Source organism: Poromitra crassiceps (genome assembly GCF_964638095.1).
Source record: "Poromitra crassiceps genome assembly, chromosome: 3".
Taxonomy (NCBI): Eukaryota; Metazoa; Chordata; class Actinopteri; order Beryciformes; family Melamphaidae; genus Poromitra; species Poromitra crassiceps.
In genome coordinates, this window is record NC_139625.1 from 43,934,475 (window position 1) to 44,078,653 (window position 144,179).

At 43.8% G+C, this 144,179-nt stretch overlaps 2 protein-coding genes across 2 annotated transcripts in view; both read right to left on the reverse strand.

The window, feature by feature from the left end:
- Positions 1–8,756: 8,756 nt before the first annotated feature.
- On the reverse strand, positions 8,757–75,774 carry syt16 (synaptotagmin XVI). Its single transcript, XM_083633446.1, has 8 exons — positions 75,702–75,774; positions 45,100–45,273; positions 21,130–21,393; positions 16,330–16,607; positions 13,705–14,021; positions 12,196–12,337; positions 10,091–10,280; positions 8,757–9,364 (listed from the first exon to the last, which is right to left on the reverse strand). Exons 1-8 carry the CDS (start codon positions 75,712–75,714, stop codon positions 8,958–8,960), a joined length of 1,785 nt encoding a protein of 594 aa, XP_083489572.1. The 5' UTR covers positions 75,715–75,774; the 3' UTR covers positions 8,757–8,957.
- An 11,574-nt stretch (positions 75,775–87,348) lies between these two features.
- Positions 87,349–144,179, reverse strand: part of g2e3 (G2/M-phase specific E3 ubiquitin protein ligase) — a gene marked incomplete at its 3' end in the record, with an annotated part of 78,167 nt that continues 21,336 nt past the window's right edge. Inside the window, exons 10-21 of the mRNA XM_083633034.1 lie at positions 136,206–136,299; positions 134,767–134,940; positions 133,209–133,382; positions 110,090–110,247; positions 105,969–106,153; positions 103,628–103,800; positions 103,250–103,289; positions 101,963–102,134; positions 99,405–99,675; positions 89,918–90,126; positions 88,424–89,163; positions 87,349–87,564 (exon numbers count right to left, since the gene is read on the reverse strand). Of these exons, the coding sequence (XP_083489160.1) occupies positions 87,349–87,564; positions 88,424–89,163; positions 89,918–90,126; positions 99,405–99,675; positions 101,963–102,134; positions 103,250–103,289; positions 103,628–103,800; positions 105,969–106,153; positions 110,090–110,247; positions 133,209–133,382; positions 134,767–134,940; positions 136,206–136,299 (2,606 nt within the window). The remainder of the gene's footprint in view (positions 87,565–88,423; positions 89,164–89,917; positions 90,127–99,404; positions 99,676–101,962; positions 102,135–103,249; positions 103,290–103,627; positions 103,801–105,968; positions 106,154–110,089; positions 110,248–133,208; positions 133,383–134,766; positions 134,941–136,205; positions 136,300–144,179) is intronic.

The window sequence follows — 144,179 nt, forward strand, 5'->3', positions numbered from 1 at the left end:
GCCCTGGGCTAACAGCTCTCTTAGCCCTGGGTTAACAGCCCTCTTAGCCCCAGGCTAAGAGACTGACTTAACCCCGGCTAAGTGTAGTGTGAAAACCCTTAACAGGTGGATTCCTTGGAGTCATTTCTGATAGATTTGGTCAGCTGAATTATTGACTGAATTGTCCAATTTCAGCTACAGTAAATTCAATCAAAGTACCATCACACAACACCTGTATATGAGTTGTTAATACAGAATTTGACTCGTTTGAATGCAGAGATGAGCCCAAACTTGTGAGATCATTGGGAAGTGAATTCTAGAAATCTGCCATGAAGATAACAGTCCCATCTGCATATATAATTAGCAGATTTATTTCTAGTGAGAATTGAGGATTATTTTAGGAAGAGGAGGTGAGGAAGTAGGGATGGTGTGACAGCAGAAGAAATGGTGAAACATAGATGTGTACAAAGAACAAAGATAAAGTAGAGATTCATACTTTTTGAAAATATCTGTGTAGTCCTCCATGTAGATCCTCCTCTTCCGCATATTTCCTCTTGAAGTAAGCAACTTTCGACGTCGTTGAATGGTTTGGTCTCTCTCACAGGGAAGCGACTGCTGTAGGCAAGACCCGAGAAATTAAATGGAGATCAGGCTGGGTTCATTTCACCTGCTGTTAAATCCATTCATGAATTCAGTTTCCCTCGAAATTTAAACATTCACAACATTTTTCGCATAGCAAACTTCAAAGCTCCATCATTCATAAATGTATTGCAGTTTCTATTTTACATTAAGTGATTCGATTTGAAGACAATAATTAAAGAGTTTAATCACAAAAGAGCCTACTGTAGCCACACACACAAAAGAAAATCCTCTACTTGCAATATTGGAATGATATCAGAAAATACAACAAAATACCCTCTTTCGCAGGTATAATGATCTATGTTTGAAACAACACATTATCTCTCCCAACATGGTTTGGTCATGGTTAAATAAGAAAAAAAAATTTGTTAAAAAATTAAATGTGGCTTACAGTTGAAATGTCAAGTCAAGTATATTTGTATAGCCCTAATTCACAAGAATGTCTCAGAGGGCTTTACAGAGATTATGTCTAGCTAAGTCTAGCTAAGCACTATCAATAAACAGGATTGAACATTCTTATATTAGAGAGGGTGAGGGAGAGGGGGGGGAGGGGAGAAAAGGGGGAGAGCAGGGGAGGGAGGGGGAAAAGAGAGAGCAGAACAAACAGGGTATACTGGGGCTGGGCAATACGGTTGAAATCAACATCACGATAATCACAGGGGTCATTCTCAATACCAATGCATATCACAATATGGTTCATGTAAGCAAAGTCACGTTAGTAATCCAATTATCATATTATAATTACCTGGCAATTATCATATCATCACGATATGATACCACTTAAAGATGAGAAACTATAGTACTGAATTATCGGCAAGCCCTAGGGCATACAGCTGTTAATCATTTATCTATTTATAGAAGTCTATTGGACTACCCTGCACGTTGTGGGAGTTCTATAGGTTATAAGTCTATTGGACTACCCTGCATGTTGTGGGAGTTCTCTAGAAGTCTATTGGACTACCCTGCACATTGTGGGAGTTCTATAGAAGTGGACTACCCTGGATGTTGTGGGAGTTCTATAGAAGTGGACTACCCTGCACATTGTGGGAGTTCTATAGAAGTCCATTGGACTACCCTGCATGCTGTGGGAGTTCTATAGAAGTCTATTGGACTACCCTGGATGTTGTGGGAGTTCTATAGAAGTCCATTGGACTACTGTACCCTGCACATTGTGGGAGTTCTATAGGCTAGAAGTCTATTGGACTACCCCGCATGTTGTGGGAGTTCTCTAGAAGTCAAATGGACTACCCTGTACATTGTGCGAGTTCTATAGAAGTCCATTGGACTACCCTGCATGTTGTGGGAGTTCTATAGAAGTCTATTGGACTACCCTGCATGTTGTGGGAGTTCTATAGAAGTCTATTGGACCACCCTGCACATTGAAAAGTGAGGAAAAATGGGTACCCAGTACGTTAAAAAGTGACGCCAAGGGACGTGACCAAGTATTTGAGAAGTTGAGTAAGAGCGGGATGATTGCAGTGCTGGAAGTCAATGGGTTGATGGCAGTAGATCATTGTCTCTGCTACATTACCTGATGCTGCCAGCCTGCAGCCAGTGCTGAGCTCTCTGACCAGAGGTTCAATCACTCAGCCTCCACATGGCCCTCAGCTCCTACAGGGAGAGCAGAGAGAGAGAGATCAGTGAGAAGGAGGAAAACTGAGAGAAAAACCAACTTCAGCATCCTGTCACAAATACCAAAACCTACTATAAAGTCAATCCCAATACAACTGATTAATAGACTACTTGCACAACTCCACTACTTCCTGAAATGAGTAGGGCATCTCGGTTTCCTGTCCTACACTATTGGATGAACTGATTAATGTCAGGTGTGCCTGATTGCTGCAGTCACAACAACAGTGATCAGGCACACCTGACATTAATCAGTTCATCCAATAGTGTAAGGACAGGAAACCAAGATGCCCTACTCATTTCAGGAAGTAGTAGAGTTGTGCAAGTAGTCTATTGGATTGTCATTTCAGAAAGGTTAATTTAATTCAGTGAATTGGGGGGTGGAGGGGGTGGTGGGTAGACCGATATACAGTATACTTCACATATCTGATGTGGTGGAGGCTCCTCCCTGAAAACAGCTCCAGGAAAGCCTGATCTGAAATTAGATTTTCCTAGTTTGTTTTATTCATTTATTTAGTATTTTAATTGTTCAAGTATGTGTTTTTGTAAACATCAAATACTTGTCATTTAATAGATAAAGATAACATTTTAATAAAAAAAATACCTGCTACAACATATTGGCTATCAGCAGCTTAAGTCTAAAAATATTGGCAAGACATGTATCAGCATCTCACCGCCTCAGAGGCTGCTGCTGCCTGCAAAAACACAGGTATCTCTGATCATTATTTTATTCTATACATTTCTAAATTAATTATTTTATTATATACATTTCTAAATGAATTATATTGCTGCTGTACAGTATCCCCTGTTACAATATTCTGATTTGATCTATTAATGTGCCTATAAGCTTGATTTTTGTTGGTTATCATATTCTTGAAAATGCTTTGGCAGCACAAATTCTCTTGTCCTGCCAATAAACATCTTTAAATTCTAATTAGGGAGAGAGAGAACAGCATATTAAATATGCCATAAATCAATCATACACATGCAGACACACACGCACGCACGCACGCACGCACACACACACACACACACACACACACACACACACACACACACACACACACACACACACACACACACACACCGAGTGGGAAGTGTTATCAGCCCACATGTTGACAACAGGCTCCCTGAAGCCTCGGTGACTCATCTGTGACAGCTAGGCTGCTATTGGATATGAGCACAGAAGAGGTGCGTGGGAAGCGTGTGTGTGTGTGTGTGTGTGTGTGTGTGTGTGTATGTGTGTGTGTGTAGGTCTGGGCAATATATCAATATTATAAGACTATAGATATCATCTTAGATTTTGGATATTGTACTGTATCCTAATACGTGTCTTTTCCTGGCTGCATTATCTCATTGTGTAGCCTAAATATTTTGTGAAAGCATTGATTTTATCGATATCACCCATCTCTCTCTCTTTCTCTGTGTGTGTCAGCAACACAAATATATTTCCATTCCAGCAAATATTTTAATAGCTAAAACTAAACGTGCAACAAGCAACTGCCCTTTGTAAATCCGGTATACAAATCTTTTGAAGGCTTTCTTAACCGTACCTGTGGATAAGGCTGTCCAGCAGGTCGCTATACACACCGGCTAAATCCTCTCCTGCACGCCGCCTGTGGATGCCTTCCTCTCGGTGATGTGTGTCCGCTCCTCGGCGCCACATCAACCGTCTGGACCCATTTACCGGTTATAACAGACCAATTTACTGGTGAGAACAGGACCGTCTGGACCCATTTACCGGTGATAACAGCTCCAACAGCAGCATCCAGCAGCGGGGTGTGAGAAGGGCTGCTTGTCTCTCTCCCAGGCAGACAGGCTCTTAAAATATTGCGTTCAGAGCAACAAGAAACAAACACACCGCTCCCCGTGCATCCTCATTGGTCCTCCCGGAGGCAGATGTTTCTTGTTGCTAGGAGACTCACTAAACGATGATGATGCTCTGGCAGCATCACTCGTCCTCTCTCTCATTATGCTCATTCAGATTTGGATAAAACAGCAGATTGAAAAGCAAGGAAGCATATCTTTTGAATCTGTTCTGATCATTATGTTAATTGGGCAAATTCTACAAACACACACAATTAGTAAGTATTCTTTGCTTTGCTGAGGTTTGTTTAAAATAATAAAATTAATTGAATGTTAAAACAGGATCACCAATCCAATGAGCAATGTTATGTTCTATGTAATCTTAATATAGTGATATGTTCATTTTTGTTATATTGACATCTATAGTTTGTACATTTGCACTGTTGAATTAAAAATTAAGATGTATGTTGTGGTGGGATAGTGAGAATATCACTGGATCAGTGATTGTTGATTCATCCAGTTACATCCTTACTAATCATGGGCTAATAAACTTTATTTGTGAAGCATAAAACATAGTTTACAGTGCAACTAAGAGCAAAAATCAATCTAATAAAATGAATAAAGCAATGAAGAACAAGCTAAAAAGAGAACAGATGGTGATCACAATATGTCACTATAAACTCACTAGAACACTGAGGACCTACAGTATAGGGAAATGATTCAAATATTATAATGATTCTATACGAGGTAATAGGATAAAGTTCACTAAGTTCACTTTACAGTAAACTACTCACTGAACACCACAGGCACTCTACTGTAAATATCATAGGGATTTTTTTCCATCAGTCAGACTAAAAACACTTAGCAGGCATGGCCATATACAGTACTGGTACTATACATGCACATCACAGTCACATAGAAAGTCTGATGTCCAAAGTAAAGTAGGAAAAGGTACATTTCAACTCTTGTAGTCCCTTAAGGAAAATGTAGGCCTACTGATACCCTGTAGGGCAGAAGCGACTGTGGCCAAATATCAATACCCTATCCAAATCTTTTCAAATAAAATTTTAACCAAAACCAAGCATCTGCCATCAAAGATTAGGGTAAACTCATCCCAAACACTTAACCACAAGATACTTCCCCTAATCTTGCTGCAGCAAGATTATTTACAAAATCCAACAGAAGAGTCCACATAACACCTGTTTTAGTTTATATTCACTGGTTACCAGTACGTTTTAGAATTGATTTATAAAATGTATTGATCACATTTAAAGCACGCCTGGGGTTGGCACCAGAGTATTATATCTCCGATCTATTAATCACCTACGAGCCTATTGCAGTCCTCTGGCAGAGGTCTGCTCCTAGTCCCTAGGTAAAGGCTAAAAACCAGAGATGACCGAGCCTTTAGCATCACAGCCCCACAACTCTGGAACAACCTGCCGGAGAAGATCAGACAGGCTAGCGCTGTTTCTTCCTTTAAAACTCTTAAAAACACATTTTTAGAATTGCGTTTATAATTAATTAATTTCTATTATGTATTTATTTGTTGTATTGTGATTGCAATTTTTACTGTATAATTTCTGCATGTTTTAATTCCTCTTGTTTTATCTTTTGTAAAGTACTTTGTAATTTGTTTTGAAAAGTGCTATATAAATAAAGCTTTACTTACTTACTAATCCACTCTGTGTGATTTTCTTGGAGCATTTTTTGCCAAGGAATTAAAACTGAAAATCTCTCTCCCACAGGGGATCAACCTGGGGATAGACTGCATTGTTGTTGGAGTGGTAGTTGTGGACTAGGGTGACATTGTCAGAATGAAGACAGCTCGCAGCTCAGGAAGGAAGGACCCGAGAAAACACATGGAGCCAGACGTCAGCACAACAGGGATCTGTGTTTTATTGGCAAGGACAAAACTTGGTACAAAAAGTGCTTTCTGTGTGCCGTGGTCCCAGACCAGGGCTGCAGCTCTGCAGCCTGCGTTCCGTGTCCCTAGCGTCTTGGATTTATCTCCCTGAATTTAAATTCATCTTGTTTTTTATTTATTTATGAAAAAAGTATTTTTTCCACACATATTGACATTTTCTTTGTTTTTAAGACATGTAGAAGCTTTCCCACCTATTATGGTCTCAGTCTTGGCCTTGAATAGTTTTAGATTTTGTCTGGTATTGACTTGGTTTCGACTTCTCTTGGACATGGTGTGGACACGAACTTGACTAGACCAAGTCTACTATGGCGGTCTTGACTACAGCCCTGGGCCAGGCCTTGACATTTGGAAGGCTGACTGTGGGGATTACGCCTAATAAATCTCCCATGCATACAATCCTACATGCAAATTTGGGTAATCTCATTATTACGGTAGATACAGCTAATCTCCCATAGAGGCAAACATCACAGGCACTTCATCAGATTAGGACAATGGTATAGGCTATTACATCTGTAGCACAGTCTGATTGTTTTACGTCTGTAATACAACCTGGGAGCTGGGATTGAGCATGCAGCTGTGGAAATACCTAGGCTTAATAAGAAACACTGAGCATTTATTATTTTAAAAAATATATAATTAATATTATAGATTATGTACAGCAACATGCATAAAATATATCACAATCTGTGCAGTAAAATTTATAGTCGATGTCACTATTTGGACTCACATGGATTGTTGTTGAATAGGAGTGCTGATTTCAAATCATTCCGCAGGTCGTTACTGGCCCTAAGCCTACCTACTTTGTGTGTCGACATCACAGGGCAACACTAGGGTCATATATCAACAACAAAAATCTATAAGGTCAAGTCCACTTCTGTAGCAGCAATCATTTTGTCCAGACATGACAAAATTGCTTTAGAGGCGGAATACATTAGGGTAGGCTGTAGGCTCTACACGCAACACTTCCGGTCCTACAGATGTTACTCATTTTAGTGCGGCGGGGGATGGGGGGGCTAAATAACATAAGCCTCCACTTTTACTGCTGCAGCAGAACTGCAGCAGTACTGTCAAACTAAATGAGAAACATCCTATCCTACTGAAGTGTCTGTGTGTGAGCAGAATTTTGTTCGGCTGCAGCAATGCCATTTTACGTGCGATTGGGATGAAACATTCAGGAAGCCTAAAGAGCACCACTGTGGGTGACCTAAGGGAGCCGGATCTATTTTATTCCAATTTATGTGTTGAGGGTTAATTACATTACATGGCATAATGTATTAACCCTCAACACACAAATTGGAATAAAATAGACACAAACTAATGCAGTTTAGGCAGTTTTTATTTTTATTTTTTAGCTACGATATGACCAGTGTTACTATAGGACACAAAGTTGGGCAGCTGGCTTGTGTCAAACATGCAAACAAGGCAGCTAAGATTATTTCTACCTCACAAACTTACAGGTTTTATACAATGAGAAAAGTTTGTTTTGCCAATCAGCACTCCTATTCTTCACCCATACTTCATATAAACCTGAACTTGTAGTCATCACATATCTGTGGTATAAACAGGATACAGTGGTTCTAGCTCTGCTTCTCAAGGTTCCTGCATTTAACAGAGAAAGTATCAGTCTATTCAACTGTGCCCTTCAGTACATCATTCATCTCTGAATGAAAAATACCTTGTTTTAGATTTTCAGTGCCGAGTGCTTCACCTGAATCATTTATGCCACAATACTTCACAATGTTCTCCCTGGAGAAGAGAGAAGTGCTCCTGACATAACGCACAGCTAGTAAACGTTCGATTGTCACGTGTCCTCCATATCGTCAGTCTGATGGTTGGTGGAAGCTGCGGAAGAGGGTTCAGTGAGTGCGTTATGGTCAGTGTGCTAGCTCGGGCTTTGGCAGAGGAAGTGATACTGAAAGATGTAGTTCCTCAAATGGCCACTTGAGGCTGGCTCCAAAAAAGAGTAATTCAATAACAAGTCGCCAATAACAATGCCACAACAACAACTGGGCCAAGTTTAATAAAAGCGTGTTGTAAACCAGAATACGTGACTATCTGGAGAAAACAAAACAAATTAAAAATCTGAGCTGGCGATGTTGTTTGTTGTGGAATGCGTAGTGCATGGAGAGCTGCACGGCTGCCTTGACCGAATAGAGGTGAGCATTGCTTCTTTGTGAAGAAGGAATGGAAAATTTACGCTATCTCAATTTGGCCATACCAGCGATAATTATAATAATTTTGAGCATAGTATGCATCATAATTAAATATTTTATTTCATGACCAGAACTGGCCTTTCTTATCTCATAGTGCAAGTTGAGCTGTTTATGTGCTTTTCTCCCATGCGTGATGCCCTCGCGCTGCCTATGATGATGATGACTTGTAACGGAACATAACACAGCTGAAGCATTTCACCGTGTGTACTTGTACATCCATGTGACAATAAACATCTTGTATCTTGTGATTTATATTGACATTGAAATTTTGTTTCACAAGTGAAAATAGTATAACATTTTGTTGAGCGAGGGTCAATCATATTTTTTTTCACTTGTGGAAGTTCAAGGAAAAATATATTTCGATCAGAGAAGGGTCACAGCTTTTTATTTCAGAGCGCTACAAATCCCTCAAGTGACCCCCCCTTCTAAATAACGAACGGTCCCCAAGTAAAACTATTTTCATAAGCATTTTACAAAATGTTTACGAAAAAAAGAATGGGCAGATTAAATCCCTTGGTTTCATATGCCTAAACCGGAAGAGGGCGTGATTTTGCCTCTCTATTGACCTTTTTCACGGCAGGGTAAACACAGGTGCAACCAAAACATTAATTAGGGTTTACAACTTCCAATCCAAATTTTAGTTGTTCCAGTGCTTCGACCCTCATTGATGTTTTGGTTGCACCTGTGTTCACCCTGCCTTTTAGACACAAAATTGCTGCTGCGAAAAATGCCTATTGGAATGAAGTGTGCTGTCCAGCAGGGCGGCGCTACGCCTCCAGCAGGACATGCCAGCGGCAGACCTGCTGTCCTCGGCTCTCCTTCATGTCCTGCCAGTGGAGCTGCTCCTCCTCTCCGCTGCTGTTCTGGCCCAGAGACACCCAGCCCACCATCTCCTTGCGCTGCATGCTGCGCCTGTTGTACACGGACACCATGAGCGTGACATCCGACAGCTGGAACAGCGCCACCTGAAACACGAAGGTCTCTTTGTAGACGGGGTTGGGCTGTCCACGCCGCACCGACGTCTTGCACCGTGACATCTCCTGCCCCACCGAGTTCAGCAGTGTCAGCCGGCCGTACGTGTCTGGGTACGGGAGAGGAGAGGGGAATGTGTTACGGAGATGCTCATGAGTCATTCTCTGCAAGTCCAAGTCAGGTTTCAAGTCTTTGTTCACAACTCACAAGACCAAATCAAGCCTCAAGTCTCTTATGGATGACCTTTCTATCATCTGCTCTGCTACATGCCATCCGGTCTGCTTAGAACACTGCATAGATATATTTAAGGAATTCAAAGAATGTATTCATCACTCTTTTATCTATTAGCATACAGCATCAGCAGTAGTTGACATTATTAGTAGACATTTCCTTAATGTTATTGTACCAAAAAATACAGGTTGTTCAAGAGTCCCAAATCTCGAGTCCAAGTCGAGTCTCAAGTCTTTTGAGGACTCACCCGTTTATAGTCTATGGCTGCAAAAATAAGTCTGATTGTATAGATGTCAATGGGGAATTTACCCTACTTCTCACTTGATGACCTCAGTAAACACTTTCCTAATGGGTTTATGGTTTCAATCGCTAGTTTCAAGTGTTCAATACAGCATGATGTTCATGTAGTAAATTATGGTCCCATTTAAAATATATGATAAAGCAGACTATGCATTAAAACTAAAGTAACTAGCCTGTTTTTGAAAATGTAAGGAGTAGAAAGTACAGATATTTGTGTTAAAATGTAGGGAGTAAAAGTAAAAAGGTGTCACAAAAATAACTACTCACTAAAGTACAGAGACATGAAAATCGTACGTAAGTACAGTAATGAAGTATTGCACTTAGTTACTTCCCATCTCTGGAACTGAGAAATTCTAGTATCGTGACAATCCTAAGGTAATGGATGCAAAATGCCGACCTGGTGGTCTGTTGACGGCCAGGTTGCGGAAGTGGCTGCCCTTAACAAGCTCCACTGACATGCGTCCTGTGGTGGCGTTGTAGGACAGGCCCAGCAGCAGCTCGGGGACGCCTCCGTGCGTCAGCGACTGGGTGGACGAGGCACTGTCGCTCTGGGACACGGCAGACAGGCTCAGCTGGGAGTCCACACTCTGAGAAGACACGTAAAAAAGACCTCTCCAGTCAGAGCATCTTCCACTGTTGCAGATCATCACCACTGTTTTACCCACATTCCAGTCCAGGCATTTTCCTCACACAAATTGCAACAAAAATAAACTCAATGGATTTTGCGTGCTCAATGTTCTGAATGAGAGAAGAAAAAAACTCCCAAGGAATTGCATGAAGTGAAAGTTTTGAAAATAACCTTAATTTCCTACCAAAAAAATATTATTTTTGCCTATTCTCTTTCATACTTTAAGCTAGACACTCCATTCTAACTTTAAACAGCTTTTTGATACCTTTTGTACTTTGTGAGAAATCACTTTTCACTTTTCTATTCCAACTACTACAGTCTACTTATTATAGGACCTATCAGCGTGACGTCACTGCCACCCAAAAATGCGTAACCCCGTGGCAGTTAACTAGTATGAGTTGTGCCAAACAAACATTAATATCTCAAAAAGTATACATCACATTGCTTATATTTTGGCATTCTGAGTGAGAGCAGAATTAGCTCAAGAGTTTGATGTATATGTATGCATGTCGTGTTAAAGTTGTGTGAACTGTCACAATTTTTAAATTGTAGACATGGTCATCCGGCTAGAGTCAGATGCTCAAACTCAGGCTCCATAGGGTTCCATTGTTTACCAAAATGCTGCTCGGCTGATCCCTCGTATATGCTCTCTCCTGATTCAAAATATAGTTGAATCACTTGGTTTGACCAAGTAAAACTATTTTATAAGCATTTTACGAAATGTCGATGGAAGATGAATGGCAGATGAAATCCCTTGGTTCGTATGCAGAACACGGAAGAGGGCGTGACTTTGGCACACTATTCTGCAGATATTCATTCTTAAACCTTCAAAAACTCGTAAACAAACGTAAAATCACATTAATGGATATATTTATGATTAGGTTACCTGAAAAAGAATAATAATTTCAAAACACTTTTTTCAATAATTGAAAAGATATTTTTCCACGGTGCCAGCATAACTTGTGGCGTGGCAACACACGGCAATGTCAGGTGAAACGGTAGAACGGATACTTGGACGGATACTTGGGGATGGTTACTGGTGGCCTCTAGAGGGCGGCATTGACTAGTAGTCTGTGGCTGCACCATGGCTGCACGGTGGGCCCGTGGCATGTACAGGATCTGTGCTTGTTCTTTGGTTCATCACTTCATACAGTAAAAAAAAGTATTTTAACAATCCAGCAGATTTTCCGCCGAAATCGGACTAATGAAAAATTCAGTTTAGAAGCTGCTATTCTTCTCAGCGATGTTCTTGTATATTTACAGCAATTATCTGAATGTCTCAAAATGAAAGTGGTAACCGTAATGATGTATTGAAGTTATAATGCAGCACGTTTAAGAGCCACTTAACATTCTCATAAACACTACCACTACCAGTCTATTGTCTGGGGCCATCCCTATAAACATCTTTCACTTTAATGAAATCCAGAGGTGGCCCGCCAATTTCCATGTTTTCTATGTAGTTTAATAGTAATAATTTCAGTCTGTAATAGTATGTCTCTCTGGCTCAGTAATAGTTAATCACTGATTTCAATTCAATTTCTCACTTGTATTAGTGTGACTTGCCGCCTCTGGAAAATCCCGAAACTCATAGACAAACTTTTAAACTAACCATTGACGATGTAAAATGAAGACAGATTCAGCACTGCATGGATTCTCGACTGAAATGTTTTCAGAAACACATTTCGGTGAACCATTTTCCTAGTATAAGAGAACGTTTCAAAACGAGCCTCCATGTTTTTCCAGTTTGAAATCCGAGGATTTCATCATACGGAAGTAGGCGTGGTTTCATCTAAACGGGGTTGGAAAAAACGATAGACACAGTCCGGCCATAGACTTAGGTTTTGACCTCGTCTTGTTGCAACAAGCTCTCTCACCTTCAGGTTACTCCGCGGCTCCAGAACCAGTGTGGTCTCCATGGTGCCCCCGTCCGGGTCAAGCCCACCCAGCCGCAGCACCTTCTCCCCCATCATGTGCTCACGGGACATCCTGCCCCCACCCTGCGCGTACAGTCGGAACCTGATGGTACAGACGGGATATCGGTATCGGGATATCTGTATCGGGTGCCAATACCGATGTAATTCACATATCGGATATTGGACCAAATGTGGTAAAGTGGCAGGGGTCATTAATCGTCCGTTTGTTGAAATGTTACTTAAATAATTTTGAGTGGATCAATTGATTTGGAAATATCTAATGACGTTTATTAACACATTGAGTGCCAGCGACGCCATATGGCGTCATTAGAAATTTACCGTAGAGTGCCAGCGACGCCAAATGGCGTCAATAACTCGAAATTGTTTTTTTGACGGGGGGGGTGTCGATCTCAGCTTCTTACATCGCCTCTTACAATATGAGAGCTATTGAATGTGTCTAACCTATTTTACAGAACCCTTAGGTGGCGACAGCGCACTCCAGATGAGAGAAAGTATAGTTAAACACACAGAAGAAGTCATTGTGGAAAAGGAAATCGCATCGCATCCGTCCGTATGCAGCTGCTTCATTGAAGCATAACGTAGCTGTGCCCCTGCAGCAGCCAATCTGCTGTCACAATTTAGCATCTCGTGTCCGCTGCAACAGCCCAATTCGCATGATCAGCGGTGGATTTGTTATTATTCTCAACTGGAAGCATGGGAGCTGGTACACGCGGCTGTAAAAAAGCTGGATCTAGCGGACTTTTTCAGTGCTGAGCACACGCAGAGCAAACAGCAGAGCCGAGCAGAGCAGAGAGACACTCCTCCCACAACGGGGGGGGGGGGGGGGGGGGGAGGTGGGGCACGCAGGACACTACAGCATACAACAGACCCAGGCAGCTGCAGCATTACATCAGAAAATATTAGCAATGAGTCAATGATGTGCTTGAAATGCTTCCTTTCACAAAAGGGTCATTATCTCAGCTCGTAGAAAAAAAGGGCTGTTTTTGGTCTAATCAAGCTATCTTCTCCGGCTCATAACTAAAGAACGTAAAATGGGATCAATAAACTTTTTTTTGCAGGTGATAGAAGAGAGTCTCATCGTTATTTGTGCGTGTTCAGTGTTTACATAGTAATTATTAAAGAAATTATATGACTGTTTTAAAATGCATTGCGGCCTATGTGGCACAGTACAGCACCTTTTGCCCAAGGGCCGTGGCACTCAAAGTGTTAATTGTTTAATTTAATATTGTGAATATGAAGTAGGTAACTAATGCTGTGAGATAATTGATTACCTAATCAATACTAAATGATGTCACAGTAGGAGCCATCTACTATGTAAATGTGGAGGCTGCAGCTCCTAGGGAGAATTGCCAAGCTCTGGTATCGGGATCAGTATCGGTATCGGTATATATCCAAATTCAGGAATCGGAATCAGTCAGAACTGAAAAAAGTGGATGGGTGCATCTGTACCTGACGGCCGACAGCGGCAGGTCGGAGGGCTCCAGGCGCGAGAAGCAGAAGGTCTGGTTGAAGTGCGGCAGCGAGCCTTTCTGGACCGATGTCTTGTGGCGCTGCTTCTTGGAGGGCAGCAGGACCATGTGCACCTGCCAGGAGTCCATCCCGCTGCGGGCCTTGTCGGGGATGTCTCGGGCTGCCACCACAGAGACCAGGAGCCTCTCCGAGTCGGGCCGGTACTCCAGGGACAGCACCAGGTCACCGCATTTCGAGATGGGGGCTCTTGGGGAGGAGCTGACCGGTCGAGATGGGTCTTGGGGCGGGTGCTCTTGCTAAGAAGTGGGAAAAAATAGAACATATGTTGGAGACAGATGCACTGTCTAATCATAGTAGGCCGCAGCGAGTTTTCAAGTAAGCACATACCTTACCTCCTTCATATGATAAAACAACAGGCCCCCTTTTGTGACCCTAGCTAGAATGCGTCGCACAACGGCCTGGAACAGAGGCCGATGCAGCATTGCCAGGTGTACGATAATTATCTTACTTGTACGATAATTTCGCCCTCTGTACGAGGTACGATCAATAATGCAAACATTTCCACAATGTACAATAATTTGAGCATTTTGTGACACTTAGTTTAGCTTGTTTCTCTGATAACTTAAGATCCAGACATCCAATGACTAAAATCCTACATCTGGTTAAAATATATATTTAAAAACGACCAAGATATCATAAGTGACGGAGACGTGACTTGAAACAGTAAGAAAGTAGTCGGCTGGAAATGTTTCAATGTCCAGCCATCTGGCCGAAACTTATGGATACTATACTAGTAGTGTTAGCTTAGTAGACTATTTGCACTGACACAGTATTAGTAATTGCAGTAGTAGTAGTCATAATCATGGTAGTAGTATTATTATACTGCATTCGTTTATTGTTTTTAATATATTTTATTTTTCAATTTTATACTGCATTCGTTTATTGTCGGAGGTGGCAAGTGGCGTCATCTCCGACCTACGTGCATTTGAGCTTCAAGGCACAAAACCATGCATGCTAATTGCATCAGCTATTACACAGCTAACAGCTAATAACAAAATTAACATGACATTTTATGGGTTTAACCAACTACTGTATTGGTATGCTGCCTGGTATGAAAGCATAATAAGTTGAAAGTAAACAATGTGCCAGAAAGTGTTTTAAATTCATGCAATCTTATTTTTTCACCATGTACGATGTGGGTGGCCATGTTGAAATGACGTCAAATGACACGCAACTAGGGGTTGATAAATCATACCTGATTTTGCGAGTAGGAACTCCCAGTTAACGCGGTGTTTTATTTGATTTTTCCTAGTAGCAACCTCTGACCTCCGAGTTATAAACAAACGCAGCATTAGCACCAGTACTAGCTCTAACTGTAGCTAGCAGTGTAGTAATATTATATAACTGCATGAATAGACAACGTGTCTCTCCTCTGCCTCTGTGTCTATAGATCTGTGTGTGTGTCCGTGCGTGTGTTAAAGCAAGTGGGAGGTATTGACCGTAGTGTGATTTGGTGACTGAGGTTGTTACATCTCTCTCTGTCGCGCGCGCGCACACACACACACACACACACACACACACACACACACACACACACACACACACACACACACACACACACACACACACACACACACACACACACACACAATTCAACTGGATGTAACTGCAGCCATCACACTAATCTTGGAGAACACAAGTCAAGTCAAGACAAGTCAAGTTTATTTATATAGCACTAATCCACAAGTCTCAAAGGATTTTACACCTGTGTCTAGCTAGATCTAATTAAACACAATGAATAAATTTAACAATTTATAAACATGACCCGGTGTATCGTTTCTCATTGGAAAAAAAGAGAAAAGACTCAAAGCCATTCAGTAGCCTACCAGCGACAGCTGGGTGAGAGAGCGGGAGAGAAATGATCAGTGCGGGGGCAAGGCACTCCAAATTCATTCATAATAAACACTGGCTATCAAAACACATCATTGTTAATACCTACATATTGTCAGTTTCGATGCACGAGATAAGCATGTCCAGTTTGTCTAATTAATGCTCGTCACTCAATGTAGGGAAATAAGGCTTGATGACTGAACTCTTAAATTTCCAAGAAAGAAAAACACACACACAAGTCACTGTCAAGTTTCCTGGAACTTTTATCTCCATTTCCTGCACAGCTCGTTCACATTAAAACTTTTCAGCTGACAACCTATCAACACACGCGTCACTTCTTATACGTACTTCACAATAAAAGCACCCATTAGGGTGCTTTTATTGTGAAGTACGTATAAGAAGTGACGCGTGTGTTGATTAGTGGCACAATTAGCTAATTCTCTAACTAAAACAAGTGGAGACCACATTTGGGGATATCTAGAGCTATTTTCCCCCCAGCGAATCAGTTATAAACAGAAAGGTAAGCAAAGTAGAGAGCACAAGCAGAAACAGTAAACTAAGGCTGATATATGAACGAACAAACAGGAAAGTGTAGGATTGATTAAAATTTGCATCTGTAACTGTGGGGGCGCAGTATCTCCAAATAGAACCACTTCATAATTGGACGTTCAAATTTTAGAACCATGGTTTGCCTGGGCTTTCAGGCCGCAGTACCTCAGGGCTCCAGGTGGAGGAGCTGTCTGTGGGCTCGTTGTTGTCATAGCCCTGCTGGTCCACGGCTGTCTCCATGTCCATGCTGCCGTCTGCGGCCTGCAGGCTCGGGCTGGGCGTGGGGGTGGGACTGGCCCCGGGGCCCAGCGACTCGCCCCCCTGCCCGGGGCCCTTGGGTCCGTCGGGCGTCTCCGGTACACCGGTGGAGGCCTTCTCTTTTGCTTCAGCCCCATAGGACAGAGGGTCCTGGAAGCCCTCCTGTCTGCTCTGAGCATCCATGTCTGCAACAGGGGGGGGACATTTCTTGATAAACGACAAGTGAGAGAAATACGTTTTCCCACCACAAAAAGGATGACATTACATTTACATCATCATCATCATCATCATCATCATCATATAAAATTGAGTAAGTGGCTCTGTCTGTCTGTCTGTCTTTCTGTCTCTCTGCGATTTTGGTCCCACATTGTGAGATTTGTGATGATTTTTGTCAGTAATGATGTCACTGATTATGTCACTCGAGCACTCGATGATGTCATCAGTGATGGTCACTCGAGCAATTGTGATGTCAGTTATGATGTCAGTGTCTATGACATCCTTAGTCAATGTACAGACTCTACTTTTCTCTCACTACTGATCCCTTCAGTCCTCACACGAAAACGCTGTCATTCCTCCTGCCTCACTTATCACTCAAACTAGCTGTCAGGCATCACTCCTCACGTCTCACACAAAAACGTTGTGATCCTCCTGCAGACTAGTTGTCAGACATCACTCAAACTAGCTGTCAGGCATCACGCCTCACGTCTCACACAAAAACGTTGTCGATCCTCCTGCAGACTAGTCAGACATCACTCAAACTAGCTGTCAGTCATCACATGAAAACGCTGTCATTCGTTGTTTTTGGTTGTTCTTCCGTGTAGAATGCCTCTGTGAAATGAGCAACAATTTCTTACAACTTCACTTTCGGTTGAGTGATTTTTTTTTACAATAAATTAAAGTAGTAATCCATGAGACCCAACAGAATTAACATCGTAACACTAAGAGGAACATCTAGTTTAATAATCAAAGATTAAACTAGATGTAACTCTTAGTGTTACTATGTTAATTCTGTGTGGGAGGAGAATTAACATAGTAACACTAAGAGGAACATCTAGTTTAATCTTTGATTATTAAACTAGATGTTCCTCTTAGTGTTACGATGTTAATTCTGTTGGGTCTCATGGATTACTACTTTAATCTATTGTAAATAAAAAAACACACACTTAAATCACAAAATCACTCAACCGAAAGTGAAGTTGTAAGAAATTGTTGCTCATTTCACAGAGGCATTATTGCAGTTTCCCCATCACACGGAAGAACAACCAAAAACAACGAATGACAGCGTTTTCATGTGATGACTGACAGCTAGTTTGAGTGATGTCTGACAGCTAGTCTGCAGGAGGATCGACAACGTTTTTGTGTGAGACGTGAGGTGTGATGCCTGACAGCTAGTTTGAGTGATGTCTGACAACTAGTCTGCAGGAGGATCGACAACGTTTTTGTGTGAGACGTGAGGAGTGATGCCTGACAGCTAGTTTGAGTGATGTCTGACAACTAGTCTGCAGGAGGATCACAACGTTTTTGTGTGAGACGTGAGGAGTGATGCCTGACAGCTAGTTTGAGTGATAAGTGAGGCAGGAAGAATGACAGCGTTTTCGTGTGAGGACTGAAGGTGTTTCAGAGCACACTCGACGGTTTACTATAGGAGACATGACAACTGACAACGCTTAGACTGAGGAACGATAGCCTATACTCTGACGGACGAGGATGCCCTAAAATGGTTGCCGTACTAGCGGTGTTACTGACGACTTTGCGGTGTTAGTCATGTTTACACAAAACGTGATGCAAATCATCACTGATTTGTGACACAAATTGTGACATCATCAGTGATGTCATAAATCCCACATGTTGCGCCCATGGCGCATGGTTTCCACCCTAGAAATCGAGCGCGCGCGCTACACAGTGACATCATCAGTGATTTGTGACGCAAATCGTGACATCATCAGTGATGCAGTTTCAGATTGATGATGTCATAGGACATTGTGACCACTCTCCTCTTGCACAGTGTATTCAGCCTTATTACTTAACATGGCTGAATACCTGTGTAGTCCACTTGGGAGCTACTTGCCGATCGGATCGCACCCCGTAGCAGTTAGCTACGTTTGCTAACTAATTAGTTAGCAAACGTAGCTAACCGCTAACAGCTAGCTAATGCTAGAGGCTATTTACTGTATACTGTAATTTACTGTCTATCATATGTCAGACGTCAGTCAGCCCACTGACGTCTGACGTCATCTCCTGTTTTTACCAACAGCTTATTTTTAGGACTTTGAGCAGGTTATTTGTCAACAAATACAGTGGCGAACAGTGTCGCTAATCAACAGACCAGGGCAGGACCCACCAACACATGAAATATCTTAAAAATGACAAAATACACTGGAAGGGGGCCTTTTTTTTTTTGTAAAGCTGCTTTACTTGCCTTTACTTGCTAGCCTTTTCATTGATGAAGAGGTGAAACACACGGGCCTCCAGCTGCCAGAAACCGCCTCTCTGATATGTTAGCATGACAAAGTTCATGCTACTGTACCATTCTACAGTCTGTTCAGATGTGGAAGTGGACCTGGCTAAATGTGAGGTGACATCTCATCTCTCCTGCTCATCTGTGCTCTATACTGTCTCATTTAGGCTGGGATGTCTTTAAAATAAGTCATTTAGTTTAGCTCTTTTTGTAACTGAGCTGATATTGTGTCATTTGTCAAACCTTGGCCTTTTCCTGAGACAGAAACACTCAGTACCTCAGAAAGATCGATAGCAATTAACTCCCATTCACCATCATTAAGACCAGTCTGACTGTTATATCAATGACTACATAGAGTGCTCACCATGGCAACAGGCTGAGTGAGGTGAGTCATCCGTGTGTGCGCGCGTGTGTATGTGTGTGTGTGTGTGTGTGTGTGTGTGTGTGTGTGTGTGTGTGTGCGCGCGTGTGGTGTGCATGCGTGATCAACGCCGCTCACATGTTGGTTATTGACAGCCAGCGTACGTGCTACAGTTTTGCTAGCATGATGCTATTAAAAATGATTCTGTACTAAGAAAAATATCTATCCATATTCACGGGTCCTATTTATTATTGCCACATAAACGGATAGTTTAATGCAGCGATACTCAACTTGCGGCCCGCGGGCCACATGCGGCCCGCGATGGAATTGCAATTGCAACGCAACATGCAAGATACCCGCTGAATAAGTGTTCACATGTTCATGTCATTCTGGCCAATACTCCATTTCTGTTATAGCATTTCAGTCTGGAATATGGAATATCTTTCAATAATCTATGATTTAGCTGCTAAATTGTCAAATACCGCCATCTGCTTGCTACCCAGGCACATACGTATGTATGTAGCCTACTAACTTAACCTAACTAACTATCCGGTGTGCACAACATTGTCAGACTAAACTCCGGCTGACACCCCAAAAACCTACAATCCGCCACAGAAAATTGTATATTGTTTGTTTATTAACTGGCCCTGCCTGGCCTTCTATCATTTCACGAAAGTGGCCCCCGGGCAAAGCAAGTTGAGTATCCCTGGTTTAATGAATAAAAATCATGCATCATACTTCTTATATGTTGCGAGTAAATTCTGTTGACATTGTCCAGAGTGCTCTGATCTGAGATCAAATGGTCAGACTGAATTTATGAACACACCCATTTAAAGATTTTGCAACTGTAACTGAACAAAAAGAACTGATAAGAATACCGTTAAAGTACCAGATCGATAAGCAGTACTAGTAGTAGGCTAACGTAAAAATCTTAACAATACCAATCCCTATCTATATGACTAATTTAATTTTGATGTATAAAACGTGTTTAACTGTCACCTGTGTGCTACCAAATTTTTATTTGTGCTACTGAATTTTTTAGCTTACTAGCACCAGTGCTATACCACCTAATGTAGTAAGCGTACAGCGGGGGGGAAATAACTCACCAAGACCAATCAATATCAACCAATATCAACCAATCACTGACTGAACCGACTCACCTGCAGTAAAGGGTAGGAAATTAACTTTTTTAAACTAGGGCTATTTTTGCCCCTGTGAAATATATTTTGGGGGCATTTTGGATCATTTCCAGGGCAATTTTATCAAATCTTGGAAAATACTTTAGTTGCACCTATGTAGCATGACAGACCCATCAATGACTCTTATCCAAGCATATTTTATTTCTAAAAGTTCATAAACAATCACAGTTACAGTAAAGATCCCCATTTCCTATCTCAACAACACTTTTGATTGTCTGGCATGTTATTAATGTACTTGGCAAAAACCTGAGTGAACTAGCTGGCCAGCTAGCTTGTGCTGCCTGTCACTGAGGTAAATAACGCTAGTAGGAGGAGGGGCGGGGGTTGTACGGATGCCTAGTTGGCCATTTTCGAGTCATGCTTTGCACAGAATAATGTTAAAATACAGAAAGTATTAAACTCTTTATTTTATGGGGGCATTTAAAAGCCCCCATCACCCCAGTTCCAAGGGCAATTATAGATTTTTTAGGAGCAGGACCCCGAGCCCCCGCTAATTTTCTACCCTGACACACACACACACACACACACACACACACACACACACACACACACACACACACACACACACACACACACACAGCATTCTTATTATAGGCTTCATGTCCATAGAATGTAAATCTGTGTTTAGAAGTTTGTACTCATTTCATGAACTTTTATCATGTTGTACAGATTTGATCACAACACCCCACCTTCACAGTCCGATGGCTCTGTGCTGCCCTCCTCCTGGTCCTCCAGCAGGCGGGTGAACCTGTGGTGGCTGGCCCGGGGGGGAGGCTGGCTGGCCCGGGGGGGAGGCTGGCTGGCCTGGGGGGAAGGCTGGCTGGTCCGGGGGGAAGGCTGGCTGGGGTTGAAACTCTGCGAGCGCGACACGGAGATCTCAAACTGCTTCAGGATCTCTTCCTCGCTGTCTGATGAGCTGGAGGCGTCATCATCGTCCTCACCGTAGCTGTTCACTGGAGGGAGAGATATGACACACGGACGCATGCACACGCACACACACACACACACACACACACAAACACGCACGCACGTGCGCGCGCACACACACACACACACAGGGAAATATAGTTTACAAAGAGGAACAGGCTGAGAGAATGCAGACACAAAACTGTGAAAGAGCAACAGGTGAGTGGAGAGGAGAGGAGACAGACAAGACAAGACAAGGAGTACACTCAATACTCAAGTAAAAATACAATTACTCCCATAACAAGACAAGGAACAGTAGGTATACTCAATACTCAAGTAAAAATAATTACTCCCATAACAAGACAAGGACCAGTGGGTACACTCAATACTCATGTAAAAGTACAATTAATCCCATAACAAGACAAGGAGCAGTGGGTATACTCAATACTCAACTAAAAGTACATGTAATAGAAAAATAAATAAAATGCTTTGTTGTTTCATCAATAAATGAGTTGCTCGTTTTAAAATGAATATAGGAGGATTTTATTCCATGAAAGAGTTCCCTCTGTACAGAGTGTCACACACCATGAATGTATCAAAGTATTGTGCGCAGATTAGGAGGATCCCTGCCCACTTATACAAAACTTCCAGCCCCCCTCTGGTGGCTGGTGTAATTTTCCACTAGCTGACAGAGGTTCAATCTGATGTTCTCAAAAAGACACAATACAACCTTGATCTTTACATAAGCCATAATACAACCTTATGTCTACTGAAAAGACAAAACACCAGTGACGGCTGGTGGTGATATTGGGTGGAGGGGCTAAAAAATTATAACCATCAATAGCTCATGCTGTAGCAACAGCAGTATCTGAAATACCAAATTGCAGCAACAAACAACACTACAAGGATTGCCTGATGCAAAACTTTCTGTATCACTCACTCACTCACTCACTCTCTCACACACACACTCTCTCTCTCTCTCTCTCTCACACACACACACACACACACACACACACACTTGGACTATTTTGCTCTGTAGGCTACACATTAACAACGTTACCCACAGTGTTGCAATAAAAAACCTTAACTGGAGCCCTTTGCAGTGTGCAAACGTTTTACAACTTTTTCTATACTTATCACTGTAAGTTCTGCACCTGCCCTACTAGGCTGGGATGTGCGTGTCTCCCTTCTACCTTTGGATACACATTAGCACATGCCATTTTAACAAAAACAAGATACAGTATGCAAGAATGGTGTGATAGGCTACATGATAGAACAGACTACATTGAAAACCAACACATTCCCACAGATTTCAGTCCCAGTCTTTATCACACCACAATTGAGAGGAGAGAGAGAGAGCGAGATCGAGCTGTCCAGGTCTTTTCCCTTTGATGTCTAACGAGCAACAGCTGTTGTCCGCGTTCAAACCACGTAACACAAAACTTACGATTTTGTCGTTTGTGCCAATGTGCATCCAATCTCTTCACTTGTAATTCCCCCCCGTCAGACAAGGAAAATGGATGATGAAGTAAATAGTGTGAATCTCATATTCGAGCTGTCATTGGTTGTCAAGTCAGTGGCAGGTTGGTCCTGGTGGGCTGAACGAGTTTAGCCCAAACGGGCCATAGACGGCGGCAGCTCAAGGGGGGCGTGCCAGACACTTGTCAATCACTTATAACGAAGGTGATTGAAGCCTGACACTAGTGTCTTTGGGCTGGATATGGGCTGGACAAAGCTAGCCCATTTCGATTATTTTCTTGTGACTACAGATGGTGCTGTTGCTGCTCTATAGCTTCCACCAACATAAACAACCAATTCTAAGTTTGTTTGATATAATTTATGTAAAGAATAAATAATAATAATACTTTTCTCATTTTATTGGAAATGATAGGGAGGGCTTAGCCCCCCTAGCCCATTGATATCAGCCGTCCCTGCAAAACACAATGTTATCTCTTCCTCTCCAGGTGGAAGAGTAAATGCTTTGTCATTCCAAGCAACTCACTTGAGAGACGTCTGAGAGGGACAACCATAGATCACTATTGAACAGAGTCAATAATGATCAATAACCAATTGTTACGCTGCTAACTAACCTAGCTCGTACTAATTCCTAGTTTCCCCACTAAGGTTAATCAGCCCGTAAACTGGCGCTTCCCTACGTGTGTTTTAACGTGAAAGTAAGACTACCTGGGTGAATGCAATTCTATCTGAGGGGTGTCGTGTATGTTTAACTCACCCAAGCTTTGTCGTTTAACGCTCCTGGTGTTGTTGTTCACGGCGTTGCTGCGACCAGCTCGTGCCTGATTAGACGAGCCCTTTTCAACTGCTTCGTCTGTTCAGCTCGGCCAGCCCACTCTCGGTCTCCGTGTGGAAGTTCAGGGGTTAGGGGGAAAAGTGAATAACCCGTGGTCCGTGTGGGTTGTTGGAAAAAGAGTCTCTGTTTGTCTCTAGAGTCCGCCTTTAGCGTCCTCCCTCGTCGCGGTGTGCTCGCAACTCCAAAAGCCACCAAGAGCGCGGCCCAGGTGCCACCTGTTAATGAATCAAACCACACTCCACCCCTTTGTGTGACGTCAGTCTATCCCTAGCAATAGTCTAATCCTGTCCAACTACACCTAATCATATCCTAACGGAACCACATCTAGCCAATAATGCTCTTTCGTAACATGTCTCCCCCCATAAAAGAAAACATATAGAAAATAAAAGAAAACATATAGAAAATAAAGTAACACCCACACCATATTTTATATATTTTTTTGTATATTTTCCTCCTCTCATCTCCTCTTTTATTTATAAGTAAACTTATCTATACAATTTTGTAACATCTGCTGCATAAGTCAAATCAGAGGTATCAAAATTATCCTCTTCCTCTCAGGAAGGAAAACACTAGGTGAGTGTATAAACTAAACCAAAAACTGGAAGAAGGAATGCTCAGCTAGGCTCCCCTACTGGCATACGAGAGAAGGCATCTGCCAAGACGTTATCTTTTCCTGCCAGGTACTGTATAACGTGTACGGCTGCAAAGACAGTGCCCATCGGAACACTCTCTGGTTTGATGTTTTGAACTTGGCTAGGAAAGACAGGGGATTGTGATCTGTGTACACCACAACCTCTCGACCTGAATGAGACACATACACTTCAAAATGCTTAACGGCCAAGATGAGACCCAGAGCTTCCTTCTCAATAGTTGAATAAGCCTTCTGATGTTTGTTTAGCTTCTTTGAGAAATATGCCACTGGTCTTTCTAGTCCATCTGCATCAGCTTGTAAGAGTACGGCCCCCCACGCCAATGTCACAGGCATCCACTGCAAGTTTAAAAGGTATTTCAAAGTTTGGCGCAAGCAACACAGGTTCACATGCCAGTATAGATTTCACACCTCCAAATGAACGCTCACAGGCTTCTGTCCATACAAACTTGATGTCTTTCCTAAGAAGATTAGTCAAGGGTTCAGTAACTGCAGCAAAGTTAGGAACAAATCTCCTATAGAATCCGCACATGCCCAAGACTCTAAGTATGGCTCGTCTGCTCTGATGTTGGGGAAGATCAAGCATGGCTTCTACCTTAGCCCGACGAGGCATCACCTTCCCCTGACCCACAAGATGTCCAAGATAAGTAACTTGCCCCTTCCCAAATTCACACTTTGGCAAATTGACAACAAGACCTGCCTCTCGTAACCTTTCAAAGAGTTGCCTCAACGATACAAGGTGCTCCTCCCATGAACTACTGTGCACGACTACATCGTCGATATAGGTGACTACAGAGCTCAACCCATTAGTGATGGCATTCATGAGTCGCTGGAAAGTAGCGGGAGCGTTCTTCATGCCAAAAGGAAGCACATTACACACATACAGCCCGTCTGGGGTCGCAAAGGCTGAAATCTCCTTGGCTTGGAGGGTCAGTGGCACCTGCCAATACCCTTTCAGCAGATCCAATTTAGACACAACCTCAGCTCTCCCAATCCGATCTATGCAGTCTTCTAATCGGGGAATGGGGAAAGCGTCAGCTTTAGTCAACTGATTTACTTTTCTATAATCAATACAAGGTCTGGTTGTACCGTCCGGTTTCGGAACAAGCACCACTGGAGAACTCCACTCACTTTGCCCATGTTCTATCGCACCAATATCCAGCATATATGCTAACTCCTCCCTCAAACTCTGCAATTTAGAGGGGGCCAGCCTATATGGGTGTTGTTTAATCGGTGTCGCACTGCCAACATCTACATCATGAACAGCTAGAGTTGTACATCCTGGGACATCCTGGAAAAGAGGCGAGAACTCATCGATCAGAGCCCTAAGCTCAGACCGCCACTCTGCCGGTATGTGCACCAGCTGATCCTCGATCGTCTTGAGAGCCTCAGAGTTCCCCAGGCGAAACCCGACAGTTTCCACCTCTCCACTAACCTCCTCCTCAGGCAACTGCCCCATAGCTGCACAGGCAACAGATGCCCCACTTAAACGACCCTGATACTGCTTTAGCAGGTTAATATGGCACAACCTAGACTTTTGTCTGCCCTCAGGAGTACTGATGACATAATTTTTGTCCCCCACCTTTTTCAACACAGTGTATGGACCACAAAAGGATGCACTCAGACCAGATACACGCCGTGGCACCAAGGCAAGAACTTGGTCTCCAACTGCAAAACGGCGGTCAACGGCCTTCTGATCAAACTGAGCCTTCATACGGTTCTGGGCTTGGAGAAGATTCTCCCTAGCTACCTGGCAAGCAGACGACAAACGATTTTTAAATTCAGATACATACTGCAACATGGTTGTTGTATTTGACTCAGGTTGGAGTAACTGTTCCTTGAACAACTTCAGGGGACCTCTAACCTCATGTCCGAACACTAGTTAAAAGGGGGTGAAACCAGTAGACTCACTCACAGAATCTCTCATAGCAAACAGCAAAAATGGAAGAGCTACATCCCAATCTCCAGGAAACTGAATGCTGTATGTCTTTATCATTGTCTTTAACGTCTGATGAGCACGTTCAAGAGCTCCCTGGGACTGAGGGTGATATCCTGAAGAAACTACTTGTGAAATGCCAAGCTCACACATGACCTCCTGAAAGACTCCAGATACAAAATTGGTTCCCTGGTCATGCTGCACTTGCTTTGGCAACCCGAAATGAGAAAAGTTAGTTAAGTTAAGTTAAGTTAAGTTAAGTTAGTTAAGTTAAGTTAAGTTATCCTTTATTTATCCCCTTGGGGAAATTCATCCTCTGCATTTGACCCATCCTCTACTAGGAACCTTCCTAGAACTAGGAGCAGTGGGCAGCCACTGTGCAGCGCCCGGGGACCAACTCCAGTTATTTTGCTTGTACCTTGGTCAGGGGCACTGACAGGAGTATTAACCCTAACATACATGTCTTTCTTTGATGGTGGGAGGAAACCGGAGCACCCGGAGAAAACCCACACGGACACGGGGAGAACATGCAAACTCCACACAGAAAGGACCTGGGACGGACCGGGGTTCGAACCCGGGACCTTCTTGCTGTGAGGCAACAGTGTTAACCACTGAGCCACCATGCCGTCCCCACTAACCCGAACCCCACTAATGCCTCTATGATGGTTTTAGCTTTGATGTTCCTCAAAGGAACAGCCTCGGGGAACCTCGTGGTGACATCCATTATAGTTAACAAAAACTCATTACCTTTCCTAGTTTTAGGTAAAGGGCCGACACAATCTATGACTACTTTAGAAAATGGCTCTCTCCAGGCACAGGAGTCAGTGGAGCTACAGGGACTTTTTGGTTTGGTTTCCCTACCAGCTGACAAGGGTGACATGAACGACAGAAAGCTACCACGTCTCGATGGAGTTTAGGCCAATAGAAATGTCTCATAACCTTAGCCTGAGTCTTCCTAATACCTAAATGGCCAGCTAACGGTGTCTCATGGGCCAAACGTAGCACCTCCTCGCGGTAGCCCTGAGGCAGGACTATCTGCTCATGTATACTCCACTCATCTGTAGCAGGTTGATGCGGGGGTCTCCACTTTCTCATGAGGACGTCATCTTTAAGGAAAAAACCCTCAGCCAGATTCTTAATCTCCTCAGGAGTAGAAGCTGTCTGTCTGAGAGGGCTCAGAGTGGGATCCCTTTCCTGCTCTGCAACTAGTGTGTCTCGAGTCAATACGGGCAACTCCTCCACTCCACACCATTTTGCAAAGACTGTGCCCGCTAAATCAACTGAGGGAGGATCCTCCGACCCAGGCGCCTCTACATCCTCACCACTAGTAGTGGGATCTACCACAGCTTTTATCTGTGAACGGGTAACTACACAGACTGGAAACGCTTCTGGATACTCCTCCTCCAACGCCTTAGTCTCCGCGACTTCACAGGGAGTTGGAGACAAGATGGGGGTCACTACTACATGTGTATGGGCCAAATCATTCCCTAACAGGAAAGCCACACCCTTCACTGGAAGTTCGGGCGCCACCGCCACATGTGCATATCCAACAAAGATGTTTGTCCTGACAAAAAATCTATAAAGAGGAACAGCGCTATACGCTCCTCCAAAACCTTGAATGGGAAACCTTGAAAAGCCCCCAGGGCAGCAGCTTCAGGTAAATCTATCGTACCTGCAACCATGACAGACTGACCGGACGCTGTGTCTCTGAGAACTGTAACCGGTGTTTCGGCTACCCCTTCCTCAACTGCAACGTTGACTTCAGACAAGAAACCATCAAACATTTTCAAGTCGGCTTTACCAACTGTTTCTGTAACGCCTATTTTACTAACAGTGTCCAGTTGTTTTTGGGCTGGACTCACACCAATTAGATTGCAGGGAACAGAGCGACCATCTCCTCTAGGAGTCTCTCTCTTTTGGAGAGCTGGACAACGTGACTTCATGTGACCAGGTTTGTGACAATAATGGCAGATTATATCTCCTGGGAAAGGAGAAGGCTTATGCTGATATCGCCCACCATGCTGTAACTGCACAGGGGGATCATCAGTGGATCGTTTCTCAAACTCCCCTGGGCACCAACTACCACCACTCCTCTCAGTGGATCGTTTCTCAAACTCCCCTGTCCTTTTAACCTGACCACTGGGTTTGTCACGCCAAGACTCTTTATGAATCAGGACATAATTATCAGATGCTTCAGCAGCCTTAGAAACGGTTTTGACTTCCAGGTCATTTAAATATGTCTGCATGACTCTCGGCAGACTCTGCTTAAACTATTCTAGCACGATTATCTTGCGCAGCTCCTTAAAGTCATACACCTCGCTGGCTCTCAGCCACTTATCAAAAGCTGCCTCCTGCTGTCGTGCAAAGTCCAAATATGTCTGTCCTGATTCTATTCTCTCTGTTCTAAATCGCTGTCTATACGCTTCTGGAACCAGCTCATAAGCTTTTAACACTGCCTGTCGGACTACATCATAATCATCAATGTGTCTGAGTTCCAGAGCAACATAGGCTCCTTGGGCTTTCCCTACTAGTGAGCCTTGTATAAGGGTCACCCACTCTCCTTTAGGCCAGTTTCGCAGCAGAGCGATTTTTTTCCAAACATCTCAAAACATAGTTCTACCTTCTCAGGATCAAACTTGGGCACCAAGGAAAAGCATTTGTTCACATCAAAAATTGCTTTCTGCTCCTGACTTTGTCGATCCAAAGCAATCCTAGCTTTCTCAAGATTAAGTTTAATTTTCTCATGTTCCCACTTTTGAGATTCAAAGTCCATTTTTATTTTATCATGCTGTAATTCCGTCACTTTCCCATCGTGCCTGCTCTCTCTCTTTCTCTCCCTCCAGGCATACACGTTCCCTCTCCAAGCGTACCCGCTCTATCTCTCTCTTTCAGGGTCACAGTGGACCATTATGCTTTCTATGAGCTTTGGTTTTTTCGCCTCCTCTGGGGCCTCTAATTCTAAGAGCTCCATTAACTTCCATAGCTTAGATTTATCAAGTTTGGTCAAGCGCGCGCGCGTCACGTCAGTGTCAAGAAACTCAGCTGGGTCGAATGACATTGTAAACTAGTGCTTATGCACAATGAAAAACAGACAGGCAGATAGGTGAATGTGAATGTGAATCAAGTTATCAGAAAGGCAACAACAAATACTGATAGAAAAACGCGTTTATGAATAGCATTCCACAATGCCCTCACAACTCAAAACTATTATCAGCAAAACCAATCACATCCAAATCTGACGCAGCCAGGCAAAGACACAAACTCAAGATTCTAGCACATCAGCACACAGGCCGCTCAAACGCACCCAACAAAAATGCCGCGCACACCAGCTACAAAGGACACCATACACGTTACTGCAAAACTCCAGCACAGTCAACAAGAGTCAATGTACACCACTACACGTAAACACTGTTACGCAACAAAGGACCACACAATACAGCACATGTTAGCCTACATGTTAGCCTGAATACCATACATACCTTAACTCATTCATGGCCAGTTTAGGACTGCCAATATTTAGCACAGGCCAAAGATTTTCATAATTGTTGGTCATCTTTCAAGACCCACAGTAAATTATCTATTAGCACCAAAGTGATTTGCAATACCTCAAAATGAAGATGTACGTCTCTGGGTTCACCAGGGAAAAAAAGTGAGCTTTTAGCATGTTCTGTACTCTACTTATAGCCATTTATATACACCCTGTTTTCACCCAAAAGGTCTCTCTGAGAAAAGAAATTGCAGAAAATGGCATTTATGTACAGCACACAATCTCAGGCAGAACTCGCTCTCAATTCTTTTATTTTGAACTGTATTGACATCAGACATGTAAATATTATTCATTATGACACAAATGACAAAAATAAATAAATAATATATATATATATGAAGTGCTTTTTTTACATTCAACAATACAGTTTGCTCAGTGTGAGTGAGTGTGCAGACAGACAGACAGACAGACACACAGACAGACAGACAGACAGACACACACACACAGACACAGACACAGACACAGACACACACACACACACACACACACACACACACACACACACACACACACACACACACACACACACACACACACACAGAGAGAGAGTTCTGTCCACAGCTGCTGCTAGATCCCACCTCCTTCCCCCGCACCTCCTTCCCCCTCCTTCCCCATCAGCGTTTTGCCTCCTCTGCCTCTGCTCGTTTTCCTCCTCTCGTTCGGGCTGGGACGAATGCTGCGACACGACACAGGAACGGGTCCGGCTTGGCTTTGGGACCAGGCGCTGCTGGAACCGGATCGATCATGTTCGTCACGGGTTTGACTAGGCAATCCAGGTTCGCCCTGCAGCAAGGCAGCAGTGCAGCGCGCCGAGGGCGTTTCAATGGCGTTTTTTCCTCTCTACAAGGAAGCGCGTTTCTCTGTTTTTCCTCCTTTCCTCCTTCTTCCTCGTTTCAAACAACAGCTGCGGTATGTGTTTGATAACGTGCTGTCGGCTTGACTTTGAGGTTAGGGACCTGTGTCTGTGTCACAGGCTGGGAAAGTGTTTGAACTAAGCGCTGCACGAATAAAAACAAAAACACGTCAAACACGTCATTGGCGGGGAGGGCTATTTCTGATAACACGTCAAAGACGTCTTTGGCGGTGAATGAGTTAACAACACGCGCAAATCACAAATGTTCAAATCCCGGTCGGGCTCCCACTTGTTACGCTGCTAACTAACCTAGCTCGTACTAATTCCCACTAAGGTTAATCAGCCCGTAAACTGGCGCTTCCCTACGTGTGTTTTAACGTGAAAGTAAGACTACCTGGGTGAATTCTATCTGAGGGGTGTCGTGTATGTTACATTACATTACATTACATCATTTGGCAGACGCTTTTATCCAAAGCGACTTACAATAACACATTTTTGTCAGCAATAGAGCAATCAACTATGCAGCACAGTCTATGACAACTACAACTTCTGAAGGAACAGTGGAACAAGTTTAGGTTAGTGATACAAGTTTAGGTTATTTATTTTTTATTTTTTTTTAGAAAGAGAGAGAACGAAGTTAGATCAAGAAGGGCCCAGATGGAGCCTGAAAAGGTGTGTCTTTAGTCTTTTCCGAAAGATCGGCAGTGATTCAGCTGTCCTGACCGAAGGTGGAAGCTCGTTCCACCATTGAGGTGCCAGGGACGAGAAGAGTCGAGATCGGGATGAGCGACTTTTGAGCCCCCATAGCAAAGGAGGGGCGAGGCGACCTGCACTGGTGGAGGAGCGAAGGGAGCGCTGAGAGGTTTGGAACCTGACCATAGATTGCAGGTACAGGGGAGCTGACTGGTGTACAGCCCTGTAGGCCAGTACCAGTGTCTTGAATTTGATGCGGGCCGAGATGGGAAGCCAGTGGAGATCCTGGAAGAGGGGAGTGACGTGAGAGAATTTGGGTTGGTTGAATACCAGACGGGCTGCAGCGTTCTGAATGAGCTGAAGCGGTCGGATGTCGGTGGCAGGTAGGCCGGCCAGGAGCACGTTGCAGTAGTCCAGGCGGGAGATGATAAGAGACTGGACCAGGAGTTGAGTCGCTTCTCTTGTGAGAAAGGGATGGATTTTGCGGATGTTGTAGAGAGAGAACCTACAGGAGCGTGCTGTTGCAGCTATGTTGGCTGAGCAAGACAGCTGGTTGTCAAGGATCACCCCATGGTTCTTAGCTGTTTGGGAGGGAAGTACAGTGGTGTTGTCAATGGAGATGGAGAGATCTGCGAGAGGGCAGTCTTTCCCTGGGAGGAAGAGTAGCTCTGTCTTACCAAGGTTGAGCTTGAGGTGGTGGGCAGACATCCAGTCGCCAATGTCTTTGACGCATGCAGAGATGCAAGCCTCGATTTGAGTGTCGGAGGGCGGGAAGGAAAGGAAAAGCTGGGTGTCATCAGCATAGCAGTGATAAGAAAAGCCATGAGAAGAGATCACATAGGCAAGAGATCTGATATAGAGAAGGAAAAGTAAGGGGCCCAGGACTGAGCCCTGGGGGACACCGGTGGTAAGAGGACAGGATCTGGAGAGGGACCCTCTCCATGAGACCTGGTATGAGCGGTTCGAGAGGTAGGAAGCAAACCAGGAGAGTGCAGAACCTGAAATGCCGAGGTCAGACAGAGTGGAAAGAAGGATTTGGTGGTTGACTGTATCGAAGGCAGCAGACAGGTCAAGGAGGACAAGGACAGAGGAGAGGGATGAGGCCTTAGCAGTGTGAAGGGCCTCTGTGACAGCAAGAAGAGCTGTCTCAGTGGAGTGAGAAGCCTTGAAACCGGACTGCAGAGGGTCCAGGAGGTCATTTTGGGAGAGATAGAGAGAAAGTTGTTTGGACGCTGCTCGTTCGAGGGTTTTGGAAAGGAATGAGAGAAGAGAGACAGGTCTGTAGTTCTGAATAGCAGTAGGGTCAAGGGAGGGTTTCTTAAGCAGAGGCTTGACTCTTGCAGTCTTTAGAGCAGGCGGAACAAGACCAGAGGACAGAGAGGAGTTTATGAAGGTAGTGAGGAAGGGAGATATGTTAGGTGAGATGGTTTGGAGGAGAGAGGAAGGGATAGGATCGAGGGGGCAGTAAGTGGCTCGGTTCGAGCTGATGAGTTTAAGCACTTCATCGGGAGAGAGGGGAGAGAAGGAAGGAAATCCAGGGACAGGGTAGCCGGGAAGCAGGATTGGAGTCGGGAGTGTTAGTGAGGGTGCCTGGAGGATGGAAGGAGGAGCTGATGTCATCCACCTTTTTAGTAAAGAAGGTTACAAAATCATCAGCAGAGAGGGAGGAGGGAGGGGGAGGGGAGGGAGGGTTGAGGAGCGTGGAGAAGGTGGAGAACAGTTTACTGGGGTTGGATGCAGAGGACTGGATTTCAGAGATGAAGAAGGAGGTTTTTGCTTTGGAGACAGCAGAGGTGAAGTTGGAGTGGATAAGGTGGTAGGAAGAGAGATCTTCAGGGTGATGTGATTTTCTCCATTTTCTCTCAGCTGCCCGAAGCTCAGTTCGATAAGTTCGCAGAGATTCAGTCAGCCAAGGAGAAGGGGGAGAAGATCGGGCAGGCTTAGTGGTGAGTGGGCAGAGAGAATCAAGAGCAGAGGAGAGAGAGGATAGAAGAGTGGTGGAAGCCTCGTCAGTGGATAGGAGAGCAAATTGCTCGGCTGAGGGAAGCAAGGAGAGGACGGTAGAAGAGAGCGAGATGGGTGAGAGAGTTTTTAGGTTGCGTCGGGTGGTGGTAGAGTGAGGGGGAGATGGGTGGGAGGAGGGGAGGGGGATGGGAAGAGAGAAGGTGATAAAGTGGTGGTCGGATACAGGAAGAGGAGTCGCAGTGAGGTTAGAGGTGGAGCAGGATCTGGTGAAAACCAGGTCAAGCACATTCCCTGCTTTGTGAGTAGGAGGAGATTGAGAGAGGTAGAGATCAAAGGATGAGAAGAAGTTAAGGAAAGTCAGAGATTGTAAGGTTACTGGCTGGATGTTGAAATCTCCCAGAAGGATGAGTGGAGTACCATCCTCAGGAAAGACGGAGAGAAAGGTGTCCAGCTCGTCCAGAAAGTCACTAAGCAGACCAGGTGGGCGGTAGATTACCACAATGTTGAGCTTGATGGGTAGGGATACGGCAACTGCATGGGACTCAAAAGATGAGATAGACAGATGAGAGAGAGAGGTGACAGTGTAGGTCCATTTGGGAGTGATGAGGATACCAGTGCCTCTGCCACGGCCAGAGGCTCTGGGGGTGTGCGAGAAGGAGTAAGCAGCAGAGAGAGCTACAGGATTAGCAGTGTTTTCTGGAATGATCCAGGTCTCTGTGAGAGCTAGGAAGTGGAGGGTTTGAGATAGAGCATGAGCCGAGATGGTCTCAGTTTTCTTAACAGCCGACTGACAGTTCCAGAGACCTCCGGCAATAGTAAAAGGACTAATTGTGCGCTTAGGGTAGGAAAGATTACCGGGGTTACTACACCTGATGCTGCCGTGTCTATGGCGTCTGTGGGCTGATGTTACAACAGGGATGGGGAGAAAACACATAGTTAGGTAGATGAGTAGTTAGGATAAGAGAGGTAGCAAAAACCCTATTCTCTGGCCTCCCCTCGTTGGACTCCCGCAGAAAGACTCCCCTCGTCTTTGTGCCCCGAGTCTTCGTGCCGCTGTAGACTGACAGTGCTAAGAAATACTGCTTCAACAGGGCTGTAAGCCCCGCCTAGCCAATCCAGCTGATGTCAGCTGAGAGCAATCACCAGCTGACCCAGAGTTTCACTCAGACCCAAAATCTAGCCTAACCAGCCTAAATACAACTACTTTAAGAATAAAGAGTTAGCAGACAGAAATAGCACCTAGCCTAAGCACTTACCCACTGTTCTAGTAGCCAAAGTTAAATCACAGACAGGTATCCACAGAAGAGGAGCTCTATGTCAGACAGCTATAATGTGTAACTGACAAGACCTCTCTGCAGCAAGGTTTTATGGAGCTTGTAAGCCCCGCCTAGCCAATCAAGCCCCCGTCGTTCACAGGGGGTGCTTGGCCTGATGTCAGCTGAGAGCAATCACCAGCTCACCCAGAGTTTCACTCAGACCCAAAATCTAGCCTAACCAGCCTAAATACAACTACTTTAAGAATAAAGAGTTAGTTAGTATGTTTAACTCACCCAAGCTTTGTCGTTTAACGTTCCTGGTGTTGTTGTTCACGGCGTTGCTGCGACCAGCTCGTGCCTGATTAGACGAGCCCTTTTCAACTGCTTCGTCTGTTCAGCTCGGCCAGCCCACTCTCGGTCTCCGTGTGGAAGTTCAGGGGTTAGGGGAAAAAGTGCATAACCCGTGGTCCGTGTGGGTTGTTGGAAAAAGAGTCTCTGTTTGTCTCTAGAGTCCGCCTTTAGCGTCCTCCCTCGTCGCGGTGTGCTCGCAACTCCAAAAGCCACAAGAGCGCGGCCCAGGTGCCACCTGTTAATGAATCAAACCACACTCCACCCCTTTGTGTGACGTCAGTCTATCCCTAGCAATAGTCTAATCCTGTCCAACTACACCTAATCATATCCTAACGGAACCACATCTAGCTAATAATGCTCTTTCGTAACACCAATCAATAAGCAATCAATCAATCATGTTTCACTCACATACAATTACTCCCATAACAAGACTAGGTATATATATCCCTCTAGTATAAGGCGGATTCCGCTGCGCACAATTGCTCAGTTGCATGCAAGCTACAGCTTACCTCTAACTCTAGTATATATACCTGTAGGAGTATACAACCTGCCTATGACCTTCCCCACATCATAACCCCCCGCCATGCAATTTTTCAGCCCAATCCAATCTTTGGTTGTGGGCGTGAATAAAAGATACACAGACAAACACGCAAACACACATACGCACGCACATGCACACACACACACACACACACACACACACACACACACACACACACACACAACTTCATTATATAAATAGATAGATAGATAGATAGATAGATAGATAGATACAGTAGAATAGATAGATAGATAGATACAGTAGATAGAGATAGATAGATAGATACTGTAGATAGATACAGTAGATAGATAGATAGATAGATAGATAGATAGATAGATAGATAGATAGATAGATAGATAGATAGATAAGGTAGATAGATAGATGCCAAATAGAAGGTTGGCAGTGTGTGGAATGGAAACAGTGAGGAAATCATACATGCAGCAGAAACTAGCCTCACGTCTATTTTTGTCCATTTTCTGACCATAAACTAAACCACTTAAAAGGCTGAGTTAGTAGTGACATATTCCCGACAAGAGAAAGCCAGAAAATTCAGCATCTTGTCAAGTTGCTGTTAGTGATAAAAAAGAAAATTAAAAAGTCAATCCCTGCAGGTGTACAATATATTATGGTGATTTTGTGATAGGTAAAAATCTTGCCTGCTCTGCTGCTGCGTGGCCTCGCCTGCTCTATTGGCATGCGCAGCACACAATTTGCTAAACTTCGCATTACTGATCACATCACTCACTGATGACATCATAATCTTTTTTCAACACTGGTCATCAGTGATGGTGACCAGTGTTGAAAAAAAAGAAGATCACCAGTGTTGGGCAAGTTACTTTCAAAATGACACATTACTAGTACTTTCATTTGAAAGTAATAAGTTACCTTACATCATCGAGTGCTCGAGTGACATCACTGATGATGTCACAATGTCTATGACATCATTACTCCAAATCATCACAGATCTCACAATGCGGGACCAAAATCGCAGACGACAGGGATGAGGAGGTACAGGACAGAATGTAGGGAAACAGTGGATGGATAAATCCAGAAGGAGGCGGTAATGCAACATAAAACATGCCAACTGCCATAAAACACCACAGAAGAAGAAGAAGAAGAAGAAGGAAAAGAACAGGAACCAGACGAGTCCGGAAACCATCGATGCTAACACTTCCTGGTTCTTCACTGTTTTCGCCTATGGGATTTTTGAATGGGTTTTTGGCGCGATGCTTCTAATAAGGTCTCTGGGCAACCACTTTTATGAGTTTTTAAGCTTTTACGTGCCGTTAAAAGGGCGGCTAGCTAGCAAACGGCTAAATGAGACTACACTGTTGAGTCGACGGGGATATTATACGTCAATAACGTCATCACAGGACGAACACGGAAATTCTCTTTGCCTCACCTGGTTCAGCCTGGGGTAATCATTGCACAGCAGCGCACACATCAACAACAGTCCAGGTTGAGTGGTGACGTGACGGGGAAGCCTATGCGACACTGTGTGTAGTCCTGGATTAGGTTAGCACGAGCTTTTTACTTCTAGGGCTCGCATTTACGCTTCAAAACTCATGAAAGTGGTCCTCATGTGTGAAAATTATCCGGCTGAACACTGCTTCGCGTTTGATTAAGCTTGCGTTGCCCAGAGACCTTATTTGAAGCATCGCGGCAAAAACACATTCAAAAATCCCATTGGCAGAAACAGTGAAGAACTAGGAAGTCCGGGACTTTGGGGCTTTCTATAAAAGCCAATTGAGTTCTTGTAATTGAAGGAGGAGCTCACTGTGAGCCACAAGGTGAAGGCTTTTGCGACTGATGTGGGTAATGATTGGTCACTGTGAAGCCAGCCTTCTGTATATATAGTTTTCTATTCCTCCTGTCAGCATATACTTTAAAAAGGTCCTGCATTAAACTCCTGTTTGAGCAAGTGAAGACAGTGGGCTCTATTCGCTCCCTGGCCTTAAATTTGCGTTTATGGCTGGGCGCGGCGCTATTAGTGGGCGTGGTCACGCGCATTCCCTAATTTTTCCTTGACACTAAAGCCAGATTGCGCGCCGCTAACCATCTAACCACGCCTTTTTAAGCGCAGAATTATTCACAACTGTGGCCATTGGTGATCTGCAGTAAACCAATCACATTCAACCACAAACTTCCAAGCTCCGATCCACGGAACGACTCGATCCAGTCCGGTTGCATCTATCCATGCCAATTTGGACATCTCAGTGCATCACAGAATATAGCCTAAACACCTCTCCCACGCTGAATAACACGCTGAAGAAGGGCTGCTGCCCAAACGTCTGTGTGGCAATAAAAGTATTCAACTTGGAGTGCTGTCCTCCTTTCTCAACGGTCCTAAAAACTAATCTTCTAGTCCTAATCCGACCCAACCCAACCCGCTTGAGATTCAGCCCGAGACCAAAACAAACAAACAAACAGTTATTAGACCTAGGACATTATAAAAAGTGTGCAATTAATGCTGCCGCGGCTCAAATAATGGGAACGGTATGTATGTGTGCTACTGCCATAAATGTTTTTCAGCTTTCATGCTGTTATGGACGTATGCTTATCCCTTTTCAGTCTCTCTCTCTCCTGCATCTCTCCTGCATCTCCGCTGCGGGGCACGCAGTAGCCCCGCATTTCCCACCAATTTAGTCTGTCATTTTCCCCTTGGCGCACATAAAGACACATGCTTCCGTCACTGTCTGCTTGATGGTGAGAGGGACTTCAGCTGTAGGCTACTCGTGACAAAACCAGACATCGAATTAGCTAGGCCTAGGTTACTGGCCCTGGCGCACTGAATAAGGCCTGGTTTTGAAAAGCGTTAACCGCAAAATGAACGGCCGTTGCTTTAGGCTGGTATTTAAGGCCGAAACGCCCATTCTGGCCTATTCTGGCACTGCGCCACGCCTCTTCAGTGTAAAGCGCATTTCGGGGCATAAAAATATCACGGTATCTTCCCGAGTCAGCGGTAGGCAGGCGTAAAGTGTGTTTTTTTGCGTTTAAGGCCAGTTTAGCGCCTAAGGCCAGTGTGCGAGTGTCCCTTCCTCCTCTAAGTGCATCTACTCCACCTACGCACCTGCCACAAGACTCATCATCTTTGGATGATTATACTCATTTTATGCATCCGGGTAGCGTAGTGGTAGATTCCCTGCCTACCAACACAAGGGTAACAGGTTCGCACCCCCGTGTTACCTCCGGCTTGGTCGGGCGTCCATTCAGGCACGATTGGCTGGTGTCTGCGGGTGGGAAACCGGATTGGGGGTATGTGTCCTGATCGCTGCACTAGCACCTCCTCTGGTCGGTCGGGGCCCCTGGTCGGGGTGGAAGGGAACTGGTGAATAGCGTGATCCTCCCACATGCTACGTCTTGCCAGTGAAGCTCCCCGCTGTTAGGTGAAAAGAAGCGGCTGGCAACTGTGCATATGTCAGAGGAAGCATGGTGCTAGTCTCGGCACTCCCCAGATCAGCAGAGGGTGAAGCAGCGACCGGGGCAACAGGGGGGGAAATTGGCCAAGTACAATTGAGGAGAAAATGGGGAAAAATGAGAAAAGATTTTTTTTTTATGAAATGTAGATGGAAAAATGTATGGTGGACGAATTACTCTGGTGGGTATGCCGCCTAACCCAGAAGAGGGCATGACTTTGGCACTAACTATATTGCTGAGATGAGAATGGTAGAGGCATATCAAACTGCTCCCCCCCCTCTCTCACACCCCTGCAAACTGTTTCTCTCATTTATAAAAACACAGGGTGGGGGTCGCTCCACTCACTTGATAATTTGTCCATAATTGGCTAGCAAGAGCTGAGTGAGTGACGCGGTGACGGTCCGCCCCGCCTCAGGTCACCCAGAACAAAAAACCCCTGTCTACCTGAGCCATCACCATGGCAACCAGCACAGCAGGACAGTGTCTGAGTGGGCGAGTGTTGATGGGCTCATTGATTTATCATTGACACGAGTCAAATCTCGTCTTCTCCAGGGATTTGGATGCAGAAGCTTGGAGTGTGCAGTAGGGATGTTCATCAGTTATCGAAAATCGATAATTGATCGTTAAGGAATGGAATCGATCATGTGGAATTTTTATCGATTATTGTTATTATAATTTTTTTTTTTTTTTTTTTTGCGGACTAGGTTTGGGTGGAATTCGTTCCTCCTCGCCCCACTCCATTGCACAGCCGACTAACGTGAGGTGGAGCTTCATATAGTCTCTAGTTTTCTGGCTGGGCACGGGCCTTTGTGTCAACAAAACTGTTAAACATGGGGAATTCACACCGGCATGCGCCGGGGACAGCATAGTGTTGGAGAGGAGACACATTGAAATAAAGAGTTAATTGAGGAGAACACGTTGTCTTTCGTATTTTCTGCCATAGGCATTCATTTTGTTAAAAAAAAAATATATATATATATATATATATATATATATTAATATGATCGATAATCGATAATTGATCGTTAATTTTCCCCGATTTTCGATTATGGAAATTTTTCAAAATGAACATCCCTAGTGTGCAGTAGAGTAGATGTTGCTCAATGGTTACATGCTAATTTAGGTTGGCATTGCGCACACACACACAAGTGTGCGCACGCATGCACGCACGCGCGCACACACGCACACACGCACACACACACACACACACACACACACACACACACACACACACACACAAAGTAAAAAAAAATACAGAAATTCTCCTTTATGTAGGATTTTCAAGTATCTGTACTTTACTGAGTATTTATTTTTCTGACAACTTTTTTTTAAACTTTTACTCCCTACATTTTAACACATCTACTTTCTACTCCTCACATTCTCAAAACAGGCTAGTTACTTTAGTTTTAATGCACAACAGACAAAAACTATGTAATGTTGTTTGTCTGTTTCTCTCTGTTTCGCTCTCCCAGTTTTCACGCATTATGTGCACCTTCTTTGTGGAAAAACCATATCAGACAAATTATTAATTCAAGTATAGTCTTTATACATATTAAAACATGTTTGGAGGGGGTCTTTTAAGTTTAATAGTCTTTGAATTAATATGACATGAGTTTCAGTTAGTTTTGCACATCAACAGCAGAAAGAAATACTTTTTTTGTTTACTTGAGTAAACAAGTTGAATCAATACTTCTACTTTTACCAGATACTTTTTTTACGCAAGTAATTGTACTTCTACTTAAGTAAAGAATGTGCATACTTTTCTCATCTCTGACAATACCTAGCTTTTCACTGTTGGCTGCAGAACCAGGAGTGTATCCAATGAGCCTAACTCGCAGGTTAAGCCCACAGTCACTTAGTTTGACTCAAACGGGTTGAAAATGTTGAAGAGCCCCTACCTCTGATCAGAAAGCTCGTCTGATGCCTTTCAGCGTCCAAACAGGATGTGTTGTTTGTTCAGGAAACTAACTGGAAATACCAGAGGAGAGCTACCTGCCTTTACCTGGCACAGGTGAGTCAGGAAGTAGTAGTGTTTGCTCACTGTTTGACTAGTGGGATGGGACGGCCTTGACGAGTTTGGTGACTTCATTGGGACTTGACTCTGACTTGTACTTTGATGACTTGAAAAGGTTTCTAAAGTCTTGACTTGAGATCTTGTGTTTGTGTAAATGTAAATTTGTTCCAGCAGACGATTGAATTTAAATTCTGTTTTCTGAATTTGTATGGAATGACTGAATTTATTGAAGTTGTGAAGTTGAAGCTGATTATACAAACTAGAAATCTTGCGCGCTCGATTCCTAGGAAACTCTGGAGATGATGCACCATGGCTGCAGTTATGGAAATCGCCTGCAGACGCGTGCGAGCCCGGTCTCGCCCGCTGCGCGGTCTCGCATACACAGCTCTGCCGCTACGCGGCCTCGCCTGCTCTCCACATTTGGCATGTGCATGTGTGAGAATCTTATCTGTGTGGCATGAGCAACTGTGCGCCTGTGCAACTGTGCACCCTCGGTTCTCTATAGTAGGGAGAAATAAGATCACAGTTGCTCGAGTGACATCACTGAGGACACCTGTTTAGCCAGCGCCTTTTAGAACTGAATTATAGGATGAATCAGCGTGACGTCACAACCACCCAGAAATCCGGAACCCCGCAGCAGTTAACTAGTATGAGTTGTGCCAAACAAACGTTAATATCCCAAAAACTATACATCACATCGCTTATATTTTTACATTCTGAATGACAGCAGAAGTATCTCGAGTCTGATGTATAATATATGCATGTCGTGTTAATCAGAATCAGAATCAGAATCAGAAAGACTTTAATGATCCCCGGGGGGAAATTGGGACAAGTTACAGTAGCTCGCTCACAGAACACACATAGCATAAATACAATAAAAATAAAAATAAAATAAACCGTAGTAATGCAATATTAAGCAGTAAGCAGAAAAACACAACATAGCATAAAATAACTAGTAATGCGATAGAAGCAAAAGCACAAATAAGTAGAATGTCTAAGTAGCAAAATACCAATACGTAGAGTAAGTATAGTATACATTCCGTGTCAATTAACCTTATTGCCTGTGACATATTGCACATATTGCACGTGATTTATATTAAGTCGGCTTGCCCTATACGTTACACGTGGCTCAGCCAGGCACAGTTAACCTATCGGCTGGCTCAGTCTCAGGGAGACTGAGCGTCTCCGAGGTGCTCTTTTAAGAGAGGCATTAAATAGACCAATGGCCACAGGCAGGAATGATTTCCTGTGCGTCTCTAAAGTTGTGTGAACTGTCGTTGTTACGATATGGTGTTAGGCTGGAGGTGGTTCCGTTAGGATATGATTAGGTGTGATTTGGACAGCGTAGTTTATCGATAGGGAAGACTGACGTCATACAAAGGGGTGGAGTGTTGTTTGATTAAGCCCCAATAGGTTGCAGCTGGTGAGCAGCGCTCTGGGTGGCGTTTGGAGTTGTGAACGCACACCGCGAGGAGCGAGGACGCTAAGACGCCAAGGCGGACTCTTGCAACAACAGAGACTCTTTTTCCACCTCAACCACACTGGCGATGCACTTTTCCCCAAACCCCTGAACGTCCATTCTAAGAGCGGGCTGGCCGAGTTGAACAGGCGACGCAGCTGCAAGAGGGCTCGTCTGATTCAAACGCGAGCTGGTCGCTAAAACGCCAAGACGAACAACACCGTAAACGTCAACGACAAGCCTTGGGTGAGCCAAACATACATAACACCCCTTAGATAGAATTACATTCACCCAGGTAGTCATACTTTCACGTTAATACACACGTAGGGAAGCGCCAGTTTACGGGCTGATTAACCTTAGTGGGGAAAATAGGATTTACTACGAGCTAGGTTAGTTAGCAGCGTATCAGTCGTTCTTAAAATGAAGTGAATTTAGTAAACAGCACAGCCGGCTAGAGTGAGACACTCAAGGCTGGCTCCATAGAGCTCAACAGTCACATGACATCTTTTGCCCCGGAAGTGAGTTTTCCATTCATTTCCTCCATAGACATTTTGAAAAATCCTTATATAATGAGTTTTAAGGCTGGAACCAAGCCAACTCGTGACCTATTGGATCATGAGTGACAACCATAAAACATTTCAGTTGCAGCAAAAACAAAAAATAATATCTTTACCCCGTCTTTATTTTTTGTTTTTGCTCGAAGTGAAATGTTTTATGGTCACTCACGAAACAGTAGGTCATGGGGTGGCTTGGTTCCAGCCTTAAAACTCAGTATATAAGATTTTTTGAAATGTCCATGAAGAAAATGAATGGGAAACTCACTTCCGGGGGCAAGAAATGTCACATGAATGTTGAGCTCTATAGGGTCCCATTATAAAGATACCCGTTCCCACACAGTGACGCCGTTTGTTTACCAAAAAGCTGATTGGCTGATCCCTTGTACAATAATTAACCCTACTGGAGGAGTCAACAATCAGCCAAACCGCATACTTTTTATTTATTTGCCTACCTAGGACAAAAAAAAGGCATTCTGGCAACACAGTAGTCTCACATAGCCAGATCTATCTCCACACGTCATTTAGCACCAGTGCTGGAGAAAGTAATGCAGTAACTTGAAGTTACTTGGATTACTGGGATTCTGAATTACTGGGATCCATTATCTCCAAGGACCTAAAGTGGGAGGCCAACATTGGCTCCATCATCAAGAAGGCACAACAGAGGCTGTACTTCCTACGCCAGCTCAGGAAGTACAAACTGCCCCAGGAGCTGCTGGTACAGTTCTACACTGCCATCATCCAGTCTGTCCTCTGCAACTCCATCTCTGTCTGGTTTGGCTCTGCCACCAAACAGGACAAGCGCAGACTTCAACGGACAGTCAGGACCGCAGAGAAGATCATCGGTCCCAACCTGCCCTCCATCCAAGACTTGTACTCCTCCAGAGTAAAAAAAAGGGCAGGAAAGATCATCACGGACCCATCTCACCCTGACCACGACCTGTTTGAACTCCTCCCCTCAGGCAGACGCTTCAGAGCTCTGCACGCCAAAACCAATAGATGCAAAAACAGTTTCTACCCACAGGCCATTACTCTGTTGGACACCTTAAAACCACTCACCAGCCACTCACTTAATTTATGTTCATTGTTCACTGTGTTCACTCTAAACACAAGCCTCGTTCACATTGAACGGCATACAACTGTACTGTGTACCGTGTAATATCTGCATAATCCTTGTCTACGAAACTTGTTGTTTAGTGTTGCACATTTTACTGCACACATTTATTGTACATTCCCTTATATACTCATATTTAAAATGCAATCCCTGTATAAGCCTTGTTTACAAACCTACGTAGCGTTGTTGCACTACTGTACATCCCATTATATATTCATATATAAAAATGCAATATCTGTATAAACCTTGTTCACAAACGTTGTTTCACACCTACCGTACACTTTGACTGTACACTCCCTAACATATTCATATTTAAAAATAGCCACTTTACTACATTGTATATAGCACAGTCACCACATTGTATATAGCAGTCACTGTAAAAAGAGTATTTTTACAAAGTATTTTTTACAAAGTATTCTTGCCTTGACTATGTGTAACCTTCTTTCTCCTTTTTTATTTTTCTCTATATGTGTGTACTTGTGTACTCTGTGTGTACTTGAGAGCAAAGCTAACCGGAGCCCAATTCCTTGTATGTGTTTGCATACTTGGCCAATAAAGCTGATTCTGATTCTGATTAGTAACGGTAATATAATTACCGTTAATAACCACTGGGTCATTGAAACAAGTCCTTTGATGTACTTACTAACCCAGTGGTAATTAAAAGAAAAAAGGGAGATTTTGAGTGGTAGAAACTAGCAAAGATAACGCTTGCCCTTGCCCTTGCACTGGGCAATAGACATGGCCCCAGGGGTTTTCCAGAGCCACAGCTCTGCCTGCTATTGGTCCATGATTGGCAAGCTGTGTGATCACTGGACAGGCGACGTGCCCTTTACCCTTGCACTAGGCATAAGATATGCCCCCTGGTCTCGTGCCATGTTGCGTGAGCTGCACAAGAACCCGAAGATGGCAATGCCGATGGCCAGACTAGGCTTCGAAACGGGCGTCCAAAAACCAATGGTTGACGTCACGCTGACTCTGTCCATACTTTTAGACTCTGACTCTGTCCATACATTTAGATGTCGATGGTTTCAGTTGGTGCTCATGTTGGTGTGGTTGCGGGGAGAGTTGTGTCCAGAGGGTTGTGTTTACTCACCGAGCCCCTGGCGGACTCCCGGCCTTGTTTTCCTGCGGCGGCCATGTTGTTCCAGGCAGGGCAGCCCGCCCACACCAGAGAAACACAGCTTCTTGTTGATGAAGAGGAAGAGGACGGCCAGCGCCACTACGAACACACCCACTGCCGACAGGAAGCCGATGGCCTCTGGGGTGACTGGCAGGGAGAGGGAGAGGGGACACACAATGACACAGTGATCTGACCACATGAACAGACAGCCTGGACATGTGCACAGTGCACATGCACGGCCACACACACACACACACACACGCAAGCAAGCAAGCACAGACACAAAGTACGCATGGTAAATGTGATACAGACAGAATGAAGGATACTTTAGTATTGGAGTTTCTGTCAGTGCACACTCAAAAGTGTTTGCAAGTTGCTATATCGACGTTATTCACACGGCAGCCATTTTTAAACATTTTTGAATTTTGAAACAGATTCACACTGAAAAACATTAGAAACAAGGATCTCCAGAATCCAGAGGGATTCAAGTTTTAACATATTTAGCCCATTATTGCTCCCAGAGTCTCACATAGCTTACTAACCAGTAAGCTAGCTAACTTTGAGCCAAATTCAAGCAGTCTTGAGTGCTTGTTCCTCAGATTACTGCTAATCTGATAACTGTTATCTAAACTTCTCGCAGTGTTGTATTAACTCTAGCTTTATATAAGATAATCTTCTGTGTTTAAAATGGCCGCTGTGTGAATAAGGTCAGTCTGTTTTCTGGACTTGCATGAAACTTGGTAGGGTAGAAAAGTAGGTCTTGGGCCAACTTAGAAGTGATTAACTTTCCATGCCCACTGGCCAAAAGTGGGCATGGCAATGGTTCAATCACTAAAAGGTGCCTAACTTTCAAACGAATTCACGCAACACCACAAGTGTTTTAGTGGTTGGTCAAGGTTCAAGGATGAGATGATTAACTTTCCACACCCACTGGCCAAAAGCGGGCATGGTAATGGGCGTGGCCAGTCACAAAACGGCACCTAATTTCCAAACGGATTAACATAACACCACGAAACTTTGCAGAAAGGTTGGTCATGGTTCAAGGATGAGATGAGTAACTTTCCACACCACTGGCCTAAAAGGGCCGTGGCAATGGACAATGCGAGTCACAAAAAGGGACCTAAGTTATGGCACCTTAGTAACGCAACACCACGAATGAGTGTCCTCTAGTTAAATCAGTGCTGGCAATGATGGTTGCATTTTTCAATTCGTATCTTCATTCATTGTTCAACAAGAGAAGCATTTTTTCCCCTTTTGTGAAACTCTGTAAGTAGGAGTGAGAATAAGTGATTGTGACTCTGAATTCATGTAATCCAGATCGATTTTGTCCATTGATTTTGATGTTTTCTCCAGCTTGCTGCCCCTCTGCCAACAGCAGACCTTCCAACAGCAGACTGAACCAGCTAGCCCACTCACCCTCTCACACACACACACACACACACACACACACACACACACACACACACACACACACACACACGCAGACACACACACACACACACACACACACACACACACACAGGATGCGGCCTTGTCTCAGTTCGCTTCCATTGATCAGCTCTCCTCTCCTCTGAGGGTTGCCGTGGAAACGAGCTGTGCGTTTCTATTCACGTGTTTTGAAGGACGCTCATTGAGACTGCATGGCTCTCACTTCTTCTCCTCTCCATTTGTTTCTCCCATTTCCTTCATCCCCTTCATTTCCTTACTCTATCTACTCTTTCTACTTTCTCATCTCAACTCATTGCTTTCTTTAAAGCAGGGATTTTCAAAGTCTGAAACTGTGGGCCTCCCCTCAGACAAAGCTTGGAAAAAGGCGACCCCCTTGCTCAATTCCTGGATGCCGAGCACCGGAGGAATGAGTCTGGAAGTAGCATGTTGGATGTGTGTGTGTGTGTGTGTGCGTGCGTGCGTGTGTGTGTGTGTGTGCGCGCGTGCGCGCGTGTGTGTTTGTGTAGCAGTTTCTGTGTTTGTGTGTGGGAGGAGAGCAAATACAAAGATGTAATATTGGTAATTTATTCCGCCTTCTATTTTTTTACTCTGATGTCTTTGTAACAGTTTTTTCAGGAATCTAAGCTCCCACGCTTTCCAGTAGTAGCCTGTTAAGCTGCACCAAAAACATCCATTCTGTGTGTGTGTGTGTGTGCGTGTGTGTGTGTGTGTGTGTGTGCGTGCGTGTGTGTGTGTGTGTGTGTTTGTTTATGTTTGTGTATGTGTGTGGCACCAAAATAACAAGCAGCAAACGTCCTCTTTAGTGTCTGCTATAATAGGCTAATAGGCTGCCGGTTCGTTTGTGTCCCTTGACGCTGAGAAAGCATTTGACCGGGTCAGTTGGGATTATTTGAATTATACTCTTAAAACATTCGGCTTTGGTAATTGGTTTCAGGACATCATCAAATTCATATATAAAGATCCTAAGTCAATGGTGGCTACTAACGGACTGAGGTCTGCCCCGTTTCAGATCAGTAGGGGGACGAAACAGGGCTGCCCCCTTTCCGCACTTTTATTTATTGTAGCTCTCGAACAGTTAGCAGAAACAATTCAAAACCAAAATGCTATCCAAGGAGTAAGATTAGGGCATCAGGAACACAAACTCCTCATTTTTGCAGACGACATACTACATTCCCCCCTTACTCAATATAGTTAATACATTCTCAGAAATCTCGGGTTACAAAGGGAACTGGAGTAAATTGGAAGTGATGCTGTTGTCAAAACATTGTAAAAAAAGAGATTTCCATGAATGGAGATTCCAATGGGTTCATAAAAACATGAAGTAGCTCGGCATATTGCTTAACCCTGGGCTCACGGATATGATAAAAGATAACTTTGATCCACTCTTGCTAAACATTCAGCTTCTCTTTAAAAACTGGAATAAACTCCTGATCTCCTTGTGGGGACGTGTCCAGGTTATAAAAATGGTTATCGCCCGCAAACTGATTTATCCTATTTGTATGTTGCCTTTGAACATCCCTGCAAACATTTCTAAATCATTGATAAAATGTTCACTGACTTCATATGGACGGGGAAAAGAGCTAGAATGAAACTTAGCAGAATGCAGGCCACATCACACAATGGAGGACTTAGACTTCCCAATATTCAGTTCTACCAGGAGAACATTCTGCAATCCTTTGAGAGTTTAAAGGACCAGTTATACTTACAGAATAATGACTTTAGGAGATATCTCCAACTCAGAGATGTTTATTTGGTGTTGGCAGACTTGGATCTAGACTCCCCCTACAATCGGAAATAGACGACCAAATTAAAACTGTATACAACTTGCCACATACAGCAAGTCTAATTTATAGCTATCTTCTATGCAAATACAGTATAGTGTAAGCACAGGAGGGCTGAAGACAGTATGGGGAAGGGACCTAGGAGTTACTTTTGATGACAACGAATGGAGTACATTAGTAGAGCAGATGCTTCTTCCTATGAGAGATGCCAGATCAAAACTCATTCAATATAAAATCTTCAAAATAATTTATTTCACTCCAGCAAGGCTACAGGTGATGGGCTTGATGCCATCCGGCCTATGCTGGAGATGCAATTCCAACCTAGGTGATATTGTGCATATGTTCTGCAATTGCCCATCTTTGGTCACTTTTTGGCAAAAGGTTATGGAGAAGATTAGCAATAGTTTGGGGACACGTATATCCATTAACCCTAGGTTATGCCCCCTGAACATTACACAAGATATTAAGGATGTGAGAGTTAAACATCTGAATTGGCTAAAAGTAGCCATTACTACTGCCTAAATGGTCGTATTAAGACACTGGAAGGAGGGCGAACCCCCAAATTACAAGAATGGCTTAACACACTTGCGGAAACAGCTTCATATGAGCATCTTATATATAAATTAAACAATAAATTGGACAGCTTTCTGGAAATCTGGGAACCGTTCCTGGCATATCGCAGGGAAACCAACACAGTATTTAACTTGAATTGGTGGTGTTTGTTCCTTTTTTCTTTCTCTTTTTCTTTTTTAATCAGAGTTTCAGCAATCTGCTATAGCTTAATGGTTTAGACAGGTGGTACGGTTTTGGGGTGGGTGGGGGGGTGGGTTATTACAAAATATTGTCTCCTGAATATTTCTGTCACAACCTTTACTCATAGACTGGTCTTGTACTGCACCCCCCTTTTTTTTCTTTCTTACTTATTTTATTTTACTGGAATTGTCTATTCCCAGTGATTTTGTTTAATTATTTTGTTGCAAATGTGCCTGAAACACACAGAATGTACTCAACAATGTTATTCCATTTTGTACACTTGTGTCAACATGGGGCTTGATCGATGTGACAGACGCTAAAGTCCGCTATGTGGAGAGAGGAGAGTACACTATGCCTGTCTGGCAGGCATATTCTGGCTTATGTGTGTGTGTGTGCGTGCGTGTGTGCATGAGTACACATGTGCACATGCGTGCATGTACTTTCATGTGTGAGAGGATATCTGAGTGTGGGTGCAGCATGTAAGCTTGAGTGAGTGCGTGTGGGTACACGGTTATATAGATAGTTCAATGCACTATCTATAGTATAAATTGACGATGACCGCTCCTATTGCTATGGCACTCTGTTCTTGTTTTTGTTTTGTTTTTTACCTTTTTCTTTCTCCCTTGTTTTGGAGTGCTTTGTACATTTTGTCAATACCTATGGTCTGGGTTGTTGTGCCCCGATTGCTTGATTAATAAAGGAAACAATAAAAAAAACTATGATTCTATTAAAATAAATGTTTGTGTGTGTGTGTGTGTGTGTGTGGCACCAAAATAACAAGCAGCAAATGTCCTCTTTAGTGCTATAATAGGTTAATAGGCTATAGGCTGCCGGTTCGTTTGTGCTTTTCATGTCCTTAAAGCCTCCTTCCAGTGCATTTTGTAATTTTAAGATATTTCATAATGTTTCTGAGTCATGTCCTGACATTGTTAATTAGCCACATTGTTTGCCAAATATTTTTTGACAAATAAAAAAAATGTGTGCTCAAGTTCAAAAGGTTAAAGCAGCTACGAGCAACTTTTTCGATTGTTATTAAACAGTATAAATTTAATATCAATGCATCACATCTTACCTCTAATAGTCGACGATACCAACGCAGAGTAGTCTCGCTTGAACCCCGAGTGAATCGGCCAGTGTTAGTGTGTCTGTAGCCAGGGCAGATCAGGAATTGAAATGAAACGGTTTGCAGCAGCCACTTCGGCCATAACCACAAAATAACTTCCAAAAAACCTGTTAGAATATAACGAGAGATGTTCCCGCGAGTATGCGTGGCGTTCACATTGTTTATGTTATGTTGCTAGGCAGCGCAAACGGCGTAAAAAGGCAGCTGCGTTTCACTTCCTCGTTTCACTTCCGCGTTTCACTTCCGGGTTACCCGGTCCGGTCGCTCTAGAGAGCCCCCTGTTGGCGTGAGTTTAGACAGACTATAGACTTAATAATCACCTAAGGGAGCAATCTCAGATACACACGGCTTTGGTCTCGTCGACTATTAGAGGTAAGATGTGATGCATTGATATTAAATTTATACTGTTTAATAACAATCGAAAAAGTTGCTCGTAGCTGCTTTAAGTCAGTTGCTAAAATGGAATGATGATGTATGACTCAATGGAACGTTATAACAAGATTCAAGATTCAAGATTCAAGATTTATTAAGTGTCCCAAAAGGGCAAATTGGATTGCAAGAAGCGTAGTACAAAGTACATACATAAAAACAGATAAGACAAAAGGACATTATAAAAACAGTCTAGAGCAGCAGTTTAAAGTGCAACACAACAGTTAAAGTGCAAATGACAACAGTAGCAACGATCTAAAGTGCACAGTTAGAGATATAAAGTGCATGGTAGCAAAGTGCAGTGTGGCGAGTGACTGCCTTCACTCTCAGCAGCATATTTATATCACAAGAAAGAGCTACAATGTATCATTGTATTAACGCACAAAGGAAAACCACGGTCCAGACCAAAGGGCAGACAAAGTATATAATACAGATATACTGTACTGTACCCCTAAGAATAAATAAAGATAAAAGATAAAACATAAAAAATAAAGGATAAAAGAATAAAAGGATAACATAAATAAAATAACAGCAACGGCAGATGGGGAGACATTACATTTGTACCCCACCAGCGTTCATTGCTCTGATAGAGACAGGCACAAAGGAATTTCTGTATCTGTTCTTTTTAACTATGGGGGCACGAAGGCGGAGCCCGGAAGGAAGCAGCTCATATTCGAACCTTAGAGGGTGGGCATCATCTAATCGGATGGACACAGCTTTTTTCAGCACCTGATTGTTACAGATCTGGTCCAGGCTTCTGAACTGGGTTCCGGCTATTTTTGAAGCCACCTTCACTATATTCCCCAGGGAGTTCTTGTCTTTTGCACAAAGATTACCATACCAGCAGATTATGGAAAATGAAATGACAGACTCCACAAAAGCACTATAGAACATTTTCATCAGAGTTTTGTCGACCTGAAATTTGGCCAGCTTCCGAAGGCAGAAAAGGCGTAACGTAGTTCTACGTATGACAATTCGATTCTGAGTGAGGAAAAGCTGGCTGCTGGCTGCAGCCATGTTCGCCGGGCTTAAAACGCCACTGAGTGGCCAAAACATTAGCTTGTCAACGATTTCAAGTCACGCACTTTCCTATGGGGGCATCAGTTTTTAAATCCGTTGGCCGGTTGTTGAGATCTCAGCAATAACGCGGCTATTCCTTACAGCTAAGCTACGGAGGAATACTGTTTCCAATGTAACTTGCATTGTTTTTCCGGGTGGCTTGCCTTAGTGTAGAGCACAGAATCAGATGATGTGCAGCAGGCGCTCATAGAACGTTGAGAACGTTTCAAATAAGGTTTAACGCCAACCGTTAAACAGGTATAGTAGAAAAGCTGACTGGCTTTAAATGTCCTTAAACCACATGGAACATCTTTAATATTTTTAACTCATTCCCCGCCATTGGCGTATTTGAACGTAATTTAAGAGACAACGCTTCCCCGCCATTGACGTCTATAGATGTCTATAGTACGTCTATCCGTCCGTGTCCGTATGGACGGACGGATGGAGAACCCGAATCCATAATGCCTCCGGCCTGGCTATCGCCGGCGGAGGCATAAAAATATAGCTGGTTGAAAATGGGCGAAGTGGCTCATTAAGCACGGACGTTTTTTTGGGACAGTGAATGTTGCTGGTTGCTTTAAGTGGGGTTCCCTCCCAGCTGCTGACAGACAGAGAGCCCAGTGTTAGAGACTCAGAGACTCCCACTGTCCCAACACAGATGGACAGGAAGAAACCCTGGATCAAGTCTGGCCTCGCACCTGCTATACACACACACACACACTCTCTCTCTCTCTAACTAATTACCCACATTAATGATAGGTGTGTGATGATACATTGATACATCATCAATACCTATCATGTATGCAAAGTGTTTGTTTATTTATGTATGTCTTTAATTATTATTATTAATAATAATAATAATGATGAATTTAATTTATATAGCACACTTTAAAATACAATGAAATCTCAAGGTGCTTATTTATTTATTTGTTTATTTATTATGTAATCAAGTGCTGTTATCTTTGACACAAAGTACTATGGATACAGGTTATTTATTTATTTGACAAATGGAGGCATTTAAAATACATCAGATAATTCTCCAGGCATCCAGGTAGTAATGGGATCCTTTATTAGCCCTATATATTGACAATAATGAGTGTGTTAAACTGTACAGGTGGAGGTTACAGGTGTAGCCTCAGCAAGTGGGACATCCAGTTAGAATGAGGAGGACTCAGAGGAACTAATGCCAAGGGTTTTTATTTTAAATCCCTTGATTGGTGATGGAGAATCATGTAGTCAGATGATTTGCCTAAAAGACAAACAAGGCATTAACAAAGGATTCAATCAAACAAGGGAAAAAAAATTAAACTGTAAAGTAATGTAATAAATCTAATTCAAATCAAATAATCAATATACAAAGGAAATAACAGTAACTATAACAAACTAACACTTACTTTTAACGATGCATCTGTACATGGACAATCAAATAGGGATTGGGAAGAAAAGGCCCAACAAGCAGCCTTCTCTCAACAGCATACATGGCAAACTGAGCCTGGCCTAATCCGTCTCCTCTTATACAATGGTGTGGCTGGTTAGAGTGCATCTAGGGCCTGCACCCCCTGAGAAGAGGAATAGGCTTTTGCACAATGAGACAATACAAGAATACCCCCCGTCACAAAACAAAAAACAAACCAACAAAACCGGTGCAACCAAATCATGTGCTGTACGCACAACTGAAAAAGTTGGACGTACCGGTTGCACCAGTGGGAAAGTTAGTCGTGAACCCTATATCTGAGTTTAAGGTAGATAAATAGATACAAAGGATTATGGATGCTGTGGATGTTTGTTTCATTTCGGGGGGGAGGGGGGGGCTACCAGTGTGACTGTCAGCCGGACAATGCTGTCTAAATGTGGTTAACATTATGCCCAGTGCAGGGACAGTCTGGACTGGAGGATGGAGCGATCCAGAGACACATAGCGATGTTTGCAAATAGCGACTTTTGAAATGCGTTTCAACAATCCAATCCAGTGGTTCTTTGCATCTTTGTAACTGTTATTGAAACGTGACCAACACATTTGTCTGGTCAAACAAATCCTTTCTGGACATCAGACCCAGTGAAAACCCTGTGATGTTAACAGGATGGATACATCTCCCCATTATAAACCAACCCAATCGCCAGAATAAAATGTTGGCATTTCACACTAATGAAAACCAGGATATATCAATGTAAATTTTAATATAATATCCTATAGTCTAAGCCTACTATAATTTTATTGCTTTTTGGGGGGGGAGGGCTGCATTCTGTTGCTTTATATTTAAAAAAAAATCCCACCCTTTCTCCAATGTTAACTAATCGAACAAGCTTTTAAATCTTTATTACCGGTATATACAATACATATAGGCTAATACAGGTTATAAGCACGATACATGCCGCTCACTCTTGGCTGTATGCCAAACTCAATTAAATAATGTTAATGTTGCCTTGTTATCTGCAAATGGTTCTCTTCACAGTTGGGTTTGGGTTTGGCCATGGTTAGGTGTAGCGGTGCCTGGCGGAGATCTGCTAGCCTGGTAAACCAGCCGGTCACGTGAACTCACATTTCATTTGGTTCTGTGGGACTCTACTGAGTGCACTTTTCTGGTATTCATATTTCAGTTGATTTTTGTGAGTTGATATAGATATAACTGATTGTGCCTTATAAGATGTGTCATATCGATCGCAGGCCCCTGAATAGAATCAAAATCGTATCGTGGCAGTCTTTGTGATATCAGCCAATATCGTATTGTCGTCCGGAGAATCGATACAATAATGGTATGGTGATGAAGAGTGAGCTCACAGTGAGCTGAAAGAGATGGTAGGCACTCTCTCCTTTGTCTGTCAGAAAGAGGAATGACTACAAAGCCTCCACAGGATCCTATCTCTGCTTAATGAGCGGCGCCGAACATCATCGCATCCCCCCCTCCCCCTCTCAGTCAACCCAATCTAACGCTGCATCAAAGTGTGATCTCTCATCTCCTCTGGTGCTACTCACTTCAAAGCCGGGCTGGAAGAGTCAGCAGCCGCATAGTAATCAGGGGATCAGGCTTTTAGTATTCACACTACACACACACACATACACGCACGCACACGCACACGCACGCATGTGCACACACGCACACTTTCACAATAAAATCTGTCACAGATTAGTGATGGTGAAATGTGAATCTGGGTTAGCTGGATGTTTGGGGCTCATTAGCCCAGCCTGATGCCACTCAGTGACTTCACAGACTGCACCACTTGTCACGAGTCATGACCATCGACCGTCTCAAAAGATAGACAGAGTCAGCGTGAGGCCACCCATTGGTTTTTAGACTCCATCTTTGAAGCTTAGAGTATGGGAGTGTGGCCGTCGCAATCTTGCGTCGTTCTTGCACAGCTCGCGGGCGAGATGGCACGAGACCAGGGGTTTCCCAGAGCCACAGCTCCGCCTGCTATTGGTCCGTGATCGGCAACCTGCACAATCACTGGACAGGCAACCTGTCAATCACCCCCAAAACAAAGTATTTTCTATAAAAGTGAGTTATATAAAAATTCACCTTTCATTTGTCATGAAAGGTGAAATTAGCTATAGAGACCAAAACCATGTGTTTTGAACCAGGCTGTAAACATGTATAATCCTGTTGCAAAGTCTGGCATTTTAACATGGGGGTGAATGGGGAATGACTCCCTTTTGGAACCAGCCTCACGTGGCCTTTTGAGGAACTAGTGTTCAATATCACTTCCACGGCTTCCTCCGTCAAAGGCTGAGCTAGCCGCCTGGTCATGAGCCCTCTGCGTCTGAGACTGACATACAAGCTGTCCTTTAGCATCGCCGTCATTAGACACTCAGAGCAGCTGCTCCCGCCCTCCATTCAGGCATATTGTTGGTGTGGTCCTCGCTAATGAATGCTTCATTAAATAGAGCTAAAAGCAATGTGATCTTCACATTACAGATTATAATTTTTTGCACACAGTAATATCAAGGGCAAACGGATACAAGTGTGTGAACCGATTGTGCAGGAAAGAGACAAGAAACCCTAATGCGCTTATGCGAGGTCTCTAACCTAAGAAATTAAACCAATATGAACAACAATTACATCAAAAACATACAATATAAACAAAAACAAGAGAAAACAAACAACAACTAGAACGACCGCACCGCGGATTTATGCCTCCACCATTAGTTTATTCTTGAGTCCAAATCGCCATTTGAGGCAAATTGGAAGAAATTCCGTCAAGGCACTCCTGAGATGTTGCGTTACAGAGCTTGGAAATTGGGTGTGTGAGGTCACAGTGACCTTGAACTTTGACCTTTAACCATCAAAATCTAATCAGTTCATCCTTGAGTCCAAGTCGATGTTTGAGGCAAATTTGATGAAACTCCGTCAAGGCATTCCTGAGATATCGCGTTAACAAGCTTGAAAATGGCGTTTGAGAGGTCACAGTGACCTTGACCTTTGAACACCAAAATCTAATCAGATCATCCTTGAGTCTAAGTCGATGTTTAAGGCAAATTTGATGAAATTCCGTCAAGGCGTTCCTCAGATATCGCGTTAACGAACATCGGACGGACGGACGGACATACGTACGGACGGACGGACAACCCGGATTCATTCCCCCGGCCTGGCTATCGCCGGCGGAGGCATGAAAAGAAATAAAATCAAAGCAAGTAAAACTTTGCAAGGTGTTTAAAAGGCAATGTGAGGTGTAGTGATTAGATTTTGATTTGATTGAGTATGTAATGTGCGAGGGCATGCCCCAATAGAGAGGTTCTGATATTGGATTCATAAGAGACTAGTCGCTCTATCTTCCAACAGGCGCTATCCCCTAATAGCGTTTGCGCGTGCCTTAAGGCAGGGAAGATAGCATTCCGCCTTGCCAGGTGTTCTGCCGAGTTTTGCTCCCCCGCCAATCAGCCAAAAAAAGCATCCCCACCTCACGGGAACTTACTTGTAATCATTTATACAGAAATGTAACTGTTTAAAAGTGATATAATTGTCTGGTAGACGTGACCTCCCTGATTTCTATGTTAAAACAGCCCCGAAATATGTTGGGGATGCAATTCTCGGCCGGGATGCGGAAAGGTTCATGGCAGGTGTCGCAAGCGCAAATTAGAGCCGTGCCAAAATCATCTGCGCCCCAAAATGCCTGCGCAAACGGGATTTGGGCGGTCTTAACTACCAGAATTATTCACAGGCGTGGCCAGGCAAGGCTGGGCATTACGTCAATCAAAACCAATCAGATTCCCGTCTCGCAATGGTTTGTTTGCGCAAGGTATGCAATATGCTGTAATTATCTCCATGCGTAATAGAGTGTACTCACTCGTGCGAGGATAGAGAGAGCTTATTGACAGATCGTCTGTGGTGCCAACGAACCTCCGGCTTATGAAGGTAAATAGCCTATGTCCATTGTCCAACAAGTTTTCTCAATTCATTTCCCTCTTTGCGATGTGATAAACGTTTCTCAGTGAGTTATAGTTGATTACCTCACTGAATTATCTGCTAATACCCAATTTTAGCAGCATAATTTGATGTATTGGCATGGCAAGGCTGTGCGTAATGACATATCCAAAAGGAATTCCACTTTCCACTGCGCAAATACCTCTGCGCTGGGAGCGCAACGGTAATCTCCGTGCAGTGCACCCAGTGCAGAGAGGTATTTGCGCGTAAGAGGTCCTTTTCAAAGCTCTTAGCGCAAAGTAATTGCGCGCTGCTGACGATAGCATAATGCCACCTATCACACATTTTAGCGCTGAAACACCTGCTTTGGCTTGTGGCAGCCAATGCCCAGTACAGTTATCACAGGCATGCGCTTGTGTCCGCCCCCAATTTGCATTGCGCACGGCGTTAAACGAGCGCAAACGCTAAATTAGCGCTTTTGGGAAGATAGAGCCCTAGACATCTCGCACACTATGCACGCTCGATTCCTTGCCCGCCCTGGACCTGCAGCTCGCATACACAGCTCGCCAGCTGCGCGGCCTCGCCCACAGCTCGGCTGCTGCATGGCGTCGCCTGCTCTATTGGCACCAATGCACAGTTGCTCAAGTGACATCACTGATGACATCACTTATGACATGATCAGTGATTTATGACATCACTGATGACATCATCAGTGGGACAAAAATGTTAACAGAGAACAGAGAAACAGCTAACAGAGCCCACATTTCCAAATGTATAGACCAAATCAGCAGGGATGTTTACATTTACTTCCGGTTACCCTTGGTTCCGGTTACCCCCACACATCATAATGGCGGTGAACGGCACAAACTGACGTGTTGAAGACAAAAACAGACAAAGAAGACAAAAATGGTTCGTTCGTGTTGTGTTGTTGGGTTTCCAGTGACCATAAAGAGCGGGTCAAGATTTGGATTATTCATAATTCCCTCTGCAAAGGGCAAACATGTGCAAAGAGAATCCCTCTGGATTCGGCGGCACAGGCTTACTACAGCTACAACATCCGGGTTCCGAGCTGTATCCGAGTGGCACAGACAACATGGCGTCAGTAGCTCTGTCTGTAACGTTAACGAGTCTGCAAAAAAACAGCGAGTTTGACAGTTGTAAACAAACGTTATTAGCTAGCTAACACTACATAAAACAAACAGAAGAAAGGCTAGATACGTCGGACAAGCATGTTTACCAACCGTTTGAACATTTAAATTGAAAGTAGTCGGCCGAAAACGAGAGGGTTTGACAGCATTTATTTGACAACAACACGCAAATTTAAACCTGCCGCCTTCCCGAAGTGGTACCCGGAAGTAAATGTTGTTTACATGGTGACGTCACGGTGATTTGGTCTATATAGATAGATAGATAGATAGATAGATGTAGATGATGCATGTTTGGCTATGTTGATATATTGATTCCATAGTATGGCTTCAAGAGTACGGAAGGAATGAGTCTGGAAGACCTGGATGCTGACACTTCCAGTTCCTTCGTCTAAAAGTCAATGGGATTCTTTTCTGCAGATTTTGGTTAAATGCTTGAAATAAGGTCTGTGGTTAACAAAGGTTTAAGAAACAGCAAACTTTGTGTTCAGCAAGATAATCTTCACAAAGCAGGACCACTTTTATGAGTGTTTTTTTAACACAATTTTCAGAAAACGCTTCAAATGAAGACAGAATTCCATTGACTATAAGACGAAGGAACCGGAACTAGCATGACTAGCTGAGTTGGCCTACAAAAATAGGTCCTCCCTGTGCTACTATTGTTGAGGATGAATACTGTCAAGGTGTAGGCCTACTGGTAAAAGGCAGGAAGAAAAAAGCAGGTAGATTTTAAGCTGTAATTGGTGTTTTGACTAAAATAAACAGGATTTAGTTGGGAAAAGAAAGACTTAATAATAATCATTCAATCAATCAATCAATCAAATCAATAAGTAGTGCTTACTGTGGAGGTGCAGCCCAGTCATCCAGCCCTCTGAGCTGATCACAGTGAACCAGCAGCTCTCAGGTGTGTGTTCATATAATGAAGACAAACACACAGGCTATGTGTGTGTGTGTGTGTGTGTGTGTGTGTGTGTGCGTGCGCGCGTGCGTGCGTGTTGGTTCAGGACTATTGTTGGAGAGAGCAGGTGTGGTGCTAGCTATTGATAGGTGTGTGTGTGTGTGTGTGTGTGTGTGTGTGTGTGTGTGTGTGTGTGTGTGTGTTCAGGTGCCAGCATGTGTGTGGAAGCTTATACAACTCACTGTTTTATACATGCAGGTCCTGCTTTTTACTAGCCTGGTAAACCAGCCGGTCATGTGAACTCACATTTCATTTCGTTCTACCACACCGTCTGGCCTCAAGCTTTCATCCAGTGTTTGCAGTGGGCGGAAGTTGGGCGGTGTACTTGCCTTGACAGACAACACCTTCAGCCAAACAGCGTTGGATCCAGTCAAACCCAAATCCACTCACGAGAACGGCAAAAATAACTCCGCTGTTGCATACTCTGTACTTGTTTAATTGTTGTTATTGAGTCTATTTTTGCAATAACTGCACTTTGTCTGTTTAAACTCGACGAACATTGACGTTACTCCTCGAGGCAGACAAGCACAGAGGGCAGCCATTATTGTTTTCCCAGCTGCATTCCTGATTGGCCGGTTACGATGTCAACTACGAGGCGTGTCACTGATTGGATCGTACGCTTTGCAGTTTCTGCAAATGCCCTCCCAGGGCTTGAAACCAGATGGTCTGGTAGAACAAAATGAAATGTGAGTTCACATGACCGGCTGGTTTACCAGGCTAGCTTTTTAAAGGAACATGCCAACGTTTTGGGGAGAGTCACCTATTTGCTATATCCCAGATAAGACAATAAGAAAGATGCGGTGCTCTTCTCTGTGCGTGCACGCCCTTCCTGCTAGTTAGCTTAGCACAATGACTGGTAGTCTGCGGAAGGGGCTAGCCTACCCTTGTTAAGTCACCAAATACACATTCCAACAGTACGTGCCAAAACGCTCCTGTGTCGATGTTGTGACTCGTGCATTCACCACCAATAATCACCAATAATGTGAAAATTATGAGACATTGTAATTTTCTAAGCAAATAGATAGCTGGAACTACTTTCCCAATAAAACTGGAAGTTCCAGCTATGTATTTTACTTTGTGTGTGTAGGTTTGTGTGTGTGTGTGTGTGTGTGTGTGTGTGTGCATGTGTATGTGTGTGCATGTGTGCCGCTGTTCCCAGAAGCCGATCTCTATTGAAACTGTGCTGCAGACCAACATGTGACCTCGATCCACACACAAACAGCCGTATGGGTGTGTGTGTGTGTGTGTGTGTCAATCCAGCCTTGTTCCATCAGCACATTATGTTTTTCGTCTAGCTCAAACCCACTGACCACAAGGCTATCTCACAGCGCGCACACACACACACACACAAACATCACAGTTAGTTTCCATGGAAACGGCCCAGTGGCTCTGTTAGGTATAATTAATGCCTTTTCCCTCCTGCATATCAGAAGGGCTGCCGTTAGCACAACGCTGTCAGTGCGTCAGTGTTGAGAGCAAGGCACCGACATGCCCGGGTGAGGGTTCAATTCCCTCTCGCTCAGCTGGGAGAGGAAGGCATTACATTTATCGTGATTTGAGTTGTTGTTTTTTTGCTCATTTGATCAATTTTCCATCCATCACTATCAAAGATATTTGTATGTTTTATTATGTCTCTATGAATTGTTTTTCATAGAGACATGTTTTTATGTCTCAATGAAAATCTGAGTAACAGTCAATCACAACAATTACAAACCAACTTCACTGGCTGCAAAAATAATTCCGATTGTATAGAAGTCTATGGGAAAGTGACCCTACTTATCACTTGATTTATGGCCTCAGTAAACACTTTCTAATGAGTTTATGTCTCAATCACTAGTTTCAAGTCTTCTTCAATACAGCATGATGTTCATTTAGTAAATTATGGTCCCATTTAGACTCAAATAGAGACACTGCATGAAATAGGCCACCCCCATCATTGGGGAAAGCTCTCCATTCACCTCCATACACCAACATAATTGTCCTTGAATTATGGCTAAAAGTTGTTGTGTGGTGGGCTGCACAGACAAGAAAGGTAAAAAAAAAAAATCACACATTAAAGTTTTTTTGCATTCCCGAGAAAAACAAGGAAGCCGTCGAGAAGAAACATTTTGATCTTTCTAGGCTGCAAGGAGAGAGGACTGAGCCAGTTCCTCTCTATCCAACTTATTTTTGAATGCCCCGCTGTAAAATTATTATGGGTGCAAGGTCCGGTCTAGAACGTGACTGATTGTTGCAGCTGGTTAACGTAGCCTACTTGGCCGAGGGTCTGCCTGCGGCGCTCGTACTGCTGAGGCGATTTCCTCATCAAACTCAGTGAAGAAAGTTGCTTGTCACAAAGAAATAACACTCGTTTGCCGACTTATTTGAGGGAATGTAATAATGTTATCTATCACATCCGCTAACCTGTTGCTCTTTTCAACTCGGGATATTTATCAGCTAGATGTTTTGCCAAACTGGACGTGATTGGCTCCCTTTGTCTGCAGCTTTGAAACATCGTTTACAGATGCAGTCAGCAACGTAATGGGGGGGAGGGGATTGGGAGGATTACACCATATTTCACGTAACGCATCATGGCAGCTAGAAATAAGGTGGATAAAACAGATGAGTTGTCATTGTATTACTATTGTCAATAAAAACAACAACAACAACAACAGATGAGTTGCATTCATGTGTGATGGCTCTCAGGATATTTTTCTCTGTATTGACTGCCAGTAGGCTACAGGGTGCAAGTAATGCGAAATCTCACTGATTTGTTATCTAACATAATAATTACACACAGTAGAGTAGCCTATAAATTTGAATTCTATTTGAATATTTCTGCATATGGGGTCCATAAAAAGGCTTGTACATAATTTGGGTATGACTGGAAATATGAGACTCTTGTGGATTCAATGAGCCAACTTGTATTCATGTGTGATGATGTGTTGTAGTGAGATCATTTTTCGAAACTTCACCTCACTGTAGAAAATTACATATTTTTTTTAGTTACTACATTGTGTCTTACATGTTTCTGTAGTATGTGTGTTGAGCCTGTACTTTAGCAATAAGATCATTCAAAACTTTGGTCTTTATTGCCAATAGTAAATTTGTACATATAAAATTGGAAGGAGGTGCACTTCAAGTGTGGTCACCCAGGGGCACCACACTGTATTAATCCAGGCCTGACTGTATGTCACTTTTTTATTGTAGAAATAATTATGAGGGGTGCCCTTTTTTCACTTGAGCACCTATCCCGCAAAATGGCTGTTGTGTAACTTTGTCCATTGTTTTAACCACTTTTGCGGTAAAATGTTTTTATTAGGGCTGTCAGCGTTAACGCGTTAATCACGATGCGATTAAGGGCCCACCATAACGTGTTATTTTTTTTAATCGCGTTAATCGCATGCCGCTATTTTGTCCCTTCGTCACACCCGTACTTGTAGTCAAGACGTTCGGTTGTCTCCTGCTTGTGCAGGCAGGCATGGAAGAGAACGACAGCAATATGCTTCTAAATGGCTCGTTTTACTTAAAAAAAACTCCCCAAGTGGCACAGTGGACAAGTCAAGAGCCGTAGTTTGCACCTTGTGTAAAATGGAATTAAAATATCACCGAAGTACATCGAGTTTGAGGCGAGCGATCACCTAAAAGTAGCTAGCGGCCAGCTAGCAGCCAGCTATAGTAGCTAGCGCGAGACTCATCACTCTTTCTTCCTTCAGAGTCTCGGATGCGCGGGTCCTCTAACCACTGGGAGGTCGGCTCCAATGGCTTCACGCGATATACACGTTATCAATACACAGTTTCCAATACCGAGCCATTATTCACATGGAAGTGCCAAAGTTTTTAGCTCAGACCATTGACATATACACAGCCTTCTTCGGCTGTGTCATTTTGGGTTTCGACTGCTCCACAGCGCCGCCGGCGGAAGTATCGGTTCTAGATATATTTTGTAGACATTGTTACCTCCGGTCTACATTCCACTTCTATTGAATTGAAAATAAATCTAAAATTCAAGATCACAAAGTACATTTAATTGCATTCATTTGATTCCCAATCATGACACACTGGTAAGAATGATTAATATCTAATTAAAAATGCTTTGAAATGCAAAATAATGGCATTTTAAACATGCGATACAAAGATGCGATTAATCGCGATTAACTAGATTAATCGCGATTAATAAAATTAATCGTTTGACAGCCCTAGTTTTTATACAAACAACCATTCTCTCTAGCTTGGAAGCAGTGTTTCCCATACATAAAGGAATTTGTGGCGGGCCGCCACAATAATATTTGGACCGCCACAATAAGATGTTGACCCAAAAACATACAGTGCACCTGAACGCAACATGCAAGATACCCGCTGAATAAGTGTCCAATAAATGTTCATGTTATTCTGGCCAATACTTCTGTTATAGCATTTCAGTCTGGAATATGGAATATCTTTCAATAATCTATGATTTAGCTGCTATATTGTCAAATACCGCCATCTGCTCGCTACCCAGGCACTTATGTATGTACTTAACCCAACTAACTTAACCTAACTAACTATCCGGTGTGCACAACACTGTCAGCCTAAACTCCGGCTGACACCCCAAAAACCTACAATCCGCTACAGAAAAATTTATATTGTTTGTTTATTAACTGGCCCCTCGCCTTCTATCATTTCACGAAAGTGGCAAAGCAAGTTGAGTATCCCTGACCTATAGGGAGAAATTTAGTTTGTCATTGTAAACCCACAGCACAGTAATGATGACATGTTCTTCATAGATCTAGCCTTTTAATTTTGCTCTTAAGCTTTCTCAAAGTACACCAAATTCATGCATTTTACTTTAAAATCACGCGGGGGGCGCACGCCCCCGCACCCCCCTAGGGGGTCTGCGGTCCCCCACCACAAATTCTCAAAATCGTGTGGGAAACACTGCTTGGAAGTCAGAGACGTCTTCAAAGCTGTATTTCCCACCCTATTCACCTTATGTTCAGACGCGGGGGTGGGCAAAATTCTTCGGGGTCGTGTTAACACTTCCGGCGGTCACGGCGTGAAATATGAAAGAACGTCATGACAGTGGACAGCGCAGGGGGTAAAACAAAGAATGTAGCCTACTACTTTGAGCTCGGTACACAGCAAGCAAGCGAGTATCCACTGTTAGCCAGGTCAGATAACGTTATCGTCGACAATGACGAGCACTTTCTTGTAAAACATACCTGGACTCCAACAAAGAAATCTTCAGCTAGTTTTCTCTCCTCCGAGCGCTCGAGCCACTTACGCCTATAAGACCCGCAGACGTTAACGTAATTCCCTGGAATGCGAGACTTAACGAGCCAGTTACATGGCGTTGCATTCTAAGACATTGCCGTTTGCTTTTATTTGGTATGTTACATACAATTGGCTAAATTATTAGTTAATTCAGAGTTAGATGATATTGGAGCAGCGCAGCCATTTTTTTTTTACGGAAGTCGTCACACGACCACACAACCGGGTCAAATGGGCATGGCTACATAAGGTAAATAAGAGACGACTAATAACCTGACACTGTCAGATGGTTTGTTTTCACATAACCATCTGGGAACAAGTCGCTGGGGAAAACATCTCAAAGGGCAGGCACTTTCAAAAAATACCTGGCACATGATTGGATGAACCATCTGTCTATCATGGTCTATCACAGACTCGCTCTCGCTGGCGTCACACCTAAAGCCCACCCGTAGCTGCCTCATAGTATGCTGATTGGTGTGAACCCCTGGTGGTTCGGATTCAAACCAATAGATTGGAGCATGGCAAGATTGATTTGTCATGTGATCGTGATCTCATGATCTCGCGCAAATCCAGCTGTCTCGCAAGGTTAATTAACGACACAGTCAAGTGTAATTTTCTAAGTTAGGAGAAACAACTCTTCTGCTCACCACCATCTTCTTTGTTAAACCTGGCCAAATGAGCTGAATTCCACAGTGTGACATTGACCAACATAAACCCCTACAATGTGATGTCTGACATTAAAGTGAAGCACAGCACTAAATGAGTGAATCACCAGAAAACAAAGTTTGACAATACTGATGCTAAATTGCCATCTGCTGGCTGTAAGCTGCATTACAACTGAACTTCAGAAGAACAGAATACATCTCAGTTCTGTGAATCTAATATAAAGAGGATTGTAATACACATTTTGCAGATACAATCTTCAGTTTCTGATTACAAATCTATTTCTCCCTATAAAGACAGGTGTAGTAATGCCTTTAGTAGGCCTTTCTGCCTTTTATTTTGAAAATGTCAAGGAAAGAAACCATGTTTAATGTCCATTAATTTTCTTATTTCCAGATTGAATCAGCAGAACGCTGTCTACAGGATGTGTTTTTACTAAAATTTCAAGGATGTTCCATTTGAACCCTGCAGAATTGACTCATGTCTGACATGCCGACTCGACTTTCTCCTTCCTATAATTCTACATTTCTTTAAAATAAAAATTCTTGAAATGGTTAATTTAATTTATGTCTGGTTTGTTTCCTGTCTGTGTAACAGTGCTCAAACCTCTTGAAACTCATAAGGGAGATGTTGGAGGGTTGGTTACAGAGCCCGTGCTGATTGAGGCACACTAGGGAACCCGGCAGTGGCCATTCTAGGGTCTGTTGGAGCCCCAAGCAAAGACTCCCAGGAGGGGCCCTCCAAACAGCGTTCATCGCCATTATTGTTATAAATAATCTGACACCAACAAAAAATATACAAAATATATAGCCTATATTTAAAAAAAATCCAAATCTGCATATTGGTATAATTTTCAAAATATAAAGAACATTACAAAAATATAAAGAACATTAACTCATTGAGTGCCAATGACGACAATCGTCGTCAATTCAAATACTAACGTAGAGTGCCAATGACGACGATTGTCGTCAATTGCGTTTTTTGACGGTGGGACGTGGATCAAAGCCAGATGCATCTCCTGTGAAAGTATGGTGGATGTTGAATGTGTAAAAGCTATTTTACGGACCCATTAGGTGGCGACAGTGCTCTCCAGATTAGAGAAAGGTGAGGAAAAAAACAGAGAAGCAGCCGTGGGGACACGGAAACCGCATCGGTATGCATGAAGCATAACGTTAGCTGTGCCTGCAGCAGCCAATCTGCTGCCACAATTGAGCCCCTCCGTGTCCGCTGCGATAGCCCCATCCACATGATTAGTTGTGGAGTTGTTATTATTCTCAACTGGAAGCGCTGGGAGCCGGTGACAAATACACGCAGAACGCTGTGAAAAAGCTGGGTTTTCAGTGCAGAGCAAACGCAGCACAGAGCCACCAGAGACACACCCACGGAGGAGGGGTTTGCAGTCGAGGGGGGTGGGGCATGCAGGGCAGCATACAACACCGACCCAGACAGACCCAGACAGCAGGCTCGATGGACAGATTGGTTGGCAAACACAAGCTAGAATATCTGATGCCCACCAGCAGTAAATCAAGACCAGCAAGAAAGTGTAGGGTCTGCGCAGTAGGGGCCAGCGCTGCTGGTTGCAGCTAAAAAATATTATTTTGCCAAACAAAATTCCTTTGTTTTCGCTCTTTTATTGAAGGAAATTATTTTTGAGGTGTCACAACATCAGAAAATATTAGCTTCAGAGTCAGTGATGTGCTTGAAATGTTTCATTTCACAAAAGGCTGATTATCTCAGCTTCTAGTCTGAAAAGTCTGTTTTTGCTGAAATCAACCTATCTTCTCCGGCTGATAACTAAAGAACGGAAAATGATATCAATAAACTTTTTTTTGCTGATGATACAATAGACTCTCATCGTTCTTTGGGCGTGTTCGGTGTTTACATAGTAATATCACACAATATTCTGTGGGCCTCGAGATCACTGAAAACGCTCTGAAACTCTGGCACTGGTCCGTTCTCCAAAAGTGGCTGGCACTCAATGAGTTAAAAACCAGAGCAATAAACACCTAAATTAATAACTAAAATTTAATGTTTTCACATAATAAATAAACCACATTATGAGGCCAGTGCTCCTCATCAAAATGCTGCTTACGGGCCTTGGCTAGTGCAAATGCTGCCACGATGTCCTCATATAAAAACATAAAAAAAGAAGAAGAAAATTGTGCGCCAGTGTTCACATTAGTGTAATCTAATACTTTAGTACAATATAAATATATAGAACAATACAACATTGTAAATAACGTCAAATAAAAACAATCTAAACATAATACAAAATGGATGCACATTGCACAGAGTTAAACACTGATTCAATGCTGCTTATGGGCCTCAGGTAGTGCAAATGCTGTCACTATGTCCTCCAGATGTCCTGGTGGTGACTGAAGCAAATCTACCAGCCACTTTACCAGCATTTGGCTGGTGGCAGTGGTGGCTGCTAATGTTGTGCCCTGCTTTCATAGCATTCATCATGGCTTAGGTTGACTAACAAAACACATGACAGATGACACCATTGCCAGCTGAAGTTATCCAAGTACCTCAATGGTCGGTGCAAATGGCAGAGCTTGCAGGGGGATGAAAGGAACTCCCCTTCCACTCTGACTGAAATGGTCAGCACCAATGGCAGCGCTTATACCCGCAGCCTGCTTCCAGTGAGTCAGACTACTCGGGAATTGACTTGAACTTGACTGAGGTGGTCTGGACCGCAGCCTGTAGCCGGCATTATGGAAGGCGTTACAGTAGCAGTCTGGTTCTAATTGGGTGAATATAATAGATGAGGTGATTTGTGTAGCATTTACTCTGACCTGACATGTAGTTCTATATCTGTTAATGGTAGTTTCATCAGCCCCAACACAGATGGAGGATCTGTGTTGTCAATAGCACCCCTCTAAGCAAAAGCCCAAGTGTAAGATAAAGGGAAACAGCCCCATCTGGTGGCGAGTCTCAGTCATCACAGCTAAAAATACTTGTTTCCAAATAACATTTTGCCAGTTTGCAAAGTAGACTGCAAGTAGTGCCGATAGATAGATTAGATAGATAGATCGATCGATAGATAAAAGCAGCTCACGGCCTCTGTCTGTCAAGTCTGAAGATTCTCTCACACCAGACATGTCTCCTCCTTCACTTCCTCTCTATTCGCTCTTCTCCTCTCCTGTCATCTCCTCTCCGTGTTCCTGGTATTTTCCTCTCGTTCCCTTGTAAAATGATTTATAAATTATCTTTGTCTCCTCTTCTTCGCACTCCTGTTTTCCACTTGTGTAGAGAATTAACTTAATCATCTCTAGAACCTCTAAACTCGGCCCTCCCCCTCTCTCCCTCTGCACTCCCCCCTCTGCCTCTCTCTCCCTCTGCACTCCCCCTCTCTCTCCCTCTGCCATCTCCCTCTGCACTCCCCTTCTCTCTCCCTCCCCCCTCTCCCCCTCTGCACTCCCCCTTTCTCTCTCCCTCTGCCCCCCCTCTCTCTCCCCCTTTCTCTCTCCCTCTGACCTCCCCTCTCTCTATCTCCCTCTGCTCCCCCCTCTCTCTCCCTCTGCCCCCCTCTCTCTCCCTCTGCTCCCCCCTCTCTCCCTGCTCGCTCTCTCCCTCTTCAAGATTCAAGATTATTTTATTCATCCCAAGGGAAATTTGTCTTGGACATACATACGGCTGCTACATACAAAACAGTGCAAACCACAAGACAGTGCAAACATGTGCAAACATACAATTAAAGTGCAAGTGCATCATAGTTACAGTAGATGCTTATTAGACCCGAGTTTAGGAGACTAACTGATATGGGGATGAAAGAGTTCTTGTATCTGTTGAGGTATCGTTTTTTGTTTTTAATTGGGACTCTGTAGCGTCTACCAGATACTGTTCGTATTCTATATGCAAGACATGGGAGGGGTCAGCAGTAATTTTCCTAGCTTGTCTAATTAGTTTTCTCAAAAAGCATTTGGAGGGTGGGATGGTTTCTCACCCCCATCACTTTCATTGCCGTGTTAACCAGTCTATTGATTTGTGATCTTGATTTAACTGATAAGTTGCCAAACCAAACAGAAATTCCATAACGTATAATGCTCTCTATAACAGCAGAATAAAACAACAAAAGCACCCTCTGTCCGACCCCAAACACCCTGAGTCTCCGTAGAAAGTAGAGTCGCTGTTGAATCCTAGAGCACACAGAGTTCACATGGACATTCCATGACAAGTTGTCATCAATATGTAGACCCAGATATTTATATGAATGAACCTGGGCAATGTGGGCACCGTGGACCAGTGTAGGAGAATGATCCCCCAGGTGCCCCGGATCGAAAATAATTTCTTCTTGTTTTTTGTGTGTTTACAATGAGGTGGTGGTCCTCACACCATTGCACAAACTTAGCAACCTCCAAACTATAACTGGAAATATCTGTGTCTGTGTCCATAAGACCCATAAGAACTTACAGGGGCCCAGGCTGCTGTAAGTTCATCTGTACATGTCTTTAAAGGAAAGCCGAGACACCATCCGGGCCTGTGGCCTTATTAGTATTTGTTCTTTTAAACAGACGTGTGACTTCAATGGGGTCAATATGTATTATTGGAACATCGTCATCAATGGTTATGGTGCTGAGGACATTACTGCGTTCTAAAGAAAAATCATGGGAATCAAACCTAATGTAGAAATTATTCAAATCATTTGCCATAACCTTGTCATCTGTTGAGTGCAGTGATTTCCTGGTGGGAGTCATGTTTGTGATGGATTTCATGGTTACCCACATTTTTTTTGTATTATTTGTACTGAAGTCCTTCTCAATGGATTCCTTGTATTGTCTTTTCGCTGTATTGAGTTTCTGGTTCAGCTCTGCCCTCCCCCTCTCTCTCTCCCTCTGCCCCCCCTCTCTCCCTCTGCCTCCCTCTCTCTCTCTCCCTCTGCCCCCTCTCTCTCTCTCCCCTCTCTCTCTCCCTGTGTCCCCCCCCCCTCTCTCTCTCCTTCTGCCCCCCCTCTCTCTCTCCTCTCCCGCCTGTCATCACTCTATCCTTCTGGTCCCGTTCAGCAAGGCGTGCCTCCCTTCCTGACTCCCGGCCGAGACACAACATTAGGAAGGCGGTGAAAGCGCCATCCGCTGTACTGTGACAAAAGAGCCACAGGTGTGAGACCGAGTCAACTTCACCCGAGTCCCAAGTCTATCTCAAGATCTGCCAAGATCTATCTCAAGATCTCAAGATTATACTTATATTTATATATATATATATATATACTGTATATATATATATATATATATATATATATATATATTTCCATATAAAATAAAAAAGAAATGCAGAAAAGTATCCATTTGCTCCCCTTTCAAAACATTGCTGCCAGACAGCAGAGAGACCCACATGCACGCGCATGGAAGTGTGCGGCAGTGCGGTCAATTGCTGAGTTAAAGGAAATGCAAGACACATTCTCTCTCACAGTCTCTGTGCAGCCGGCCGGCTGTGAGACGAATAGCCTACTTGGGGACCGTCTAAAAAGTGCAACACCAAAAAGAGATAGGCTACTACAAAAGATATACTATAATTTGTCAAACTAAGTACTGTAGTATAACCAACAGGATCATTGATGTGATTTTGGTAAAACACCCATATTTTTATATACGGTAGTTTAGTTTTAGGGCTCCCCTAAATGTGAGCCAGGTAAGCCCATGTCTTTTTCAGGGGAGCCGAGCTCCCCTTAGCTCCCCACTCATTCAAACTATGGCTGTAGGTCTGCTGTGGGGTTCTAGTGGGCACTGTGGGCTGGGTGTGGGGTTCTAGTGGGCACTGTGGGCTGGGTGTGGGGTTCTAGTGGGCACTGTGGGCTGGGTGTGGGGTTCTAGTGGGCACTGTGGGCTGGGGCAAACCCACTCTAATCCCACAAGGGCTCACTACAGTTTGTCCATTCCTAACAGTGATGACCCTCAAAGCTGAATCTGCTGTCCATTGTGGCACGGTGGGACGGTGGCTCAGTGGTTAGGACTGCTGCCTCACTGGGTTTGAATCCCGGTCTGTCCCATGTCCTTTCTGTGTCGAGTTTGCATGTTCTCTCTGTGTTTGTGTGGGTTTCCTCCCACCATCAAAGACATGATGTGTGTAGTAATGTATGCTACAGAAACCCCAATCACAGTCTTCCTCTGTGTGAGGAAGACTGGCCGGAGTCTGTTGGCGTTGTGGCCTACTGTATGCTCCACTTAGGAGCCTACAGAGGGAGGAAGAGAATTGATACTGTATGTGATGACCCTGTTAGAAACAACTTAGGAGCCTACAGGGAGGAAGAGAATTGATACTGTATTGATGACCCTGTTAGAAACAACTTAGGAGCCTACAGGGAGGAAGAGAATGGATATGTGATTACCCTGTTATTATATGTTATATTATATGTTATCATATGTTATATGTGATTACCCTGTTAGAAACTACTTAGTGCAGACTAAGGGCCTGTGTCCACCTAGCGTCTTTTTCCGACTGTTAAACGCTGGGAGTGCGCTGGGGAGCGCTGATCTCAGCGCACAATATACAAGGAAGCAGTCTGAAACTAACGTTAGTTCAGTGCGGTAGTAGCTTGATAGCTGACAGCTAACATTAGCAAACAACACACATACAGTGATTTAGCTCAACACTCACCACATTCACCAAGGAGTAACAACACAGTCTAGTCCCTTTCACCACGGAGTGACAACACAGTCTAGTCCCTTTCACTATGGAGTGACAACACAGTCTAGCTCCTTTCATAACAGAGTAACACAGTATAGCCCCTTTCACCATGGAGTGACAACACAATCTAGCCCCTTTCACCATGGAGTGACAACACAGTCTAGCCCCTTTCAACATGGAGTGACAACACAGTATAGCCCCTTTCAACATGGAGTGACAACACAGTATAGCCCCTTTCACCATGGAGTGACAACACAGTATTAGGGATGGGCATTTCTAGCAAAAACACTATTCGAAATTCGCTGGCCAAATTCGAATTTAATTCGAAATTCGAAAATAAAAATAAAAATGTAAAAAAAATTAAAAATGTAATTTTTTTTTTTTTTGTGTGAGTGAAATGTTGCATTGTCTCCCCTGATTCTAAGTCTACGGCTTTATTAATTAATATAAAAAGCTTATGCTGTGGATTTTTAGCTCAAACAAGCATTGCACCACTGAAGTAAAGAACATGTTACATGACATTGACATTTTCGAAAATAAAAAACAGTTTTGACAATCATGAGTGGTTCATTAAATATTTAGTAGGCTCAGGACTGAGTGCCAAAGTCACCCCCTCTCCCTCTTCATGGGATTTCATCCGCCATTCATTTTTCCATAAACCTTGCTTAAAATGCTTATAAAAATTGTTTTACTTGCTCAAACCAAGCGATTTGACTATACTTAGAATCAGGGGAGACAATGCAACATTTCACTCAAAAAAAAAAAAAAAAGTTTTTTTTATTTTTTATTTCGAATTTCAATAATAAAAGTCGACCTTGATAATAACAACGATTATTCGAAAATTCGAAATTCGATGCCCATCCCTACACAGTATAGCCCCTTTCACCATGGAGTGACAACACAGTCTAGCCCCTTTCACCATGGAGTGACAGCACAGTCTAGCCCCTTTCACCATGGAGTGACAACACAGTCTAGCCCCTTTCAACATGGAGTGACAACACAGTATAGCCCCTTTCAACATGGAGTGACAACACAGTCTAGCCCCTTTCAACATGGAGTGACAACACAGTCTAGCCCCTTTCAACATGGAGTGACAACACAGTCTAGCCCCTTTCAACATGGAGTGACAACACAGTCTAGCCCCTTTCAACATGGAGTGACAACACAGTCTAGCCCCTTTCATATTGTTTTTCTTTACACCCCCCCCCCCTGCAAAAAAAAAGAAAAAAAGAGGGGGTTAGGGGGTGAAATGAATAGTAGTCCAAATTCTCCAGGGACCACTCCACCACTGGATCTACAGCAACACTCAGCTAGCTCTGTCCTCGTTTAGCTGTTAGCCAGGCATTAGGCTACTTGAAAACAACCAATTATCTGATGTACTTCCATGTTGGAGCCTCAGCTGGTTACAGGGACCATTGTGTCATGTTGATGTATAAGTTACTTTTATCCAAAGCACATTTAAATTCCATACATGCGCACACACAGAGGTTTACTGTGGCTGGCTCCAGTGGGAATTGAACCCCAACCCTCACAGTGTTGGTGATTTGCTCTCCCACTGAGGAGCAGCTAGAAATGTACGCCCTTTCTGCTGCTGCACTCAATGATAAAAGCTAAATACCTAAAATGCAAATTTGTAATTTCCTTACAGTGTGAAAGACTATTTAATGCAGATGAGGTCTTCCTCTGTGTGTCCAACTATTGTGGTCATGCGGTTTAAACTACTTCAAAGTTCCTCATAGCCTACTACAACTTTATTTGACCAACACCACCCAGTATATGACACAATGCATTTCATTCATTTCCAGACTATACAATCCCAAAGCACTATCAGTGTTTCCCCTACCATTCTACAGGCCTGGCGGGCCCGCCAGACCAACGACGCCCCCACCAGGCCAGAATTTTATTTTTTATTTTATTTATTTTTATATATTTTTTCCTGCTCTCACCAAAATTTCAAAAACCCTTTATGTCATATTATTACAATACAACAATACTAGTGTTGACAGTAATAGAAGATGCCAAATCATTCAAAACAATAAGCATTTTGCTTTTAGGAGCATTATGCCAGCGTGCGGCGCTGTTCCAGAATGTGTCAACGTGTGTCGTTGCCTGGGAAACGCACATCCCATAATACAACTGTTCGCATTACATCCCATAATAGTATGATGATACTTGGGATGCCATTGCGAACATCGATGCGAACAGGTTAGTTAAAAGTGTAGCGTTGCCAGCGAGGGCCCCCACCGTTGCGGTCAGGGTACGTTTCGAAAATCCCTCCAGGCCTGAAAGATTTTCTAGGGGAAACACTGACTATTAAACAGATGCATCCACATACATTGAATGCAGCAACATGAACCCTTATGGAAAACAACCACAGTACATTTACAAATGTGCAATTATCACAGCAAAATTACAAGTCTCTATATAATATGACAGGGATATTAGGCTACAGTATAGTAATAGGCCTGCCATATGAGATCAAATCTATTATAGGAACATTATAGCATATAATATTAATATTATAGTGGATGCCATGAAGAGGGATAATATCACTGTAAACTTATTTTATTAGCCTATACAGGATACCATAGGAGTCGGACAGTGGTTCTCAACGTGAGGTCCAGGGACCACCAGGGCTCAATGAGGGGGTTCCCCAGCAATTCATTGTTAACCTTCACCACTTAATTTACAAGACAGTTAGAGGGTGGAGAAGAATGACTGAGAAGAATGCTCTGTTTTGATCATAGTATCAATGTTATCTCTCTACCTACAGTCATGGAATTCTGGACAAAATCATGTCTAACAATAAAAAAGAAATTGTCGGATTTGGATCTGAGAGACAACATCTCATCAAATGGTGGTATGTGGCTTAAATTAGGGTTCCTTGTTGTGAAAGAGGTTGAGAATCGCTGCCATAGGAGATAGGCTATAATAATATCATAAAATAGCTGCGACAAGGCCGCTGTAAACTCACAACTGAGCACCACAAATACACACTAAAGTCCCTATTGGAATATTAAAGGAATATAGCCAGTGGGATTATTTGTTTATTATGGAGTTGAATTAGGGTGAGATAAGGCACAGTAATATGCCAATAAGGCAGAATAGCAACAGTGAATAAAAAAAGATGACAATTTTGTTAAACTTCACCATTATTTCATTTACAAGAGGTTAACTCAATTAGAGAAAAATAACTGTTTTGATCATAGTTTCACTGTCATCTCTCTACCTACAACACAGATAGCCATGGGATTCTGGACAAAATCATACTAGCCTATCTGACAATAAAATATATTGACAGATTTGGGTCAGAGACAGAGAGACATCTCATCAAACGGGGGTCTGGCTGTAATGTGGACTAAATTAGAGTCCTTAATATGGAAAGAGCTGAGCATCACTGACATGGAAGATTATATAAAAACCAATAGCCTATAGGAACATCAGGCTGTATGAATAGGCTATAGTGATGCCAATGGCATCATGCCATTTAGTATAGGAAATACAGATGCCATGAAATGGGATAACGTCAAACTCAGTAGCCTACTGGCTATCCTACCACAGCAACATCATCAAGGCCCTATTAATACTGGAGATATGGCTACTAGGAGATGGGAACAATATCATAAACTATATTACTGCGATAACCACTGTAAACTCACAACTGAACACCACAAATACACACCGAAGTCCCCATTGGAATATTATTATGGAATATAGGAATATCCTACCGGTATTTAGTGGATTCTTTGTTATGGATGGAGCTGAATAGGGCGAGATAAGGCGCAGTATGTCAAAAGGCAGAATAGCAGCTGTGAATAAAACAGATGAACTGGCCTCCACAGCGCGTCTGTAAACCCGCACCGACACGAGAGACTACAGACAGCTGAGGGACGAGTCTCAAGTCTGTAAACCGACACGAAAGAACTAGCGTTAACCGCTACAGACAGGCTCACGGTAGAAAATAGGAAGTGTATACAAAGATGAAGCGCTGCCTACTCACTGTCCGAGGCCATGGCTGTGCCTGAGTGCGTCTCTGCGCTGTTTCATCCGAGCAGCAGCACGCTCCTCCCGACCACTACTCCCGACTGACCACCAAACGGCAAATATAATGCTGCGTTCAAGGGCTGTCGGGAATATCAACGTTTGTTGACTTCGTTCCGAACTGATCTGCATACGAGCACTCTAGTCTAGATCAGGAGCCCTGTGGGCCTCCCCCAAGACGAAGCTTTGGAAAAGGAGTGCCCCTCGCTCAATTCCTGGATGCCATTGCCTATGGTTACGGTATCATGTTGTTTGATGATTTGATCCCCATAGACAATCAACAATTGAGCCAAGATAGCCTGATGACATTGCTGTTTGACATAGCCTACTTCTACCAAAAAAGTTCTGTCTGAAGGCATTTATTTGTTTCTGACTCTGGGGTAAGTGGGAAAAACTATCAAAATTCCGCCAAACTATTTAAACTCACACACAGGCTATATGCTATTCTACGAGATCTCCTTTTAATAGTGTTGGGGGTAACTCACTACAAAAGTAACATATTACTTGTAATATATTACTTTTAGCAGTAACTCAGTAATATAACTTATTACTTATAGGATTTCAGTAATATTATACCAGTTACTTTGTCAAGTAACTCAAGTTACAAATTGAGTTACAGATGACAATAACAAAGGAAAAGAACAACATTTAGAATTTTGGATTGTTTATGTCAGTGGTACATCCTTTTAAGTTGTTTTATACCTATGATCCTTATATTTTACATGCCTTGTATTCTATTGTGTGGCTTTGATTCTACAGCGTGGCTTTTATCACTATTTATCAATGATATTTGTTTGTTTTTATTGTGTGCTGTGTGGTTTTAGTTATGCATTCTCATTTTTACTATTGCATGAGTTTGGTGTGTCATACAATTGCATGATTGAACTGAAGGATCATTGAATGGGAAGAGCTGTGAACATGAACTTGACCACACCCGCTTACAGCCTCAAGACATTCGGATTGGCTAACAACGAGACAAGGTGTTTGGAGATGTGCTTTTAAAGGATTGGAGACAGGTGTACAGAGAACAACAGAGGAGCGGACTGACACAGACAGGCAGAGCAAGTAGATCGAGGCAGGACGAGGCTGGAACGGACCGACGTGGGCGAACCAGAACCGGATCACACACAGCGCCAGACGGGACGCGGAGGCGGAAAGGCTTGGTTCAACGCGCTTGATCAGCTAAGTAAAGGAACGTGATCAGCTGAACCCAAGCCTTGTGTGTGTGTGTGAGCTAACCCCTGAATGCAAACCCAGACTGAGGGCATCATTTATTTTTCCACAGCAGAGCCCAGCACGACGCAGAGGCCAACGAGATGCAGCCTAACCAGACACAGCCGGACGAGTTGCCACGGACGGAAATACTTGGTTCAACGCTCTCTATAAGCTAAGTAAAGGAACGTGACTCAACCAAGCCCTGTGTGCATGTGCATCAAGTTTCAAGTTTAGTTTCAAGTTTATTAAAGAAAAAACATTGTTGCATCACAAGATGAAATTAGATGTTTTTTTACAAGTTAGAAAACCGACAAGAATAGATGCAGTATAACAATAACATGTCTACAGTACAGGGAGGAGATAACTAAAAGGATGGACAATGTGAGCACAGCCTGTAAGCTCTTGGTAAGAAGGACTGCTGGTGTCTTTTTGTGTGACTTATTGGCCCTGTGAACAATCTAGTAGTTCTCAGGCCATATTGGTGCTGTGGAGTTTTGAGGGCTCCAAGTAGGGGGTTGGACCCTTCCTCCTCCAGCATCCGCTTGAATTCTCTGGAGGTGGCTTCATCTCTCCGCTCCGCCAGGCTGGGGAATGTTCCACTTGGTAGGCCCATAATACGGCAGCACCTCCGCTGCACATATTCCAGGTCCTGAGTTAGGTTTTTGTTCAGCCCTCCCCAGACTGGAGAAGCATACTCCAAGACCGGTCTGATGAAGCTCACATAAATTTGGAACAGGACGTCAGGTGGGAGCCCTGCTCGCTTGGCGACACTCAAGTAGTGTATTCGGGGTTGGGCTTTTTTGATGATGTAGTTAACGTGGGACTCCCATGACAGGTCGGAGGAGAGCTGCACCCGGAGGAGTTTAAAGGTGTGCACTCGCTCCACAGCGTGGCCGTCAACAACAACAGGAGGTGGGATTGGTTGATTTTGAGGCTTCCTGAGGCTAATGACCATGTCCTTCGTTTTCAGGGCATTGGCTTTCAGGCAGAAGGTCTGGCCCCATGCAACCACTCCATCCACAGCTGCCTGCATCTGACCAGGAAGAGACCCCATGAGATTTTCAGTGAGGGTTAAGTTGTCAGCGTATTTTACAGGGTCAATGCTGCATGGTATCTTACTTACTTACTGTCTAGAGAGTTCATACACAGGACGAATAGTAGAGGGGAAAAGACCCCACCTTGTGGCATGCCCGCTTTCACAAATTGAGATTTTGAGTGGAAGTTACCCCACTTGACAGCCTGTTGCCTGCCATCTAGGTAGCTGGAGACTGAGACCAGGGAGTCCTTCCATTGTGTGGGAAAGTAACTTTTGTTTTAGACAGCTATTAACACATTCACTGCCGTGGACGAGTTAACTCGTCAAAAAAACAACAACGGTTGACTGCCGTCGACGAGTTAACTCGTCAAAAAAAATTTTTTTGACTGTGGGACGTTGATCAAAGCCCCCTACATCTCCTATAAAAATATGGGAGCCACCGAACGTGTACAACCCATTCCACCGACCCACTAAGTGGCGACAGTGCTCTCCAGACTAGAGAAAGCCGAGCAAAAACAGCAGGAAAAAGCGTGAGGAAACCATTCTCATGAGAATGGTTTGGCGAAAACGCTTTCGCGCTGGGAGCTGGCGCACAACGGTGGGGGATTCCAAAAATAGACTCTGGGTGCAACACACTTTGAAACACGCAGCAGAAAGCCCAGAATCGCACGCAGCTTCATCCCAGCTCACAACTGAAACCCCAGAAACGAACGAGCCCGATCCAGACTCGCCCGACGAGCGGCCGCCAGGCAGCAGAGACTCGCCTGTGACACACGCTGCAGAGCCACCAGAGACACACCCACGGAGGGAGGAGTTTGAAGGAGAGGGGGGTGGGGGTGCTGTTATATTGGAGGAAATTACTGTTCAGAACTATTGTTTAGATGTCTGATGTCTCACTGATGCCAAAAATAAATGGTTAAAATGACTGTTCTGCCTGTTCTATCGAATTTCACAAAAAGGCATTTATCTCAGCTTTCCTTCTCAGACGCTGAAAGCATGCTGTATTCAACTGCTAATGCCTACATAACAGAACATGAAAAAAACTAACTCTTTTAGACAGAGAAAGCACACATTCTATTAGTTATTTTGAGATATTTTGTGTTCACAAAGTCCTAGCAGAAAATAATCCTTGGCTCTTGAAAGATGAGCCAGAATCCTCAAAAAAACCCTTGGCAGAAGCTACCTACTGTATTGGAAAAACTGTTGGCAGTGAATGTGTTAAAGAGGTGGGTCAGCACCGGGCCAAGCTCTTCGTTATAAGTCTTCAGAAGCCAGGTGGGAACCTCGTCTTTGCCACTTGTCCTATACTATATGTAGGAGGAGGGGTGTTTAATAGGACACTACAACACATCAACCCTCTTTGAATGTGGCTCCTGCCTGAACGTGTCCTCTCCTCCTCCACAGCAGCTCTACAGCCAGCCAAGGGTCGGGCCAGAATGATGTGACGGGACGCCAGCGAATCCGACATTGGACTGTTCTACCCACCACAGCACCCCAGCAGAGCCTTCTCCTCCTCGGGACATTTTTTATTAGGATTTAACTGGACTTTTAGGAATTGTTGATTATTTTTATTGACCTGGGTACACTTTTAATTATTAAACCATTTAAACTTTCCCTATTGTCATTGTCTCACCTTTTTAACAGTGGAACCATTTTAATCGCTGGTATTTTACGAACTCTGTGACATCTATTTTGGCGTTAGTCGGCAGGATACCAGCTCCACTGTTAAAAAATGAGTGTTGACGAGGATGTTGACGGGAGTAGTCCTAACACGCCTGTAGCGGCACAGTTTGTCATGCCATGGTTTATTTGATGGTGAAAAAGCTAAATTTGTAGAATTGAGGGCTCAGGTGGAGGCCATGCTGAGGGCACAAGGACTGAATGAACAGCAACAAGCTGATTTTGTGTTGGGCGCCCTAGAGGGAGAAGCTAAGCGTGAGCTACAGCTGGTCAGCCCAGATGAAAAGAGAACTGGACAGCAAGTATTGGACATTTTACAAACACTATATGCCAAACCAGCCACCAAAGCACAACTACGTGGTAGTTTTCATAATTGTAAACAATGGGCAGATGAAAGTGAGTGCTTTTATACTCAGATTGCGGGAGCTGTTTTGAGATGGCAAGAGCAAGATGGAGATGGGACTGAAGACCGTGATGAGCTGCTGCTCCACCAGCTGATCACTGGACTACAAGCAGGACCCATAAAGCAAGAATTGTGTCGGCAGATGCGGCCGAACGAGCGCACAACTTTCGCCGCCACCTGCAGAGAAGCGCGGGCCCTAGAACAGGAGCTGCAAGATGGGGACGACGCCATCTTGTCTCAGAGGGTTGCTGTTCCAGCCCCACGGAACACAGCAGTAAACCTGGAACAAATAAAGGGCCAGATACAGGCCGAACTGCAGCAGGAGCTGATGGGAGAAATGAGGAAGGAAATCAGGGAACAGATGAAAGCCCTGTCACCTAATTTAATGGAGGAGGTGAAGACACAACTCTCCAGTCGGGAAGCACTTCCAACCCATAGAAATCCACCAATGGACAATAATACGGCCGCAGCACACACCCCTCAGGGGAGACGACAGCAACCAGGCATCAGGGCACCAAATTATCAGTGGGATGCACAGGGCAGACTCATCTGCCAGAGTTGTGGTGCAGCCGGCCATGTTCAACGCTGGTGCCCCCGGCGAACATCAAGGCCACAGGATTTTTGACTTCCCCTACGGCTGAGGGCAGAGCGGTGGGGGCAGTCAACAAAGACAAAGAGCCCAAACCACAGCACCAGTCGGCCTTGATTGGTGAGTGCCCTGATGTTGTTGTTAAAATGAATGGATGTTATACCTTTTGTGCTTGATACAGGATCGCAAGTCACGTTGCTGAGCCGAAGCTTGTTCAGGAAGTACCTAGAAGGAACCGGCGTATCCAGTGCCGATGCTGTCCCCTGGCTGACTCTGCGTGCTGCTAATGGCCTGGAAATCCCCTACGTGGGTTACACTCTGGTTGACTCTATGGTAGGAAGTGTTCATGTTCCTGGCAAAGGAGTGATAATTGTTAATGACGAATGCTTGGGACCGGATAAGGGCATACTTGGCATGAACATTATTAAACCTGTATGGACTGGTCTCACTCAGGGACATCACCCAGGGCTGTCGGCGTTCAAGACCACCATGCCGCCTGCCGCAGGACAGCTCTGGGCTCAAGCATTTGCTGAATGCCAGCGGGTCACCACCAGAGGTCCTCTCCCACCTTATTGAGGCATAGCCAAATTCCAACGACCAGCTGTTTGACTCTGATGAAGATGCAAGATACAGCTGTCAACATTGGAGCTGCGCGCGCATCGTGTAGGCAAAAAGTCATGAGCCCAGCATTGACAGCGACACTGAGAACTGTGTAAAAGCCCCGCTGTCAGGACTGCTCTGTGCCCATCTGCAACACAGTTAGATTTTAGTTTTAAAATGCAGTTCTCGGCTTACTACCACAGCTTATCGCCTAGTGATAAGCAATGTTATGCATCGAAATTAACGTTGTTTAATGGGATATGTCTTACAGACCCATACGCACTGGCGCTGTCAATTGGCCAAGCCTAGTGGCCAGCAATACATATCGTGCATTCCTTTATAACTGGGGATAGCGTATTATTCTGTAACTTGCAAAGATATATTGTTATGTTGATAATGCACACAACTCAATAATGACATTATGTAACGTTACTTGGTCGTTAACTAACCGAGCGATGTGGCTGAGCAGCCTACAGTTTCAGGCAGCTTACCTGATTATGAAGAGCACTACAAAGTCGGGCATTTTTAATGATGCCCTCGTTCCAATCAGTTCAACTCAATAATGACATTATTTAACGTTACTTGGTTGTTAACTAACCGAGCGATGTGGCTGTTACTAGCAGCCTACTACAGCTTACCTGATATGAAATGAGCGAGCACTGCAAAGTCGGGCATTTTTAACGATTTCCTCTTTCGGCTTGCAACCAAAGACACCTACGGTTAGCATTAAAAGCAGTATGAGTTGACGGGATTCGGTAAAACTGTAGTCCAGTGGTGCCCAATTTGGGGCCCGCCAGGGATTTGGGGGTAAAACCCCCCCCGCTTTTTTTTGTTTTTGTTTTTGCAGGCCAGGCCAGCAGCAGTCCGCGCCTGAATGGAGATGCCGGGACTCTTCTATCTACGATTAACGTTAATTTTGTGCAGCTGGTATTCTCTCTCCCCGACTCTATCACACGGGTGTGAGGCATTGCTATCTGAGGATTGATTGCTCCTGATTGGTTGGCTGAATCACCTGGTTGGGGGGTGAGCTCTGATATTTGATCCCTCCCCAGTCACTGGCTTTACACCAGCTCAGCAAGATGGACAGATCATCATCACGGCATTGGCACACTGACAAAAGAAAGTTTAGGACGGAGTGGCAAGACAAGTCTTTTTTTTCCCTAAGTAAATTCAACAGCGGTTTGTCTCATTTGCAGACAGATTTGAAAGAGTACAATATACATCGCCACTACGAAACTGATTTTCAAAGTACCTTGAGGATTTTTCAAGTTGTGAATTAAGTCAAATTTCTCTCTTGATTACAAAGGTGGAAAATACAACTGTTTTTAACTGGGTGTTTACTGATTAAATGTTTAAGCTCCCCACAAATGCAGATGTTTTTTTTTAAATATATATAACCAATTGCAAATTATTACAATTACCAAACAGATAAAAAGCAGATTATTATATTGAAATGTTATTTTAGATTTAGAATGTTAATTTTCTATAAAACAATACATTTGAATGTAATTCCACGTTTATTTTTGGCCCTCGGCCAACGTCAGCATACATGTCATGAACTCCAGAGGCATAAGCTGCATAATGATCTGGTGCCAGTTCCTCTTTGTTGGAGGTTTGTCTTTAATCCAAAATAAAATAATATTTTTTCTAGCAGCAAAAGTTAATAAATTAAATAGCCGTTTGTGAGGTTTATAAACGAGTTTCTTATGGGGAAGACCAAGAATAAGGCTGACAGGGTCCAGGTCCAACTCCACACCAAAAATGACACTCAACTGCTGCACTATGTCTGACCAGTATCGCTCTATCTTAGGACATGACCATATGCAGTGAGTGTTGTCCTGAGTATGTTAACCCTATCCTGTCTGTATTAGTAAAAAATATTCTATAAGAGGATATAAAATGTACAGAAAGTGTATCGCCACCAAGTATGTTTTAATCTGTTATGCTGCTCCGACACCAGATGTTGTCAGGTATAGCACGGAGGTCTGTTTTGCATTGTGTTGGGCAGGGCCCACTTTGACCATCTTGCATTGGGGCCCAGCGTTACTCGTTATGCCGCAGCAAACACACACACGCAATTGGAGGCAGTGAAATTTGTCCTCTGCATTTTCCCCATCCTGCCTCGTCCTCCTCCATGGTCAGGTCAGCAGTGGTGGGCGCCCGGGGACCAACTTCTTATGCATGTTGATGTTATATGGAGGAAACCCCAGGGGAGCATGATGAGATAGCCCACCTGGGCACCAGGCACCAAAGGCATGGGGAGAAATACCCCTAGACAGCATCCCAGGCGGGAATCGAACCGAGGACCTTCTTGCTGTGAGGCGAGTGCACGAGGCAAGAACTACCACTGTTCCACCGTGCCCCTGGCTGTTTATCTAAAGTGAACTAATTCTGTGCTGTTTGAATGACAACAATAAGTTACCATTAAGTAAATAATGGCTGAAACTCATTTTCTCTTTTTCCTTTTCAATCTCTTTGTAGAACACATTGATAGTATAATAGAGCTGGATATACTGAGCTGATTGGGTCTTGATAGCAGAAAATAAGGCTTGAATCTCCCGCTTCCTGCTCATCGTTGATTGGTTGAATGGATTAATTCTACATGGAAGTACGGGGAGAGGGGGCGGCTGCCGGGGGAGTTTCCGAATTTGCCCTGTCTCTCTTATCGCCGTAATGCATTATGGGTAGTCGGCTACTGTGGCTAATGCTAGCGGCTAACGTTAGTTACTTTACATGGCAATAAAACGCCACTGAATGACCTAATTGATTTAATTTAACTTTTAACCATTTCGAGTAACACTGTTTCCATATGGACCCCCAGCGTTAGTTAGTTGTTTATAACGTGACTATATTTATAACGTTTATAACGTACTCCGTTTTCCGGTTTATAATTCGGGTCTGAATACAGAGAAGAAGGCCCACACATAGGCCAACACATAGCGCAAAATAAAATCTCCCACACTCTCTGCATCCACAGTGCATACTAGTGTTCATTAAGCAACTGAATTCATCTTGATACTGTAGCTGACATTCAAATAAATTACATGTATGGTCATGTACATTCCTTAACTCATTCTCTGCCAAAGACATACCCGGACGTACTTTTAACAATGGCGTTCTGTGCCAAAGACGTACTCGGACGTACTTTCATGTTTTGGCTGTTTACATTACATCAGACACTTTCCCAGCCTGTGACATTGTTTCAAGTCAAACTGATAAAAGGAACCCGCTAGTTTAGTATTTATGGGTGGAGCCTGTGGTCGAAACAGAGTCCGATCCAGAGTTCTCGGCTGGCGACGATGGCGAGGAAGACGCCAGCGTTTTTGTTATTGCTCCACGACGGAGCGCCATGGCGACGAAGGCTCCCCTTCACAGCGTTCTGACAGATGAATCGGAGGAGGAGAAATGGGTGCCACTTGGAGAGAGCGATGACGATGGTAAAAAGTAGCCTATTTTTTGTATCGCGTTTGAGATGAAATGATCACACACACAACATTCGTGTATAATTGTCACGCATTGTTTATAACTTATGCCGCCGGCATGACTCGCTTCACGTTTCCTCTTGCCAGCTCTCCCTCTCAAGGGAGAGCTCACACTCAAGGGAGGGGGAATCACATGGATACGTCAAACGCGTCACACACCCGTCCCCAGCAACCAAGGCGAAACATGTGTCACATAAACATTTCAAAGTTTACAGCACTAACATAGCTATTGTGTGATCTTCTGTGCTAACGTTAGTTATGAGAGGTAACGTGACAGCAGGTAACGTTACAGCACTCGTTATTCCTGTGTGTGTGTGTGTGTGTGTGTGTGTGTGTGAGAGAGAGAGTGTGTGAGTGTGACCACATAAGGGTTCGTTCCATGTGTTTATGCTTTTATCAAGCTAAGCTAAAAACCCACATGGCAACTGTAAAATACATTCTCTTATTTTTTATTTATTTATTTGGGAAAACAAATACTGTATATGTCTGATGTGTCACTGAGGCAAAAAATAAAAGGCTCAAAAGAGAGTTCTGCTTGAAACGGTGTCCTTCACTAAAAACCTCTTTTTCTCATATTTCTGTCCAAAGGAGGGCATTTTTAGTGAAAACAAGCTAACTTCCACTGCTTGTAACTAAACAAGGAAACATGGGAGAGTTTCAGTTTTTTACAAGGGGTAAGAAGAGAGTCTCTGCTTTATTGTGAGATATGTTGTGTAATTTTATTCCTAGCACAGAATATTCTGTGGGTCCTGGAAGATCAGGAAATATGCTCAAAATCCTGGCACTGGGAGCACACAGACCGAAATGACCCTGGCAGAGAATGAGTTAATGTAACATGGCTTCATTGGATCAATATCGCTCGACAGTAGCCCACCTGAAGCCACCATTCCATTGTTCAATAATGCAAACCTTGTGAGTTCCTAAACCATGCAACCAATATTACAATACAAACGTTAACGCGAGTTATTATGAATAAAGTGTAGTAGAAAGTGCATTCTCTGTCACCTTGATAGGATTTGTGCAGTGATCCCCACACCCCTGTAATCAAACGAGTGGAATTAACGCCTGGGCATTTGCACTGGCAACTGATGGGCAAACTCCGAGATATTACTCTTCTTGGGGTTGATGCCGGTAAACCTTGTCTCTTTTTTTCTCACTGAGCTTTTGGGTCTTGCAATCAAGTCAGATTTTCTTCAGAGAAAGATAATTTTAGATCATATTAGGCTATTCATAGTAACGTTATTCCATTGCAGACATCTGCACAGGCAAATGTGAGGAGATAATGCCTGCTATTCAGAACCTAATGTGAAATGGAGAAAGGGAAAAATACATGGCCACAACACAGGACAGTAACTTCAATATAGCGTTAAAACTCGAATAACGCTGGTTACCTCTTCCCATTTTTCTCACGGGGCTCGAGTCTTACACTCAAGTCAAATTGTCTGAGGATAAACATAATGGTTTAGACCGGGAATGCGGAACAGGCTAGCGTAATGAAAATAATAGGTAACTTAATGTTATATGACATGACACGTCCACCACCACCTTGCCTCAAATAGACTCAGATTGAGGCAAGGTGCACTACTCAGAACAGTCTGCATGTGCGCCTGCCTGGCCAATCCTGGCACTGGAATGCTGGATAGGGCCTGTTCTGCCCCCAAGTGCAGTGGGATCCATAACGCGTAGCCTCCACGGTGTCATGGACCGCAGAGTAGAATCTGTGAGAACAGAGGGAGGCTGTTCCGCAAACAAGCCCCAAAGCCAAATTCAAGAATGCATCACAGAGCAAGCTGCAGGAAAACCAAACGCAAATACTTTTTTTTCAAAGGCACATTTACACTGCATCATAACCATACAGGCCAATGCAACATGCCATACAGTTACATATTCCCATTGTACTATTTATTGATTCATTGTTTATTTATTGATTCCTTTATGTTATTGCAATTATTTATGCATTCATTAATTTATTACAATGTACTTTATTTGTCATTACACCTGAAAGTGGGCCAGTGTTGGTTTTACTATCGAGTGATGTCTCTTCTCAATAGACAATCTCTGATGTCTGCTGATACATTACTTATTACTGCATTACTTCGGCTGAGTAATTTACTTTTTTTGCCATAGAAATAAAAACAAAATCTAAGTTGTATCTTGCTTAGTATTTTGGTGTAATTGGGAGTCTGTTGCTACCTTTTATGTATATACAAATGATAATAATAATAATAAAAAGCCGCAAATGAAGTAGGAGGGGTCAACAATTGCCATGCATCATATTATTCATATGGAATGGCCTCAACACGCAACAGAGAAAGTGTGACTGGAAATCAGTCGGAAATCAAATATCAGTCAAATAGCTTGCTGACAAGTACGGTAGGCCTATTGCAAAACTATTCTGCCAATCTTAAAGTGCTTCAAAAAATTACTACAGCCATCTCTTTTTTTTACATCCATCTTGATTTCTCCGCAGCACGGGGCCTACAATGCCTACAACTAGTCGACCGGGCAGCACATGCATGCTAGAAATGAGCACGTGAAGCGTGCTATATTTCTAGTATAAGATCTCGCTTTGCTCCTCCTCTTTCTTTCCTTCTTTCATGCCTATAGCTGAAAAAAGAACAGTCTTTTGGCCATGCCTTCCTCGCCATATTTCTCCTGGAGCTCCTGACGTACCACAGGGTCAGCTGACAGCAGGAGACGGTCGTCATGACGATTCCAGAACGGTCCGGTAAAGGAGGAGGGAGTGGAGAGTATGGAGAGCGCGGCAGAGAAGTCTCCACTGGTCTTCAAGAGGGCCTTGGTCACACTCCCCAAGTCCTGAAGACAGACAGACAGCCACAGACAGACAGAGATAGAAAGACAACAGTCGGTAGTAAGATGAGTTTGTTTTGAACAATCATGGAGAAAGACATGAAATGAAATGTGTGCTGCTTGTGTCTTGGAAGATGTCTATGTTGTGGGGGGGGATTAAAGCTTGAATGTAATGGATGTTCATTATGTAAAATGTTATGTCACTAGGCGTGTAACTTTTACATAATGAACATCCATTACATTCAAGCCAAGCCTATCATCACCAGGTAGTAACTCCGTATTCCACAGGAGGAGCTGTGGTGACATTCCCACACTGGCCTGGAGCATATGCACCAGACACTTTTGCTCGACCGAGCAAGCTGACTTCCGGTTATCCTTCTGCTAACTTGAATGGGGATAAATAATTAAATCGTGTGGCTCTTCTAGACTTTCCAAATGTTATCGGACTGAATGATTTCACAGGGGTTGTGTGACAAACCATTTAGTAGGCTACAGATTTGCCTATGACAAATGCTGCATTCAGGTGCTGCTCGGATTGTCCCATTTCCCGAGTTGGGGAACTGGTTCTTCCTCAGTGTGTTCATGAGCTTTCAAGTGGTAATGTACATGAACAATACAAAGAAGATGTGTTGTATTTTATTGCTCAGTGTTTAAACATGTTGATAGCCAACACCGTTTCCAGTTTTTGCCTGACAACGAAGAGTAAAGGAAATGGTCGTGAATACATTTTTCCGACAACACATACACATACATTATCTCACTGCCAGAAGGGGGAGACAAAAGTTACACACTACAGTATAACTTTAAATAATGTGCCAATAGTGCAATAAAAACAAGGGGGCAAGTATTGTGCTCTGACACTCACCTGGTTTGTCTGCTTCATCAGCCCTCTGATTCGCTGCTTGTCCTCTTCTAACTGCACCTGAGTCAGTGACATCACAGCATCTCTGTTCTTTATTGGCTGAGGGGTGGCGGGAGCCGCTGTATCACCACAAACGCCTGAATCTTCGTCCTCTGAATCACTTTCAAATATGAAGTGAACCGGTACCATCCACCTCCAAGGCCCAACTGGCTCGCTCGGTGCAGGCACATGACAGCCTGTCTCCAGTTGGGGATCATTGCTGGAAGCCTGAACCTCCTGCCTGCTATCGTGAAGGATAAGTGCCTGTCCCGGGGAAGACTGTGGGGCAACAGCTATGGAATCAGTGGGACGGGATATTGTCCCTATTTGTCCTCTGGCTCTAGGACTGGGCTGGTCTTTCTGAAGAAGAGCACCCTTGACTGCTGATTTGGTTTTCCTCGAGGGCTGTGGTGAAGGCATGGCTTTCTGAGGGGTACACAGGGGTGACGGCCGGAGCTTTTTTCCATAAGGTTGGGGCGACAGGGTCTCCTCGGGGAGCCTACGCATGGATCGACACTGTCTGACAGGCCGAGCTGCTGAAGAGAACTCGGGCATCACCTCTGGTCCGGGGGAACAGGGTGTCTGTGGTATGGTTTGGGCATCGGCCTGTGGGTGCACACAAAGCACCTCTTGTTCGGGGGAGCAGGGCTCAGTTTTTGGTTGTGTGCTCTCAGCATCCTCCTCTGAGGTGTAGGCTAACCTGCCTATTTGTTACAAAGAATGACAGCATATATCAGACTTCTATTCTCATGTATAGATGTATGTATCAAGAAGCGTCTTTACCTACCGTCTTCCATAACTTCTTTGTATTGAACTCTAATGTCCACTCATATCCAACCAGACAATCACATATAAGATTTACCTTCCATTTTCCCGGACAACTTTAGGTCAATTTAACATTAGATATAGAGGTCCATCCATATGGAATTCCAGCCCCCCCTCAATCAGAACCTGTCCATCATTGGCTATTTTTAAATCAAGAATAAAAACAACTGTTAAATCAATATCATCTCTTCTCTGCATACATGTTAAGCTTTTCTCTTTTGCTTTGTTTCTTTTCTCATTCAATTTGAATTATATGTCATACTTGTTGATTTTGTTTCTACTTATGTTCTAGTAATTCACAAGTAGAGGACTCATATAGGACTCAAAACTCTATTTGACAACTCGCTGGAAACCGGTGGGCCAATCATCTCTAAACCTTTACGAGGAATCAGCATGACGTCACAACAACAAATCACCGCATTCTGATTCAATTTAGAGAGTTTTCGCAATCACGGGACCCATCACCCTGATTATTGTCTCTGTATTGTCTATTGTGTCTGATTTTAAAATGTATTTTGTCTACACTGCCTGAGACTTTGCATAACATGTCAGTACAGGAGCAGTGGCAAAATCAATCAAGAGCAATTTTACTGTGTTCCTCATGGTTACTGTAGGTCTTATGTCTGGGATTACCTCCTGAGAGGCCAGCAGAGACCTCCGTGTGGGCAGTCTGTCTGGTAGAGCGTCTCTGGACTTGTTCAGGGTTTAACCTGAAGTCCACAGTGTGGGTGGTCTGTCTGGTAGATAGTCTCTGGACTTGTTCAGGGTTTAACCTGTAGTCCTCCACAGCCAGCTGCAGACTCTTATCCATACAGGCCCCAGTGTACTGTATGGACACACACCTGGTCAAAGAGCAGACAGGAGCCACATTTACAGCTGCCTTGTTTTCACAGTGTGGAACTGGAATTTTAGAATCACACAGTAATAAAGTATAGCATATGGTCAATTATGCGTTCTATATATAACCCCTCTACTAACAAATGGACAGGCCTGGAGTAAAATAAGCGAGTTGATTAACTCAGGTATCAGTCTGAACCAGACTCAAAGCGAGTAGATTAACTCAGGTATCAGTCTGAACCAGACTCAAAGAGAGTTGATTAATTCAGGCATCAGTCTGAACGAGATTCAAAGCGAGTTGATTAACTCAGGTATCAGTCTGAACCAGACTCAAAGCTATGTCAAGATTTCATTGGTTACAGTTTTTTCTAATTGTTTACTGCACATCTTTGAAACTATGTTTTTTTTTTTGCAAAACTCTACACACTAACCAAAAAAACCTTACACCAAACCAGCAAAACATTATACAGCTCTTGCAAAAGCAACTAACCTTGCACAAATCTTAAAATTTAAAACTTTTTTTTTGCATCAATACAGTACACACAAACCATATTTTAAATAAGCACACAAATCACCAAATATGTACTGAATGATAGTATACCGGTAATTGAAAAACACACATTGGATGTGTATTCCAAACATAACACATGACATTGTATCAATACAAATAAGGGGGGAAAGGGACATGGCAGCACTGTCGCCTCACAGCAAGAAGGCCCTGGGTTCGATCCCCCCCCCCCCCCGCAAAAAACATGCGAAAAAATAATAATAATATATAAAAATATATTTTATAATATATATATATATATATATATATATATATATATATATATATAAAAAAAATATATATATATATATATATATAGGCAATGGGTTAGCTGCTCATTGTGGCAGTAGCCAAGGCCAATAGGCCATTGGTTACACCCAAACTTGCTACGAAACAGAATTATGTGAAAACACCCCTAGAGTCTGCGAGAGCGGGGGCGGAAGATGACTCACCTATGGTTGACACGGTTATTGACTCTGGAACGGACTTGACTATGAGTAGGGAAAACATGTCAGTGGAAGCCACTAGTTCAGATGTAGATGGAAAGAAGCGTCAGGTTTGCTTGTGTGGCTGGCAGAAGGTAACAACTTTAAAGGGCCTTAGAATCCATCAAGGCAGGAAGAGGTGCTTGGTAGAGGGAACACAGGGACCCCGCATTGATAATTATTTCTTAAGAAGTTTATCAAGTCAGTCGGGTGAAGTCCAGCGACAGGAAGTAACCCACAGCTCGCAGGACATCAGCACCCCTGATGTCGAGGCAGGTCCTAGCACCGAGGAAAGCAGAGAGGCCAGCCAGCCAAAGAGGGAGAAGATTAGTGGTCAGAAGCCTAGAGTTAAGTGGCCAGGTGCAGCGGAAAGTAGGAAGTGGGAAGATATCAATAGTGATTTGGTTAGGATGTTAGAGAAGCTTAAAGGAACTGCTGAGAGTAAGTTGGAGAAAATGGGAGATCGTATTTATGATTATGGTAAGGAAAGGTTTGGCGTCTTTGAGAAAAGGAAGAAACTTTAGGGTGAGGTAGTTAAATCTAGGCGCCAACAAGAGATAGATAGACTTATCCAGGAGAGAAGACAGCTTAAGAGGCAGTGGAGGAAAGCTACAGAGGTTGAGAAGGAAGGCACTGATTGCTTGCAGTCAGATGTGAGGGAGCGGTTGGCAGTTTTAAGAAGAGCAGAGAGCATTAGGAAAAATAGGAAAAAGAAAGAGCTAGAATAGCATTCTATAAGGATCCATTTAGATTTGTGAAGTCATTGTTTAGTAAGGAAAATAATGGTAGCCTTATGGTACCTAAGCAGAAGCTTGAGGAATATTTGGAGGAGGTTCACAAAGATAGGGAAAGGTTTAGAGAGATGACAGTCCCGGCTGATATTCCACCTATTGGTGAAATAGAGAGCCAGTGTGATGATAGCCCACCAAGGTGGAAAGAAGTTCAAGAAGTAGTGAGACGTGCAAGGGCCTCTTCAGCCCCGGGTCCTAATGGAGTCCCCTACCGGCTGTATAAGAGTGCTCCAGATGTGTTGCAGTTTCTATGGAAGCTGATGAAGGTAGTCTGGAAGAAGCAGGTTATTCCTAAGGCGTGGCGCAGAGCAGGGGGAATCTTCATTCCTAAAGAAAGGGACTCGTTAGAGATAAGTCAGTTTAGACCTATCAGTCTACTTAATGTTGAAGGGAAGGTTTTCTTTAGTGTTGTGGCACAGAGGCTGTCTAGTTATCTAGATACTTCGGTGCAAAAGGCTGGAATTCCCGGCTTCTCCGGGTGCTTAGAGCACACCAGCATGATCTGGCACCAAATCCAGTCAGCTAGGCGTGAGAAGAGAGACCTGCATGTAGTATTCTTGGACCTGGCTAATGCTTTCGGGTCAGTGCCGCATAGTCTGTTATGGGAGGCCTTTGATTTCTTTAGAGTGCCAGGTAGTATAAAGAGCTTAGTTAAAGCCTACTTCTTAGATATTCAACTCTGCTTTACCACAGCAGAGTACACTACAGCTTGGCAGCAGCTGGAGATAGGCATTATGGCAGGGTGTACAATTTCCCCATTAGCTTTTACCATGGCAATGGAGATCATTATTAGGGCTTCAAAATGGGTAGTGGGTGGAGAAAGGCTGCAGGGAGGGCTGCGGCTCCCTCCAATTAGGGCATACATGGATGACATGACGACTATGACGTCAACCGCTCCATGTACTAGCAGATTGTTGGATAAGTTAAATAGTAATCTGCAGTGGCAGTAGCGCAACACACTGGGCTGTGGCTAGCTGGTCACACAGCTCTTGCTTCCGCTTTACGAAGCGCTTTTCAATCCGCCTGGTAATAGTGCTTCGCGAGGGAAGCTCATATGCTGGCTCAATCACGTTCATCAGGTGTTGAAAACCGTTGCCCTCAACGATATTTATGGGCAGCATATCTGTCTTGATGAGGTTGCATACGGCCTGGGTGATTTTTTCTGTACGCCGGCCATCACATCTCCTCCCCGCTAACGCCGCAGTGATGGTGGGCTGAGACGACGACGAGGCGGCGGCATCATCATCTTCCTGGTTAACCAGGCTCGGATGTACGCTGTTCAAGTGGTGAATCATTGGCGTCGTAGTCGTGTTGTACTTATAAACTACATCACAGTTCTTGCAATATACGACGTCGTCTTTTAACTCGAAATGGTCCCACACAAAACTTCGCCTCGCACGCTTCATTTCCTCTGTTGCTGTTCTTCTCAGACCCCCTTCTCAGTTCTCACTGCAGCTCAATTAGACCACACCCATAGCCCCACCCACAGAGGTGTTCTGTTCATTGTTCTCTCTCTGTCCAATTGCGCCCTCTCCTGGTTGCAACCACGTAGTGAAAATCAAATTTGATAGTTTCAGCCATTTGATTTGATACAATTTTTTTATTTTTTAAATCGATCCAAATTCCACAGGATCGATTCCATTCCTTAACGATCAATTATCGATTTTCGACAATTGATGAACATCCCTACTTCATACTGCTGTTGGCTAGGGTAGGTAACTGGTGATTTGTGTCTTGTTTATTAGTTTGTTAGCCTGTTAGCTTGTTTTATTCTGGATTGGGCTTCTAAATGTGTTTTTCCTTGGATTTTGGCACAAGGGATAGTAACATCTTGTCCTGTGTATTAATTAATAATATATATATATATATATATATATATATATAGTATATATATATATACACATATATATATACATATACATATATATATATATGTAGTGTTTGAGTAGTGTTTTTGTTCTAACACTACTCAAACAACAGAAGCACAGTAAAACACAAAAACATTTGTGCTATAAAAAATCTGGCCTTTTCTGTGGGTCTGGCTATAAGATTTTATCCACATCACATGCCATGTTGTCTTGACCTAGGCAGCAAGGAAATACATTACAAAGTGAGTGTAAAGCAGTGAGTTGTGTTTACTCCACAGTTTTGCAAAAGTGTTATAAAATGATAAACTGAATGTAAAGCAGAGAATGTGAATTTAGTTTGGCAGTTTTGGCACACTTGGTAAATATGCATTGGCTACAAGTAGAGTTGCAGCGATTAATCGTTTGACAGAAGATGTATCGACAACAATTTTGATGATGGATAAATCGTTTTGAGAATTTGTTTTACTCCTCTATGGCAGTAAACTAAAAGTTTGGGTTGTGGACAAAACAAGACATTTGAGGACGTCATCTTGGGCTTTGGGAAACACTGACCGACATTTTTCACCATTTTCTGACATTTTATAGATCAAACTACTAATCGATCAACTCAAGAAAATAATCAACAGATTAATCGATAATGACAATAATCATTAGTTGCAGCCCTAGCTTTAGTGTTAATGGTTTCAGAGACAGTACTTTTTAATCCTGTTAGTGTTTCAGCAATAAGCATACAAAAAATAAAAAGTGTTAAGTAAATGGTAAAAAAGAAAGAAAAAAGAAACAAAGATCCAGATCAGACTGAAGCATTTATTTGTGTGGAAAAGTCCGTTCAGTTATTCAGAGTATAATAGAAAGCAGTCAACAACCAACCAGCTGCTCCCTTTATCAACAGGGACAAACGGCAAAGACAAAAACAGAATATACACACCGATATACACACAGAGAGAAAGACAATACATGGATAAATAACACCAAAAGGGGGGAGGGGGCAGAGACAGTGTGCTCAAAGAAAGAGAAACAATCTGAAAAACAATCACTAACTGAACCGACAAAAAGGCTGGATGTGATCAGCTCAGATCACATTTAGCTGATCCATATTAGAGCTAACTTAGCCCCTTTTCACCGACACATATTTGTTAACCCAGGTTAACTTAAACCAGGGCTATATGATTCACACTGCAGTCTAGCCCAGGGTTAGTAGAACCCAGTGCCGTTGGAACTTGTGCAGCCAGGTACAGCTAATGGTTTCCAGCCCAAAGCTTGGCCTTGTCTCTGGACCCGTTTCACACTGGCAAATTTTAGCCCCGTGTTCAGACGAAAAGGCTGGCTAACACTGCTCCAAAGCAGGGCCAGCTAGCCCCGGGCTACAGTTAGCCCACTTTGCAATGTTCCAGGATTGTGCAAGTGAGAAAACTTTCTTAGCCTGGGGCTACCAGTTCCTTTAGCCTTTGTTCACACCAGGCACTATTCAGAAGCAGAGCTGAAGCTGCGCTGAACAGAAGCCGAGTGTCACGCTAAACCGGTCACACTAGAAGTACTTTTCCCCAGCGCCTGGCTCGGCGCTGCCCCCGCCCACAACTTGCATTGACCCTTGCATTGGGTTCAATGCGCTGCGCGCTTGGGAAATATAACTAAATCCTGAACTAAACCCTGAATGGCTTTAGCGTGGCATCGGGCTGGTGTGTGAACGGTCTCGCCTGTTAACAAGGATGCCGAAATGAAACTGCGTGGCTTCAACGTAGCTTCAGCGTGGCTTTGGCGTATGGTGTGGACAAGGGCTTAGCCCCAGGCTAAGAGACTCACTTAACCCCGGCTAATTGTAGGGTGAAAAGCCCTATTGATCGTGGTTAACAACGAACTTCAAAACATTCTCAATACACACAAATTGGTAACTTGTATAAAAGACATAAAAAACAACTGGATCCGTTTTTAGACTACTGGGATTTTAAGCGTCTGTGAGTATTTAGAAAAGAGCTATACGAATAAAATTATTCTGGCCTTTCAGTAAATAAGGGTGATGGATTTGGTGATTTTGGAAATCATGGCACAATTCTGCTGTCTGAACTGATGAAAACAAACTGATTTTATTAAAAAAAAACTCTGGCAAAATAATTACCTATAATAACCTTGATTTGTATAGCACCTTTCATACACAATTAAAAGAACAAGCAAGTAAAAAGAAAAAAAGAGCTATGCATGATTTAAAGAAATATTTGAAAATTCAATCATACACAAAAAAGGTTGAAAAATTAGCACCATTGTTTTTAACTAAAAAACATCACTTCAGATACACGTGATGTGATGCAACTACATCCGAGTAAAATTTTCTCACAATGTTTTCAGACAAAACTTGCCAGGAATCAGAATTCAGAGCTGAGGACCTCCAAGATGGCCGCCAGAGGCGGTGGAGTTAAATTCCACTTAAAATCCTGGACAAGTTAGTTGTTTAAAAGTTTATATAAAAATCTCTTCTCAGAGTTAGAAAGATGAGAGACAAAAATTATGTTGACAACACTTTCTGGATTCTCTGGATGTTTTCTGGTTTGAGCAGCAGGGAGACAACATTATTTCTTATTACTATTACTTACTATTGTCATTATATTTCTTATTATTTCAGAATTCAGTTTTTTAAGTTACATTTTACATAAATGCTCAAAAATCAAGATTGGCTTAAGCGATTTTAACCAAATTTGATGGCCATGATTGGATGCTAGGTCTGAGTATTGGGATATTCTGCTACTAGGGGACTAACTCATATGGAGAATATGTTCTTAGACTAACAATCTACTATATAGCTAGCAAAGCAAATCCAAGCCAGTAAAATGTTTTCAACTTTCTATCTGCATAAAAACACATAAAAAGTAAAAACAGATAAAGATAAAGTCAGAGAAATTCAGAGAAAAAACTTAACCTATTAACTCATTGAGTGCCAAGGACGAGTATGTTCGTCAATTCAAATACTAACGTAGAGTGCCAAAGACTAAAGTCGTCAATTGCGTTTTTTGATAGTGGGACGTGGATCAAAGCCTATTACATCTCCTATAAAAATATGGGAGCTATTGAAGGTGTATAACCTATTTTACAGACCCATTAGGTGGCGACAGTGCTCTCCAGATTAGAGAAAGGTCAGGAAAACAGCAGGAAAAAGCCCCGTGATGAAAGAGAAACTGCTCATGCTGCAGCCAGAGCCATATAGATGGCTCTGGCTGGAGCTGACGTTGGCTGCGAACAGCAGTCAATCCGCGCCCACAACTGAGCCTCTCTGTCTCTGCTGTATAGTTTCTCCACACGATTAGCCGCCAGAAAAGCAGCACCCGACGCCGAAGGGCCAAACCATTCTCAGCAGTCCGGTTTGGCTTTTCCGTGTCGCGCTGGGAGCCGGCGCACAAAAACAGAGCACTCCGAAAATAGACCTGGGTGCGTGAGGCTGTGTGTTAGTGTGGGGAGGAGTTTGCAGCTGAGGGGGGGAGAGGGGGGTGGGGCACGCAGGGCACCACACAACTACACCACGTCACTACATCAGAAAATATTAGCTTCAGACTCAGTGAATGTGCTTGAAATTCTTCATTTCACAAAAGGCGGAATATCTCAGCTTCTAATTTGAAACGCCTGTTTTTGCTCAAAACAACCTATCTTCTCCAGCTGATAACTAAAGAACGGAAAATGGTATCAATAAACTTTTTTTTGCTGATGATACAATAGAGTCTCCTCGTTCTTTGTGCGTGTTCGGTGTTTACATAGTAATATCACACAATATTCTGTGGGCCTCGAGATATCACTGAAAACGCTCTGAAACTCTGGCACTGGGAGCGTCCGTTCTCCAAAAGTGGCTGGCACTCAATGAGTTAATGTCCACAGTGGAATTTTATAATTTCCTTTACAGCACTATCTGAGCTAAGCACAAATCCATTGACATTTTTCAAATCAGTCAAAGTATGAGGCCACAGTAGTTTTTCCATTCTTTTCTTAGTCGTTAGTCACAAGGGGTTCATAGGAACCTGTATTTACAATAGTGTTTTTGTGTGAAAAATGATAAAATCAGTAAGCCCATGTGACTAACTAAGAAATGGCTTTATCTCAAAAACTACATCAAATGCTTGGTACCATTGGATTCAAAACAACGTCGATTATGTGCAGTGATCCAGTGTAAATCTGATATTTTGATTGTGAACTGAATGTTACTTATTTATTTGTGATTATTTGCATGTTAAAAGAAAATCTAATTTGTCTACCAATTAACTCATTCCCTGCCAGAGTGGCGCCAGTGCCAGGGTTTCTGAGCATTTTCAGTGATATTCCGGGACCCACAGAATATTTCCTTCTGTGACTATGTAAACACCGAATATCTCATAAGATAGAAGAGAGCCCCTACTTTCATGGGGGGGGGGTATTGTTTCTACCTTCTTCCGTTCTCTAGTTATGGACACTTGAATGTAGGTTGTTTAAACCGAAAACGCCCGTCTCTCGCCAGAGAGCTAAGAAAAATGCCTTTTTGTGCAGTGGAGCAAGGGAGAGATTCACCCCGCTCTCAGAGAGGGGATGTGGCGGGTCACACTCTCATCTTGCCCGGGGGGCAGGTGCTTCAGCGTGCTCGATGTGTGGAGGTCTGGGGGTATATTTGTCATCTGAAATTTACACTATGTTGAGGGTTCACAAAGCGGATTACTAATGTAACTGACAGGAGAAGTGATTTATGTGCATTTACCAGCTTCTGGTCAAAGAGATCCTTCAGCCTTGAGTGACTGTCACGAGTCCGCCTGACAGCGTGTGGAGCTCGGGGGAAAGCTGTTCGTTGCACCACTTTGAGGCACCTGGATGTGTTTTATGAGCTTCCTTCATAAAAACATGGATTGATGTGAAAATACGTCAATGGCGGGGAAGCGTTTATCTCTTAAATGACATGAAAACACGTCAATGGCGGGGAATGAGTTAAAGCATGATAAATATGTGAAATACTTTTTTTTGTCATGTAGCGGAAATCACAAAAAGTGTGGACCAAAGCAGCTCAAAAGGCAATAGTATACAAAGTGAAAAAAGGGGGAGCTACTTGGAGTTTTAAGGCAATATTGAATAAGAAGTAATACATCTGTGTACAAGCAGTTACAAAACAGAATATATCTTTGAGATAGCTACTACGGGCAAACAAAAGGCAACGCGTTTCAACCACGCAGGTCTTCCTCAGGCAGTGTTTTTGTCATATAGCCACGTCTTGACAGTTTCCACAGCATTGGGTTTCTACCTTTTTACTAAATAGTCGTTAGTCATTAATGACAAAAAAAGTTCTCAGACTAAAAGAAAAAAAAAGTGCAAGAAAAAACTGAAATTTGTGAGAGAAAAAATTTAAACAAAACAAAACAACAAATTTGTAAGAAAAAAGAAAAGAAAAAAAAAACTTTTTGCAAATGTCCCCCTCTCCCCGACTCAAAAAAAGATGTGTGAGATGGCCCTCAGACGTGTGCGGTGTCACTAGCGGTGTCCTCTCCCACGCTGCACGACACACCGACACAGACTTCCTGTGGCTCCAGACCTTCATCACTTAAACCTCCACCACAGCACCCTCTACTGTTCAGCTGGATCCCTCCTCCTCCTTACCTGTCTGTAAGCAGCAGTTGCCTGTTCACTCGCTGGCTGACCGCCCGCTCCATGGAGCTCTTGAAGGTGTGGTAGGAGGAGGTGACAGGCAATAGGAGCAGGTTGGAGCTGGGCTCGCTCTGAGGGCAGAGCCCGCCCCCTGCTGGTGGGGAGGGGCACAGCGGGTGGAGGAAGGTGAGGGCGGGAGGGGGCAGCAGGCCGGTGGCTGGCAGCTCCTCGGCTCCTGTGGCGAAGCGCAGGATGTCCTGCAGAGAGATGGAGCTACGCCCCACTGAGAGGAGAGGAGAGGGGAGGTCAGGAAAAAGAGCCATTTTGGGGGCACGTGGCCATGTATTTATTTATGTTGTTTTCGTAACCTATTCTAGCAGTCCGCATCAAGTGCCATACAATGTAAGGTGGGGAATTGAGCCAAGTTAGCCTGATATTGCTAATTGTTATTGGACAAAGACAAATATGCGCACATCCAAGAGAAAACGTACAGGTGCTGGACAAAAGGTAACTATAACAAAAAGAGAAGGTCCGCACACTGAGGCTCCATCAGTGGTTTTTTATTGCAACGTTTCGATCTCCACAGGATCTTTGCTAGACAAAGATTGCAAACGTTGCAATAAAAAACCACAATGGAGCCTCAGTATGCAGACCTTCTCTTTTTGTAATTGTTATTTGACCCCATAAACTCTATGGGATCAAATACAAATCATGATCCCATAGGGCTGGGCGATAAAACGATAGCAATATATACAGATGACAGACACGTCATAAATACAATAAAAAATTGTTCGATCAAACGTTCGATAGTCAACTGCATGAAAAAAACCCAAGAGCGCTTCTTTTCCGTAGCTCATAAACAGCCAATCACATCCCTTGACAAAAATAAGTGGGGGTGGAGGGCGACGTGGAGGAAATTGTCAATAAAACAGACACAGAAAGCAGAACACAGTTGTCTGTAAACGTTACAAAGAATTCAACGTGAGTTTCAATTCATGTTACGTCACCTGCAGGGGTGCTCTTTACACTTCCTGAAAGATTCAGCGTGATCGCACATAAAATGGCATAGCTGTGGCCGAACACAATTTTTGCTCACTCACACAGACACTTCACATTCTTATTATAGGATGGATAGGATTACTGGTTCCAGAAGTTATACTTTTTTTAGAACATAAGCTATTTTTAGCCATGGGCCGTGGTCTCAGTCTAATGGCCAAAACACACAGCGTAAGCGCAGCGCCTTGGTGCGCAGCCAGTTTTCATTCGGCGCCCATGTTAACGGATCTGACCGTCCGCATTGCCCGCGCGGAGCGCGCTCTGCTGCGCTTAATAGTTAACTTAATAGTTAATAGTTAACTTAATAGTTTGGCGTCTGTTCTATTTTTTACGTGAACCTCGAGCGAAAGAGACAGCAGGAGCAGGGGGAAAGAGAGAGGGAGTCACATTGCTATCTGCAGTGGGGTTTCAGGTGGTCATCCGGCACAACAGAGCTAGAGAAGGACAGAGAGAGAGACTATAGACCTACCTACACAACAACGTTGTTAACAAACACTCTTTGTCCTACTGTGGTCAGTCATTCAGTGTTGACCCCAATCCCACGACATGCACATTAGAGCTGGGCTCGGGCTGAATTTTCCTTGCCGAACCCGACCGAGCCCGTCACATTATTAGCCGAGCCCGGCCGACACCGACAGGTGTCCAATTGATTCTGTTCGAGTCCCCCCCCCGATTTTTTTTTCTTCCCCGGAGCGCAGCGAGCGCATAATTCAGTGAGTCTGTCACAGTGATTAATAGGAATGGGCGCCGACATTGATAAGCTCTTGAGCCAACTCAAGGAAACCCTCCCCTTCAATGGAGCGAAATGGACGTATGTCCTTGCAACAGTATGCAACGCAGCCTTCCATTACCTTGCCTTTCGACTGCTGTGAAATTGTCTTATTAGTAGCGACAGCGAAGGCAGTCATCGCTGTCTGCTGTGGCCCGCCAGCCGGCGGCATCCTGCAAGCTTTTTCCGTGTGTCGCTGCAAAGCAGAATTTCCCGTCCGCTTGCTGGGCGTGTTTCATTCGATGCCTTCAGGTGCTTTCATTAACGTAGTAAATTAGCTCAGGAGCTGATGATAGATATATTTGAAGGCAAAAACAAGTGACTGATTACGTGACCGAGCCCGGCCGGAACCCGAACGCGACTTCAATGTTTATGTCCGAACCCGGCCCGCAAGTCGGGCCAGGTTCGGGTTCCGAGGCCGACGCGCCGGGTAGCCCTGCTCTAATGCACATGCCATGAACAGTTGTCATGAACACATTACATTATACATGAGGTTATAAACTCATGATAAAAATGAGGTAGATATGTGAAAACAAAAGATGAAGACAATGCGAGTCGCTGATGCCCGGCGCGGAAAAATGCACTCCTTGTGTGGACAGCCAGGTGCCTGCTTGTGAGGAAAATGCGCTTCGCTTCTGCGTTTCCGCCCCGTCTAAGGGTTCAAGTATTTTAATAAAGACTTTTTCTCATGGGTGTTGAACCTGTGACCATTAGGTTACACTACACCCTGCTGACCCCCCTTTACCTTCACACTCCATCAGCAAGTGTCTCCAGAAGGTGACGACGGGCGTCTCTCTGTCCTGCCACTCCCCCTGCTGGGCAAATTGGGCGGTGAAGAGTTCGCTGACGGTTTGAGCTGTGAGTCGCTCCACCGGATCACAGAACACACTGAAGAAGACTGATGGGAACAACTGGACCTGGACCACACCGGACAAGATCAGAACAGACCAGACCAGAGATCAGTTTAATCCACAGCAAACAGAGCTAAAGCTTTTACAGTTTATAATCTGCAGCTGATGGTGGAAGGAGGAAAAGGAAGATGGAGACATGTTGATCCTCTTCAGAAGGACTGGGTTAAAAAAAAAGCACTACATCGATATCGAATCGATATTCATTTGAAGGAACTGATATCGATGCATAAATGCCAATATCGATCTTTTAATATAGGAAGGGACGCCAGGGAGCAACGGGGTTTATGGGAAATTTAGTCTTAAGAACTAACAATACTACTGGTGTTACTGGAGAACAATCATTTAGCTTGTTTGAACAAATGATAAACATGTGAAAAAAGGTTAAATAAAAGTAAAATGTATTTGTTGAGCGGCTTCTAAGAAACATCTCACCCCCAAAGAGAAAAAGAAAATAATTCAAACAGGGTTCCCACACCTTCAACATCAAAATCAAAGACTTTCAAGTTCCAATTCCCCAAATTCAAGGATCCAACACAGCATAGTTTGAGAGATGGATCAATTAATTACTGTTACAACACTGATAATTTTTACGAGAATGAGCAGCTTTACAGAAGCTCACAGAGACTATTAAAAAGAGAGCCTTGAATGTGTTAACACTTCTCAACTGTGCTGTTAGTTGCAATTGCAAATGACAGAAATCCACCGACTACAACGCTTGTTAGAAAATATTTTGCTTTCACTTGTCGAGCTGGAGGCGGAACGAAATTTTCTATGCAGGAAAAACCCTAAATTCAAGCACTTTCAATGACCCATGTCTATTTTCAAAAGTTTCTAATGCCTTGATTTTTATTTTTCAAATTCACAAGCTTTCATGGTTTTCAAGGACCTGTGGGAACCCTGTCAAAATGACAGACTACAGAGCCTGGAACAGTGTTCGTATGGATGGATGCCATGGTAATGTATTGTAACGCCATAGTCTATAATGTACACACCAGTTGTGTGCAATGTGTGAGAACAAGTCGCTACATTGCCTTTACATGTAAACTGCCTCAAAATCAAACTCCCCACAACTGAAATGTGACCATTTAATACAAAGAGCCAGTGCAGTGTGTCTGTGTTACCTGATCAAACACACCCAGTGTCCGCAAGCCTTCGCGAAATCTGCAGGACAGACAGAGACCGATCCAGGATATTATCAGTTACGGTAAACACATTATGTGCAGGGTAAACAGAGAATGAATGGTCCCAACCTTAAATTAGATGATGAGGATGCTTTGACAAATGTTTGGGAATAAATTAGAATGAAAATAGACTTAGAGATGTATTGTCTGTATTGCACAATAGCGGCTGCAAACATTAACAAAATACCTGGCTGTTGTGGACTTAAAGTTCACAATACTTTAAAAAAATATATATATATCATTCCAACCAAATATTCTAACATTAGAACCTGAGCACACATTCTCTCTCTGGGTGTCTGTCTCTCTCTCTCGCTCTACCTCTGCAGTGGCAGTTGCATCCTGGTGATCATGGTGAAGCTGACTAGATCCTCCACCAGAGCGTCTCTCTCCTTCAGGCTGCTGATTGGTCGGTTGCATCCAGCCAATTCTAGGTACTCCGAGCTCGCTGCCATGGCCTCCTTTAGGTCCTCCAATGACCTGGCCTCCACTAGCTGAGGGGGAAAATGGTCACCATATTCATAAAAGATTCAAAACTATTTGTTGCTCAAATTACGATTAATGTAAAAAGAAAAGAAAACAAGTCAAGTAAAAGTAATGGGATTTGAAGGTAAAATAAAAAAACAAAATCACATTTCATTGTGATTGTATTCGCAATTTCAATATCTAGCAAAATCGTTTAGGATTATTACGGTACTTTAGCCATTTTAGCAAACCTGGTTTATATGCAGAATTGCAGATACCTGAGGTGTGACCAAGTCAACTTTGATCCAGTCCAAGTCAGTCTCAAGTCTTTTGAGGACAAGTCTCAAGTCTAATGTAGAATAGCAAGTCAAGTCAGAACAAATCAAGAGTCCACTCCAGGATCAATTTAATATCTTCAAGAAAAATAAATATCTAGGATGTTTCAATGCAATATGGTTTTAACAGGATAAAAACTAAGTTTCAATGAATTCGGTCATTCTATACAAACTAGGCACCTGGTGTGCGCGATTCCTGTGCTCGGCTGCTCCGGGGCCTCGCCCACAGTCCGGCTGCTGCGCGGCCTCCCCAGCCCTATTGGCCCAATGTCTCTCTCCCCCTCTGTGTGTGTCACTGATGACATCATCAGTGATGTCACAATGCCTATGTATGACATCACTGATGACCATCAGTGACATCATCACTGAACTATAGCGTCAGCCTTAAGGTCTCATTATGCTTTCCGCATCAGCGAGGAACGCGAGTGTCCGCGCGGAAAAGTGACGTCAAATCAGCAGACATGCCCCTCCGCAAGGCTCCGTGCGGACGGTTTTCGACCGGCCGTGCGCACGGCGAATTTTGTAACTACGCGGACACGGACGGGCGGACAAAGTGGAGTTTTCAAGACTCGCGCTCAATTTCGCCTGCAGAAACCCACACAGAGTATACAAGCTCCACACGTTTCCTCGTCGGATTCCGTGTCTCTCATTTCCGTGCGGCCGGCCAAAGCGTCAAGCATAATCCAGGCTTTAGTGCAATTAATCTGCCCTAATTAAAAAATCCGGCTCCGTCAGGTCACCCGCACAGGTGCTCTTTGCACCCCCTGAAAGTTTCAGCCCGATCGCACATAAAACGGCATAGCTGTTGCCGGACAAATGATTCAGCGATTATCTGTCAACAATCCGATTCTGCATCGTGACACCTCCGCATCGCGATGCATCGATTAAACTATTAATTTTGACACCCCTACTGTGGTGTGGAAATAACTAGGTTAGTTTGTATCGCAGTTTGGGATTGTGTATTTCCTGGTTTGTGTTTACACTGCGCAATGTCGGCTGTGTGGCTGCATGTCTCGATGGCAGACGAGTGTCTGGGGTTGCATAGTGTAGATGTCAGACGCTATATCAGAGCAATGCGAGTGTTTAGGGTGGCATGGGAAGCCATGGCTATGTGTTTGATAGACTGTCTGTGTCTATGTTTTGATGTTACAGCTCCAGCATGACATCTAGTGGGGAAAATCTTACATATATTGCCTTTAAACGTTATCAGTTGACATCCCGAGTCCCAAGTATTCTCTTCATATATCAAGTCAAGTCTCAAGCAATTAAAAGTTGGGACTTGGGAAGTTAACTTGGTCACACCTCTGCCGTTCATAGTTCAAGTATCGTTATTATCAAATGGAGGATGAAGGAGAAGTGTTTTCTTTCTTTCTGTCTCTCGCTTTTTCTCTAACTACCTGCAGAAACTCTTCACATGGTGAAAATTTCACATTTTCTTTTCTATATTTCCATGAATTAGAAACTTGCCCTTATATAAAACGTTTTGAATGACTGCCTCATATCTTAATCTGTTAAGTATCTAAAAGTAAATTGCCTTAAACATTCCACAACATTCCATTTTCTACAGTGGCTTCCCACCAAAACGATAAAAAATAAATACTTTCCCTTTTGTTTATGAAACTAATTATACACCATGATGTACAACAAGTAACTAAATCACTCAAAACTGTGTTCGACCTACTTTGGCTCATTGCCGATGTGCAGCAGTGACATGTGAAGGGTTCTCCCAGACCACCACACATATTCTACCAGTGAGATCAACATTTTACTCTGTGTGTGTGTGTGTGTGTGTGTGTGTGTGTGTAGCCTTAACCGACAAAGTTTCCCGACCCTACCGTCCAACTAGTCAGTGACACACTCACCCGGCTGACTTGGCGTGTGAAGTGCGTGTGGGGGGTCATGTGTGCAGGGGTGAGGGGCGTGTGGGGGGGGAAGTTGAACAGACACTGGTAAAGAGCAGGTGAGAAGAAGGCCACCGGCGGGCCCCCATGCACCAGACATACAGCCAGCAGGCAGCCCACGTCGAAGTACAGGTCCTCCCGCAGAGCTATACACACACACACACACACACACACACACACACACAGAGGTTAACAGTTAATATAAGTAGTTAGCAGTAGTATCAGTTAGTGGTCATTAAAGATCCCATCGGCACTCTTCACAAGAACAGGGGTGTAACCCCGGTGCCCTGGGGGGTGTAACCTGGTTCCCTGGCTAAATACACCCTTTTCACGGGAGCAATTTTTTTGTCGAAAAGGCAGGGTAAACACAGGTGCAAGTAAAACTTCAACATGATTGGAAGTTATTATAGTTAGTAACCTATTGTCAGTCGGCCAGATAGCACAGATGCCAGAGTAACAGATGGATGGAAAGGTAGGAACTGGAGAATACGTCGGACAAGAAACTGACAGGTTTAATAACAGAATATAAATATTGATCTGGTATTCTACCCTGTACCCTGCTAACTTTGTTATCACTAAGTTACCACTGGTCCATGGTCATGGATCTTGATATTAAAGCCCCATTCAGTAAGTTTTCCAAGTTTTGCTATTGGAGAAACTGCGCCCTCTGGGTGCAATAGTATCGATAACGATATCGCCGTTCAAAGTCAACAAAACACAGGCCAGAAAGCTCTATGTACATGTTGTGACATCGGGTACTCACCACGTGATGAAATAATAATCCATAGTTCCGTGAAACATCATTTTCGTAGCAAATCCGAATCGAGTTACTTCCTTGTTTTTATGAAGACAGCGCTTCCGCTGTACAGCGCATGCGCGCATCCTTTTCTTTTTTCTTTTTTCTTGCCACCGGACGCGGCAGACAACCTGCTTAGTCCCAGGGCTGGCCAATGGAGGGCGGTGTGGGATAAATAAAGTCGAGAGTCTCCCTATTACAAGTCAATCTACCATGTCCTAAGACTAAAAAGCTCTTATATTACAGTAAAAAATGTCAAAAATCTTACTGATTGGGGCTTTAATTATTATTTTTGATATTCATAATTAATTATTTTCTTTATTTTTTATTGATTCTTATCCATTGGTAACTTCATCTCTCATACCTCATATCAACATTTCATGCTTACTCTGAATTTTAACCCCTCGAATGCCAGTTTACTGTACTTACTGTACAATAAGATTTTCAGTAGAAAACACAAAATATGATTTTTTTCCCTTCCCATGAATGCCACCTGGTGGCGGGTGGTGGGATTATCATAGCTTTGGAGGAATTATTTTCTTCCATCTTCCATCTTTTGAGAATTGCAAATTTGCATTTTTTCCTACTAAGCAAACACTGGTCCATGGTCATGGATCTTGATACTAGCACTTGTTTTTTATATTCATAATTAACTATTTTCTTATTTTTTATTGATTCTTATACGTTCGTAACTCCATTCCTCATACCTCATATCCGTGGTTTGACATCCGGCTGAAGACACACGCTTGAACGACGCCATTAAGGCCATGAGCGAGAGAGCACAGAGCTGGGCTCCACCTATGACGCTCTGACCGCCTCCCCCACCCGAGCGGCTGTGCCTCGGTGCTTTGCGCGTACCTCAAAGCGGAAGTCATAGAAAGCTCTTAGAACGCCAGATCACGGCGATATTAGAGATATAGAGTCAATTTTCGACGCCGATTCCAGCCATGCTAGTGGCGAGTCTCTACAACGAATGGGCACTGAGATACGACGTACTTTCAAATAAGGTCAATTTAACGAAAAATACATGAAACTGCCAATTTTCGACTGCCAGTTTTCACAAAAAACACAAACTAGCTTCATTCATCCATCAATCTCGGTCTAAAGGCTTCAAATCATTAGTTTGCACCGGAAAATCCGCGTTCCCAGGTCATGTGACATGTTACCATGACGATCACTGTACTGTATATTTCATATCAAACTGCATGCTTTTGGTTGCTGTGCCAACACTGATCAAATAGGGGGGCGGGGGCAAACACAATAGAAGCTACAAATTTGATGTCTTGATTCGAGCTGAGAGGTGTAAGATCAGAAAAATAATTATTTTTGGGGAAAGTACCTGGGAGTCAAAAAAAAATGATGTTTATTTTCAAACTTAAAGGAGAATTTCGTTTTTTTTTAACCTGGATCCATCTCCTGGCATTAATTATGATTTGGCCACTCACCAGGCGATCTCCGCTGCGTTTCTGGCCGTCCTAGCGTTGTTTTGACATCAATAGCGTCCAAGTCAGTTGTAAAATGGAGCTGACTTGGGGCCAAGTGTGAGCCTGTCTTTCCTGCATCTAAATAGCTATTTTTATTCCCGTTTTCGCCAAATATCGTCAGAATCTGATCCCTCAAGAAGCACCACAGTGATATTTCGCCAAAGGCTGTTTCCTGGAGTCCCACAGGGATCAAATTACCTCAAACGTGATCTCGGTCACCAAGTCTCGTGAAGTCCCGCGATACTTTCCTGCCGACTGACTAAGTACAGGAGGACGCTTTGCGGTGGTGGTTTTAGCGCAACCTATGTGGGGTTTGGCGTAACCTATGTGGGATTCGAAATAACGAAGGTTATGCCAAACCCCACATAGGTTGCGCTAAAACCACCACCGCAAAGCGTCCTCCTGTACTTGGTCAGTCGGCACCGCTAGGTGCCGACTGACAACGCTAGGACGGCCAGAAACGCCGCGGAGATCGCCTGGTGAGTGGCCAAATCATAATTAATGCCAGGAGATGGATCCAGGTTAAAAAAAAACGAAATTCTCCTTTAACATTGAAATCAATGGGAAAACTATGCAATGGATTTTGAAGCCTTGTAACTCCACCAAATGTTCAATCAACCCCAAGGTTACCGGTAGATATTAAGGTCAAATTTCAAGGTATTTGGTCCAGGATGCCTGCTGAAAAAAATGAAATACATTAATTTTGTACGAATTTCCTGGAGGTCTCAAAAAGGCGGTTATAATGAAAGCCAATGACCGTGCAGCCGTACCTTAATAGTAACTTGAGGGTAACTTGAGTTTCTGGGTGCCAGGATGATTTTTTTCTAGTCCTGGCAAGGTGAATTACCATAATAAACCAAAAAGGAAACCTGGGCTGAATTTCAGACCTTTCGTTCCAAGATTTTCCAAATTTCCGATACGCGATTACCGCTTCGATCCGGCCAGCCGGACCAGTAGCGTACAAGGGTTAAAAAAATTATTGGGTTGATTAAATGGTATGTTGCGGCTTTGATGTAATTTTACAAAGTTTCAAATGAATTATTTAATTATTTTGTTAAGTAAATAATTGTTAAGTAAATAAAAAGCATTCACATACTATTTTGCATGAATATGAATTCAGGTGTGCCTTGAGATTTTGGCTTGCCTTTTGGTGTGCCTTGGCCACAAAAAGTTTGAAAACCACTGATCTAGGAAGGCGCTATATAAATGCAATCAACTATAAAAAATTAAATTATTTATTTTAGATTATGTTATGTGGATTTTTCTTTGTGTTGTTTCAAACTAAAAGATGGAATGTCCGCACACTGGTTGATGTTCCCAGGTTTATTTCAACCCTTTCAATAAATACAACGTTTCGACCGTATAGGTCTTCATCAGGCAAGAAATGGATGACAAATGAAGCTGGGGTGTATATATAGGCTGTGCCAGTGTCAAATGTGATTAGGCTGTAGCCAGCTGCCAGCTCATTGGCTCTGGAAATAAAGGGAGGAGTATAATAATAATAATCAATTTGTGCACAAATAGACGAAAAAAGGTGCAAAGCATAATGATAAACAATAGCAAAATAATGACAAGAAAAAGAAATCAAATACGGTCGAAACGTTGTATTTATTGAAAGGGTTGAAATAAACCTGGGAACATCAACCAGTGTGCGGACATTCCATCTTTTCATTTATATATCACACTTTTGTCCTGCACCTGGGCCTACTACGGTTTGGATGTGCGCACAGCTACTCCTTTTTTGTTTCAAACTACCCTTACAATTTTACAAGCTAAAACAGCATTTTATCATTTTGTTTTACCCTGGGAGTCCAGAGCCAGGTTTTTCGACTCGTCCGGACCCTCAAACAGCGACGACCTCTGGATCTGCTGCATCAGCAGTTTCAGGAAGTAAGGCACGGGCGCATTGCCGCCGCCGCTGAGGCATCTGGGAGACGCGGTCTGCTGGTCGTCTTTGAACCTGGACAGAGACGGTGGCAGAGAGTTAATGACAAGAGTGAGTCTGTGTGTGTGTGTGTTTGAGAGAGAATGACATGTAAACATAAAAGAAAACCTCACAACTTCTGCCCATAGTATGCCTATCAATAGACTAGACTAGAGGATTACGTACAGGGTTGCCACTCTTTTGTCATGATAGATTTCAAGCACTTTTCAAGAACAAATTATTTCAAAAATTTGGGCCAATGATTCACAAAGATGTTCACATATTCTGCTCGTTAGTCGGCGGAGGACCGGGGTCAGGAGTCAAACCACAGTGCCCTGGACCTCTTTGCTCAACCTGCTCAGAGCACAAGAAGAGGGGGTGCAAGATGGGTGTGGCTGACTAAAGCTCGCAGTTGGAGCCCTTCTACAGGCGAAGATTAATCTTCGCAGCCCCACTCAGGCGAGGCGTACAGGCTGGGGGGTGAAACGCTGGTGACCCTGAGATACCTGCTGAGGATGTAGAAGGGTTTCCAACGGTGTGAGTGCTCTGGCCACACTCTCACCAAGGAATACCGCCGTGGGGGCGGCATGTCGTGGCTCCTGCGGTTTCTGCTTGTGGCGAGGCATCTTTGATGTGAAGTGAACGTCAGGGGTGCTTTGCTGCGGGCGGGGTCCGCGGAGGCTGCGGTGTGTTCTCCTTGCGGTGGTCCTGCGGTTTCTGGTTGTAGCGGAGCATCTTTTGATGTTTACTTCACCTGTAATTTCGTGACCATGGGGAAAGGCCCATTGGCGGTGGGGGAAGACCCACGGACATCCGTGAAAGAACGGATGACAGCTCGGAAAGACGGCACGCAACAGTGTTAGGGCTGGCACCCCGAGGCACTGCACAAGCTAGCTACAAGTACAAGACCAAGTGCAAAGAGCAGCTACAGCAACGCAAAGCACCTGATACTACCCAGAGATTTATTAGTACTGCTTGTTAGTCGGCGGAGGATCGGGGTCAGGAGTCAAACCACAGTGCCCTGGACCTCTTTGCTCAACCTGCTCAGAGCACAAGAAGAGGGGGTGCAAGATGGGTGTGGCTGACTAGAGCTCGCAGTTTGCATCTTTGATGTGAAGTGAACGTCGGGGGTGCTTTGCAGGCGGGGTCCGCAGGGGCTGTGGTGTGTTGTCCTCGCGGTGGTCCTGCGGTTTCTGCTTGTAGCGAAGCATCTTTTGATGTTTATGTTGCATCCTAGAAAATAACATAACTGACATTGTTTTGAATTCATATTTACATCAGACTATTGATACTATTATTTTCTACTTGAGAAATACTTATTGCTTAACTCATTCATGGCCAGTTTAGGACTGCCAATATTTAGCACAGGCCAAAGATTTTCATAATTGTTGGTCATCTTTCAAGACCCACAGTAAATTATCTATTAGCACCAAAGTGATTTGCAATACCTCAAAATGAAGATGTACGTCTCTGGGTTCACCAGGGAAAAAAAGTGAGCTTTTAGCATGTTCTGTACTCTACTTATAGCCATTTATATACACCCTGTTTTCACCAAAAAGGTCTCTCTGAGAAGATAAATTGCAGAAAATGGCATTTTTGTAAATCACACAATCTCAGGCAGAACTCGCTCTCAATTATTTTATTTTGAACTGTATTGACATCAGACATGTAAATATTATTCGTTATGACACAAATGAAAAAAAAAATATATATATATATATATATGTCACAGTGGTACATCCTCTGTTCTATGATCCTTATATTTTATATGCCTTTTATTTTATTGTGTGGCTTTTATCATTCTCCAGCATGGTTCAGTATCTATCAATGATATTTGTTTGCTTTTTATTGTGTGCTGTGTGGTTTTAGTCATGCATTCTCATTTGACTATTGCATGAGTTTGGTGTGTCAATTGCATGATTGACTTGATGGATCATTAAACGGGAACAGCTGTGAACATGAACTTGACCACACCCCCTTACAGCCTCAAACATTTGGATTGGCTAACAAGGAGACAAGGTGTTTGGAGATGTGCTTTTAAATGATTTGAGACAGGTGTACAGGAGAGAGAGAACAACAGAGGAGCGAGGCGACACAGACAGAGCAAATCGATCGAGGCAGGAGTGGCTGGAACGGACCGACGTGGGTGAACCAGACCTGGACCACACACAGCGCCAGACGAGACGCGGAGGCGGAAAGGCTTGGTTCAACGCGCTTGATCAGCTAAGTAAAGGAACGTGATCAGCTGAACCCAAGCCTTGTGTGTGTGTGAGCTAACCCCTACACAAATCCAGACTGAGGGCATAATTTATTCTTTCACAGCCTGACCAGACGCAGCCGGACGAGTCGCCACGGACGGGAAGCAGCTCTACAGCCAACCAAGGGCCGGGCCAGAGTGCTGTGACAGAGTGCTGTGACGGGACGCCAGGGAATAGGACATTGGACCCACCACAGCACCCCAGCAGAGCCTTCTCCTCCTCTGACATTTTTGATTAGATTTTATCTGGACTTTCAGGAATTGATTGTTTATTCTTTGTATTGACCTGGGTACACTTTTAATTATTAAACCATTCAAACTTCCCTATTTGTCATTGTCTCACCTTTTTAACAGTGGAACCATTTTAATTGCTGGTATTTTAAAGAACTCTGTGTGACATCTATTTTGGCGTTAGTCGGCAGGATACCAGCTCCACTGTTAAAAAAATGAGTGTTGACGGGAGTAGTCCTAACACGCCTGTAGCGGCACAGTTTGTCATGCCATGGTTTATGGGGGCTGCTTGGATTCCTAAATTTGATGGTGAAAAAGCTAAATTTGTAGAATGGAGGGCTCAGGTGGAGGCCATGCTGAGGGCACAAGGACTGAATGAACAGCAACAAGCTGATTTTGTGTTGGGAGCCCTAGAGGGAGAAGCTAAGCGTGAGCTACAGCTGGTCAGCCCAGATGAAAAGAGAACTGGACAGCAAGTATTGGACATTTTACAAACACTATATGCCAAACCAGCCACCAAAGCACAACTACGTGGTAGTTTTCATAATTGTAAACAACGGGCAGATGAAAGTGTGAGTGCTTTTATACTCAGATTGCGGGAGCTGTTTTTCAGATGGCAAGAGCAAGATGGAGATGGGACTGAAGACCGTGATGAGCTGCTGCTCCACCAGCTGATTACTGGACTACAAGCAGGACCCATAAAGCAAGAATTGTTTCGGCAGATGCGGCGGAACGAGCGCACAACTTTTGCCGCCACCTGCAGAGAAGCGCGGGCCCTAGAACAGGAGCTGCAAGATGGGGATGACGCCATCTTGTCTCAGAGGGTTGCTGTTCCAGCCCCACGGAACACAGCAGTAAACCTGGAACAAATAAAGGGCCAGATACAGGCCGAACTTCAGCAGGAGCTGATGGGAGAAATGAGGAAGGAAATCAGGGAACAGATGAAAGCCCTGTCGGCTAATTTAATGGAGGAAATGAAGACTCAACTCTCCAGTCTGGAAGCACTTCCAACCCCTAGAAATCCACCAATGGACAATCATACGGCCGCAGCACGCACCCCTCAGGGGAGACGACAGCAACCAGGCATCAGGGCACCAAATTACCAGTGGGATGCACAGGGCAGACCCATCTGCCAGAGTTGTGGTGCAGCCGGCCATGTTCAACGCTGGTGCCCCCGGCGGACATCAAGGCCACAGGATTTTTGACTTCCCCTACGGCTGAGGGCAGAGCGGTGGGGGCAGTCAACAAAGACAAAGAGCCCAAACCACAGCACCAGTCGGCCTTGATTGGTGAGTGCCCTGATGTTGTTGTTAAAATGAATGGATGTTCTATACCTTTTGTGCTTGATACAGGATCGCAAGTCACGTTGCTGAGCCGAAGCTTGTTCAGGAAGTACCTAGAAGGAACCGGCGTAACCAGTGCCGATGCTGTCCCCTGGCTGACTCTGCGTGCTGCTAATGGCCTGGAAATCCCCTACGTGGGTTACACTCTGGTTGACTGTATGGTAGGAAGTGTTCATGTTCCTGGCAAAGGAGTGATAATTGTTAATGACGAATGCTTGGGACCGGATAAGGGAATACTGGGCATGAACATTATTAAACCTGTATGGACTGGTCTCACTCAGGGACATCACCCAGGGCTGTCAGCATTCAAGACCACCATGCCCCCTGCCGCATGACAGCTCTGGGCTCAAGCATTTGCTGAATGCCAGTGGGTCACCACCAGAGGTCCTCTCCCACCTTATGAGGGCATAGCCAAATTACCACGACAACAACCAGTCATCATTCCACCTGAATCGGAGATGATTCTGTGGACACAGGTATCTGAAGGTGCAGCTAATCCATCTTGTAATTTGATTATAGAGCCTCTCCCTGACAGCGACGCAGAGTGGTGTGTGGGGCGGACCCTGGCCAGGCTACATGGAGGAAGAGTGCCTTGCAAGGTCTGTAACCCCAACCCCTACCCAGTGGAGGTCCCTCAGCGCCAGCCATTGGCCCAAGTAACTGAGGTGGCCATGGCCGACATAAAGGGAGAACAAGAGCTGGTCCTCCAGAGCGTGGCACCAGACGTTGTGGAGGTAGCGGTAAGGCGGGTGGGAGTCACAGAGGGAGGCAGTGGTGTTGATCCACATCCTGTGTTGTCCTTGCAGGGAGACGGGCTGACTTCAGAACCAGAGGGGGAGATGATCAACCTGCTACAGAGGTGGACAAAGGTGTTTTCCAGCCACGATGAAGACTTCGGCTGTACTGGTGTTGTGAAGCACCAGATACCAACTGGTTCGGCTCCCCCAAGTCGTGAAAGGTACCGACCTGTCCCGCCAAGTCTGTATGCAGAACTACAAACTTTGCTGCAGAACATGCTGGACAGTGGGGTGGTGAGGGACAGTGCAAGCCCTTGGGCAGCTCCCATTGTGCTTGTTAAGAAGAAAGATGGGAGCTGGAGGTTCTGCGTCGACTACAGGAAGTTGAACGCGCTCACCCATAAGGACGCCTACCCCCTACCCCGCATTGAGGAGTCATTGACTGGACTCAAAGCTGCTAAATGGTACTCCACACTGGACTTGGCTAGCGGCTATTGGCAGGTAGAAATGGAGCCATCTGACAGAGAGAAGACGGCCTTTACAACACCTTTCGGCTTGTACGAATTTGAACGGATGCCATTCGGCTTGTGCAACGCCCCCGCCACGTTTCAAAGGCTGATGCAGCGCTGCTTGGGAAACCTGGTAAATGACACACTGTTGATTTATCTGGATGATGTGGTGGTGTTTTCCCTTGATTTTGACAGTCATGTGCGCCACTTGGAAGAGGTGTTCCAGCGCCTCCATCATCATGGACTGAAGTTGCAGCCTAAAAAGTGCCACCTGTTCCAGCGAGAAGTAACATATCTGGGACATGTCATCAGTGAAAAAGGGGTGGCTACAGATCCAGCCAACACTGCGGCGGTAAGGGACTGGTCAGTACCTCAGACAGTGAAGCAGGTAAAATCTTTTCTTGGCTTTGCTGGCTATTACCGCCGTTTCATAAATGACTTTTCTAAGATCGCAAGACCATTGAATGCATTGACACATGGCACCGCTACCTCAGAAAGAAAGACTACTCTCATTTGCTGGTCCCCCGAGTGCCAGCAAGCTTTTGATACTTTAAAGACAGCCCTGTTGAATGCACCTGTCCTGGCATACGCTGATTTTTCTCTACCTTTCAGGCTGTATACAGATGCCAGTTTTGATGGCCTGGGAGCAGTGTTGGCTCAAGTACAAGGAGACAAAGAGCGAGTGATCGCTTACGCCAGCCGCAGCCTAGACCCAGCAGAACGCAACGACCAGAACTACAGCTCCTTTAAGCTGGAACTGCTGGCCCTGCACTGGGCAGTCACATTGAAGTTTAAAAACTATCTCTATGGGGCAGAGTTCACTATATTCACAGACAATAATCCTTTGGTGCACCTTGACACGGCACGGCTTGGAGCAGTGGAACAACGATGGGCGGCCCAACTGGCAAACTTCCAGTACACCATCAAATACCGCCCAGGTAAACAAAACAAGAATGCTGACGCTTTGTCCAGGTTGCCGGAGCGGGAAGGGGAAAATGTGCCTGTGCATGCTGACTGGGTCATGGCCGAAGGAGATGGAACGTGGGAGGAACGCCAGAGCAGAGACCCAGAGCTTTCCCAGATACGCCGGTGGAAGGAACAGCAACTACCTCGGCCTGAGGTATGTGATTCTTCATCTTACATGAAACAACTGCTGAGAGAATGGGAACATATTGTACTGCAAAATGGTGTACTGGGGAGATTGTGTGGTGAGACAGGCACTGGGCTCGAGGCATTCCAGGTGGTTGTCCCCAAGCAGGAAGCCAAGGGTGTGTGGAGGACGTACCATGAGGGGATGGGACATCCTAGTGGCGAAAGAACTCTGGCAGCCCTGCGACAGCGCTGTTACTGGCCCCGGATGACCCAGGATATAAAGGATTGGACTGAAGCCTGCTTACAGTGCGTGTGTGCCAAGGCCGGACCGGAGGTGAGAGCCCCTTTATTACCCATATCTACTTCATATCCATTTGAAGTTGTTGGAGTGGACTACCTCTCTCTGGGATGCCCAGATGACCGGCACCCTTACATATTGGTGATGACTGACTTATTTTCGAAGTATGCTCTTGCAGTACCTACCAGGGACCAGTTGGCGAATACGACGGCCCGAGCCCTGTATAGCAGTCTCATCCAGACATTTGGCTGCCCCGAGCGTATTCTGACAGACCGGGGGGCTGCCTTCGAATCATCACTGATGAGTGAGCTTTGCCAGCTCTACGGCTGTCAAAAGAGCCGCACGACCGCCTATCACCCGCAGGGAAACGGGGCCTGTGAGAGGTTCAACCAAACCCTTCTGAGGCTGCTGGGTTCCCTGACAGAGATAGAGCAGGCGCAATGGCCAAACCAGCTGCCGGCCCTCCTCCAGGCCTACAACAACACCACTCACAGCACGACGGGGATGACTCCACACTACGTGGTGTTTGGGAGGCATGCCAGACTACCGGTGGACTGGGCAACTGGCCTGAGCCCTACGGTAGAGTCCCACACTCTACAAGGCTGGGTAAAGCAGCACCAAAAGGCCCTGAGTTACCAGACAGCAAAGGTACAGTCCCAGCACAGACAAGAACGAGACCAGGCCCGTTACAACAAACGAGCTAAAGTGGCAGCTTTGCTTCCAGGGGAGCGGGTGCTTATTCGCAACTTCCGGAGGAGGGCCAGAGGGAAGTTGACTCCGAGGTGGACACCGGAACCGTTTGTGGTGGTCTCCCAGCTGCCAGAGGGACACCCAGTTTATGTCCTTCGGCCAGAGGGTAAGGAAGCACCAACACGCACAGTACATCGTAATAACCTCCGACCGTGCCCATTAAATGTGTTACAGGAAAGCAGAGAGCAGACGGAAGGTCTAGAACCCCCTGTCACGGACCAGCCAAACCAGTTGCCCCCTCCCACTTGGTGGCTTCCTGGACTGATCACAAGCTCTATCCAGCAGCCAGCAGCACAGACAATGGCCCAGGCCGAACCACCTGAGCCTCCAGAGCCTCCACAAGGACCCGTAGCCCTCATGGAGCCTGAGCACTCTGCTGTACGTCGCTCACAGCGAACTAACCTTGGGTTGCCCCCGGCCAGGTATCAGTAAATGGTCGGGACGACCATTGTTAAAGGTGGGGGGAAATGTCACAGTGGTACATCCTCTGTTCTATGATCCTTATATTTTATATGCCTTTTATTTTATTGTGTGGCTTTTATCATTCTCCAGCATGGTTCAGTATCTATCAATGATATTTGTTTGCTTTTTATTGTGTGCTGTGTGGTTTTAGTCATGCATTCTCATTTGACTATTGCATGAGTTTGGTGTGTCAATTGCATGATTGACTTGATGGATCATTAAACGGGAACAGCTGTGAACATGAACTTGACCACACCCCCTTACAGCCTCAAACATTTGGATTGGCTAACAAGGAGACAAGGTGTTTGGAGATGTGCTTTTAAATGATTTGAGACAGGTGTACAGGAGAGAGAGAACAACAGAGGAGCGAGGCGACACAGACAGAGCAAATCGATCGAGGCAGGAGTGGCTGGAACGGACCGACGTGGGTGAACCAGACCTGGACCACACACAGCGCCAGACGAGACGCGGAGGCGGAAAGGCTTGGTTCAACGCGCTTGATCAGCTAAGTAAAGGAACGTGATCAGCTGAACCCAAGCCTTGTGTGTGTGTGAGCTAACCCCTACACAAATCCAGACTGAGGGCATAATTTATTCTTTCACAGCCTGACCAGACGCAGCCGGACGAGTCGCCACGGACGGGAAGCAGCTCTACAGCCAACCAAGGGCCGGGCCAGAGTGCTGTGACAGAGTGCTGTGACGGGACGCCAGGGAATAGGACATTGGACCCACCACAGCACCCCAGCAGAGCCTTCTCCTCCTCTGACATTTTTGATTAGATTTTATCTGGACTTTTAGGAATTGATTGTTTATTCTTTGTATTGACCTGGGTACACTTTTAATTATTAAACCATTCAAACTTCCCTATTTGTCATTGTCTCACCTTTTTAACAGTGGAACCATTTTAATTGCTGGTATTTTAAAGAACTCTGTGTGACAAATATATATACATGAAGTGCTTTTTTTTTTACATTCAACAATACAGTTTACTCAGTGTGAGTGAGTGTGATCATAGAATAGAATGCAGAGATCAGTGTAGTCTCTCTCACTCACACACACACACTCTCTCACACTCACACACACACACACACACACACACACACACACACACACACACACACACACACACACACACACACACACACACACACACACACACACACACACACACACACACACACACTCCTTACCGTGAGATCATCCGGGTCCTGTCGCATTGGAATCCAGTCTTCCTCGCCCTCGACAGGAAAGTGGCCGTGCTGCTTCGCTCTGTGTGAAAGCCATTTCTGTGGCGAGGCTGCTGTTCTCCTCCAACTCACACAGTTGTGACTCCGTCTCGTCTCTTTCGGGCTGGGACACAGGAACGGGGTCGAGGGACCAGGATCGATCAGGTTGGTCACGGGTTTGACTACCGCGAACGATCGATGTCCGTTGCCCTGCAACAAGCCGACCAGCTCGTGCAGCGCGCCGAGGGGCGTTTCAATGGCGTTTCTCCTCTCTGCACAACTTCACAAGGAAGCGCGTTTCTCTGTTTTCTGTTTTTCCTCCTGCTCATTTCAAAACAACAGCTGCGGTATGTGTTTGATCGCGTGTTGTCGGCTTGTCTTTGTGGCTAGGGACCTGATAACATGTCACAGGCTGGGGAAGTGTTTGAACTACGCGCTGCACAAATAAAAACAAAAACACGTCAAACACGTCTTTGGCGTGGATGGCTATTCCTGATAACACGTCAAAGACGTCTTTGGCGGTGAATGAGTTAAGGTATATATTAACAAAGCTACAGAATAAGTGCTAGATCTTGCTGGAGTAAGCTGCATTTATAGAGCACTGTCCCTTTAAGAGATTCTCTGAGACGTGTGTGTCTGTACAAGGTCTGACAGTAGAAGAAGAAGTCGAGCGTGCTGAACGGACATGAAAATGCTTTGTAACAAACCAAGTCTTTATTTTATTAAAAGTTGTCAAATGAAGATGAGCGTGGAGCACGGTTCATTTTAAGGGTGCAACATAATTGGTGTTTCCGCCCGGTCCACAAAGAGGAATAAGCTGATTCAGCCGAAGACTGCAGTTACACAGCCACAAAAGACGAGCGGCGATGCTAGCTTGTTAGCGATGGTATGCTAGCTCGTTAGCTTGCTACGTTAGCTTGGAACGTCGGAGCAAGACAGCGTCGCGAGGCAAGACAAGACGGAGCCCTGTCTACAGTTTATGACGAACTGAAAAAGACACTGTGGATTTACTTCTTTTCACCGAGGGATGTGAGTAATTTTTGACGAACAATAACCACAAAATGGACGTCATGGATAAAGAGTGGGAATCATTAATGACTGATATTGAAGGTAAACTCGTGACTTTACAACTTGAAGACCTAAATGGTTTATGTGAAGAATTGGGACTTAAACCAACCACTGAGGTTCAGTCTTCATGCCGATTACTAAGACGGGCTATCTCACAACATCTGGAAAGTGAGGATGTAACCACTCTGGAAGATCAAGGACTTTCTGTGCTTTTGGCTACTAATGAATGCATTGATGGCTTGATGAAGATGGCGATAAAAAGCAGTGGAGAGAAAGTGCAACAGGAGGATCCAGAGGGAGGGGTCGAGCGGCATCTCCAGGGAACAGGAGGCACTACATCCACTATAGCTTTTTCACCAGTGAGGTCAGATGATGCATCAGAGGGAGAGAGAGAGCCAGCTCAAGTCAGAAGACACGTGAATCTTCATCCAGTGTACCGAAAAGATTTCAGGATTATGGGTCAAATAGGTGAAGTTGGTCAAAAAGATAAACTGAATTTTAACAGCCTTGAAAGACAAATTGAACGAGGACTAAAAAAAGGCTATGAGGAAGGTGAAATAGTCAAAGCTGTCATCCAGCCCATTGCACCAGAGGTTAAATTGAAAAGTTACCTAGAAAGTAGGTCTGAGCTGACACTGAGTTCCTTGAGACAAGTCCTGAGAACCCATTTCATAGAAAAAGATGCTACTGAGCTTTATCATGCTTTAACCCGTGCAGTCCAAGAGCTAAAAGAAACCCCTGTCCAGTTTCTAGTGCGTACAATGGACCTCAGACAGAAAGTTTTCTTTGCATCTGACAGAGCTAAGGCAGGTCTGAAGTATAACCCTGAGCTCATACAGACTCAGTTCTTACAGACAGTAATGACAGGATTACAAGATGATGCTGTGAGGGCAGATATTAAGCCTTACCTACAAGACGCTAGCATCAGTGATGAAATCTTACTGGAGAAAATCAGCATAGCCTATAGCTTGGAGCTGGAGCGAAAAAGTAAGCTGTTATCTGTAGCTAAAGCTAAAACAGTTAAAGTAGCTGCAGTCCAGGATGATAATAGTCTTGATGCTGAGCAAGCTAGTGGACTCCAGAAGGTAAAGGGCCATACAGCTAAACCTAATCCTATACTTGAGAAGCTTGATGCTGGTAATAAAGTAATCTGTGAAGCTCTACAGAACCTCACTACACATGTTGCTAGCCTCAGTAGAGGAGGCGCAAATAGGGGGGAAGCAAAACAGAGTAGAGACAAGCAGAAAGACTTTGGTGGAGCTAAACGCCAACCTAGGAAATGTCAAGAATGCGAAAAGTCAAACCCAGAGGGAAGATGCACACATTGCTTCAAATGTGGCAGCAATGAACATTGGGCAGTTGGTTGCCGAAGGAAACAAAACCTCACAGCCAACACCTGTAAAATCGAAGTCTCCCTCACTAAAACAAAGCACACTGCAGTGTTGACTGATAAAAATATAATGTAAAAAAAACAGGAGAAGACAGCTAAACTAGTTGGACGCCGCAGCCTTGTCCAGTGCAATCTGGGAGGAGTAAAGAGTACAGTACTCTGGGACACAGGATTGCAAGTGTCAATTGTTAACCTTAACTGGAAAAACAAACACCTCCCAGAAGCTAAGATTAGGCCAGTACAAGAACTCTTTGATGAAGGTGTGCTGGATCTTTCTGCTGCAAATGGAACAAAAATTCCTTATGAAGGCTGGATACAGGTGGAGTTTAACTTAGCAGAAAACAGAGACAGTGAATTAACTGTGCCTTTGCTAGTAAGCACTCACCCACTTGAAAGACCAATAATTGGTTTCAATGTTATTGAGGAGTTAGCCCACACTGATACACCTCCAGACAGGACAGTAAGGAGCAGATTTGTCCATAGCCTTGGCTCAGCACTAGATATAGGACCTAAAAAGGCAAGAGCTGTGTATTCTGTTTTAAACAAGCAAAAAGGTAACTCAGAAACCCAAATGGCATGACTAGGAAGACAGGATGTCATCATCCCAAAACATAGCACAAACTAGAACGACCGCAACGCGGACTTATGCCTCCGCCATTAGTTCATTCTTGAGTCCAAGTGGATGATGGAGCCAAATTGGAAGAAATTGCATCAAGGCGTTTCTGTGCAGAATTGGATATTTGAGCCAAATGTGAAGAAATTTAGTCAAGGTGTTACTGAGATATGGCGTTACCGAGCTTGAAAATGGCATTTGTTAGGTCACTGTGACCTTGACCTTTGACCTTTGATAACCAGAATGGAATCAGTTCATCCTTGAGCCTAAGTGAATGTTTAAGGCGAATCTGATGAAATTCCGTCCAGGCGTTCCTCAGATATCGCGTTAACAAGCTTGAAAATGGCGTTCGAGAGGTCACAGTGACCTTGACCTTTGACCTTTGACCACGAAAATCTAATCAGATCATCCTTGAGCCTAAGGGAATGTTTAAGGCGAATCTGATGAAATTCCGTCCAGGCGTTCGTCAGATATCGCGTTAACAAGCTTGAAAATGGCGTTTGAGAGGTCACAGTGACCTTGACCTTTGACCTTTGACCACCAAAATCTAATCAGATCATCCTTGAGCCTAAGTGAATGTTTAAGGCGAATCTGATGAAATTCCGTCCAGGCGTTCCTCAGATATGGCGTTAACAAGCTTGAAAATGGCGTTCGAGAGGTCACAGTGACCTTGACCTTTGACCTTTGACCACCAAAATCTAATCAGATCATCCTTGAGCCTAAGTGAATGTTTAAGGCGAATCTGATGAAATTCCGTCCAGGCGTTCCTCAGATATCGCGTTAACAAGCTTGAAAATGGCGTTCGAGAGGTCACAGTGACCTTGACCTTTGACCTTTGACCACCAAAATCTAATCAGATCATCCTTGAGCCTAAGTGAATGTTTAAGGCGAATCTGATGAAATTCCGTCCAGGCGTTCCTCAGATATCGCGTTAACAAGCTTGAAAATGGCGTTCGAGAGGTCACAGTGACCTTGACCTTTGACCTTTGACCACCAAAATCTAATCAGATCATCCTTGAGCCTAAGTGAATGTTTAAGGCGAATCTGATGAAATTCCGTCCAGGCGTTCGTCAGATATCGCGTTAACAAGCTTGAAAATGGCGTTCGAGAGGTCACAGTGACCTTGACCTTTGACCTTTGACCACCAAAATCTAATCAGATCATCCTTGAGCCTAAGTGAATGTTTAAGGCGAATCTGATGAAATTCCGTCCAGGCGTTCCTCAGATATGGCGTTAACAAGCTTGAAAATGGCGTTCGAGAGGTCACAGTGACCTTGACCTTTGACCACCAAAATCTAATCAGATCATCCTTGAGCCTAAGTGAATGTTTAAGGCGAATCTGATGAAATTCCGTCAAGGCGTTCCTCAGATATGGCGTTAACAAACATCCGTACGGACGGACATCCGTACGGACGGACATCCGTACGGACATCCGTACGGCCGTACGGACGGACAACCCGGATCCATAATGCCTTCGGCCTGGCTTCGCCGGCGGAGGCATAAAAAAGTGAATTGTGGTAGACTGAATAAGAAAGTGCTGCAAGGTGACTATGCAATCTTGGAACCAAATGAGAACACACCATGGCCTACTGGATTAGACGTGAATCACCAACTTGTGCAGCTCCCCACTGAGGACAATGTTATGATAACAGTGACAGTGGAGAATAATAGAGACTAATATCAGACTCCAAAACCGAACTGTAATAGGCTGGTTATATGAGGTGGAAGCCATTCTCCCCTGTGTGGAAAAAGACACAACTCAAGCCAGTCAAAAGAATGAAACTGTTAACTCAAACAAAGTGGAAGTGAAGGAAAATCACACAAATATAGTGAATGAGCACGAGAGAGACACTCTTGAGAAAGCATACTGGGATCCACCAGTCGATCTCTCACACTTAACAGTGGATCAGCAGGAGAAGGTGAGACAGATGTTAAGAGAAGAGTGTGATGTCTTTGCTAAAGATGACTGGGATACTGGATGCATTCCCGATCTGCAGATGGTCATACGCCTTAAGGATGATATCCCAGTGACAAAGACATACAATGCCATTCCACGTCATCTGTATCAAGAGGTGAAAAATCACATTCAAGATTTATTAAGTCATGGATGGATTCACAAATCAAGCTCCTCCTACTCATCGCCTATCGTAATCGTGAGAAAAAAAGACACAATAAGACTGTGTGTGGATTACAGGCAGTTAAATGAGAAAACACTAGCTGACCGTCACCCAATTCCAAGAATTCAAGAGATATTGGAAAATCTTGGAGGAAATTCGTGGTTCACAGTGCTTGATCAAGGCAAAGCCTACCACCAGGGCTTTGTCAGTGAAGAAAGCAGAGAGTGCACAGCTTTCATCTCGCCCTGGGGATTATATGAGTGGCTGAGAATCCCTTTCGGACTGACAAATGCCCCGGCTGCTTTTCAGCGGTACATGGAGGGATGTCTTGGAGATCTAAGAGATGAGGTGTGTGTCCCCTATCTCGATGACATTTTGGTGTTTAGTAAGAACTTTGACATGCATGTTGAAAATGTGCGAAAAGTGCTGCAAAGGCAAAGGGCTTGTGGAATCAAACTCAGACCCACAAAGTGTGATTTCTTCAAGAGAGAGGTGTGCTACATCGGTCGAGTCATTTCAGAGGAAGGATATCAGATGAACCCGAAGGAGGTGGAGGTAATCCAAGCTCTGAAAAATGAAAAACCAAAAATAGTCAGAGAAGTGAGGTCACTAGTCAGTTTTCTTGGCTACTATAGATCATTCATTGCAGATTTCTCAAGAATTGCCAAGCCGCTCTATGATTTACTGTCCCACCCAAAGACTGAGAAAAAGAAAGTGGTTGCAAAAAAACAAAACAAGCAACACCAGAAAAAACAAAACAAGCAACACTGTTCCTCCCAACTACTGCCATCTCAACCAGTGGAGTGGACAGCAGTACACCAGCGAGTGTTGGAGACAATAGTTGATGCACTGTCCTGTAATGGGATACCCTGATTTCGAGAAGCCCTTCATATTGCATACCGATGCTTCTGAAGAAGGCCTCGGGGCTGTCCTGTATCAGCGGCAGGGAGGAGCCTTAAGAGTGATAGGCTATGGATCACGGACACTGACTCCCACAGAGAAAAATTACAGACTCCATTCTGGAAAGCTGGAATTTTTGGCTCTCAAATGGGCCGTGACAGAGCGATTCCACCACTACCTCTTTCATGCACCTCACTTCACCGTATACAGTGACAATAACCCGCTAACATATGTGATGAAATCAGCTAAACTCAATGCTGTAGGGCATCGCTGGGTGTCAGAGTTAGCAGATTATCATTTCACTCTGAAATACAGACCTGGAACATGCAACCGTGATGCGGATTTCCTGTCACGTCGACCTACAAAGTTTGAGGACATCATGAAAGAATGCACTGGAGAGTGTCACCCAGATGTTCTAGCAGGAGTAGGGAAAGGACTGGAAGCCCAGAGTAATGGAGATGCTGACTGGATTTCTGCCATCACATGCGATGTTAATGTGCTCTCTGAACTCATCAGCACTTGTGACGTCACAGTTAAACAAATCCCAGTGGAAGATATCAAAGTCGCCCAGAGAGAGGATGAAGTGATAAACAGAGTGATCACACTTAAGCAGCAGCATGAACGCCTGCGACACAGAGAGAAAATGAAAGAGTCGACACCAGTAAAATCTCTGCTGAGGGAGTGGCCTCATTTGCATCTCGACAAAGATGGAATTCTACGCCGCAAAACCACCTCCCGAAATCAACTTGTGGTACCTGCAAGCCTCAAGCCAGTGATCTACAAACAGCATCACGAGGAGATGGGCCACTTGGGAGCAGACAGAATGGTTTCCTTAGCCCGAGACAGATTATTTTGGCCTAAAATGAGGGATGAGATGGAACATTATGTAACAAGTCTGTCGCTGCTTAAAACAAAGAAAACCAAACCGAACAACTAAGACACCTTTACAGAGTATCACAACATCTGCTCCATTTGAGATGATATCAATTGATTATTTGCACTTGGAGAAGAGCAAAGGCGGTATGGAATACATCCTTGTGATAGTAGACCACTTCACGAAGTTTGCACAGGCTTATGCTACACCAAATAAGTCTGGGAAAACAGCTGCACGCAAGATCTTCGACGACTTCATTCAACGATTCGGATTCCCATCTAAAATCCATCATGATCAGGGGAGAGAATTTGAGAATGAGTTGTTTCGCAAACTGCAGAGCTACAGCGGTATACAGCACTCAAGGACAACGCCATATCATCCTCAATCAAACCCAGCAGAGCGCTTCAACAGGACTTTATTAAGTCTGCTTCGCAAGCTGGAAGAAACGCAGAAGTCTAATTGGAAGGACTCTCTAAACAAAGTGGTCCATGCATACAACTCCACTGTGCATGAATCAACAGGATTCTCTCCTTTTCTCCTTCTTTTTGGAAGAGAGCCAACACTCTCAATCGATCTCATGTTTCCACATGAAGAGGAGACAAACACTACATCTCGAGCAGGATATGCTGAGAAATGGAAAAAGTCAATGCAAGAAGCATACAACATCGCAAAAAGGAATATGGGAAAATCAGCAGAAAGAGGACAGAGACATTACAATCAGAGAGCATGGAGCTCAGTTCTTGAACCTGGTGACCATGTACTGATCCGGAACCTCTCAGAAAGAGGAGGACCAGGAAAGATCCGTGCATACTGGGAAAACAAAGTACATGTCGTTAAAGAAAGAAAAGGAACTGACAGTCCTGTATATGCTGTGAAGCCTCTGGATGGAGAAGGTCGAGAGAGGGTTTTACACAGAAATCTGCTGCTGCCTTGCCCTTATCTCCTTGATGGACAGAATGCTACACCACTGAAAGAAAAGAAAACAGATCAAAGAAAAACGAACAAACAAAAAGAAAAAAATTTGATTCATACTCCTGCTGAAGATTCAGACAGTCTCAGCGAGAACGAGTATGATGTATGGATACCTCAACCGACACAGGACACACATCTGAATCCACACGCCCAAGTCTTTGAACCTACAGCTAAGCAGTTGGCCAGAGCAGAGCAGCATCCGAGAGTGGACTCTGAGACTGGGACACCTGACCAGGATGATAATCGTCAGACTCAGGAGGAAAATGAACCTGCTCAGGACGAGACTCAAGCTGAGGAGCCTGTGCTGGAAATGATGCAGCAGGACTTGGAGCTAGAAGTGGAACGTTCTGACTCTGAAAGTCAAGAGGATGTATCAGAGGCCTCAGAGGATGATCCTGGAGTGGAGAGACCAAGACGATCCACGAGGAGACCCCAACCAAAAACTGTTTACACTTATGATAAATTGGGACAACCAACATACACAGCAGTGAAACAATAAATAGAGTTTGAAGAATAACATGGACGCTATATAAGAACATTTGAGTTTATAGTCAAGTTGAAAGTAGAATTTGTGATTTGTTGAATGAACGTTTAATGAGTAATACAGTTATAGTGATGTAGTCATGTGTAAGGTTTAACTACCTGGGACTATTGAAAATCAAACACAATGGAGTACTGAAAAGAATATTGATGAATGGAAAATGTGTAACGGAAGTTAGAGCTCAACACAAATTATCAGTAATACTACAACTCATGGCATGTATAATGCATTAATGTATTAAGCAAGGGGTAATGGTAGTTGCTATAAGTGACTTAGAGGACTTGGGAGGCCTACCAATGTACCAATAAGTAAGTCAATACACCGAAACAGGAGTTAAGATATTTTGGTATTTTTCCTGTAATTGTGCTTTTGTAGTCTGGGATGTGCTCAGTAGTGTTAGGATAACTGTAACCGTATGCCACTCAGTTCATTGCTTATGTTATAGTCGATGCATTAACGGTTAAAAGTGTCTCATACCTCGAATGTGCTACATGGAAGATGAAAAAAAAGAGTTAAATTGTTTTTCACCCTTTTGTAGTAGGGGAGGGTGTTGCATCCTAGAAAATAACATAACTGACATTGTTTTGAATTCATATTTACATCAGACTATTGATACTATTATTTTCTACTTGAGAAATACTTATTGCTTAAGGTATATATTAACAAAGCTACAGAATAAGTGCTAGATCTTGCTGGAGTAAGCTGCATTTATAGAGCACTGTCCCTTTAAGAGATTCTCTGAGACGTGTGTATCTGTACAAGGTCTGACAGTAGAAGAAGAAGTCGAGCGTGCTGAACGGACATGAAAATGCTTTGTAACAAACCAAGCCTTTATTTTATTAAAAGTTGTCAAATGAAGATGAGCGTGGAGCACGGTTCATTTTAAGGGTGCAACATTTACTTCACCCAGTGTTGCCCGCCAGGCCAGATTTCTTTATTTACGAAAAAAAAATAGGGCAAAATTTCAATAAACCTTTATGGCATATTATTACAATACAGCAATACTAGTGTTGACAGTAATAGAAGATGCCAAATCATTCGAAACAATAAGTATTTTGCTTTAAGGAGCATCGTGCCAGCGTGTGGCGCTGTTCCAAAACGTGTCAACTAGTGCTGCACGATTTTCAAAAAAATAAAACATTTTAAGAACAGAATACAGCATATATATTTTTTATTATAACTTTACCAATTATATAGCCATGTACTCTTCACAACATCCTGTGATATCAGTGTAGGTTTGAGACATTTGCCTGTCCCAAACATGTAGGCCTAAAAAATAAACACCAGAAAAATAGAAACTGCAGCACTGTGTTACAGGCAGCACACAGAAGATGGCTCAGACTGCAAAGTTAGTTACATGTCTGTCCAGTAATACAATGAGTAATACACCCCGATTATTTCTTTTGTAGCGACAGATGGCCTTAAATGCCACACTCACGTGACTTCTTTTTTGAGAGGCGAGGTAACGTGCATCCAGACACCATAAACAGTAATATTTCCGACCAGTGAGAGGCAGCAATGTGCCGTAAGGCATCTAGTCTGCCGGAAAGCTATCTGAAGAAGAAGAAGGTGCATCTAGACACTTAATAATCCATGATCCAGACTTTATTAGGGACCCTGAAGGCGTCATGTGACTGGCTAGCTAGGTGCTGCTGCAGGCAGCTGCACAGTGTTTTCTCTGCTATCAACCTCGGTAATCTCGCTATATTCTTCATCACAGTGGGTCATTACCCACTGTGCACTTAAACGTGCACTAGTTCTGCATAAGCACCTGCAGCTCTCTCATTTTACCGACTTTCTCACTAATCACATGCTTTTCTGAAGGGCTAGTTATTAGTAGGGATGGGCATCGAATTTCGAATTTTCGAATAATCGTTGTTATTATCAAGGTCGACTTTTATTATTGAAATTCGAAATTCGAAATTCAAAAAAAAAAAAAAAAAAAAAAAAAAAATTGAGTGAAATGTTGCATTGTCTCCCCTGATTCTAAGTATAGTCAAATCGCTTGGTTTGAGCAAGTAAAACAATTTTTATAAGCATTTTAAGCAAGGTTTATGGAAAAATGAATGGCGGATGAAATCCCATGAAGAGGGAGAGGGGGTGACTTTGGCATCCCTTTGGCACTCAGACCTGAGCCTACTAAATATTTAATGAACCACTCATGATTGTCAAAACTGTTTTTTATTTTCGAAAATGTCAATGTCATGTAACATGTTCTTTACTTCAGTGGTGCAATGCTTGTTTGAGCTAAAAATCCACAGCAGAAGCGTTTTATATTAATTAATAAAGCCGTAGACTTAGAATCAGGGGAGACAATGCAACATTTCACTCACAAAAAAAAAAATTTTTTTTTTTTTTTTTTTTTTTTTACATTTTTTTTTTTTTTTCGAATTTCGAATTAAATTCGAATTTGGCCAGCGAATTTCGAATAGTGTTTTTGCTAGAAATGCCCATCCCTAGTTATTAGCTAGCTGTTAGTGATCATGGATGTTCTCTTTCTCCCTCGGTAAGATGTTATATGTTTGTGAACCTTGCTGTGCATAATATTAGTTATTTGCAGGAGTGCATGGGAGAAGTCTCCTGCTGGTGTTGATGTCCAGTGTGATGGCAGAGAAACGTGTGTGCTGCGTGACGTGTAACATTAGTTAGAGGAGGTACACACACACACAGACGTGTGAGATTAAAAAGAATCATACGCTTTTGCGGTTATGTAATCGCATGTGCTGACATCGCGATTCGATTAATCGTGCAGCACTAGTGTCAACGTGTGTCGTTGTCTGGGAAAGGCACATCCCATAATACAACTGTTCGCATCGCATCCCATAATAGTATGATGATACTTGGGATGCCATTGCGAACATAGATGCGAACAGGTTAGCTAAAAGTTTAGCATCGCCAGCGAGGGCCCTCAGCGGTCGGGTTTCAAAATCCCTCCAGGCCTGAAAAATGTTCTATCTAGGGGAAACACTGAGTCTTGTAAATCCTCAAATGCAAATTGGTTTCCAGTCATGCTTACACATCAGAATTAATCATTAACAGTTACCGTAATATAAACTCAAAATTGTCAGCATTTCTGAAGTGCTCTAAAGACCTAGGCGACCAGCAATGACACAGTGTAGCACGGTGAGTGATACTGTAGATAGGAAGAAAGGGTATCAAGCTTGGCCCCGCAATTTTGAGATAACGGAACGCACGAGGCTCAAACTCAGAGATTCCGGGAGGCTAAATTCAAGCACTTTTAAAGACCTCTTTAGAAATCCAAGCACTTAAGTTAGACATTATGTTCAATCCAGGTTTCGTGACTTTGAAGTTCTCCCAAATGAACATGCTTTTTTTGATGTTTTGTTGAGTCCCCCTCACTCCAGGCATATTATTTCTAGATTTGTGTATCTGTTTGATGGCTATATTAGGGCCTCCACTGAGAGGATTAGAGAGGCATGGCAGGAGGAACTAGGTGTTGAATTGTCTGAAATTATATGGGACAGGAGTCTGTCTGTGGTCCAACTCTGCTCAATCAACAGCAGACACCAGCTGATCCAATTTAAAGTCACTCACCGACTTCACTATTCCAAGTCTAGGTTACACAGGATCTACACTTCTGTCTCACCACTATGTGATAGGTGTCAAGGTTCAGAGGGTACACTGTCACATGCTTTTTGGTTTTGCGCTTCACTATCCGGATTCTGGGCCAAGATATTTGACTGGTACTCTAAGGCTTATAAAATAACGGAGGTGGAGCTTGCCATCTTCGGCTGTTCTGAATCTTCTCTGCTCCTCCCTATGGCTGTGCAGCAATCTCCGACACAGGGGATGACTGTCGCCAAGAGACTTATTCTGAAGGAGTGGAAATCCCACTCTCCACCTTCTTTTCAACTGTGGCTGGTGGACATGATTTCGGTTGTTCGTATGGAGAGACTCAGGTTCCTGAGGACCAACTCAATTTAGGAAGTTCTCGGCTATTTGGGACCCGTTCCTGGCCTACTTTGATGAGATTAGAAATGACGAATAACTGACCCAGCTGATTTCTCATGGACTCCTTGCACGGGATTTTATGTACAGCATTTCTTACAAGCATTTAAGCACCTTATGCGGCTGGTAGCACCATATTGTAATGTTGGTATGTTTTGTTTGTTTGTTTGTTTTTTGTGTGTCTGAGTTTGTTTTTGTTCTGAAAATTGAAAATAAAATATTGGAAAAAAATTAATCCAAGCACTTTGAAGTACCGTAAATTTCGGACTATAAGCCGCGGCTTTTTCCCCGTTTTTTGGCCCTGCGGCTTATATAACGGTGCGGCTTATCTATGGATTTTATCAGCTAACGGCCGCTCGGGGACCTCCAAAATCTATGGATGTTGGTATGAGGCAGAACGAGAGCAAGACAGACATTACGAGAGCGAGACCCTGATTGGATGATGTTGCAAAAAATGTGCCTCGCGACCTGATTGGAGCACTGTGCCACTACGCTCTCTCAGCCACTACAGTAAAACACCCTCCCTCCTCCCTCGCTCCGGGGGGAAAATGGCAGCGATTGAGCCTGAAAGACAGTCTGAATGAAATTGAATGTAACATTCCCAATTCTATGTATTACATTCTAAAAAACTAACGGCAACATTTTGGAAGGCTAAGCCACACAACTAGCTCGTTGTAATCTAACATCATGCTTCAAAAGATGGAGAACTGGCTGTGTTACGACGATGGCGGCGAGAAGAAGAAGGAAAGAAGGAAATCGAGCAGCAGCACGTAACCTTGGCATCAGGGTGTTGACACAGAGAGCAGACGGCCGAGGTGTGTCCACCGTTCAGATCCGACTGAAGGCCAAAACAGTCGCCACCGAAATGAAAATTGAACATTTTAGAGGTGGACCATCCTGGTGTTTCAGATTTATGAGACGAAAGGGACTGTCCGTCAGGGCGCGGACGACTGTGTGTCAGCAACTCCCTCCCGACTACCAGGAGAAAATTACAAACTTCGGCGAATTCACACAAAGAAAGATCAAGGAATATTCCATCGGACCGGAGCAGATCATAAATATGGATGAAGTGCCTTTGACGTTCGACCTGCCTCTCACTAGGACTGTTAACAAGAAAGGTGAATCGTCCATCACGTTGAGAACCACAGGTCACGAGAGAACGAATTTCACTTGTGTTCTTGGCTGCACAGCATCTGGAGTAAAGCTCCCGCCGATGGTGATTTTTAAGCGTCTCACAATGCCAAAAGAAAAGATCCCCAGCGGGATATGCTTGTTTTGTTGAAATGTTAATAAATGGGAGCTTCCCCAAAGAGCCATCTCTTTCCCGACAATCCCCTCTGTGCACGAACCCTTACATATGGTAATTAAACATCAAAACACCCGCGGCTTATAGTCCGGTGCGGCTTATATATGTAACAAACAGGCAATTTTGCTGCTGCGGCTTATACTCAGGTGCGCCTTATAGTGCGGAAATTACGGTACTTGATTTTTTATTTTTAAATTCAAGCACTTTCCAGACCAGTGGCAACCCTGTACGCATAGCGGTATGCATATGGCACCCGGATTAACAGGAGAATGTAAAAATGGCACTCCACATGAAAAAGGTTGCAGACACGTTTTAAACTGAACCCGACCTTTGACCCACAGACCTGTTGAGCGGTGCTCTGGGGGTTAGGGGCACACTGCTCTCCTCTTCTTCGCTGTCGCTGATGACGATGGTGTCGCCCTCTGGTGGCTTGGTGTGGTGACGTTTTGGTGAGCATTTGATGTTAACTGGCACTCCGTTAACACTGGCATGGGGAGACTGGACCTCGCACACATGTCTGCAATAGACGGTTTTCACGGAATTGTGTGAAGCTGTGGTTTACAGTGATTTTACAACAGCTAAGCGGTGTTCACGGCATGTCACATATACCTCTTAGCCATTGTAAAATCACTGTAAAACATGGCCTCTTGGGGATAATTGCTTAATTTGAAACCTAGCTTATTTTCTGTCAGCTATTGTATTAGCAAACACTGCAACAGGAAGTAAGCTAGAGGAAATTTAGAATGTTTATGTTGTCAAGTTAAAACAGTCTATAAACACTAGGGGTGTCACAATATATCGTCCCACGAAATTTCGCGATAGTAAAACGTCACGATATGTATCGTTGAGATGAAATCTCATATCGTGGAGAAAAAAAAAAAATAGACTAAGAAACGTCTTTGTTTGTTGAAGTTCAATGTGTGGAAAGTAGTTCAGTTGAACAAGTCTCTGAAGAGACACATGAGAAGTTATACAGGAGAGAAACCATTCAATTGAGTTTCTGGCAAAACTGTTTACTTGACAGGAAAAACTGAAGATGCATAAAAAATAGATTAAGAAAAGTCTTGTTGTTTGAGTTTGAAGAAAAACTGAAGATGCATGAGAATTTATACTGCTGAGAAACCTTTTAGTTCAAAGTAAATCTAAGTGACGGTGTAACTCATTCTATTTCAAGATAAGCCTTATCTCCAATCTCATGTTTTTTCTAGTTGTTATTGTAATAACAATTTCCCACAACAGCATGTTTTGTATTTGTGCATTTCAAATAAAATACTACTTTTCCAGTCATATATTGTCATTATTCAAGTTTAAAAAAATATTGTTAGTATCGTATCGTATCGTTATCGTGAACCCAGTATCGTGATACGTATCATATCGTGAACTGAGTGTATCGTGACACCCCTAATAAACACACAATGAATGTAAACTCTATTCAGCAACTAAATGTAGGTGAAGTTGGTTCTGCGTTCCTGGTTTTGGTCAATTCTTGTCATAAAAACAGCCAGTAAAGGATTAACTAATGTAGGCAGGACCAACCTGGGGTATGTGAAATAGTGGAATTCTGATTGGCTCTGAGAGGCTGCTTACAAATTAGCAGCTACACCTCAGCAACTTGTCTGAGCTGAAGATAGCGACTGTTTGACTGCAGTAACAACATAGACGGGAGTCTTTCCCTCTCTAAATACCTTCCATTCACTGGTTCATGGGTACAGCCACTCAGTTGAGAGATGCCCTCAGTGTTTAACATGGCATCATGTAGAAAATGATTGTTCAAACAAATCTATGTTCAATTTATTGATTTATTTATATTATTTATTCCTAAAACCACAGATGAACAATTGGTTGACTATGATACACAGTGTCGACGAGTGGTTTTGATAGTCCACTAGTCTGTGACTGACCTGACGGAGAGAAGGTGTGTGGGGTCGAAGTCGCTCCTCCTCACCAGGGCCAGCCCAGCAGACAGAGCCTGGCCTCCTCTCACCTCGAGCAGGACCCCGGGAGGGGGATTGGGAGAGAGCTTACGGGTCAAGGCCTGGAGGAGCTCTTCAGCTGATGCACTAGTTAATGACGGTCTGAGAGAGAGAGAGGCAGACAGACATCGCACTAGAGTTAATTTTCGCCCATGGTGCGGTTCGTTTGGGCAGGTGTGAATGCAGCAATCAAACTCTGGTGCGCACCAAAAGCGGATCGAGACCTGTTGTAAAGGTGGTCTCGGTGCGGTTTCAAACAAACTCCAGTACGGTTAGTTTGTGGTGTGAAAGTGATCCGAACTCGATCCGACCCAAATGCAGGAATTCCTCATGCCTCATCCTCATTTTTAGATTAAGCGAGCTCCCGTTGCCAGCTGTGCTGTGCGTAAGTCTGATGGCCAGCATTTTATGGTTAAAACAACATTCTTCACCTCCTGTTTTGGTGACTGGTGAAACTGCCTGGATTATTTTGGGGGGGATTTTTTTTGCATGATTGCAGTCATCAGCCGACCAATTTAATGTTAGGCTACTTCTCGTATGGCAAATGGCAAGGAGTCTCATCGGAGCCAGCTTCTTGTGTGAAAATACTGATTGCAGCCTCTTCATTAGGCCATTTAGTATTTTATTATTTTTCAGGCGGTCATATCTCCATCATAGTAGCCTACTGTAGGCAGAAGTTGTGAGGGTTTTGTTTTATTTTTTACCAAATTACCAGAGCCAAATTACCGCTTGTTAATGACACATATCAGCCCGACTCCTGCGTTTTGGGTGGCAGTCTTTGATTGACAGGTGCTATTGCATGCTTGGCACATGGAAATGGATATTGTGGATACAGAGCAAGTGGAATGACAGCAATCGGTTCGGATTTGGGGATTTCAGAGTGGTCTAATGATGGACAGAACTTCAGATGCACATTCACTGCATGCTGTGACGCGCTGTGTCTCCCTCTGTGTGTGTCTCTCACACACACACACACACACTCGCTGAGCCTGTCAATGCATACGCACACCGGTCCCACCGAAGTAGACTACAAACGTTGCCCAACGCAGTAACACACACATTCTTATCATTTCAGCAGTCAAAAAATCTCTGGGAATTTATACTTTCCATCCCGGGAGACTAACAGTCTCCTGGTCAATCTGGTGTCAAAGCAAACCGAACCAGCTGGAAAACAAACAATGTATAATTTTTGCGTCTGGTCCGAAATGAGGAACCGGACTAGGCATGTGTGAAAACGCCCTCAGACAGCGCGGTGGAGCGTCGGTGTTCAGGAAATGCCGTTTTCGTTCCAGCGAACAGTACCGCTTTTGTCCACAGGCTCCACTATAATCATCACGAAGTGAAAGTAGCTGCTTCAATGTGCGTACCTCTTACAACTGACGGAGGAGTGGATGGTGGACAGACGGCGTTTGGCCAGCAGACTCCTCCTCTGTCCTCCCTGAGGAGACGCCACCAGAGAGGCTGTGGGACAAACACACATCACACATTTAGCAGTTTGGCTAACACTGGCCCATTTACAGTGATGTTGATTAATGTGCACTGTCCCACTGTCAAGCAGGTAGGGCTGTCTTCGAATAATTCATTTCAAATTTGAATAGCTATTGAGGTTTACCATGAATATTCAAATGCCTGCTGTGATGTCATCATGACTAGTATATACATACACACATATATATATCTACACATGTGTACCGGTATATCTATATACCGTACATATAATCCCGCCCCCTTCCCCCAGAAAAATTATAAAGTGATTCACCGGGAATTAGGGCTGTGAATCTTCACTGGCCTCACGATTCGATTCGATTACGATTCAGAGGGCTACGATTCAATTCGATAACGATTATCGATGCATCTCGATGCATCTTAAATCGATGCATCACTTTTTTTCCCGAATACATGATTTTTTTTCTCACTTTCTTTTTTCTCACTGTGTGGCTACTTTTAAAATAAAAGTGCATTTAGAATTGCATTGTATTATGATCCATAATTAAAATAAACAACTGCATGTACTTCCATTATATTTTATTTGATTATATTAAAAAAAAAAATTACCGGTAATAATCGATTTTTGACATTTGTGAATCGATGCAGAATCGTGCAGGTCCGCATCGCGATGCATCTTATAATCGATTATTTTTGACACCCCTACCAGGAACACATATGAGTCTTTTTGTTAAATAAATGTTTTTAATTAATAATAATTGCAGTGAAAATTGCAGACTAATTACTACGGTAATTGCACTAGACAGTGACTTAAAGGTCCTATCTGTAAATTTGGAAAATAAATGTTCACAAAGTGTTTTCTATTACCAATAAGTGAATGCACCGTTCCGTAACTTAAAAAATGAGCCCAGCCGCGTCTCTCTGCGTTCACCCATTGTAAAGATATTGCAGGATTTTCATGCTGGTCGCAGGTTATACTTTCCCGGCAAATTTGGCGGATGGGACGTTCTGCGCGTTCACGAGTCTGCCTCTTGTCCTCATGGCTCCGGCGGAAATATACCAACGAAGAAGATGGCTAACAGGAAGTGGCTAACATTGCGTTCGTCACTAGCTGCCAGCAAAAACAAACAACAACACAGACTCCAGCAAAAAGTCCACACAAAAATAAACAAATATTTATCTAGTGAAGCCCATCTGGCCAGACAGCAGCAATGTGACCGACATCGGGGGACACTAGAGTTGGGGCTGTGTTTTTGGTTCATGGACATGGAGGGACTTTGCTGCTTGTAGCTGCTGTAATGTGGTAGCTGCTGCTTGCTAATGGATTTACCACCTGGTCAGAAACTCTGCTAATACTACTACCGTTATGCTTACGGTCATGGAACATTGTTTGACTGACTGCAGTTAGCTGCGGTGGTGAGACTGCCTAATATTATAACATTAGCTTGATGCTATACACGGCTAACTAATAGATTTACATTTATAGAAATTACCACCCAGCCCCACTAATAAGGTTACCATCTTGTGTGGATAATGAATGTAACAGTCGTAAATAGAGCTGTGCATCTTCACTGATCTCACGATTCGATACGATTCGATTATACAAGTCTACGATTCGATTCGATTCGATTCGATTATACGATGCATCTCGATGCATCTTAAATCGATGCATCTTAAATCGATGCATCACTTTTTCCGCAATACAGGATTTATTTTTTCTCACTTTCTTTTTTCTCACTGTGTGGCTACTTTTAAAATAAAAGTGCATTTGGAATTGCATTGTATTATGATCCATAATTAAAATAAACAACTGCATGTACTTACATTCTATTTTATTTGATTATAAAAAATAAAAAAAATAAAAAAATCGATTTTTGATATTCGATAATCGATTCAGAATCGTCCTATTAAGCATCGCGATGCATCTCTGAATTGATTATTTTCGGCAGCTCTAGTCGTAAATATGCCTAATGTTACTGTTATGCTTACGGAACATTGTTTGACTGTTCAGTAGTTCCTAACGTGAATATCCTTATCAATTTCCCCGCAGCCAATGCAAGCCAAAACACGACCAAACCTGCCACAATAACGTCCGATAATTCATCCAGGCATCCTAGGCATCTCGAGGCTGATCTGACGATAAATTGTCCAGGTTGACGTTTTCAAGTGACTTTTATGAGTTAACGTTAGAAAGCAACCAACACAGTCTGCTGTTGCCAGGCAGCTGCTTATGCGAGTATGGTGCCCGCGCGACCACCGGTGTCAGTAATAGTTAGAATTTACAGATAGGCCCTTTAAGTGTTGCATTACCTCCACCTACTGGATTGTTATATTAAAGCTACATAGTAATCCTTATAGTCAATGGATTAAATTCCTTATATGCCTGTGGGACATGAGGAGTGATGATTAGTTGGGGTTAGGTTAATTCTGGCAAAAATAAATAAATAAATATTAATAATCGGATATACATTTTTTAATTTGAATGTAAACATTATGAACTAATATCAGAAATATTCTTAGACAGCCCTACTAGAGCTGGGCTCGGGCTGAATTTTCCTTGCCGAACCCGACCGAGCCCGATTATGGATTATGGGCGCTGCTCTTGTGGCGACCGGCAGCAGGTGTTTGGCGTGTGCGTTGTTTGTGTGTTTTTAACGTTTTTTATAGTCTTAATAGTGCTCATTAGCCCTCAAACTAGTGGCATTTTGTTTTTAAAGTCCTTATGTGCACTTCTCGGTAGGGATGGGCATCGAATTTCGAATTTTCGAATAATCGTTGTTATTATCAAGGTCGACTTTAATTATTGAAATTCGAAATTCGAAATTCGAAAAAAAAAAAAAAAAAAAAAAAAGAATTTGAGTGAAATGTTGCATTGTCTCCCCTGATTCTAAGTATAGTCAAATCGCTTGGTTTGAGCAAGTAAAACAATTTTTATAAGCATTTTAAGCAAGGTTTATGGAAAAATGAATGGCGGATGAAATCCCATGAAGAGGGAGAGGGGGTGACTTTGGCACCCCTTTGGCACTCAGACCTGAGCCTACTAAATATTTAATGAACCACTCATGATTGTCAAAACTGTTTTTTATTTTCGAAAATGTCAATGTCATGTAACATGTTCTTTACTTCAGTGGTGCAATGCTTGTTTGAGCTGAAAATCCACAGCAGAAGCTCTTTATATTAATTAATAAAGCCGTAGACTTAGAATCAGGGGAGACAATGCAACATTTCACTCACAAAAAAAAAGTTTTTTTTTTTTTACATTTTTTTTTTTATTTTCGAATTTCGAATTAAATTCGAATTTGGCCAGCGAATTTCGAATAGTGTTTTTGCTAGAAATGCCCATCCCTACTTCTCGGCGAGTTGTACCGTGTTTGAGCTGAAAATGGAGACATTATTTCTACTTTCCCTGGTGGCTGCACTGAATCTCACGTTGGGCCTGTTTGTGAAGCCGCAGCCTCAATCAAGCAGGATTCAACACAGTCGTGATATTCTTCTTGAATTCCAATCGCATAATCTCCCAGTGGATCTACTTGTGGACTTTTCTCCTCTCAGTGGCGAGTATGTTTTTAACCGCAAGAATGACTTTATGCGCAGTTTTGCAAACACTCGGGACGGGAAGAAGAGGAAAAGGGGAAAGAAAGGCGGTGTCCGGCAGCGGTTAAGGAAACTAACCAAGGCCAATCGCCTCCCCTTACCATCTATAGTCCTGTCAAATGTTCAGTCGATTAAAAATAAGACTGATGAACTGCAAGCTTGTGTGTCTCTCATGCACGAGTTCAGAGATGCGTGTGTACTGGCTTTCACGGAGACGTGGCTGACTGACGCAGATCCAGACTCAACTTTGATCATAGATGGATTTGGAGTTCCACTACGGCTGGACCGGGACCCGAGTACGACAGGCAAGAGCCGTGGTGGGGGTGTCTGCATGTACATCAATCCCAGTTGGTGTAATAATGTCACGGTTCGTGAGCGGATCTGCCTACCGGACATCGAGCTGCTGTCTGTATCAGTAAGACCTTTTTATCTACCGAGGGAATTTCCCCAAATATTCCTGACAGTGGTATACATACATCCCAGCGCGAACGCTAAAGCTGCTGCTGATGTCATCTATTCAATGTCGCAGCGACTCCAGTCTCTGTCACCCGACGCACCAAGTTTCTTCCTCAGGGATTTTAACCATGTGAACTGTAAGAAAACGCTGAGTGGCTTCAAACAGTATGTCACCTGTCCCACTCGAGGCAACAAGACACTGGACTTGTGTTATTGCTCTATTAAAGGAGCCTATAGCTCTGTCGCTGGCCCACCTCTCGGCTCCTCTGATCATAATGTGGTGCATCTGCTCCCCACATATAACACTGTGCTGCGCAGGGAGAGACTGCAGGCACGTGAAGTGCAGGTGTGGAGTGAGGAAAGCACTTTGGCACTTCAGGGGTGTTTTGACTGTACTGAATGGTCTGTGTTCGAAGAATCGTCCAGCAACATTGATGAACTGGCAGATGAAGTGTGCAGCTACATATCCTTCTGCACTGAAAGTGTGATTCCACATAAAAAGGTTGTTTCTTATCCAAACAACAAGCCTTGGATCACGAAGGAACTGAAAAGCCTACTTTGAGAAAAAAAAGGCTGCTTTCAAAAGTGGGGACAAGGTTGTGTATGCCGAAATAAGAAAAGTGGTCAGAGCTGAGATTGCAAAGGCGAAAAGCGCCTATAAGGAAAAAATTGAATCCAAACTAAATGCTTCTGATCTCAAGTCTGTTTGGAACGGCATGAAATCGATGACAGGCATAAAGAAATGTGATAACCCTGTCTCCCTGAATGGTTTTACTTCTGACACGCAGCTTGCCGATGAATTAAATAATTTCTATTTGAGATTTAATTCAGATGTTTTTAATGAAAAAACAAGCAACATGCGTGAACTTGTTAGAGACTCCTCTGCCTTTGACATTGATCTCTCCTCTGTCACCAAGCTCCTGAAACAAAATAAAGTCAACAAGAGCCCAGGACCAGACAACATTAGTGGCTGGGTGCTCAAGTCCTGTGCTTCTCAACTGAGTGGTATTTTTAAAATTATCTTTACTATGTCTCTCCAGCTGCAGACTGTTCCTAAGGTGTGGAAACACGCCACCATTGTTCCTGTGGCGAAGATTAGAAGCCCCAAAGTCTTGAATGACCTTAGACCTGTGGCTCTCACCTCTATGGTGATGAAAGTGTTTGAGAAGCTTGTTAAGAAGGAAATAATGGGGCAGGTTGATGGCCTTTTGGATCCTCTTCAGTTTGCCTACCAGGCAGGTAGGGGGGTAGAGGATGCTATTCTGGTCTTAATTAATCTCCTAGTTAAACATCTGGAAGCTCCTAAAACACATGCCAGGCTCTTGTTTGTTGATTTCTCCTCTGCATTTAACACCATCCAGCCCTATCTCCTTGCAGAGAAACTGATCTCACATTTTAACTTGAACCCGAATCTTGTTGGCTGGATAGTAGATTTTCTGACAGATCGGTCACAATGTGTGAGAGTCAATGGTGTGCTATCATCCAAGTTATTCTCCTCTACGGGTTCCCCACAGGGCTGTGTTCTTTCCTCACTGTTCTTCATTCTGTACACAAACTTCTGCAGGAGTATCTATGAGAACCGGCATATCCTGAAGTTTGCGGATGATTCTGTCATAGTAAGTCTTTTAAACGACAGTGAAACTGAGCACGGTGCTGTGGTAGATGATTTTATAACGTGGTGTAATGAATTCTTCTTGTCAATCAATGTGTCAAAGACCAAAGACATGGTGATTGACTTTCGGAAATCTAGGCCAAGTAGTACCCCTATACCATCATCCAGGATAAGGAGGTTGAGATTGTTCCAAAATATAAGTATCTGGGAACTGTCATTGACAATAAGCTGAGCTTTGAATCAAACACTGATGCTGTATGTAAAAAGGTCCAGCAGCGCCTCTTCTATTTAAGAAAACTTAGTTCATTTAATGTGTGCAATGTTTTGCTGACCTTGTTTTATCAGTGTTTTATCGAGTCTGTTCTTTCTTATTGCTGTGTGGCTTGGCTTGGTTTCCTCTCCCTGTCCAATAAGAACAGACTGGTTAGGCTTATCAAAGTGGCCAGTAAAGTGATCGGGGTGCAGCAAGCCCAGCTCCAGGACATTTACCTCAAGCGGGTAAGAAACAAGGCCAATCTTATCCTTGACTGTGCTGAGCACCCTCTGTTGCAGGAGTTTGATCTCCTCCCATCTGGCCGCCGTTTTAGGATGCCTAGGGCCAGGACGCGGCGTGCCAGGGTCTCTTTTATTCCTGTCGCTATTGACAGGCTTAATCTCCTGGGCTAGACTTGTATGTATGTACACCCTGTCTGTACACTTGTACATCCCCATACTACCTGAAGTAGTCTACATCGTTGTTTTTTATTATCAACATTTTTATAGTATTATGCACCTTATTGTCCTGGCTTTTTTTACCATGCACTTTAATGTATCATACTTTATTGAGAGTATTTTTTTGGTAGTATTTATTTTAATCTACTTTTACTGTCTCCGTTGATGCACTTGATTGCATTAACAGTGCATTTTTGCACATCGTTGTCAGTGCATTGTAGGAGAAATGTCCTCCTTCTTCTGCTCAAACTTGTTCATTCCTGTAGATATTGCAGCTATCATGTTTATTGATTTGATGTTGTCTAATGTTGTTTTTTTGTTTTCTTTGTTCATTGTGTCTTGATACCTCTGCAAATCTAATTTCCTTCGGGATATAATAAAAACTGAACTGAACTGAACTGAACACATTATTAGCCGAGCCCGGCCCGGCCCGACAGGTGTCAATTGATAATCTGTCCGAGCCCGGCCCGAACCCCCTCCCTGATGTTTTTTTTCCCCCGGAGCGCAGCAACAACAGCAAATAGCGACCAGCCTAACAGCCCTATATAATCCCAAACCAAAATCAGTCTTCGTAATTCAAAGCAGTCAATGATTAATACGTAATGTACAAAGCAAAGCACCAAACAGCCTAATTCGTGCACTGCCCACACACAATCCCACATCGCTGAAAGAAGTACTGCACGGTGTCGGCGACACCAGCGCTGAGCCGACACGCAGCTGACTCCGGGCAGAGCAGCAGAGTGCATTGTCGATCTGGGCGTGTTTCATTCGATGCCTTCAGGTGCTTTCATTAACGTAGTAAATTAGCTCAGCGGCTGATGATAGATATTATTTGAAGGCAAAAACAAGTGACTGATTACGTGACCGAGCCCGGCCCGAACCCGAACGCGACTTCAATGTTTCGGGCCGGGTTCGGGTTCCGAGTCCGACGGGCCGGGTAGCCCTGCTCTAAGCCCTACACGCAGGCAAGCCAAAAGCAGGAACTTGGCACGTTTTTGTGATTGCTACCTACATTGCCATGCCTCCTTTTGGCTAGTGGCTGTGGAAAGTTTAGTTAATCAGTTTGTCCCTGGCCCATGATGACCTACTGCAAAGATTCATGCAAATCCACAACTAAATAACTTTTTATCCTCCTGAAAAACAGACAAACGGCCAACTCCATGGCGGAGGTAATATTAATAAAGTAATCAATCAATCGCCCAACAGCGAGCGAGAGTAGACAGTAGGGATGGGCGCGAGTACTCGGGTACTCGAGCAGTCGTTCATAATGTCAGTATTCGAGCAACGTTTCTGCTGTTCGGGTACTCTCCCCACTCCCCAACCCTTTAAAAATGGTCTAATATCTACGCACGCATCGTCATGTGGATCTGGCAGCATGAACTGCACGGCCGGGCGTCAAGTCAGCCAGAATGTACAAGTACGTCATCCGCTTTGTTGCTTTCAAAATAAAACGCTTATTGTAACGTAACCTTATTTATTTTGAGTAATGCGTTACAGCCACAGTTTCACGCCATATAACATC

Coding starts and splice junctions, on each gene's coding strand:
- syt16 (XM_083633446.1), bottom strand. Junction 16,608..21,129: donor AGAGCCATCGGACTGTGAAG/GTGGGGTGTTGT, acceptor CCCCTGTTGCAG/ACATGGATGCTCAGAGCAGA. Junction 14,022..16,329: donor CCTCCACCTGGAGCCCTGAG/GTACTGCGGCCT, acceptor CCCACTTCTTAG/CAAGAGCACCCGCCCCAAGA.